Raw genomic sequence first — 129,937 nt, 5'->3', positions numbered from 1 at the left:
GCTTGTGTGTGACTGCTGTGTGTGTGTGTGTGTGTGTGTGTGTGTGTGTGTGTGTGTGCGCGCGCGCGCGCGTGCGTGCGTGCGTGTGCGCACGCGCGTGCGTGTGTGTGTGCGTGTGTGTGTGCGTGTGTGTGTGCTTGTGTGCTTGCGTGCTTGCGCGCATGCGTGCATGCGTGTGTGTGTGCTTGCGTGCGTGTGTGCTTGCGTGTGCGTGCGTGTGCTTTCCCATTGTCCTTTTGTCTTGCGGGTCAGTGTTGGGTACAGTCAATTAACACCAGCACTGTGGGAGCACCTGGGTTCCAGGGGTATGTACGTGTAAAGGCCTAGCTGTTGCAGCTTGCTCTCTCTCCCTCCTTTTGTCCAGCACCCTGTTCATTTGAGGCCCTGTGGACCGGCTTCGAATGCTATCAATGCACACTGAATGGGACATTTATCACATTTTATCAGACCATTGAATGGGCGAAGTAGGCGACATACTGACCTTACCCGCGATTTATCAGACCATTCATTGGGCGTAATCAGGAGATACAGACCTACCCTCTGAGGCAGAGCAGTCCCCACAACATGATTTATGATTCTGTGCCTATCGGTGTATAACTCGGACGGCGCTGAGTAGGCTCAAGCGAACGTCGCAACGTTCGGCACGGCAACTTCAGCTCGCTCGTGGTGCCTCTCGTGGCTCCAGTTTGCTTGAGACTGTGCGCCTCTGACATGGTCCGAAACCGAAACGTAACTTTATATAAGTCATCTCCATCGGTAGGTCAGTATGTCCTGATAACACCCAATGAATGGTCTGATAAATCACATTGTTTTTATGTAGTTTGAACACGTCTGATTTGAATCACATTCCTTGTTCAGACTGCTTAAAACCAGACTGCATATCCAATCTGGATAGGAAGATTTAGGCTGGATTTATTGGGCTTCCAGTATGAACAGGGCATTATGTTCCACATTCTTTCAACAGTGCTTCTCACACCTTTTCATTTCAAGGACCCCCAGTTTCTTACGCATTAGGCCATGGACCCCTATAGCTCAGAGAGTGTTCAGATGGAACCAAATGGACCCGTATGGGGTCCATAACAAAGGATGTGCAATGACAAAGGATTATTATTATTCCCAGTGACACCTTTTTAGTGCTTTTTATGCTTATTCATAACATATCTTTTATATTTGTCTTCTGTCAGTTTTAACCTGTGCCCCCCCCCCCCTCTTTTTGTGATGTGTTTTAAACTAACCTGGCTGTATGCCTGTATGAGCTATGGGATCTATCTATCTATCTATCTATCTATCTATCTATCTATCTATCTATCTATCTATCTATCTATCTATCTATCTATCTATCTATCTATCTATCTATCTATCTATCTAGTTTGATTTCAGCATGGTAGACAGGGTGTTTAGGTAAGTGTCAACCAGTGCGTAACTGGATGGTGTGAATGCACAATTATCTTATCAGGGTTCGTTGCGTTTGTTGTTGTTTGTAGTTTTTCCCCCCCTGATGCAGTATACACGGTACTTAGAACAATTGCTCTGGAGCACCGCCATGTACTCGGTGAGGTTGCCAATTATTGGTCGACTTTTCGGCACTATTGATAGCTAGTGCAAACCGTGCATTAATTACCTGCCACAGTCTCACTGCATGAAGACTAGGGTTGAGTGATGTTAGTTTAGAGGGGTATAGGCAGATTAAGTCGAGGGGATTGGTGCTCTGGTGGGGTTTTGGGGCCCTGTACGTAGTGGTTGGCATTCGTTTTGGCCCATTCTATCATTGGGGGGAATTAAACGTTTTGGCATAGGAGCTTGCTGAAATTAATTATTTTGTAGTGGTTCTCTCTGGGGAGTCTTTGGAAAAGTGTATGAAAGAGCAGCTGTTAAAAATAGATCATTATGAGATGATTTTTCTGATAAGCGCTTGAAAGACACTGCTGGCTGCGTTTGCCCACAGCCAGCAATTTTAGTTTTTTTGTATCCTTTCAACTGGTCACAGAACATTTATATCCCCTATGATCCCTTGTCCGTCTGTTAGTAAACACACATGCTACAGTACGTGTGAGCGTCGCTCAGAAAAAGATATTCCAACCGGGACATTTCCTTCTCCTGCAGCAGCATGATGAAAACAGGATGTCTCGAGGAGCACAGGGGAAAAAAGACAACTTGAGATAGAAGCGTGTTACTGAAAAAGTTAAACAGGAAGTGGACGCAGGCGGAAATCATCGCAGGCGACGCATTGTGAGCTTGTAGATCTGCTATTTTTTTTAAAAATCTTGCAAAAAATGTTTAACATTTGGAATATTTTTTAAACTCAAATCTTGTATGGGAGGTCCCTGGCACAAAATATTTTCAGATGGGGTGTCCGCGGCCAAATACGTATCAATTTGGCGGTCCATGACACAAAAAGGTTTGAGAACCACTGGCTCTAGAAGCTCTTTCTTCTTCATGATCTCATCCTATGAGCTTCATTCTGCTGAAACATGTAAAAGCACACATTTCCCTCTTCAAGTTTACAATCATCAGAGTGTACAAATGGAAGCAAACAGATCATTACGGGGTTGGTTCCATTTGAACTCTCTCAGAGTTATACAGACCGTGTGTAAGGATCCATTTTGGAACCTCCTCAAGGAACGCTGAGGGTCCCTGGACCCCACCTTGAGAACCACTGCCGTAAGCAATAAAGCCAAGTATGTGATTGTGTGTGTACGCAAGTGTGTATGTGAGTGTACGCCCACATGTGTGTCAGCCACCTATACATCCAGCAAATGCGTGTGTGTATGCATGTGCGTCTATATCATTGCATTCACATATGCACGGGTGAATGCCAGTGTGCATAAAGCTGTGTATGTGGTAGTGTGTGTGTGTGTGTATGTGGTAGTGTGTGTGTGTGTGTGTGTGTGTGTGTGTGTGTGTGTGTGTGTGTGCACGTGCGCGTGCGTGCGTGTGTGTGTATATCTGCATATGAGCATGTGTCTGGTTTCAGGCTCTTGGCATGTGACCCAGGGGTCCTGGCCCGGCTAAAAGCACAACATTCAACTCAATTAGAGCCATGCATAATTGATGTCTGTCTGGAAGAGTATTTGTATTTACACTGGAATTAAAAGCCTCCGGTGTCGGCTAACACTTTGGAGGGACGCGAGGCAGAGAGGAGAGAGAGAGAGAGACAGACAGGGATGCAACTCCCACGTTTATAATGGCCATTTTGGAAATAAATAGATCTTTGACTGGAGGCATGTACATGTCATAATTGCCAACAGTACACACTGTGAAATCCTGAGTAACAGCTTTTCAACCTGGCATCCCTATTTTGGGCATGTCATCGTCATAGGAGAAAATCTCCAAAACATTTCAAACATTAAAGGAAATAGCAAAAATCTACCAGTGGTGGAAAAAGCACTCAAATGTTTTACTCAAGTAACAGTATCAACACTGCAATGTAGAAGTACTCTGTTACAAGTAAAAGTACGGAATTAATGCATGTCGCGATGCGACGTGTGGTGAGCTTGTAGATCGGCTATTTTCAAATAGCCTAGGTATAAAATAGGGCTAAAGTGGTTAATGTATGTTTTATAATGTAATAATTTATATCTGCAAAGTAACAAGTAACTAAAGTTTTCTAGTAATTGTACTGGAGTAAAAGTACAATAGTTGCCTCTGAGATGTAGTGGAGTAGAAGTTAAAGTACTGAAAATTGGAAATACTCCAGTAAAGTGAAAAATCCTGAAAAGTTTACTTAAGTACAGTACTTGAGTAAATGTACGTACTTACTTTACACCACTGGCTATTTTTGCCGTGCCACACCATCATACGACAAAGTATAAAACAGGACTGAAGTGGTTACAAGAAATGGATAAATGAATTCTGAGTATGTTACTGTAGCCTCAGCCCAATGTGCTGCATATTTAACTCACAGACATGTCCTAAGAGAAAACAATTACATTTGTGCGAGCAATTAAGTAATATCTCTTTCATACATTAAGGCGAATACAACACCATGTAAACACATTACAAGTCTAGTGCTAACACTTTCAGGAGTAGAAGCATTGCCAATAGAATTTAGAGTTTAAAGTATCCCCCATTCTCTTTCATTAACTTGTATTATTTAAGCGTATTTTATGTGAGTAGTAAACGCTGTAATACGGTGTATAGCATTTCAGTGCAATCTCTTTCATAGAATGAGCTTACTGAATGGGTAAAGTATTCCTTTATGTGAAGGTAGTACAAATTACCATTTATGCATTTAGCAGACATTCTTTATCCAGAGCGACTTACACTAAGCGAGGTAAACACATACATCAAATACAGAGAGACAGTGTGGTAGTGCCTCGGTAAACTGTGGGATGATGGATCGCAGGTAAACCAAGAGCTTAGCATCAGTCTAAACAACAATATACCATCAAAAAGATTAACCTGTACATTGAAACTATAGAAACTATTGGATGCCAGGTAAACAACGAACCTAGCGATCTGTCTAAATAACACGCTATTTGAATTACATTTTAAAGTAGCAACACTGCTACAAGACAAGTGCTTTAGTTCAACTTAAGTGTACAGGTGTAAAACGTTGCCTGAGTGTTAACGGCTCAGTACTAAGTTGAACCTTGGTTTGTGAGAAAAGGGTGCTCAGGAATCTCCCATCTATCAACTACCACCCTGTTGACCTTGAAGCGAAGACACTCCAGGGGAAGTGAAAAGCCTTAAATGCAGGCAGAAGAAGGTACTGTGTTGTTAAGTGAGTTCACCGCTGCACCAATTTAATCCAATTGTGCTTTAGTAGAAAGTCCATTTGTTGGTCATTTTCTTCTGGTAATAGAACTTCTCAGTGAGGTCAACTTTCTGGATGAGGAGGGGAAAAAAGTGTGTATGTGTGTGTGTGTGTGTGTGTGTGTGTGTGTGTGTGCGCGCGTGCATGTTTGTGCATGTGCGTGTGTGTGTTAGGGTTAGGGCGGGCGGGGGGGGGGTGGTATATTCCCCATATTCCTCATATACTGCAAGGGTGCTATATGATATTATCATAACACACTCTAGTCATTATTAAGAGATAAAAGGAGGAAGTTAGACAGTTACATTATTTGAAGCAATGGTTTCTGTTTGTTTTGTTTTGTTCTGCTTATCTTTGTTCTGGAAAGTGTCAGGAAGGGAAACAATAATTAATTGATGATGGATGGGGGTCGGGGAGGGATTTACGAAATAGTGGCAAACGAAGGGCGAGAGAGACTATGACAGTGTGAGAGAGAGAGAGAGAACAGACACAGGGGGAGAGTGAGAGCAAGAGGGAGAGAGAGAGAGAGAGAGGGGAGAGGGGGGGGGGATAGGTACATGGGACAGGGGGGATTTAAGATTCCGTCTGTCCATCCATCCTCCAGTCCAAAGCAATCCACCTCAACGCAGGGCAGAGGGAGCTGAACTCCACTTTCTCATCCCACTCTACTGCCAATCAAGGTAACTTAACTCTATTCCTTCATTAATGTGATCTGTGCAAATTGAACTGGGCTGGAATGGAAATTAAAGCCAAACACACTTTGAATTGAACGTGTTAAGTTAAACAGATATAGTCTGCTCCGAGCTGACCTTTTGTCGCACCGCGTAATGTTTTACATTTCCCCAAAAATAAGCTGTTCAGCAGATGCTCTCATCCACGGCGACTTATCACAGCATCAGAAGACGCCTCGATTCCTTCATCTCCAATTTTAATAGCATAATCATTGGGTGGAAACCTCGTATGTCCAAAACTGCTACTTTTCAGGATTCCAATTTAAAAATAGCTATAATAGCAGATCTACAAGCTCAAAACGCGCCGTGCATTTTGAGCTTGTAGATCGGTTATTTTTGCTACTTTTGGGTGACGTTGTAGTATCACAAAGTAGGGCATTAATTCACAAAAAGAGGTTAAAGTAAGTGGCTCAGAGCTGCAATGTCCAGACAATGATGCTCCGAGAGGGTCAAAGAGTATAGAAAGACACTACAGAGAGAAGTGGGGTTTTTAAAAAAAAATGACATAAATCAATAGAAGGGCATGTTAGAGCGAGAAGCAGAGGAATACGTAAGCGAGGGGATGTGATTTGGTGGAGGAGAACAGGAACATTAGGTGCCCAGCGAAGAGACCAGTTGTCATTTCAGAACAGAACACTAACGGAATATAAGAGAGGTGACTAAATTGTCAGACTCAATGAAAATGCACCGCGAACCTCGAGCAGAGGGTTCGTCACCCTACTGTACATAATATTCTGTATAGTATACGATGTACTGTACAGTATAGTATGGATAATATTAGATTCTACAAGACAAATGGTGCGTGCCTTAAATGTGCAGAAAGCGTGGTTTTAGTGTGATTCTGCCGGTAGTTTCCGGATAAGGGTGGTTTCAGCACAGTCAGACAATACAATTTCAATTTAACTTTCTTTTCACAAATCTCTCAAAAAAAACACACAAGTAAACAGATGACACACATACATACATGTTCAAATGCAAGGTGTATCAAAACAAAACAAAATGAATAGACAAAGACAAACAGTAACCTTCATACCGAGGAACAGGAAAGAGAGAGAGAGGGAGGTGGGGTGGTGTCAATTTAACTCTAAGATGTTACAAATGTATACGGTTGCATTTGAAACCTCTCAGGCTTACCCATGGACAAATGAACACCCTAGCCTAAGGCATTTGCTGTGCATTTGTCAGGGCGGTCGATCGGTAAACAATATAAACACATCATGGGAGCAGACAGGTATAAAAGAGGTTATGAATATTCAAATTGCTATAAATATGTGATATTTCAGGATCAAGAGAAGTACTACGTTTATTTTCGTCAGTCATAGCTCGTGCAGAGAGTATAGGTAGACTATACCCACTGTATTGCACTGGGTTCGAATGCCAAGAAAATGTCTCTCTTTGACTACCTCAGGGATTTAAGGTGAGACATTTTCTTGGCATTCAACTCACACAGAATTAGCTGTCGAGTTGCATCTGGATTTATTCGTAATACCTAATTTAATATTTATGGATCAACATAACAGTATTTCTGTTTTTATTCCCTGGGATTTCTAACTCCGGTACACGCAGTGGATCAGGGTGATGAAAATGCCAATTAGCTTTTAAGACCCTAAAAATTCACGGTGACTTTTGCAGATGCACGGCACCTGTAATCCTTCAATAGGAGCCATACCTTCACCGTACTGGAGTAGAAGTAAGTATAAGTGTGTGTGCGTGCGTGTGCGTGTGTCTGTGTGTGCGTGTGTGTGCGTGTGCGTGCGTGTGTGCGTGTGTGTGAGTGTGCGTGTGTGTGTGTGTGTGTGTGTTTGTATTACTGTACTTGTGAGGGCCGAATGTCCCAACAAGTATAGTAAAATTTGAGAAATAGACATTGTATCAGGACCTTTCTCCAGGTCCTGGAGAGAAATGTTTGTTTTATGAATACAAAAGATTTTTTAGAGTTACAGGTTTACTAATTAGGAAAAGATTCAGGTTAGGATTAGGGTTAGGATTAGGACTTTTAGAGGCTAGGTTTTAGGGGATGGGGATGGAGTTATGCAGATTTATACTTAGCTGTGTGCAGGTGTTACGCACCGGAAAATGGCCGATCTACAAGCTCACCCATTGTCGCAGCTCGATGGGTAGTGTGACCTTGTAGATCTGCTATTTTTCAGATATTTCAGCTATTTCACCTCTGCTGTTTTCAATGCTGTCCAAAAATGTTTATGTCCTCACAAGTGTGTGTGTGTGCACAACATGTGTGCGTGTGTGCGTGTGTGTGAGAGAGATGGACAAGGCTTTACATTTTGCAACAGGCACAGGCTCACGTACTCACGACTGCACTTTATCTGAATCTCTACATGGCCTTCTCTGTGTCAGAGGAGACAAACCAACGCTATTTATTTATTCTTAAGGCATTGCCTGCAGTGCACTCGGAGCATGATGATAAAACTGGCCTCTGTGCAGCTTGGACATGTTGCAAAATATCATTACTTTTAGAGTCGTTTTACAAACCGCCTTAAAGAAACCCTGTTATAGCTTCACATAAACTTCACCTGGCTGATATACACTGTGACATCCTGAGTGTTAAAAGGGCCTATTTAAAAATATCTGCACCTGCCGATCTCAAAGCTCACAACACGTCACCTCACGACACGCTGTGAGTTTGTAGATGCCTATATTTTCTAAATGTTTGGGACATTTTTGGAGAATTCGGAAAAATTGCAAAAAGTATAAAATAGGGCTCTGTTTTGTTACTAATCTAAATCTGAAAAGTAACTTATAACTAAAGTTATAAGTTACCATTAGTTTATGGGCGGCTGTGGCTCAGGAGGTAGAGCAGGTCGGCCAATGATCCGTGGGTCGGAGGTTCGAATCCCGGCTCCTCCTCCTGTCCACATGTCGAAGTGTCCTTGGGCAAGACACTGAACCCTACACTGCCTCCAATGATTCGGTCGGTGCTAGCTTGCCACCATTGGTGTGTGAATGTGGGAAAAGTGGGGACGCTGGCGTCGAATGTTCGCCGCTCCACCTCCCAATGTCCCCTCCCTGAATGAATGAATGAACCATTGTAAGAGCGCTTTGAGTGAGTTTGAGTACTTAGAAAAGCGCCATAAAAATGCAATTCATTATTATTTATTATTATTAAAGTTTGCAAATAATTGTAATGTAGTAAAAAGTACAATATTTGCCCCTGAGGTGTACAGACGCAGCGCGACACGTTGTGAGCTTGTAGATCGGCTATTTTCAGAGCGCAACACCCGAGCGCAACCAAACATAAAATGACTTGTAGTTGTGTCTTTTAGTTCTGCTGGATCTCTTCTACACTAGTCCCTCATTAACATTTTAGTCTAGTTTTTATTTGTTGACTATGACGGAAAATGTTCGTTGACCACCCTTTTTCACTGACGAAAACTAAATAAAAACTAAGCTAAGATGACTGAAACTAAGACTAAATATATTGACAATATCGTCAACAAATAAAAACTAGACTAAAATGTTAGTGAGGGACTAGTGTAGTAGAACAGATCCAGTTGAACTAAAAGACACTTCATTTTATGTTTGGTTGCTCGTGGGTGTTCCGCTCTGAAAATAGCAGATCTACAAGCTCACAACGCGTCGCAGCGCGACGCGTTGTGAGCTTGTAGATCGGCTATTTTCAGCATGCAACCAAGTGTAAAATCAGCCATTGCGACGCCATCAAGGCACCGCCAAAAAAACATTTTAGTCGACTAAATCAACTGTAGATTTAGTCGACTATAATCTTGATGACATCTAATCTAGTCGACTAAAACTAGACAAAAAAACTAAAACATTTCAGATGACTAAAACATGACTGAAAACTAAATGGAATTTCACAACCGCTCACATGTTGTGACGTTTCCCCCCAGCAGTGCTGTTCCCTGATTGGGCGTACAAGCCGGCCTGGTCCCCGGGCTCCCGCCAGGTGCAGCTCTGGCACTTCCTGCTGGAGCTGCTGGGGCGGGGCGAGGGCGGGGGCGGGGCCATCGGCTGGGGAGGGGAGTGGGGGGAGTTTGTCATCAGGGACCCGGAGAGGCTGGCCAGGCTGTGGGGGGAGAGGAAGGGGAAGCCACACATGAACTACGACAAGCTCAGCAGAGCGCTCAGGTGAGGGGGGGGGGGGGGGGGGGGGCGGGGGGGCACGGCATGGCATGGCATGGCATGCAAAACACACACACACACACACACACACACACACACACACACACACACACACACACACACACACACACACACACACACACACACACACACACACACACACACACACACACACACACACAGAGAGAGAGAGAGAGAGAGAGAGTCTTCTCTTTAGATTATTATACTGTATTATATAATTTTGTGACTTGTTTTATGTTATATGTATGCTTTGGCAATGTAAAACATGTATTATCATGCCAATAAAGCAATTTTGATTGAATTGAATTGAATTGAATTGAATTGAATTGAATTGAATTGAATTGAATTGAATTGAATTGAATTGAATTGAATTGAATTGAATTGAATTGAATTGAATTGAATTGAATTGAATTGAATTGAATTGAGAGAGAGAGAGAGTTTAGTATCACTCCAACACTTTCATCGTGTCGTATTACCTCTTTCCAGGTACTACTACAACAAAAGAATCCTGCACAAGACCAAAGGGAAGAGGTTCACCTACAAGTTCAACTTCAGCAAGCTCATCCTGGTCAACTACCCTGGCTTTCCCCCCTGTCACCAGGTCATTACACTCCTCATCCTGTCTTCATGTGTTCTGTCATGTCGTTGCCGTCGGGTAGAAACCTCATATCTCCATGTTGTATACTCATATTTTTATCATACATTAATGCCCTACTTTTTCATACTACAGTGTCACACAAAAGTAAAATAGCAGATCACAAGGCGTCACACCGCAACATTTCTTATTAAGAGAAAGTGGTAGTGGTTAAGTCTGTCAGTGGGTTTTATAAATATTGAACGAATGAAAAGTATTAACAACAACATCTTTTGACTTAATAATGACATCAGAACACAGGTTGTTTTTCCACATTTCACAGTTTCCAGTTGACAGCGACAAAATGATCACACATCACAGCACACCAAAAGGGACATTTTCACAGTATTGCAATCCTTGTGAAAGCAGAAAGCAGACATTAGCCACATGAACCTCCATCCTTACCATCTCCACACATTCCATATAGCAACGCACTGTGAGCTTGTAGATCGTCTGTTTTCGGCGAATATATTTGGTGTAAGGGGTAAAAAAGGAGCGGACCAAGTATAGAGCCCTAGGGGGACACCGTAGGTCAACTAAGTACTAAATACTACTCAACTTTGGAGAGAAGGTTGGGAGTCGCTGACCTTGTCGGTTTGTTCCAACTAAAGGCCCTGATTCTTTGTAACACTCAGTGTAGCAGTGTTGATTTTGACAGCAAATTTTGATTTAGTTTTAGTCATAGTCTTTTGAATAACATTCCATTTAGTTTTAGACATATTTTAGTCGTCAGAAATGTTTTAGATTTTGTCTAGTTTTAGTCGACTAAATATCCTAAGATTATAGTCGACTAAAACTACAGTTGATTTAGTCGACTAAATTGTATTTTGGCGGTGCATTGATGGCGTCGTAATGCTTGATTTTACACTTGTTTGCGTGCTGAAAATAGCCGATCTACAAACTCACAACGCGTCGCAGCGCGACGCGTTGTGAGCTTGTAGATCGGCTATTTTCAGAGGGCAACACCGGAGCGCAACCAAACATAAAATGACTTGTAGTTGTGTCTTTTAGTTCTGCTGGATCTCTTCTCCACTAGTCCCTCACTAACATTTTAGTCTAGTTTTTATTTGTTGACGAAATTGTTAATATATTTAGTCATAGTTTTAGTCATCGTAGCTTAGTTTTTATTTCGTTTTTATTTAGTTTTCGTCAGTGAAAAAAGGTAGTCGATGAACATCTTTCGTCATAGTTTTAGTCGACGAAATCAACACTGCAGTGTAGGATGTAGTGTTGCGTAGCCCAGATCCTTCCTCACCCCCCCCCCATACCCTCAGAAAGGGCCATTATCCCCATCCCACCGTCACTCATCACCCATCCATTCATTCTCCAGCTGGTCCAGAGCGGGCCGCTGCCCTTCCCTCTGTTCACCTCTGACAACGGGCTGCCTCTCTGTGGAGGAACAGGACCGCTGCTGGACGCAGGTGAGGCCATACCGCCGTGCATGAATGACTGATACCTCATGCACGCATACACGCCACATATTTGCCCCTGAGATGTAAAAGTATTGAAAAATGGAAATATTCAATGAGTAAATGTACTTCCAGCACAACATACGCACACACACACTTTCATTCACACTTTCTCAGCAGCAGTCTCCAAAAAATGTGCGACACCCACAACCACAATATTAGAGGGAGTGTAAACAACGCTCTGGTAACACCCACCTTTAGAACAAACATGGGTAAATTCTCCTTCTACAGCACTGCCACCCATAGACATATAAAGGTAGACGCCTCCTCTGGCTCTAAAGTGTGTGTATGGCGGACGCACTTCCTCTTCTGGGGGGCAGCTGGAAATTTCCGTGTGCGTCACAGAAGGGGGCGTTCAGTAGGCCAATGAGAGGCAGGTGGGGGCGGGAGAAGTAGATTCTGACAAGTCTTGGAAAAGACGCGCTGTGATTGGCCAGTAGTCAACGCACTGTGATTGGCCAGTGCCCGTGCCCCCCGGAAATATGGCAGCCACCATACCAAGCACGTCGCTCCAATGAACTGCAGAAGCCAATGAGGAATCTAGGTTTCTATATCTGTGCTGCCACCCACACTGTGGAATTGCCAGACCCCATCCCTTAAAAAATGTGGTTCACTGGCTTCCTTTAAAACAGCCCTGAAAATTCACCTTTCAGAAGGCCTTTTTTTTTTTTACCTTTTTTGATGTTATCCTTTTGGACAAAGTGTTTGACTGTACTCGTGCTGTCAGTCGAGATGATTCTGATTCTGATTACCTAATTCCAATTCGGATTCTCTCTCTTTGACTGACAGCTGTCCAGCCAATGGCTCATCCCTTCCTGCTTCCCTACTGCCTGCCTAAGCCAATCCCGTTCCCCCAGGCGTTCCAAAGCCACTTCCCCCTCCTCTCCGCCCCGCCCTCGATGGGAGGAGCCAAGCTGAAAGGGTTGTCGGCCGGCCTTCCGCCTCTCGCAGCCGTCCACGGCTGGTCGGCCAATAAGAACGCAGCAGCAGCGGCGGCGGCGGCGGCGGCGGCAGCAGCTGGGTGGGACCTGAACGATATCGGCCGGAGCCTTTTCTGTGGCGTGAAGGAGGCTGGAGGAACTGGAGGAGGAGGTCAAGGAGGAGTAGGGGAGAGGAAAGTGGGTCGTAGTATTGGAGAAACCATCACCAGAGAGTGAGACGGATTGATTCACAGTGGTTCTCAACCTGTGGGACCCGGGGCCCACTGGTGGGCCGTGGGGATATTGCAAAGCGGGCCCCCAAGTAATAGGCTCTATGCACAGCAGCCATATTGGAAAGAAATTGGGCCTCTTCATTACTTCCTTTACAGCTGTTACCAATGATACTAATGAAGGCTCTGTGTGCATGTTGGCTCACTGGAAACACTCCATTTTGGTTCCCAAATGGCCCCTTAAGGTGGGTGTGTAACTCTGAGAGTGTACAAATGGAACCAAATGGACCCGTGAGGGTCCATTTGGTTCCATTTGTACACTCTCAGAGTTATGGGGGTCCTTGAAAATAAGACAACCACTATGCCACACTAAATGGAACGGAGCCTTAATTAGTAAGGCTAAACGGGCGCTGTGCACGCAGCGACCAGCAGTGAGAGAATGTTTAACGTATGAAATATGTTGTTTAATGTACGAAATATGTTTTGCTGACTCTTGCTGTAAACTAATTTGCCCTTTTTGGGACACAATAAATTAACCTTTGACCTTTGACCTTTAGTATTATTGGTAACACCTGTGAAGGAAGTAAGGAAGGGGCCCAATTCATTCCCAATATGGCTGCTGTGCATAGAGCCTATTGGCAAAACACTACGATTTTAAAATAATGTTAAAAAAGAGTCGTGGTATTATTTTTTCTTTTAGAACCTGGCTTGAAAAGTGAGTTTTCACTGTGATACCGATAAATAGGAGCTTAAAGTATACATATTATGTGTTAGTTCCATTGATCGAAGCTGTAACACAATTGATCGATTTATCATTCAAATAAACCTGCTCTGAAAATGCATGCGGCCCACCCATCTGGCCACTTAAAGGGATAGTTCACCCCCAAAATGACTTTTTTTCTATCGATTAGTTCCTAAGCCAATAATTTGATGACCGGCAGCGGTGCCGGTAGGAGACACAAAGAGTCTCCTTTGTGTCTCCTATACCGTAACCGCTTGTCGTATATTGGTCCATTGATCAGACAGGAAAAACACTATTCCCTAACTATTCCCTAAGTGCAAGAAGAACAAGGATCCAGTTCGAAAAGAGGGTTTGTCCACAGAAATGCTTTTATTTCCACAGACGTTGACACCTGCATTGCCAATCACAGAGTGTACCTGAATCACTAAAACATTGTACTTTATACAGACAGACATTTGACTTAGGACCATCCTACTATCTCTTTCTTGACCACTCACAAACTGATTTCCAGGAACAAAAGATTTCTTGGGGTGGACCTTCTCAGTCACATAATGGATTACAATCTGTCTTGGTTTTAACACATAACATGTATCTATCAAACTGTACTTTTACACAAGCTCATATTATGAAATCATTGTTTATCATCTTATTACCTTCAATATAAGCCCACACATGTATGTATTCAACCTTGTATGAATGAGTTAAAAAAGAGATGATTTAAGAGGACTTGACATTTTCCTTAGATTCAAGAAGAAAAGTTTACATGCAACTATAACTGATTTCTTCCACAACCACATTTGTTCACACTTGTGTACTTACAACAAAATAAGCTTTTACCTAGAGATAAGAATAATACAGTATGACTTCAATCTGAGTCTGCATGACTTTACCACAGGTTTTTTGAAGAGAGAGAGACAGATGCATTTCACCTCTGCCATCACCCTTGCATAAAGACAATAGTATTGAAATCAGCCTCTTGGTCACAAAGGACTTGGCTCTGTGATTTGTTTTGAGTTCACACTCAAGACCTGGGATCTCCTGTTCAAGGACAAAAGGCAGGATCTTCAGGGTGTGACTAATTTAAATCAAAATGCAAACTCAAACCTTGCTTTCTCAGCCTCATCTCCAAAAGGTCACAGCTTTCACCTGAAAATCTCATACTGTTATTAACTAATAATACATTATATAGTTCTGGATATACCATACGCTGCCTACCGGTCCACTGGTCATCAAATTAATGGCTTATAGGAATGGGCAAAAACTAAAACATATCCATGAATTCAAGTCTCCATTGGGTGACTAATCGATAGAAAGAAAATAAATTATTTGGGTGAACTATCCCTTTAACACGGCAGCTGTAAACGTCAACACTTTCAAGGTTTTCAAGTGGGCCTTGATCCAGAAGAGGTTGAGAACCACTGACATAGAAAACAAATACATTGTTTTCTCCTCATCAGATCTTTAAAAATGTGTTTATTCTGAAATATTTGTACAGTGCTTTAAAATATGTTATTTGGAAATATTTGTACAGTGCTTTATTATTATTATCATCATAGAATGTTATAGGCCCTCGAGTGCAAACTTTTTCATGTCAAGGACCCCCAAATTAATATATATTTGGCCATGGACCCGCGTCTGAATATATTTTGTGCCGGGGACCCCCATACAAGATTTTTGTTGTTAGAAATTGTCAAAAATAAATAGGACTCCTGGAGGTCCCCGGATCCCACTTTGATAACCACTGCTCCAGTCTAAGGGTTGGGTTCCCAAAGGTTTTCAGGCTGCGACCCCCCAAAATAATCATATTTGAACTGGGGACCCCCCACCCTGACAACATTACATTTAGTTTGCCTCGGTTCCACAGAAGAATATTGTGAAAATAACAGAACTACATGCCAGTGCGAGGCGTTGTGAGCTTGTTGATCGGCTATTTTCACAATGTTTGCCTCTTTCTAACGTAATATTTGACAATTTGCAATTGTGCAATTTGACTGCACTTGTAAACAATTTACATGCACCTGAGTGGTGAGAGAATAAAACGGTGTGCTCTGTCTGCTTGCATTATTCAGCCGTTTCACTTTCAAGATTCATTCATTCAAGAAGAGGCACATGGATCATCATACGCAGAGGTGGAGGAAGTACTCAAATGTTTTTATACTTAAAAGGAGGAGTTCACCCAAAACATTATTTATTTTCTATCAATTGCACACCCCATGAAGCCTTGAATACATGGATTTATTTTGTTTTTTGTCGCATTCCTAAGCCAATAATTTGATGCCCGGGTGTATTTCCGGTAGGAGACACAAAGAATCTACTTTGTGTCTCCTACCGGATACATTAGCCGGTAGGAGACAGGAATCAAATTATTAGCTTAGGAATGCGACAAAAACACAAATAAATCCATGGATAGCAATGCCACAATGTAGAAATGCTTGTTTAAAAGTACAAAATAAATGGCATCATAATAGGCTATACTTAAAGAACAAAAGTAAAAGTACTCATTACACAGAATGTCCCATTTCACGAATGTTTTTTTTTAAAAACTTTTTTATTTATTGCCATTCATGTTCATTGACAGGCAATATATATATCACATTGCAAAACAAATTATATGAACTGGGGACCCCCACCCTGACAAGCACTTGGAATGTAGGAGTTGAGGCATAATATTTTAGTTTGACTGGGTTCCACAGATAAATATTTTGAAAATAGCAGATCTACACGCTCCCAATGCCTCACATTGGGAGGCGTTGGGAGCTTGTAGATCGGCTATTTTGACAATTCTCTTTCTTAGGTAATATTAGACCATTTGGCCAACGTTTGACTATTTGTTGAAGTATAGTTTGTTGATTACTTTTGACACGGCAAAGGTCTTATTTTTTATTACTTTTCTTTCATTTTAGAGGTATTAAAAAGGTCTTAAAGTCCTTAAATTGTCACATTAGAAATGTGCAGATACCCTGTATACAGTTATACTGTATGTTGGTTTGTTATACTGTTGAGTGAGAAAACAATGTCGCACATCAAGTTAATCATCTGGGGACCCTCTCAAAATTATGGGGACCCCCCTGGGGGTCCCGACCCACAGGTTGAGAACCACTCACTCGCAGCATCAGGACCAGTACAGTACCCTGCTGCAGTGACCACTCCACCCCACCAGACGGCAGTCTCATACACAACTTGCACACCCTTCTAGTCACACAGTAACGCATTGTTTTTCCCGGGAGAAACTCTGTGACGTTTTGGCGCCGAATATTTCAATACACACCGACATTGTGCAGCGCGGGAGTAGGTTGTACTTATTTGTCTGGATTATAAAGCGCAGAACAATAGACTGTGGACATCATGCAACGAACCATCGCGTAAGTGTCTAAATGACAGCTTATTGTATCTGCTTTATGGTGATTATAATGTGTCTGTTTGTGTGTTCATGGTCTGTTGTTGTTAGCTCTGAAGGAGTTCTCCTTAACGCTATGTCACTCTTCTGCCGTTGCCCGAAACACTCCGGTAGTGCAGCCTCTGGTCTGTAGTAAAACTAAAGAAATACACACATATACTTTTGCTACTCCACAATACAAAGACGGGTTTAAGAGGTTAAAAGCCTACTTTCCTTAGTGGGGACACTCTGAGCCCCCCACCTCACGTCTAAAATACACCTTTTTGGCCAGAAAATAAAATATTTCACCGGAAAGAAAAACATGTTTTAGTTGCTCCACTGCGATCTGGTCAATGGAAGTTTTCGATCGTTTCCTTCCGGTGAAATATTTTCTTTTCTGACAAAAGGTGTATTTTAGACGTGAGGGAGGGGGTTCAGAGTGTCCCCACCAAGGAAAGTAAGCTTTCAACATCTCAAACCCCTCTTCGTTTTGGTGAGAAGCGAAAGTGTATCTTTTATTTTGACTAAATACGAGAGGCTGCGCTACCCGGCGGTGTGCGGGCAACGGAGCGACAGTAACAGCGTGAAGGAGAACTCCTTCTAACTCTACTATGGACCAGAGCTAATATGAAGGTAACAAAACGTCATTTGTCTACGGTTTACATTAGTTATAAAGCAACTGTTTTAATGCTAAATTAACCGTTAGACGTTAATAAGAAGTTTCTCTTCTACATTGACAGACTGTTGGCTACATTGTGTAGCACACTGTTTCTCAAACAGTGGGTCGCGGACACATTTTATGGGTCACGAGTATTCCCTTTATTTTGGGTCTCGAGCTAAAAAGTTTGAAAACCAAAGGTCTAGCAAATGCAAATGACTTCAGCAAAGAATACATTATGAATAACAACATACAGGCCGTTAGTCCTTTTGGAAGAATAGCATAGTTAGCTAACATGATAACTGTTGCTATGAAAGCTTTTTGATGATATTAAGTGTGTTGTTTATTATTGTGTTTGCTTGTTGTTTTCGCGCCGTTCATTCAGATCCTTCTTTCAACCCAAGACTAAAGATGTGAAGAAAAAGACTGAGGAGACAGTTAAGGAGTAAGTATTATGTACTAGTATTATATATATATATATATATATATATATATATATATATATATATATATATATATATATATATATATATATATAATGGACACATGCTGTGGAGTGGCTGCATTGTTTCATAATAAGTGTTTGTTTCGCAGTTACAATTACATCATGAAACCCAGCTGTTATTCAATGTGTTACTAAACTACCTGATAGGTGGGCAGTGGGCACCAGGGACATCTGGGCACCTCGAAAATTGGCTATGTTGTCCAAAATGAAAAGAAATAGGGTATAAAGTAAAGTATACATGATGTGAACATGCTTAAACATTTGACAATTAAGGTCTAATATTTCTACAATTGCAATATTATAATATATATCCAGTCATTTTGCATAAACAAGAAGTTGAAGGATAAAATTAAGTGTGATAATGATGTACCATGTATGTTCACATCATGTATACTTTACATTACTTAAGACCATTTTTCACATATTATATTTTTTTCACATTTTGGACAAAATAGCCAATTTTACATCGAAGTGCCCAGATGTCCCTAGTGCCCACCTATCCTGTATCTGTATTCACATGGACACAGGATGTGGAGTGGCTGCATTGTCCATATAATGTTTTATAATGAGTGTTAATGTCGCAGTTACATCATGAAACCCAGCGTTGCTTAATTTGTTGCAAAACTATCCTGCTTTTCAGTAGCCTGTCATTGGCCAGACTGATAACGTGGATTCACTCTCACGTTCCTCCCCGGTATCAGTCTGGACTTCAGCCCATAGGGAGCGAGTATGAGAAATCAGAAAATGATCGGGCCAATCAGTGACTGCGTTTCAACTGCTGTCTGTACAACAGTGAAAAGCATCAAAATCATTTTCTGATTTCTCATACTCGCTCCCTATGGGCCGAAGTCCAGACTGATACCGGGGAGGAACGTGAGAGTGAATCCACGTTATCAGTCTGGCCAATGCCAGGCTAGCTTTTCAGCACCTCCACTGTCTTTAGAAAAAAACTATTAAGACCTGAGGCCGATTCTAAAAATGTCTGATTCTAAAAAACTGTTTTCTGAAAAACTTCTGTTGCTATATCAGTGGTGGTGATCAAACATGTATTTGGCCACGGACCCCCGTCTCAAAGTATGTTGTTCACGGGACCCCAGAAGCAAAGAAATTGTGTTCAAAATGTTTGCTTTAAAATATATACATAGGCTATTCAAAGATTTGTAAAATAATTCAAGATTTTTCAAAAACAGCAGATCTACAAGCTCATAGCACGGCATGAAGTGACGCCCTATGAGCCTATATATCTGCTTTTTTTTGAATGGCAGAAGCAGAAGTATAAATGAATGGTTAAAGTGGTTACACCGATGCTTTCCCGGTTTTAATAGGTTAAAGTCATGCATAGTTAAGTGCACATGTCATTTTATTTCATTTAATAATTATCTGCCACACAGATACAACCGCAAACATGCACTATATCAGTTGTTCATGTCAAGGACCCTCAAATTAATGTATTTGGCCGCGGAGCCCCTGTCTGCCAGGGACTGTTTTGTGAAAATGCTTTAAATTGGAATGGAATTAAGCCACTGGCTTTATTTTTTGGCGTATGAGGTCTAATTCTTTGCCTCCCCCCCCACTCAGGCCTGTGAAAAGCCCCCTCAAAGTGCAGAATGGTGTCCAGGAACCCGCTTCGCCCGTCAAGAAGGTTGTGAAGCGCAGCCGGCAAATCCTGGACAGCGATGACGATGAGGATGAGGCAGTGAAGGAGCAAGTCATTAAAAAGGAAGAAGTGAAAGTCACCAACAAGGAAGAAAAGGTCCCTAAAAAGGAAGAAAAAGTCACCAACAAGGAAGAAAAAGTCACTAAAAAGGAAGAAAAAGTCACCAACAAGGAAGAAAAACAAGTTACTGCAAAAAAGGAAAAGGTACATACAGTATGTCATGTTCTTACATGTATTTCGTATAAACCACCTAAGCCCTATGTACTTCGTCGTATGATGAATAGGAAAATAGGCGATCTACAAGCCTTACACAGTGTCGCGATGTGACACGTTGTACACAACCTGGTTTTGCACAACTTTGTATACATTGCACGGAGGTCTCATTCCGTGCATAGACAACTGGAAACCCTGAAAATCCGTGCATTGCCGCCTCGCGTCTCCCCCATTGTGACTAAACCATTTTGGAGGCGCGCAGTCTCAAGGGAACTGTCGCCACGTGAGGGACCACCGAGCGAACTAAAGCGAACGAGTTGCCGTCCCGAACGCTGCGACATTCCCTTGAGCCTACTCAGAGTCAGCGCCGTTTGAGTTATGCACCGATAGGCACAGAATCGTACATTTTGTTGTGGGGACTGCTCTGCTTCCGGGTTTTGCCGGGTTGCAACTGGTTACGGCCACCGTGGGACTCGCCGTACATATGCACAGATTTTCGGGTTTTCTAGGCCAGTGGTTCTCAAACATTTTATTTTCAAGGACCCCCATGACTCTGAGAGTGTACACATGGAACCAAATGGACCCGTATGGGTCCATTTTGGTTCCATGTGTACAACCCCCTTAGAGGAACCCCTGAAGGTCCCTCGACCACTTTGAGAACCACTGTTCTAGGCGACTATGCACGGAATGACATGCACTGGATCCGTGCAATGTAATACTACATTCTGTGAGATCAGGCTGTACTGTATGTAGACTTGTAGATCGGGTTTTTTTTTTATACAATTTTTCACAATTTTTGCCTTTAAGGATTATGTGCAAAGGGATGCCACGGTGGAAGTGGTTAGGTTTTACTGTACAAGGGCAGGCTCACACATGTCCTCTCTATCAGGTGGAAACCTCATATGTTCAAAATGTTCAGCTCAGATCTACGAGCTTGCAGATCTGCTACTTTTGATGCTTTCGTGTGACGCTGTAGTATGATCAAGTAGGGCATTCATTCACAAAGCTACTCTCTCTCATTCCAGCAGCTACTCTCTCTCTCTCTCTCATTCTAAAGTACCTAGTCAAACAGCGGCGAGAACAACACCTATCCTTTTATAGTACAAGTTAAATGTTGTGCAAAGTTTAGTTTTAGATGTACTGAATCTTTTGATCCAGGTAAAGCTTCTGTTGTGTTTCATTGTAGCTGCATCAGCAGCAGGCAGGGGGTCAGTGGCATCTCAGAGGCATAACCCATTCAGACCTGAGACCCATTCTACAAAATGTCTTCTAAATCCTAACAGTCTTTTGAAAAAAAACTATGTTGCTGTCAGTGGTTCTCAAACTTTTTTTTCATGTCAAGGACCCCCACAATTATACGTATTTGGCCGCGGACCGCCATCTCAAAATATTTTGTTCCAGGGACCGCCAGAAGCGAGATTTGAGTTACAAATGTTCGCTTTAAAAATATACGTATTCAAAGATTTGCGCACATTTTCTCGATTTTTCAAAAATAGCAGATATACAAGCTCATAGCGCGGCACTCGGTGCCGCGCTATGAGCTTGTATATCTGCTATTTTTGAATAGCCCAAAGTGTAAAATAATACTTTTTTAGCTCGAATGAAAAAGTGACACAGATGCGTTCCAGGTCTAAATGGGATAAAGGAAAGAAGTACAAGATGGAAGGAGAAGAGAATCTAAGGCAAAGCAGGAGGACTTTTGATAGTGTTTTTTTTTTTGTTCCTAGATACCTCCTCCAGGTAGTAGGCGGTATCTGAGAAAGAGAAAAAAAAACAACTAAAGCCCTTTAGAGGATTTGTGCCTGTACTACTAAGTGTGCCCCCGTTTCCCCCACACCTATGAACATCTAAAACTCCTCCCCTGGCGGGGTTGATACAGTATATATTCTTACTGTTCCCATCAGTTATTTTTTTTTTCTGGTGATGGGTTGCAATACCTATTTATCCAGAGAAGGCATTATGCTGAGTGAGCATGCTTTTCTCTCTGGCTCAGCACTAGCCTTGCTCTACATTCATGCAGTCAACACACCTGCTGGTTGCCCTTTTACTACAGAGCAGCCTTACACCACTGGAAGATCTGGCGCCCCAGAGGACAATTTTATTTCCGCGTTCCATTTGGTTTGGGATGCTTTTTAGGACACAGGTCTTCAATAGGGGGTCTGCAGAGTAACTACAGCGGGTCCGCCAAATCTTTTGTATGATGGGGAACATTAGCCAAAAATAGCAGATCTACAAGCTCATAACGCCTCGCGCTGCGAGGCGTTATGAGCTTGTAGATCGGCTATTTTCGGAGAGTTGGTGTAGAGGGGGAAAAGAGCAGAGCCAACGGTCAAGTTGACTGAATATTGAGGGTTTAAAAAGCTAACTGTCTGAAAATACACATTAACATGAATCCAAGAAAAGATCATGTGCAGTCAAACAAGTCTATGAAGCTATCTATGAAATTAAAAGGTTTAATCTACAACACGATTTCATACAATGTGTCAGTTGAGGGGTCCTTGGCTTGAAAAACATTGAAAGCCCCTGATTTAGGATTTTAACCATTCCGGGTCCTTAACGATTCCCTCTTAACAGACTGATTCCTTAACTGTTCCCTTTTAACGATTCCTATGTAACCTCACTGGTTCTCAAAGTGGGGTACAGGGACCCTCTGGGTTACAACGTACTTGGTCCAAATGGACCCTTACGGCTCTGTAACTGTGAGAGTGTACAAATGTACACCTGTGTATTTATACACTCTCAGAGTTATGACGGTCCTTGAAATGAAAACGCTTGAGAACCACAGTGGTGTTGTAATTGTATAGCAGACGTGACGTCCACATACCAGTTCTGACATGCGTGTGATAAACCCATTCCCAAAATGGTTCCAAATGTGATGGAACCGGTTCCCGTTCCTCCGGTTCCGGATCTCAACCACAGTCCGCATGACGTGAATTTCGTCGCCAGCTCTTGTGTGGACATCCGCATACCTTCCCACATTTCCCACAACGCGTCGCGATGCGACGCGTTGTGAGCTTGTAGATCGGCTATTTTCAAATACAATCTAGCGGGGAAATTATAATAAGCAGATCTGGCAACCCTGCTTGTCGTTAGACCCACCCCCACCTCCGACTCTGATTTGACGTTTTTTTTCCTACCGTGAAAATCCATAGGCTCACATTATGACACCAGACCAAGAGGAGCAGTCCACTCAGAGGGCGGGCGGGGTCTATGGTTTGGAACCAGGCTACTTTATAGGCAGCAGACACTGATGCACACATGTGCTAGAGAAGAAAAATGGAGAGGTTGAGTGAGGAGATCCGTCGCTACCTGCTGTATTTATTATTAGCAATTATGAGCAAGCAAGCATGTGACAATAAAGGCCTTGGAGGTGAAGAGATGTTTATTGGCAGGTTTGTTAACCCATTTAGGGCGGGAACCCCCTATTTGTAACTATACCTTTCAAGGCGGGGACCCCTTGCTATGTACAGTATATAGCAACATACATTTTCTGTAATGTTTTAATAATAATGTTTTAATTCAGAAAACGTAGGTCAGGATTTAGATGGCATTTTTAGAATGGGCCTCAGGTCTAAATGGGTTAAAATGGCACCACAGTATGCAAGCAGTCCAGAATAAAAATCTGAATTAAAAAAAGGACACTTCTCCAAGCTTTGCTGGAGGAATTTATTGGCGTCTGAGTTCTTGAGGATAACAGGAATGCACAGAGATAATTTACGCAAGATGGAGTTAACTAGACTCTATATTCCTCTTCTCACAAATGGCCTCTTGCCATGGATGACACAAGTCCTTCAGTTTGTCTGGAGGAAGGTCATTAGATTGTGCCTTGTATTTATAGTGCAGCCCGTGTTGCTCTTGTTTTTGTGTGTGTGTGTGTGTGTGTGTCTGCAGCAGTGGTGGAAAAAGTACTTAAACGTTTTACTTAAGTAAAAGTGTCAATGCTGCAATGTAGAAACACTCTGTTCCAAGTAAAAGTCCGGAATTCAAAATTTACTTGAGTAAAAGTACAAAAGCATTGGTATCAAAATGTACTTAAAGTACCAAAAGTAAAAGTAGAAAAATATTGGAAAATAGCCGATCTACAAGCTCACAACTTGTAGATCAGAGCTTGTAGATCGGCTATTTTCAAATAGCCTGGGTATAATAGGGCTAAAGTGGTTAATGTATGTTTTATAATGTACTACTTTATATCTGTAAAGTAGCCACTAACTAAAGTTTTCAAATAATTGTAGTGGAGTAAAAGTACAATATTTGCCTCTGAGATGTAGTGGAGTAGAAGTAAAAGTATTGGAAAAAAGAGAAAAAAAAGTACAGTACTTGAGTACATGTACTCCACCACTGATATCTACACGAGAAAATCTCACAAAGCGCATCACATTGTGTGATGGATTGTGAGCATGTAGATTGGCTTTTTTTAAATGATAAAATATGTATAAAATAGTAACTCTGCATCTTTTTTGACACTTACTTTTTTAGTTCTTGTTTGAACGAAAAAACAGGAGATAACACAATCATTAAAAAAAAAGAGCACGGGTACAATTCATAATGCCGTTACAGTACTTGTGATATTTATCCCTCTTCTCTTCTTGGTGAGTTGAAAGTCATTTTCTCCATGAAGCACATAGAGGGGATTATGTTGATAAGATAAGCAGTACAGTGGTGGGAGGGCTCCTCTCTGAAGCCACTAGTTTTGTAATTGCTGTTTATTTTTTGGTTTTCCGACCATAATTATCTCCAAAAGACATGCGACACATTGAGTGTTGAGCTCTTTAGGAATAATTACAAGGTAGAAAAAGGGTGAAGGATGGATCACATTTCACATCCAAAAATCTCTGAGATTAGCCCATTCAATCCGGGAACGCATCATTTGTGTCATTTTTAGATTTATTTTTGGCCATTCAAAAATAGCAGATATACAAGCTCATAGCGCGGCACCGAGTGCCGCGCTATGAGCTTGTAGATCAGCTATTTTGTGCAAATCTTTGAATATATATATATATATTTTTTAAAGCGAACATTTGTGACTCAAATCTTTGCTTCTTGGGGATCCCTGGAACAAAATATTTTACAAATGTTCGCTTTAAAAAATATATATATTCAGGCCTGGGCCGTAGCATGGCGGTCCAGGCACCCTAGGCTGCAATGCCAGCCTGACAGTGTGTCGCGGGTTCGACTCCCGTTCCCGACAACCTTTGCTGAGTGTCACCTCCACCCCCATCTCTCTCCCCATTTCCTGTCAGCCTACTTTCCCTCTCTAAATAAAGGCATAAAGATCCCCAAATTTCTTTTTTTAAATAAATAATATATATATATATATTCAAAGATTTGCTAAATAATTCTTGATAAAAAAAAGAGCAGATATACAAGCTCATAGAGTGGCACTCGCTATGAGCTTGTATATCTGCTATTGTTGAATAGCCAAAGACATCTAAAATGACAGAGATGCGTTCCCGGTCTTAATTGGTTAATTGGCCCACTTAAATTGGATTTCTGATGGAGGCGAAATACAGAAACGCATCGGATGTTTTTCCAAACAAACATCTCTTCAAAATAATGAGTCAGTCGGTCGACCTAAACTGAGGCTACGCTTACCTCTCTGATATATTGCCATGTGTGGCCTCCTTTTTCCCCGGCGCTGCCTTGGTGTAATTGGTTGAATTCTTATTCATTGGAGCGAGGCCCTCCCTCGAGGCGTCTCGAAAAATCTTTATTAAGGGAGAGGAGCGCATCACTTATTTTATTCTATCTGCTGTCCCCCAAGCTTTTCTGCAGTCAGGATTTTGAACCTGTGATAACCTCGGGGCACATACAGTACTTTGCTTATTTTTAAAACCTGGCGTCCCTATTTTGGGCGTTGGTCGTAGGAGGAAACATTATCACAAATGGTCAAAAATTATCTCTTATGGGGGTCCCTGGCGTATCTTTTCAAATGGGGGTCCGCAGGCTAATGCGTGTCAATTTGGGGGTCTTTGACATGGAAAAGTTTGAGAACCACTGATTTATGCTATTCGTCGCACAGCGAAATATATCAGGTTTTAAATGGTTAGCTTGAGTCTTTGTACATGGAAAGGTGACAGCTATCTCTCTCTTTCTCTCTCTGTCTCTGTGTGTGTCGCTCTCTCTCTTTCTCTGTCTTTGCTCTCTCCCTCTCTGTCTCTCCCTCTCTGTCTCTCTCTCTCTCTGCCTGTCTCTCTCTCTCTCTGCCTGTCTCTCTCTCTCTGTCTCTCTCTCTCTCTGCCTGTCTCTCTCTCTCTCTGCCTGTCTCTCTCTCTCTCTCTGTCTCTCTCAACAGGACGAAGTGTTCAAAGCTGTCCCCACCCCGGTGTCTCCTCCCCCTGCACCTTCCACTCCAGCCACGCCCGCCACCCCGGCCTCCACGTCGGCCCCCTCTACACCCGGGACCCCCAGCTCCATCTCCCCCACCGGGGTCCCCAAGCGCAAGACCGGTGAGTGTGTCTGGCTGGCTGTCATCATCATTATGGTTCCGGCAGGTTATGTCTGGACTGTAATTATCCTGTGATTGCTGCTGCTCTCTCTATTATGTGAACACTGGAGCTCTCCGTGGTGCTGAAAGACACATGCAATAGAACAGTGGTTTTCATCCCTTTTCATATCAAGGTTATTCATTATTTATTCAGCATTTGAGCCAAAGACCACTGTTTGATGAGATTTAGACTCTCAGACCCAAAACTTAGAATATTTTGTTGTCTTTGGATACGATTTTTCTCCACAATTCCATGCTGTACTGATGTTGGTACCATAGCAGAGATAACAGGCCAAACGTTGATCAAAATAACAATTCTTTAATTAAGTAATGCAGATGTTGAACAATTATTTAACTCTTGAGAGTGTAAAATGAAACCAAATGGACCCGCAAGGGTCCATTTGGTTTCATTTTACTCTCTCAAGAGTCAAAGATCTATAATGGTCCATTTGGTTACCAACTCTCCATCATTTAGCTGGGGACCACCTGGAACCCCCTCAAGGACCACTGGTGGTCCCCGGACCACTGGTTGAGAACTGCTGCTATAGAACATGGGTCTTCAACAGGCGGTCCGGGGACCCCTAGGGGGTCCTCAGAGTTACTACAGGGGCGCCGCCAAATATTTTGTGTGATAGGATCTTTTTTTTCTTTTTTTTTTTGCATTAACCACTTGAACCCTAGCCTCCATATGCTGTGGAACATTAGCCGAAAATAGCAGATCTACAAGCCTGCGTTGTGAGCTTTTAGATCTGCTATTTTCGGCAAAGAGGTTTGGGGAAAAGGAGCAAACCAAGTACAGAGCCTAAGGTCAAGTTTTGAGGGGTTAAATGTCTGAAACCCCCCCCCCCCCCATAAAAAAACAACATTAATTTACACAACACAGAACACAGATGATAGTCAATGAAGCGATCTATGAAATCTATGAAAAGGTTTAACACAATTGTATACAACGTAGTGGCGGTCCCTGCTTTGACTCTCTCTCAGCTAAAGGGTCCTTGGACACTAAAATCTTTGAAGACCCCTGCAATAGAATATAATGGACAGTCTGACTCTGATTATTAATTATAAGGAGGTGAGATAGATAGTGGTAGCCTGCCTGAGGTAATGCCATCTAGATTACCAGGCTGCCAGCGTTTAGAAGATCATAATGGTCTCCATCATCTCCATTAATCCATTAAGACCGGGAACGCATCTGCGTCATTTTAGATTTCTTTGGCTATTTTTGAAAAATGGTGAAAATTTGTTCAAATCTTTGAATATATATATATATATATCTTTTTTTTTAAAGCGAACATTTGTAACTAAAATCTTTGCTTCTGGGGGTCCCTGGAATAAAACATTTGACAAGCGTTCGCTTTAAAATGTATATATTCAAAGATTTGCACAAATGTTCCACGATTTTTCAAAAAAATAGCAGATCTACAAGCTCATAGTGCGACACTCGGTGCCACACTATGAGCTTGCTTGTAGATCTGCTATTTTTGAATAGCCAAAGAAATCTTAAAATGGCACAGATGCGTTCCCGGTCTTAATGGGTTAATGACAAAACCTTTTCCGAGAGTGAGCGACAGCAGAACGCATCCCAGATGTCGGAATGGATTTTTTAATGGCTGTCGATGCTTCTATCGTTCATAAAATCACGCTGAAAGTGATCTAAACGATATCGTACCACGGCTATAGTTGTCGCTATAGTCGCCGTGTGGAGCGTGGTCCGGCTGCCGTCCAATTTGAGTTGGAACGATTTTTAAAAACGACACATTTATAGTTCTCGTTATCAGGCTTGGTGTGAATTGGCCCTTTAGACAACTTGTCTTGTTTTTCTTTTCATTGCTTTGGCCATCAATGCCTGCCATGTGTTAGGCCTTTTTTCATAATCGTCATAATCGTTTCCATGTTGAAACATTTTCACACATTTTCAAATATTAAAAAAAGCAGAAATCTACTAAATCTACAAGCTTGACGCGTTGCAACCTTGTAGATCAGCTATTTCTGCTTTTCTTTTTACAAGTATAAAATGATTAAATGTCAATAATTTCTTTGTATATTATGTAAGTTATTTGTCATATCTGCCCTGTGCAAATTTTTGATTTACGAAGCCTCAAAGGCAAACAGAAATATTTTATTCATAATGTTCCAGTGTTCAACGGCAAACAATTAAATCGTTATTCGCAATTATTTGAGTGACCATAGAGCACCGAAGTCTGACGTAATTTACACATCCTTTGTTTGTCTACCTGGTTCGCGGTTTTCCACCCCCATTCTGAATCCCCATAGACGTATTTAATATTGCGTCAAATAAGAACTGTGTTCCAAAAATAAACAAATGACCCCGGCGGTTTGACTCTTATGGATATGAAGCATCAACTGACGGTGAGAAAACGCTAATGTTACTTCCGCCGAATTAGTTACATTTTTGCCAGAAACAGACTGTATCAAATATAAGGGACTGACTATCATAAACGATACAGAGCCTCCTCCCTGACAATATCGCCGAGACAGTTTGTTTATTTTTGGACCACAGTTCTTATATGAGACGATTCTAAGATGACCCAATGTTATTCTCCATAGCGACATTACTTTACGAACCTGGGGATGAACGAGTGACGTCAGGACTTCGGTGGTCTATTAACTCATTCAGTGCCAAACTTATTTATTCATGTTAATGGAATTTTGGTTCTGAGTGCCACAGCCAAAATTCATTGTAAAAAAAAAGTGCTAAGGAAGCGAGATACAGCCTTTTTAAGTTATAGGTTAAACAAGGAGTGGATGGAGCAGCAAATCTTCAAATCATCATATCTTGGGTTCTGAACATGTTTTTCCCAAAAAAAAAAAAAAAAAAAAAAAAAAACTTTTATTTTGAAATTTTTTTTTTATTTTGAAATTTTTTTTATGACGGATTTGACGGATCGTGGCGCTCTGGGCGTCAGGCCACGTGACGGATTTGACGGATTGTGGCACTCAATGAGTTAATGGTCAACTTAAATAATGGTGACAGCCCTCTAGCCATGTATAGAGATCGAACCGTATTTATAATGTGAGGTCAGGCCAAAGGTGTGATCTTTGATCAATTTCACCGACCAAATCCATTTGGATCACAAATTAGGAGGGTGGGAGGTGGGGGGGGAGGGTGTGATTTAAGAAACGTTCCCATGCCTGGAGTCTGTGTCGATGTGGATTATGCAAAGAAGGACTCAACCGAGTATTAGGGGAGCCGTTTCCAAACTGTATTTTTTAAGAGTACAAAATCGAGGTATTAAATAAGGTATTCAGCGGGAGTATTGCATATTTAGACCAGAGAACATAAGCGGCTTATTACCTGGCGTTCCTCCTCTTCTCTGTGAGGTGTCTGTCGGCGTTCTTTCATTAACAAAGGAGAGACGTCGGCACGTCGCTATAGTGCCGGTCAGAAACCTTGTATCTCCATATTTCAACTTTACGTGTTTTTTTTCCCCGTCACTTAACCCTTTAAGACCGGGAACGCATCTGTGTCATTTTAAGATTTCTTTGGCTATTCAAAAATAGCAGATATACAAGGCAAGCCCATATATGAACTTGTAGATCTGCTATTTTTGAAAAATCGTGAAAATGTTTGCAAATCTTTGAATACCGTATTTTCCGCACTATAAGGCGCAAGTGCGCCTTATAGTGCGGATGCGCCTTATAATGCGGTGCGCCTTATATATGAAAATAATACATTTATTGAAGGTGCGCCTTATACTCAGATGCGCCTTATAGTGCGGAAAATACGGTATATATATTTTTAAAGCGAACATTTTTAACTATGTTACAACTTCTGGGGGTCCCTGGAACAAAATATTTTGAGATGGGGGTCCACGGCCAAATACATTAAAAAAAAAAAAAACTCTTAGGATTTAGAAGACGTTTGTAGAATCCCCCAGAAGCAAAGATTTGACTTACAAATGTTCTGTTTAAAAAAAAAACATTCAAAGGTTTGCACACATTTTCACGGTTTTATTTAAAAAAATAGCAGATCTACAAGCTCATAGTGCGGCACTCGGTGCCGCACTATGAGCTAGTAGATCTGCTATTTTTGAATAGCCCAAAGAAATAAAACAACAAAACAAGAGATGCCTTCCCGGTTTGAATGGGTTAACACCCTAGTGTCAGGCAAAAGTAGTGAAAATAGCCGATCTACAAGCTCACAACACGTCGCACGGCGACGCGTTGTGAGCTTGTAGATCTGCTATTTTCACTACTTTTCGGGAACATTTTCGTTCCGTTTTCCCTCAAAACGAGGTTCCTGTATGCAAGGTTTCCGCCCGACACGGCAACGAGGGAAAAGTGCCTCTATTGTCTTGGAAGGAAGGAAGGAAAGGCAGCTTGCATTTTTATTTTTTATTTTTTGTGGATTTCTTTTCCTTTCCTTTATTATTCCCCCCCCCTCCCTCCGTTCATCACACTTTCCTTTTTCTCTATCTGATGACTGTGTGATTTCAGCAGGGATGCATGCGGTGTTTTAACTCTGTTTATTCGTTCTGCTGTGGCGCAGGCAGGCACCAACACACCGCAGCAAGCAAATTACCTTTTTTCCACACTCCAGTGGATGTGTGAAATTAAAATATCAGTATAATTTACCTTTTGTTAATAGCTAGAATTAACGTGATAATTATTCTAAAGTATGCAGATCTTTTTTTTTTTTTTTTTTGCAACGTCTGCAAAAACTTTGTGGAATAACTACAAAAGTTGCTCCGATGTGGAACCGGGGGAAATCGGTCGTACAAACACGGCAGAATTCAAAGAGTTAATGTCACATACTGTGTTGAAACTTTTTTCAATTAAACAAAAGGTTTTTTTTTATATGATGTTTCACCAGTGGTGGAAAAAGTACTCAAATTTTTTGCTTAAGTAAAAGTATCAATACTGCAATGCACAATCAATCAATCAATCAATCAATCAATACCGCAATGCAGAAATACTCTGTTAGAACGAAAAACTTGAGTAAAATTATAAAAGTATTGGTATCAAAATGTACTTAGAGTACCAAAAGTAAAAGTAGGCTACCCGTTGTGCAGAATGTCCCATTTCACAAGTTCAAAATGTTTAAAAAAAATATTTTGAAAAAAGCAGATCTACAAGCTCACAATGCGTCACATCGAGACGCATTGTGATCTTGTAGATCTTCTATTTTCAAATGGCCGAAATGTATATAGTGCTTGGCAACGTGTCGTCACCACGGGGGGCAGGGGGTGTGGCATAGTAGCTGCAGACATATTGGGGGGGGGGGTAAGAGTCAATGTTAAGTCGAGCTGTTTTTGACCCCCCCAAGATGTCCGCCACTACCAAGTGACACTTGTTGGATTTTTTGCTACGCACTATAGGGTTGAAGTGGTTACTGTATGTTTTGTAATAATAATCAAAATCACAAGTTTTCAAATGATTCTAGTGGAGTTAAAGTACAATATTGAGATGCCTCTGAGATGTAGTGGGATAAAAGTACTGAAAATTTGAAATACTCCAGTAAAGTAAAAGTTCCTCAAAATTGTACATATCTTTCCACTATAAAAATATATTAACATCGTTGTTTGACGCTTTTGAAATGTTTTTGTTGCTAGTGTCTGCTCCCAACACAGTGCTTTGGAACCGGAAATGTGTTTTATTTATTTTATAAATTGATACACAATAATAATAATATCTTTGCAATTTTTTTACATCAAAATATAATATATAGGGGCTTAAAGTAGTTAATGCTCCGTTTTGTACCGTTTCCAATTTCCATATGGACCTCCACTGCTGCATAGACTTGCAGAGAAAGTTGAACACACACTAAGCAGTTTTTGCAGCATGCATATCTCTGTGTTAATATCTCTGAGGAGTTTTTCATTAAGTCCAGAGTCTTGCTCGAGTTTCATTTGTTCTCTGGAAGAAGGAGAGAGAAAAAAAGAAAATCATTTCACTACTTATCATCTCTTTCTCTTTGTGCGGTTTGACGGCTGTGTGTTATCAGCCAGAATTAATGCATACCCCCCCATCTCCCCTCCTTAACCAGTTCTTCTCCTGCTTCCCAGTGGTGGAAAAAGTACTCACTTTTCATACTTAAAGTAAAAAGTATCAATTCTGCAATGTAGAAATACTCTGTCACACGTCGAAGTCCGGTATTCAAAATTTACTTGAGTAAAAGTACAAAAGTATTGTTATGAAATGTACTTAAAAGTACCAAAAGTAAAAGTACACATTATGCAGCATGTCCCATTTCAAGTTTTCAAAATGTAAAAAGAAATCTTTCAAAAATAGCAGATCTACAAGCTCACAACGCGTCGCACACTTAAGTGGTTAATGTATGTTTAGTAATACAAATCTAAAAAGTAACTAGTAACTTCTAATAATTGTGCAAAAGTACAATATTTTCCACAGAGATGTCATGGAGTAGAAGTAAAATAATTGTAAATTGGAAATACTCCACTAAAGTAAAAAATACCTCAACATTTTACTAATGAGTACAGTATTTGAGTAAATGTACTTAGTTACTTTACACCACTTTTCTCCCTCCCTCCCTCCCAACAGCCAGGAAGATGTTCCCCAAGAGGAAGCTGGAGGAGAGCAGCGGCAGTGAGAGCCAGAAGGAGGAGCAGGTCACGTCAGAGGAGCGAGACCCCCAGCAGGGTCAACAGAAGAAACGCCCCCGCGTCGACAACACTGACCACCACGCTAGCGCCGGTAATTAGCCAACTCCCCCCCCTTCACAGGGATTAATTAAAGACGGCCGTGTTTATTTAATCAGGGAAACCTCAGCCGAGCGCTCTTTCTCTCTCTCTCTCTCTCTGTTTGTGTGTGTGTGAGAGCTACATCCTGCTTAACCCCTTAAAACTGGGAAAGCATATGTGTAATTTTTGCCATATTTTATGCTTGTTGGCTATTCAAAAATAGCAGATATACAAGCTCATAGCGCAAACTTGTAGATATGTTATTTTTGAAAAATCGTGAAAATCTGTGTATATCTTTGAACATATATTTTTGGCTTTTTTCTGCCTTTATTGATAGTATAGTAGACTGACATGTAGACTGACGGAAATGTTGAGAGAGATGGAGAGTGACAGCTGTGGTCGTTGGGATCGAGAATTGAACCAGCAGCCTAGGTGCCCGGACCGCTACCCTAGCCGCCCGGGCCATATATATATATATATATTTTTTTAAAGCGAACATTTTTAGCTCAAATCTTCTTCTTCTGGGGGTCCCTGGAACAAAACTTTCAGATGGGAGGTCCACGGCCAAATACATATAATTTTGGGGGTCCTTGGCATGAAAACGTTTTGAGCGCCACTGATATTTAGCAACATACGTTATTTTTTCAGAAAACTGGATTTAGAAGATTTAGAAGATTTAATCGTCCCCCCCCAGGTCTTAATGGGTTAACACTCAACGCCTCACACCTGGGGGAGCTAACCCAGCCACACAACCCCAATTTTCTGCCGCGGGCCACTTAGCGGCGGCTAAGCTGTGCCGGTATAGCAGCCTGGAGGATCCAGTGCCTAGCTCGAGGATGTGACTCTGTGTTAACCCATTTAGACCGGGAACGCATCTCTGTGTCATTTTATTTATTGATTTCTTTGGGCTATTCAAAAATAGCAGATCTACAAGCTTTTGAAAAATCGTGAAAATGTGTGAAAATCTTTAAATATATATATATATATACTATTTTTTTCAGCAAACATTTTTAACTCAAATCTTTGCTTCTGGGGGTCCCTGGAACAACATATTTTAGATGGGGGTCCGTGGCCAAATACATATCATTTTGGGGGGTCCTTGACATGGAAAAGTTGGAGCACCACTGATAGAGCAACATAAGTTTAAAAAAAAAAACGGATTTAGAAGACATTTTGTAAAATCCCCCAGCAGCAAAGATTTGAGTTTCCAATGTTCGCTTTAAACATATATATTCAAAGATTTGCACACATGATCAAAATGATTCATGATTAAAAAAAAATAGCCAAAGGAATCTCAAAATGACACACAGATGCGTTCCCGGTCTTAATGGGTTAAGTAGTTTGGGGGATTGATTTCAAGAGCACGTTTCTCCCTCACTAACCCCACCCCGCCCCCAACAATTTGTCCCGGGCTGAGGGTGGGGGATTTGAACCAGCGACGTTCTTCTGAGCTGCAACAACAGCCCACGTCTTCTTCTCCTTCTCCCATAAGCACTAAGGTTCTCTAAACTACTGCACGCACAGACATACAGTAAACATCCAAGTCCATGGTGCCAGCTGTGTGGGAGTGGAATAGGAAAGACAAATGCCAAATGCAATATAAAAGCTCCCACGCACTGCGTCGTATTTTTGCAGTTTATTATAACGTTTTTTATTTAATGAGGAAAATCATGAGTTTCCTCTCATGCAAGCGTGGTTGGGATGATTCTAAATATAATCGGCCCACTCAGTTTTTGCAATTATTGCACAATTAAACAAATGTATTATTATGTATTATTATAAATGAAGTGAAAAACCAACAATGCGTTTCGGTAAGCATTGTACGAGTCTCTGGAACTCTTCTGGTAGGATATAATACCATTTATATCAACAATGTTCCATCATTTGGTGTTTTTGATGGTGCAGAGCGCTGTCTCTTAACACGTTGGTCCAAATTCTCCCATATCTGTCAGGGCCATATAGCATATGATTCACATTGTCATACCTCATGCATTGCCCTGTGGCATGGGGGCATTATCATCCAGGAAGAGAACACTCATCAGGATAGAAGTGATTCTAGGATAGGTGATCATTCAGATTAACACATTCGTTGCCAGAGTTTTATTAAAAAAGTGACGTTGAGTGCCAGAGATCTCACCATTTGTAACGCTACACTGTTTACAGCTGCAGACTCCACGACGAGCACCCGATTGTAAACAATATATGCGTGCACGATGGTGGTTGGTCCTGGCTAACGCCTGGAACAATAACATCTGTCACGCGAGTCACCATGGCGGAGTGATATCGGATCAAAAATGACTTGTTTTCCCCACTGTAAAAGGTTAAGGAAATATGGAGGTTTTTTTTGCAAGGAGATAGAATGGGAGCGGACGGGAGCCAGTTTTTTTTGGCACGGTGATCCATCTGTCCCTTCCTTCTCAGAGTCACCGTGGGTGATTCCAGAGCTGCGCTAGCCCCCCCCCTTGTAGAAAAAAAACCAAAAAAAACAAAGAGATTGACTTCACAGAGATTCCCGGTTTGGGCACCCAATGTGTTAACTTTGTGTTGATTTACAGTGACCAGTGACTCTTCTCTCTAAGGGACAAGTGAACCCAAACCATGCTAGAGAAATGCCCTCCCCCCGCATAGCATAACGGAGCCACTACTGTAGTAGACCAGTTCTTATGTTTTTTTTTTGTTTTTTTTGCTCAACTCAACCGTGCATCGGGTCTTTGTAATGAGGCATTTATGCACCTGCAACTCTCACTATAAAACCCCTCTCTCTCTATGTGTAAGCTCTTGACGGACTGTTCGTGCTGACACGGTCCGATTACATCCTGCATTGACATTCTGGCTCACCTGAGGAAGAGCTGCTCTTCTGTTTTTCCTTTACATATTGCATTAATGCATTAAGACCTGGAACTGTGTCATTTTTAGATTTGAGCTAAAAAGCATTATTTTACACTTTGGGCTATTCAAAAATAGCAGATCTACAAGCTCGTAGCGCGGCACCGAGTGCCGCGCTACGAGCTTGTAGATCTGCTATTTTTGAAAAATCGTGAAAATGTGCAAATCTTTGAATATATATATATTTTTAAAGCGAACATTTTGAACTCAAATCTTTGCTTCTGGGGGTCCCTGGAACAAGATATTTTGATGGGGGTCCGCGGCCAAATACATATAATTTTAGGGGTCCTTGACATGAAAAAGATTGAGCACCACTGATATAGAAACATACGTTTTTCAGAAAACTGTTGAGATTTAGGAGATGTAGAATCGGCTTCAGGTCTCAATGGGTTAATGCATGAGCAGAGCATCGAAGCGAGGTGGGTAGAGAGAGAGAGAGAGAGAGAGACTCTCTGGGGAACCCGGAAGGTCACTGGTTCATTCCCCAAAACTGCCCCCAGTCTGTGTCGAAATGTCCCTGAGCAAGACACCTAACTGCTTCCCACCCGGGTGCTGTATCAATGGCAGCCACCCATTAGCTCAGTCTCTGACTATATTTATTTTCTGATGTCTTTTTTTTTCCAAAGATCAAAATGGAGATGTCACTAATGTTTCTATTGAAACATCAGCCAGTGTTGAGCAGAAGACGTCTTTGTAACTGAAGCTCTTCCCATCATAGTCAATTAAGATCTTTTCCTCTTTGCCACAATCCAAGGTCAACCGGGCCCACTCAGCATTTCCCGACGCGTTCATAATTTCTCCACTCAGTTATCCCATTAAGACCGGGGAACGCATCTGTGTAACCGCTTTAACCATTATTTTATACTTTGGCTATTCAAAAATAGCAGATATGCAAGCTCATAGCACGGCACTGAGTTTGTAGATCTGCTATTTTTGAAAAAACGTGTGTGTGTGTTTTTGTAGAATCCCCCAGAAGCAAAGATTAGATTTACAAATGTTTGCTTTAAAAATATATATATTCAAAGATTTGCAAAATTGTTCATAATTTAAAAAAAATAGCAACTCTAGCAAAAATACAAGCTCATAGCGCGGCACTCGGTGCCACGCTATGAGCTTGTATATCTGCTATTTTTTAATAGCCCAAAGTATAAGATAATGGTTGAAGTGGTTCAAATCTAAAATAACATGCTTTCCCGGTCTTACTGGGTTATTCAGCGTTTTCCCTTTACAGAGAAAGTGGGTGTAGTTAGTTTTCAATAGGTGTTGTCTTTCCTTTATCAAGTACCTGCACTTCACCTTGCCTTCAAGTGTCTGTTCCTTTCTCTCTCTCTCTCTCACTTTGTGGGGTAAAAGAACAGAACAGCCCCTCCGTGAATATCAATCCTGTGTGATTTACTGCAGGGGGGCCTGCTGTGAAGTCAAATAAACCATAAACTTCCCCAAGTAAAAGAACAAGGTCGACCTCTGTGAATCTGCTGGCATTTATCTCCTCGGTGATTCCTAGCGGTGGAAAAACGACTCAAATGTTTTACTTAAGTAAAAGTATCAATACTGCAATGTAGAAGTACTCTGTTGCAAGTTAAAGTCTGGAATTCTAAATGTTCTTGAGTAAAAGTGCAAAAGTATTGGTATCAAAATGTACTAAAAGTACTAAAATGTTTGAAAATAGCAGATCTACAAGCTCACAACGCGTCGCGATGCGACGCGTTGTGAGCTTGTAGATCGGCTATTTTCAAATGGCCTATGTATAAAATAGGGCTAAGGTGGTTAATGTATGTTTTATAATATTATAATTTATATCAGCAAAAGTAACTAAAGTTTTCAAATAATTGAAATGTAGATGTAGTGGAGTAGAAGTAAAAGTACTGAAAATGTAAAAAAATACCTCAAAATTGTACTTAAAGGAGAAATCCGGTCATTTTAAGTGTTATGTTTGATGTGTGTCAAATCACTTACCAACGTATAAATGAAAATCGCGTAAATCCACAGAGCCCCCTATCGACCCCCACCGTTGTCATTGTAGGAGGATATAGAATAGCCCAAATTCGCCTATTTTAACCAATGCAAAGTCTGTTTTTTTGCTTCTAGTACTCATTGTTGAGTCCCATGATAATGTAACAGGCGCTAAAACTCCCGACAAGCTAACGGCTAATAACAAACGAGCTAACGCTGGGGCTGCTTATCTCTCTGAATGGCAGCCCCAGGTTGCCAGGTCGGGAGAGAAACCAGCAACCAGCATTAGCTCGTTCTGTTATTAGCCGTTAGCTTGTCGGGAGTTTTAGCGCCTGTTACATTATCATGGGACTCAACAATGAGTACTAGAAGCAAAAAAACAGACTTTGCATTGGTTAAAATAGGCGAATTTGGGCTATTCTATATCCTCCTACAATGACAACGGTGGGGGTCGATAGGGGGCTCTGTGGATTTACGCGATTTTCATTTATACGTTGGTAAGTGATTTGACACACATCAAACATAACACTTAAAATGACCGGATTTCTCCTTTAAGTGCAGTACTTGAGTACATTTACTTGGTTACTTTACACCACAGGTAAAAGAACAAAGTCGACGTCTATGAATCTGCTGGCATTTATCTCCTCAGTGATTCCCACTTCTTTTCTCCCTCTCTCTCTGTCTCTCTATGTCTCTATGTCTCTCTCTCTCTTCAGAAAAGGCAGAGGAGCCGATGGAAGAGGAAGCGAAAGATGAAAGCAGTGAGAAGGCAGTGACCGAGGAGACCAGCACGCCCATGGAGGAGGAAGAGGAGGAGGAGGAGGAGGAGGAGGAGAGTAAGACGACCGACGACGGAGGGAAGGCCGAGAAACGGGACGTGAAAGAAGAGAAGGCCGAGCAGAAAGGAAAGAAGAAGGAGGAGAAGAAAAACAACTCCGAGGAGGAGGAGGAAGAAGAGGGAGAGAAAGACGAAAGGGCAGCAGGGAAGAAAAATGAGGCGCGGGGAAAGACGGAGCGAGGAGGAGGAGGCGGAGGAGGGACGTCTGAAAAGGACGAGGCGAAAGGCGCAAAAAGGAGTCCTAAAAGTCAAAAAGCAAAAGAGCAGAAAGATAAGGAGCCGGCAAAGGACTCGTCCTCCGCCAAGAAAGCCCCCATCAGCAGTTTCTTTGGTGAGCGTGTGATTTGCATAGCTCAGCTGCACGCGCGCACGCACGCGCACACACACACACACACACACACACACACACACACACACACACACACGCACACACAAATATAGGTGTCTGTACATTTTCTGTGTTTTTTTTTATCAGCTGGCCGAAGATGGCAAAATATTGCTTCCGTCAAATCTTTGAATATATTGTTTTAAAGCGAACATTTTTAACTCCAATATATGCTTCTGGGGGGGGGGGGGGGGGTCCCTGGAACAACATATTTTGAGATGGGCGGTCCGTGGCCAAATACATATCATTTTGGGGCAAAAGTTGACATGGAAAAGTTGGAGCACCGCTGATCTAGCAACATGCTTTTTTCCCCCCCAAAACTGTTAGGATTTTGAAGACATTTGTAGAATATATATTCAAAGATTTGCAAAAATGTTCACGATTTTTCAAAAATAGCAGATCTACAAGCTCATAGCGCGGCACTCGGTGCCGCGCTATGAGCTTGTAGATCTGCTATTTTTTAATAGCCCAAAGAAATCTTAAAATGACACACAGATGGGTTCCTGGTCTTAATGGGTTAATTTATATCCGTGTGTTTTCTTTAACACAGCCCCTAGAAAAGCGGCGGTGAAGATGGAGAAAGTGGAGGAGAAGAACGAGGGAGAAAAGAAGACGGGAAGTGCGGAGGAGAAGCCGAACGCGCAGAAGACCGCGACAACAACGGAGGAGAGCAAAGAAAAGATTAAAGAAATGAAAAGGTCAGAGGAAGGAAGTACAACAGGAGGGTGTTTTTATTTTTATTATAACCCATTAAGACCTGAGGCCGATTCTACAAATGCCTTCTAAGGGCACGGTCACACCGCACTTTAGTTCTACCCATGGGGCGGAATCTGCCAATGCTTTTTCAATGAGAATCGCGTGGTTTGATGGTCTTGCGCATCTTTCCGTGTGTCGCACACACCTTGCGTTTATGCGCCCTATGCTGCTTTCCCCCCTCTGTCCAATCGGGTGAGTCGAAGGAGTACCGTCCTAAGACTCAGGAAGCGACATGGTGCTATAGCGATAGAGCAACTGGTTGTAGATGTTGCGTGGGAGGGTCCTGAAAGTGACAGGTGGGTCACTGGTTACTGGGACAAGCTACTAGTTTTTTTTTAATGTGCTGGCTGCAAAAAACTGTCGGCCGCGGTGCGCACAACATGAGTTTAACAGCGGGCAACCATATGTTGGTGTGACCTTGTCCTAAATCAGTAGTTTTCAAACTTTTCCGTGCCAAGGACCTCCAAAGGATATGTATTTGGCATATCGGTACACACACAGCTAAACTAGCCAAAGTCTAAAATGACAGATACTTTCCTGGTTTTAATGGGTTAAGGGGCTTCATGCCTCAAGGACCACATGAACCCTAGCAGCACCGCCGTTCTGGGCATGTCATATAGTAATAGAAAAATATACGGTGAAAATGGCTATAATCTACAGTTTCTTTTGGGGACGAAGAGATTTGGTTTAGAGGGGGGAAAAAAGGAGGGGATAAAGTACAGACTCCTTGGGGGAGATCGCTGGTAAGCAAAGTATAATCATTGTTGTCAGACAAAAAACTTTTTTTTTTTCGTAAATGAATGCCCTAAAAATAGCCGATCTACAAAAAACGGTTTTGAGCTTTTATATTTTTTTATAATTTTTTTATTTGAACTTTTTAACCTTTTTAACATAGGTTTCCACCCGAAGGCATCAATATAGTACCAATGCACGAAGAGTGCATTGGTACTGCAAATGGAACCAATCAGCAGTTAACTCATTCACTGCCACGGACGTAATTTTTATATTTTTTCTCCAACTACCAATTCTGCCACAATTCTTTTCATTTTATAAAAGAGAGCACTGTCCTTTATCACCCGCAGTGACCATTTTCACTGTAACTCACCCGGATATGGAAATGACGTCATCCGAAGATTTCCGTTTCCGTCCGCTCCCTGTTTAACTTTTTCATTAGAACGTCTCTTTCTCGAGTTGACTGGTTTTCCGCCGTGTTCCGCGAGGCACGCTGTTTTGAAAGTGCTGCTACAGGAGAAGGAATGGAATATTTTTTCCCTGGGCGACACACACATACTGTACGTGTTTACAAACAGTCGGACACGCGATCATAAGGGATATACATTTTCTGTGGCCAACTGAAAAAGTAAGAGAAGCGTGCATCTTTGGCGAGAAATGGTTTATTCACATGGGGCTGCATGAGAAGGGGCCGAGCCGGTTGGAATGTTTGTTGACATGTGACAGACATGTGATCATAATGCATATACATTTTTTGTGACCTCTTAAAAAAAAACGAAAATTGCTGGCAGTGGGCAAACACAGCCAGAAATAAATCTGGCAGTGAATGAGTTAACATAAACACTGAGGATTTTACTTGTGTGTGTGCTGTATGTCTGGTCCTTTGATCTGTGCATCTCCGCGTCCGTCCGTCAGTCCCCGTCTATCAAAACATCTTTGAAAGCAGACGCTGCTGTGTGGACGCACGCCAAGCCTTCCTCCGCGGAGGGAGGGAGGGAGAAACTCCTCAGTCCGAGCCTTCTGGGCTAAAACACGTCACATCTTAATTGGGTGTCTCAGATGGCTACTCCAAAAGAAGCCAACACTTCCCTAATTGCACTGTGCCTACTATTACGGTTGAAGTGCTCTTAAAAAAAAGGAGTCCTTCCAAATCTGGCCTGTTGCTTTTGTTCTATTTTCCAATCTGTTTGTCTGTTCCCTTCCTTTGGCAGCCAGCCCTACCACTACTGGTCCAGCGTCTCTTTTATCAGAGCCTCTCTCTTGCTTATCGTTGGGGCCCATCTGTCCCGCCTGGTGCCGCAGCGATAACCATCTTCACAGTCTGCTATATCAAGATGACCATTACGGACCCGCGCGGCATTATCAGATGACCATTTCGAGCCGTGGCAGTATCTCAAAAAGACTGTTTTGTGTCGGTATCTATCTCCTCTGAAGGCCCGTTTTAATAATATTTTCTCTTTAATGTTCTCTCCCCCCCCCCCTCCCAGTGAGAAGTCATCATCAGACCCGCGTACAGATTATGACCCGTCCAAACCAAAGTACCATCCTGTGGACGATGCATGCTGGGAGCGTGGACAGAAGTAAGACCCAACAACACACGTTCAACACACTCTACGGCCACACCACACACACACACACACACACACACACACACACACACACACACACACACACACACACACACACACACACACACACCTCCACACACTGCTGCCTGGACCAGTGGTTATCAAAGCTTTTAATACAGCCACACACTAGGGCATTAACACATTGACTGCCAGAATTAAAACATAGTTTTTCATCCCCTTACCAGCGTTTTTACCTTATATCGATGAGCCACGGGAGCCACGATGTGTACACGGATGTAAACAGAGGGTGTCTGGGGGGTCCACGGGCCCCACTGTGAGAACCAACGGCCTATAGGCAGACGCACAACATTATTGTTGAATTGTATCGTTTTAATCCGCAAGCATCAGTTTTTTCCACTTGTGAAATATAATTAAATCTGGCAACATTTGACAGGTTAATTTAATTCAGAACAAGCGCTTTTTTCTTTGCAGCAAACCTGCGTGTGGGATATCTGAATAGACAGCAAGCAGCAGTGCAGTAACAGAGTTTGTTCACTAAATCGCTGAGAAGTGCATCGCCCCGGAACCGAGCGTTGTTATGGACTCGGAATACAATTAGGAAATAAATGGTTTCCTTTTTTTGACTTGGACTGGTTGGTGGCACCAGATGGGTGTGATTTACCACATTTACGTCAGAACTGTTGTTCAGCGCTTCGGGTGGCACAGTGGTAAAGTCCCTGCGTGCCCACCACCACGGAGGTTGTGGGTTCGAATCCACCGTGGTGCATCCGACTTTGTCGAGCGTCTACACCAGGGTTTCTCGTGCCGTGACACCAGTCCAGGGGTGCCTCAGAATGTTTTGATAATATTTGGAATTGATCCATATCACTTTTGGACCTACACCAAATCTCTTTGTCAAAACTAGCCGATCTACAAGCTCACAACGCATCGCGTTGCGATGCGTTGTGAGCTTGTAGATCTGCTATTTTTGACGACTCTTCCACCCAGAGTGGTTAAACGTAAAAGTATAGAATTCTTTCCAACCTGCCCTAATAGAAATTGATATTCTCTCAAGTTTTCCTCATGACTTACTGTATCTTAGGCGGAAATATTTACATTTTTAAGTACCGTAATATGACATAAATGGAGGGTCCTATACGTAAGTAAGTAACAATGTCATTCAGGGGTGCCGTGGATGAAAAAGTTATTTACAGGGGTGACCTGAGCCAAAAAGGTTTGAGAACCACTGCTCTACAACAACACAATTGGTCCGTGTTCTGGGGAGGGAAGCCGGGCGGGGAGGAGGAGGGTGATATTGGTCATTGCATGTACTCCTACGGGCTCGGGGCGGCACCTGTCAGCGGGGAGTGTTGGGCGGGAGGAGTAGGACGAAGGCTCTACGTCCTCCTGGTGGGGGCTCCTCTCTGGCAGGTGAGTCAGTAGGATACGACAGCAGTGACAACGCAGAAATGTGTGTGGGGAGGAAATAAATGGCTAAAAACGACTAAATTGGGGAGAAAAAAGGGTAAAAATAATTGGCCACTCTAAATTTATATGTAAAAAAAAAGACTGTTGTTCAGATGACATGGAGTCATGCCAGTAATGATCCCAGCCCGGCATCACCGCGTCATCTCTCCATGAAGCCTGAGTCATGCTTCAGTTGCGTGTGTAGGGCTAAGGGCTGTCAAGTCTATTTTACTTGACTATTAACCCATTCAAACTGGGAACGCATCTGTGTCACTTTAGATTTCTTTGGCTATTCAAAAATAGCAGATCTACAAGATCTACTTGTAGATCTGCTATTTTTGAAAAATCGTGAAAATGTGTGCAAATCTTTGAATGTATATATTTTTTTAAGTGAAATTGTTTAACTCAAATCTTTGCTTCTGGGGGGTCCTTGGAACAACATATTTTGAGATGGGGGTCCGTGTTAGGATTTAGAAGACATTTGTAGAATCCCCCAAATTTTCAAGATTTTTCAAAAATAGCAGATCTATAGCTGCTATTTTTTGAATAGCCAAAGAAATCTTAAAATGACACAGATGCGTTCCCGGTCTTAATGTGTTATTAATAGAGCAATAAAGTCTGACGTCACTGCCGGTACCCCCCTGGGTCACTGAGTCATTTTCACAAAATATCAATAATTTTGACAGCGCAAACAAAACATCATGGGAAAATGCCACCTTTTAATGTGAAATGCCCTGACTGCATCCACTATTACAGGATGTGAATCACTGGCTTCTTTCAAAACTGGCTTGAAAAAGCATCTGTCTGAAAACTAGTTGGATATGAACTCCCACTAAAATGAGGGGTCATACACTGCCTCCCTCTCTCTCTCCCTTTTCTCCTCTGTAAATATAGCTATTTGTTGATGACACGTTTAGTTAATGTTCAATACGGGGCAAGAAATGACTGACGATGATTATTAACAGTAATCAAAATAAATGATGTACTATGGCCAAAATAGGCCATGTTTAACTCTTAGCCTGCCACCAACGAGAATGATGAGATTTTGTGTTTTCAGGGGTTTTCCCTGTGAATGATGCTTTCGCTGCCAGATGGCGACAGACACGGAATTGACGTCATCTTACCATCTTACTATCTTACTACTATATAATTGAGAAAAGCTCCGAAAGTTCGAAAGCGATTCGCAAGCACAGGATCACTCCACATGCCTCCAAGACCCGTCACAGACTGTTGATCAGAGCTATGGCTATGTTTTAGGCATCTTAACCCACCTCGATCAGTGATCGGACTCTCGGTTTGATCAATTCTCTGATTGTCCTATCAGACCCTCAGCCTGATCTGGCAGGTTGACATACTGTAGCAACCATATACAGGAAGTCTGACCTCTTAATCACATAACCGAGGTTGGGAGGATGTGACTAGAGGTTAGGGCCGCAAAGCAAAGCGGGGAGCCGAGGGGAGACGGACTTCGCATGACGTGTGTGCAGAGCTATAATTAGCCGTCATGGTTCATAAATATCTCTTACAGAGCCATGCCATGCAAAAGAGAACTATCTCTGGTAATTTAACACATCACATTTCGTAATGATGTGTCTTTTATTTTTTTATGTTTTTTTGTTTCGTAATGATGAGTTATTTATTTGTTAAACTAGATGTGGCGGCCCTGACATCTAGTTTAAAAGAAATAAAAACGCTTGTTTACTAATTGTTTAATCGTTGAGGGAAAATGTCTTTATCTCCGTTTCTGTTGTTTTGGGGCAAAAACAAGCCACATTTCGTTTTTGCCCCCGTTGCATAGCCACAACTATGCAACGGATTACAGCGTCCGGATAAAGAGTTAATAAAAAAATCTGCTATTTTCATTGTGTGACACCGGCGCGCAACCAAGTATAAATCAGACTCGAGGGATACAGCAGAAAGATCGGTGAGACCACATAAGTATGCATAACTTAAGATGAATAACATAAATTGGAAATATAGATTTAGTGTCTCGATACAGCCACATTGACTCACAGAGGTTGTTGGTTTTATTGCCAGCGGGACTGATGCATTACACTAAAGTCAAGTCATAAAGAACACTCGTTCCAATATATATATGACTTGACTTGACTTCCGCCTCTCAAAATGAGATTTGGCATTTATATGATGGTAATAATACAGACGCCTCACCTATACTATAAAATGTTTTTTTAGAAATGTACACTCGCATATTCCAGGAACCAGGACTTTGTATTGCACTGTATGTACCTATGTATACTCGGCTTATATTGACAAATAAACAGCAAGGTGAAGCATGAAAGTGTATTTGTTTATTTATTTACCATCATATCTGGTGATATAATGGCCTCTCTCTGTCCACAGAGTGCCGTACCTGGCTGTAGCTCGTACCTTTGAGAAGATAGAGGAGGATTCTGGCAGGTGAGTTCTCTCGTCTCTCTACAGTATATATCCCATTCAATCCGGGAACGCATCTTGTGTCATTTTAAGCATCCTTTGGCTATTCAAAAATAGCAGATATACAAGCGCAATGAGCTCGTAGATCTGCTATTTTTGAAGAATCGTGAAAATGTGTGCAAATCTTTGAATAGATTTTTTTTTTTAAAGCTAACATTTGTAAAATATGTTGTTCCTGGGACCCCCCAGAAGCAAAGATTTGAGTTACAAATGTTCGCTTTAAAAAATATATATTCGAAGATTTGCAAACATTTTTTTTCATTTTTTTTTTTTTCAAAAAAAATTGCAGATCTACAATCTCATAGCTATGAGCTTGTAGATCTGCTATTTCTGTATAGCCAAAGTATAAAATAATGGTTAAAGTGGTTAAAATCTAAAATAACAACACAGATGCGTTCCCGGTCTTAATGGGATATATCGTCTTTGTTGGGTGGAAACCTTATATGTTCAAAACTGTTACTTTTAAATCTAAAAATGTTCCTTCACAAAATGAGAGATATGCTGTTTGGATGAAAAGAAGAAGTGTGTATATATCACACGTACAGAATGAGTGATGGAACAACATAAAGGGCATAGAAAGTCATGTCAGTGGTTATTGACAATATACAAACAACTTTTAGACAGGATTTAATATTTTACAGATATAGTAAACACACACAATATGCTAACCCTGTATTATATGACAGTGTTTCTCAACCTTTTCAAAACACATTCACCCCGGGGCAAATCCGGCTGTATTCACCTGGTATTCCTAACCGTGACCTCAGTAAAACTATGCCTAAACCTAACCTTATTCCTAAACGTAACCTCAGTAAAACTATGCCTAAACCTAACCTTATTCCTAAACGTGACCTCAGTAAAACTATGCCTAAACCTAACCTTATTCCTAAATGTGACCTCAGTAAAACTATGCCTAAACCTAACCTTATTCCTAAACGTAACCTCAGTATAACTATGCCTAAACCTAACCTTATTCCTAAACGTAACCTCAGTAAAACTATGCCTAAACCTAACCTTATTCCTAAACGTAACCTCAGTAAAACTATGCCTAAACCTAACCTTATTCCTAAACGTAACCTCAGTATAACTATTCCTAAACCTAACCTTATTCCTAAACGTAACCTCTGTATAACTATGCCTAAACCTAACCTTATTCCTAAACGTAACCTCAGTATAACTATTCCTAAACCTAACCTTATTCCTAAACGTAACCTCAGTATAACTATGCCTAAACCTAACCTTATTCCTAAACGTAACCTCAGTATAACTATTCCTAAACCTAACCTTATTCCTAAACGTAACCTCAGTAAAACTATGCCTAAACCTAACCTTATTCCTAAACGTAACCTCAGTATAACTATGCCTAAACCTAACCTTATTCCTAAACGTAACCTCTGTATAACTATGCCTAAACCTAACCTTATTCCTAAACGTAACCTCAGTAAAACTATGCCTAAACCTAACCTTATTCCTAAACGTAACCTCAGTAAAACTATGCCTAAACCTAACCTTATTCCTAAACGTAACCTCAGTAAAACTATGCCTAAACCTAACCTTATTCCTAAACGTAACCTCAGTAAAACTATGCCTAAACCTAACCTTATTCCTAAACGTAACCTCAGTAAAACTATGCCTAAACCTAAACCTTATCCTCAGTAAAACAAATACTGGAATTCAAGAACCACTGGTCCGCAAAAGAAAAAATGGGGGCGAGCTTGTTTTGGTTGAGTCTTCCGGTTATCTTCCCAAACCTTTCAGGCTGTGACCCCCCAAAATAATCATATTTGAACTGGGGACCCCACACCCTGACAAGCATTTGGACTTGTAGGAGGCATTACATTTAGTTTGACTCGGTTCCACAGATAAATATTGTGAAAATAACCGATCTACAAGCTCACAGTGCCTCATATGTGAGAAGATAGGCTATTTCAAAAAATGTTTCTTAGGACCGTTTTTGATTGTATAGTTTGTTGGTTTCTTTTGACGTAGTAATGGTCTTATTATTAGCTTTTTTAGAGGTATTAAAAAGGTCTTAAAAGTCATGTTGGTTTGTTTACTGTTGAGTGAGAAAACAATGTTGCACATTAAGCTAATCATCTGGGGAAACTCCAAAATCATATGGGGACCCACAGTTTGGGAACCACTGATGTAGGGTATACCCCCCCCCACACACACACACACACACACACACACAAAATAGGCTTAGGCAAAGGTTTTTCTAAGTCAACCTTAGGAGGGGGATGTCTTCTTGGAAATGTCCTTTAAACCCAATCAACTCTGGAACACATACTGTGTCATTTTAGATTTTTAGCCATAACCATCATTTTATACTTTGGACTATTTTTTAGAAAAATCGTGAAAATATGTGCAAATCGTTGAATATTTTGTATTATATATTTTGAATATATATATTTTGTAAAGCGAACATTTTTAACTCAAATCTTTGCTCCTGGGGATTTTACAAATGTCTTCTAAATCCTAGCAGTTGGAAAAGAAAAAAAAACAGCGTATGTTGCTATATCAGTGGTTCTCATGTCAAGGACCAACCAAAATGATATGTATTTGACCGTGGACCCCCAATGAAATCTAAAGTGACACAGAAGCGTTCCCGGATTGAATAGGTGAAATCCTCTCCCCCTCCACTCGGAGAGGGAGGATTCTCAAACTAAATCGGCTTTCATTTCATTTGTCCACCATGCAGGCTCAGGAACATCGAGACGTTGTCCAACATGCTCCGCTCTGTGCTGGTGCTCTCTCCAGGTAAATACTGTTGTGTGTGTATATATATATATGGTGTATGTATCCATTCCCTGTAACACATGGGACCATGCTGCTGCACCACCACAGTAAACACTGTTGTATATATGGTGTATGTATCCTGTAACACATGGGACCATGCTGCTGCACCACCACAGTAAACACTGTTGTATATATGGTGTATGTATCCTGTAACACATGGGACCATGCTGCTGCACCACCACAGCCAGCAATCATCCTTTTCCCTCACTGAAGGATGATGATGATGGAGGCCAGCTTGCAGATGAAACAAAAAAAAGTGTGTGTGTGTGTGTGTGTGTGTGTGTGTGTGTGTGTGTGTGTGTGTGTGTGTGTGTGTGTGTGTGTGTGTGTGTGTGTGTGTGTGTGTGTGTGTGTGTGTGTGTGTGTGTGTGTGTGTGTGTGTGTGTGTGTGTGTGTGTGTGTGTGTGTGTGTGTGTGTGTACAAGTATAGTAGAATATGAGAAATAGACGTTGTGAGGATAATTTTTCCTGGTTCTGTCATGTATTTTTAGATACATTTATAATAACTGAATAACATTCAGTTTAGTCACCTATGTCACCTATAATGACATGGTGATTCATTATGTGTGTGTGTGTGTGTGTGTACAGATGACCTGCTGTGCTGTGTGTACCTGTGTCTGAACCAGCTGGGACCTGCCTACCTGGGGATGGAGCTGGGTGTCGGGGAGACGGTGCTGATGAGAGCCGTCGCCCAGGCAACGGGTAAATTGAGTCATCTGTTCATATAAATAACCGAAAAAATAAATCACACACACACACACACACACACGCCCGGACACTCTTTGGCACATAACATGGACGAGCAAGCAAGCGTGCCCCCCCCCCCCCCCCCCCCACACACACACACCTATGCGAGATGCACACATAGGCAGAAATGCTAAAGCTCATGTGCATGATGGTACAGTGGGGTCCAGAAGAAACAGTCCACTACTTTCCAAGAGCTGTTTGTTTTCCATCAATCATTTGTACTGTTTATTTACCTGCCTCCTTCTACTAAAAGTAAAACGTTTTTTAACTACCTGTATAGTTTACAACGAGCAGAACCACTTATTACACGGCTACTTCATACATGAATTAATACATTGACCAAATTGTAACAACAAATTAAAGTATTTTCTCGCTTACTTACGGTAATGAAAGTATTCCATAAGTGTAACGCGCCCAGCGTTACACTTATGGAATACTCCGCGTGTCCGCCCAGGACACGGTCGCCTCGGAAAACAAGGAAGTGTTGATCAAATGGAATCAATTTTTGGTTACTGCATCGTCTATTTCTCTCTTCAAATGTTTTCAAAAATATTCTTGAGAGCAACGTTTAGTTTAGTTAGTAAATCACATTGTGTGTTTATTTGTTTATATGACTGTCATGTTGGATACGGCACAAAATCAAGCAGGGCAGCAGGTGCTCTGAGTCTTTGATTAGACAAAGGTCTGTTGTTGAGCTCATCGGTCATTATTCAGAAATAACACACCGCTGAATTCACTGATTGACCAATCAGAATCAAGCATTCAACCAAGCCGTGTAATGAACGAGCAGAAAACGCTGTTAGGACTTTAATCAGCTTGCCCTGCGTTTGCCGCGGTTTACTGTGGTGCCACGCGTCGTTCTGCGTGTTCAGGTTTCGGTGCCCAGCATTGGCCGGGTTATTCCCTCCTTCCCTCCCTCCTTCCTTCCCTCTCAATCTCTCTCCCTCCTTCTTTCCCACCCCCTCAACATTAATTTCTGTTTGGGTTTTTAGGCATCATAATCACCAATTGCACAGAGGAGGGCAGATATGACAAAATTACTGACACATTTAATAATTGTAATCTTTCAATCAATTACTTATTTTGTATACATTTTTTTTTTCCTTAAATTTAGAGTAGCCAATTATTCTTTACCCCCTTTTCTCCCCAATGTAGTCGTTATGCCAATTGATTCCTCCCCACACACATTTCTGTGTTGTCACTGCTGTCGTATCCGCCCCAGCCCGTAGGAGTACGTGCAATGACCGATATCACCCTCCTCCCCGCCCAGCTTCCCTCCTCCGAACACGGGCCAATTGTGTTCGTGTAGACGCCTTACAAAGCCGGATGCACCACGTGGATTCGAACCCACAACCTCCGTGGTGGTGGGCAGGGACTTTACCACTGCGCCACCGAGCGCCCCCCAATTTCTTTTAACAAATAGCGGAGATGGCTGATCTACTAGATGGTAGGTCAGCTTTTAGCTTGTAGATCAAGCCTATAGATCAAGCTTATAACACGCCACAAAGTGACGCGTTTTCAACATGGAAGCAATTATGACGATTATTCAAAATTGCCAAATCTCAAATAATTGCCATTATGTAATAATTGTGACAGGCCTACCCCTCACTCTCTCCCTTCCTCTCCCCATACTGCTCCTACTCTCCCTTCCCCCTCCCTCCCATCTTCTTTCTCTCTCTTTGTCTGTCTGTCTTCTCTCTCTCGCTGGTCTGATGTCAAACACAGGACAGAAGGCGTTGCTTTGCGCTGACGTATTATTGGCCATAATAATTATACTAGACTCACAGACGACTTGAACTTCATAGCACAGATTCTCTCTGGGTTGCCAGGGTTCTCTGAGTCAGTGGTTCTCAAACCTTTTCATGTCAAGGACCCCCAAATTGACACTTATTAGCCCGCGGACCCCCATTTCAAAAGATATGCCAGGGACTCCCATAACTTAAGAGAAGATTTTTTACGGCTCTAGCAGTGATTCTCAACCATTTTAATTTAGAGGACCCCCAGTTTGACATGCATTAGGGCTACAGACCCCCATTTAATGGCATTTCTAACACTTGGACCGCAATTTATATTGGACCCGTTAGGGTCCATTTGGTTCCATTTGTACACTCTCAGAGTTACAGACCCATAAGGGTCCATTTGGTGCCTAATCTATCATTTAGCTGGGGACCCCCTGGAACTCCCTCAAGGACCCCTGGGGGTCCCCGGACCCCACTTTGAGAACCAATGCTCTGAGTTAGTGCAGAAAGTTGCAAATACGCAATTTTCCGGCAACTTCTATGGGGAGCATTTCAGAGGCTTGGCCTGTGATGTTGCAATATGTCTCACCTTTTTCAAAATGTTCTCACAGACGTTCAATAGGCTTGAGGTCCGGCTGTGGAGCGAAAGCCGTATAAACTCCCTCCTCGCTTCTTTCCTCGGACTTCAAATAATCCACGGCAAAGCTTTGATGTGTGTTTTGGATCATTGGCCTTCCCTGTAAAAATAATCCTCCTCTGTACAACTTAAAGCCAGGAGGGAAGGTTGCCCCGCTTATTGTACTTTTTGGTCAGGGTGTAGTTTAGCCCTTGTGCGAGTCACTGACTCGCCGTCTCACATGAGCTTCCACGATTAACAAGCGTAAACATTTCTATTCTATTTCTATTTCTATTCACCTGGCTCATACTGTACATGGGCAACTGGCGACCCGGGGGCCACATGCGGCCCCCACCTTCACTTAATGCGGCTGACAGGTTAATATCGGAATACTGATATATTATTGATTTCAGCTGTTCCAATTCCAAACATGCAAATATGACCCGTTTAAATTATTTCACTCTATATTAGTAGCTTAATGAATAGTATAAAAAAATCTCAAAACGCGTTTTGAGCTTGTAGATCGGCTATTTTTGCCTTTTGTGTGACATAGAATGGTAAAGTACAGCCTTAATTTACGGAAAAAAAGTTAAAATACGGAGATGAGACGTGTCTGCCCGACATTATATGCAATCATATTGCTTATAATGATATCAATCATCAAAGTTGCCCACCCCTGACCTGGCTGTATGGAAGACTTTCTCCCACACATCGTTATAGATATTTCGGTGACTTTTGACCCACAGCTTTTTGGTCTAGTTTCGCCGGGCGAAGAAGTGGTTTGGAAAATGCTCTTTCAGTATGCTGCCCGTTTGCCTGTAATTGTGTTAACTCAGGGTACATTCTGTTGGTTTGGGATCTTGGATGCGGATAGAGTTTTTTTTATTTTTATTTTTTTAACATGTTGATATATTGGTGTCCAGATGGTGTGGTTGCTTTTGCGTCTGCCTGATCTCGCTTTGGTTGAAAGTGACTAGACTAAAATATTCCTTTGACACAATAGTAGTCAGTGATAACATTAATTCCATACATCCTTTTTTTTCCCCCTCCCCCTCCAAACAATTGTAATGTATCATTGTTTTATTCACACCAAATGACCCACATGAGAACAAATGCTAATTTAATTTGTGGTAGATTTTGGCCATCGGACTTGGACCTCACTGTACATGCAGAAACACAGGGGCAAGGCATTGCTCATGTAGGCCGACAGAGAGAGAGAGAGACACACACACACACACACACACACACACACACACACACACACACACACACACACACACACACACACACACACACACACACACACACACAGATGCCTCCCTCCTGCCTACACACACGTATACACATTCGTCCATCAGCCAGTACTTGCTCCCACGTTCCAACAGCCTTAACCCATTCAATCCGGGGACGCATCTGTGTCATTTTAGATTTATTTGGCTATTCAAAAATAGCAGATATACAAGCTCATAGCGCGGCACTCGGTGCCGCGCTATGAGCTTGTATATCTGCTATTTTTGAAAAATATATATTTTAAAGCGAACATTTGTAACTCAAATCCTTGCTTCTGGGTGTCCCTGGAACAAAATATTTGACAAATGTTCACATAAAAAAATTATATAGTTAAAGATTTTCACGACTTTAAACAATTTTTCAAAAAAATAGCAGATCTACAAGCTCATAGCGCGGCACTTATGAGCTTGTAGATCTGCCATTTTTGAATTAGCCAAAGACATCTGAAATGACAGAGATGCGTTCCCGGACTGAATGGATTAATTGCCAATCCTGTGGCCTCTATTCTCCTCTGCTCAACATGGAGCCTGAGTCGCCTCTCTCTCTCTCTCTCTCTCTCTCTCTCTCTCCCGCTCTCTCCCGTCCACGCCTCTGTATTTACCGGTCTCTCTCTTCTCCTTCTTTTTTTTTATTTTTTACCACCGGTCTGGTGGTTGCCAGGGCGACAGTTGGACAAAATCAAGGCGGAGGCGCAGGAGCGAGGAGATCTGGGCCTGGTGGCGGAGAGCTCGCGTAGCAACCAGCGCATGATGTTCCAGCCCGCCGCCCTGACGGCAGGGGGCGTGTTCAGCAAATTGAAGGAGATTGCCAGCATGAGCGGTAACTCGGTGAGGCGCGCAATGACATTTTCATTAACCCCTTCAGACCGGGGGAAGGCGTCTGTGTCATTTTTTTTTAGGTTTTAACCCACTTTTTAAGCCATTATTTTATACTTTTGGCTGTTCAAAAATTGCAGATCTACAAGCTCACAGACATTTTGTGGACATTTTTGAATATATATTTATTTTTGGTGTCCAACATGCTCCGCTCTGTGCATTTGTTGATTTGAGCTTAAAAAAGCATTATTTTACACTTTGGATATTCAAAAATAGCAGATCTACAAGCTTATAGCGTGGCACAGAGTGCCGCGCTATAAGCTTGTAGATCTGCTATTTTTGAAAAATCTAGAAAATGTGTGCAAATTAATATATTTATATTCTTTTAAAGCGAACATTTTTAACTCAAATCTTTGCTTCTCGGGGTCCCTGGAACAAAATATTTTGAGATGGGGGTCGGCGGCCAAATACATATCCTTTTGGGAGGTCCTTGACGTGAAAACGATTGAGAACCATAGCAACATACGTTTTTCAGGTTTTTCTCGGGTCTTAACGGGTTAAAGACACGAGCGAAAACCGGACGCTGCCACATAAATGTTTTTCCACTCAATTTGCCTCGTGAAATTGCGGCTGCACCAAGGTTTCTTTTTTTCCTTTTTTCCTTGAGAACCGGCGTAGATGCCGGTTCTCGTGTTGTTTACGTGGCGAGGGAAACTTTTTTGTTCTTTTTTTTGTCTTTCAGCTAGAGGCTGAAAGACAAAAAAAAAAGGCTACGGTTCCTCTAGGGTTGCTTTTCCATTTTCCACAGCTCCTTGTGAATATGTCGTCAAGCCGTAGCAATGATTATTATTATTATTATTACGGTGTGAACGTGCAGAGTCTCGGTGCCCGATGGTGACCTCTCCTCTCTCTTTGTATTCTGTCTCTCCTCCAACCGCTGCTGCGTCTGTGAATCTCAATTTTCCCCTCTCGGGCTGCCTCAGGCCATGAATAAGAAAATTGACATCATCAAAGGCCTCTTTGTGGCGTGCCGCTTCTCCGAGGCCCGCTATATAGTCAGGTAAAACACACACACACACACACACACACACACACACACACACACACACTCTGACTCACACAGTTTATGCATGGTCTCATTCACACTCATGGCTGCATGCATGACTAGAGATGCACACACACACATAAATAAATACACACAGATTATCTCTTTCTCATACATACTGCCATATACAGTACATACTCGGCTCACACATGAGTTAAGAAAAAAGGCACATGCAGCTCATCCACACACACACACACACACACACACACACACACACACACACACACAGCCTTGTGGCTTGTCTGTCTAGCTGTCGTGACTGGTACTGTAACAGGTGTGTCAGCGGGTGGGTTGATTGATTTGACGCTTCTGATCGACTCTTTTTGTCGGTGGTGCTGGATCGACAGGTCCCTGGCGGGGAAGCTGAGGATCGGATTGGCCGAGCTGAGCGTCCTGGCAGCCCTGAGTCAGGCTGTCTGCCTCACCCCACCTGGACAAGGTGAGAGAGAATAGTATTCTTGTTTGTTAACCACCTCAACTAAGGCCCTGTTCACACTGGTTCAGACTGGCAGCCCAAATCCATTCAATCGATAATAAAAAAAAGTCTATAATAAAATCAAATAATCGATTGATAATTGACCCCTATGTTGCCGCTACAGAAAGCCTGGAATGGTGACATGAGGTTAGGTTAGGTTGTGGATGGATCCTACAAAATACTATGGAGCTCAGTCAAACTTTACTGTCTTAACATTGTTTTAGACCAGGGGTCTTCAACAGGGGGTCCGGGACCCCTAGGGGGTCCTCAGAGTTATTACAGGGGGTCCGTCAAATCTTTGTGTGGTATGATTTTTTTCTTCTTACCTTAACCACTTGAACCCTAGCATCCCTTTTCTTAGGAGAACTTTAGCCGATCTACAAGCTCACAACGCCTCACGCTGCGAGGCGTTGTGAGCTTGTAGATCTGCTATTTTCGGCACAGAGGTATAGGTGTAGAGGGAAAAAAGAGCAGACCAAGTAAACAAAAAACAGTTGAATCTGAAACACAATTTTATACAATATAGAGGGGGGTCCCTGATTCATCTCTTTCTCAGCTGGGGGGTCCTGTTTTAGACAACTTTAGGAAGCAAGTCCAAATGAGCAACTACACTTTGGAAACAAGCCCCCCCCCCCCCCTCCAAAACCACAACCTGCAAATTACCAGCAATTACAAGCTACAGAAAAAGCGATGCCCAAAGTCGCCTAGTTTTATAATACGCAGACTTGGCAACTATGAAAACCATTTTCATAACACATCGGTCGTCACTGGCCAAATGAAAGGACATGATCCTCCTGGGTGAGTGAGTTCCCAGAGTGAGTGTACCTCTCAGGTGTTAAATTGTGTTGAAGGCCCCGGTAGCACACGGTTGGAACCTTGTCATGCTCATCCAGACATCCAGAGACCATCTGTGCCTTGTTGATGATGACTGCATTGTCACCCAGACACATGCAGCACCACAGCCGCTTCCATTCAGAAACACCTCTCTGCTTAGTGATGATTCACTGTGTGTTCATATTTATTGGTGCTTTACTTGTCTAATCACTGAACCCCTATGCTTGTTAAAGCAGCACTATGTCACTTTTTTAACAACTATATAGCATAATATGTCCCACAAAACTATGAAGCAATAACAACCATCCTTCCATAAATGTATAGACTCAGGGGTTCCCTGCTAGGGGCTTGACTGTATTACTACGTATAGGGGAGACAAAGGGTGTCATCCTGGCATTTGCCAAGGCAGAAGTGCAAGTCAAAGCGAAGACTGGCCAATCACAGCGCGTCCTCGCCGAACGTGCTTGCAGGGACTCTTGGGTAATGAAGTCAAAGACGTTGGCTGCCATGTTATTTGTGTCCAAAGTGATACCACTGATACCTCAAACTACATAGTGTTGCTTTAACCAGAGTCGCTCAGGGCTCTATACTAGGGTCCCTGATGTTTTTACATTGTGACGCGTTGTAAGCTTATAGATCTCCTATTTTGAGATTAGTCTGGAATCTCTTGTGTGGATTTTCAAGGGGTGAATTCCAAAGAATGCCTCTGGTGATTAACCCGCCCCATATTTGCATATTGGGCCTTGATTGGTCCCTCACTACTTTGGAGGGAGTGAACTCCAATCACATCTGAGCGGTGCCAGTTGTACCTGATGTTGACAAATCTGCCGAGGGCAGATTTGTCTTGTTTCCAGGCTAAAATAACACAGGATCTGATGAGCAATTATGTGTCATGGTTTGGTATTCAGCGTGCGTCTGTGTGTGTGTGTGTGTGCGCTCAGACTGCGCTCTGATCAGACCTAGAATCAACCTAACACACCACTACACTGACGTGAACTCCTAATTAATTCACAGCTTGTTAGTATTCATGACCTCCCTCTGTACCTTTCTTGAGATATGCCTTTTTAATAGGGGTCAATTAAACCACAGGGTTTATGGGAAATTTGCCTTGATCAGTGTCTTGGCAAATGTTCTTCTATGTTTTTTTGTATTTAAAAAACGTTGCATATTTATGTCACGTGCTATTTTAACCCATTAAAACCGGGAGAGCATGTGGTATGTATATGCGCCTGGCCCGCTAGACCAGCGGGACGCTGGCCTAGCGGGCCAGGCGCATATACATACCACATAGGCTGGTAATCCAGTCTTAACAGCGTGTCGCGGTTTCCGATCCCGACGGCCTTTTCTGTGTGTGTAACCCCCCCCCCCCCCCCCCACATCTCTGTCCCCATTTCCTGTCAGCTTACTTTCCTCTCAAAAAGTAGAGGCAGACACAAATGGAAAAGAAATGGACAAAAATGGATAAACCACAAAACTCTAATGGAGACTGAGGGGGTGGGGGAGTCTTTTGAAACATTGTAACAAAAGGATATATATCTGGACAGTTGTCGGTTTCAAAGTGTTTGTCTTTTTTGTTTATATATATATATATATATATATATATATATATATATAGATAGATAAGAATAGATAGATAAGAAAATGAAAACGGGGAAAGCATCTGTGTCATTTTTTAAACGATTTTTCCGTTGGCTTTTCCAAAAAATAGCAGAGATGTACAAGCTCGCAGCGTGGCACGAAGTGTGAGAACGACTGATTTTTAGAAAGCATTTGGTAGAATCGGGCCTCGGCAGGTCTTAATGGGTTAAAACAGGCTGGTCAATTAGGAGGGTAATTGTAATTCATATCACGTCAATTTCTTTTTTTTCTCTCCTCCTTCAATTAACGGGCCTGTTCCACCTCCTCCCAAACAACAAAAGATGATGTTGTACAGAAAAACGTTCAAAGTGATTCGACTAGGAGCTTTATGAATAATGGGGTGTGTGTGTGTGTGTGTGTGTGTGTGTGTGTGTGATGATCTATTCTTTTTCTTCTCCTCTAGATTTCCCCCCCGCCGTGCTGGATGCTGGGAAAGGCATGAGTGCGGAGAGCAAGAAGGCCTGGATCGACGAGAAGAGTCTCATTCTGAAGCAGACCTACTGGTGAGATGAACCAACGCTCCATGAATCTATGTCTCAACACTAGACACTGTGAACACTGTTTAGACCAGGGGTGGGCAACTTTGATGATGGAGAGGGCCACTATAGGGCCACTATATTTCCACACTCACTCCAGAGGGCCACATTGCATGTACTGTCGGGCCGTTCTATGTCACACAAAAGTAGTGAAAATAGCAGATCTACAAGCTCAAAACGCGTCGCAGCGCGACGCGTTTTGAGCTTGTAGATCTGCCATTTTTGCTATTTTTGAATTGGAATTCAGATTTATTTTTGCTATTTTTGAATTGGAATCCTGAAAAGCAACATTTTTATTTAATTTCAAATGCATTTAGTTATACTTATGTTAACTTTATGAACTTAAATACAAATACATTGGACATAAAAAAGACAATAGAATTGTAATACTAGTCATTAAGCTACTAATATAGACTGAAGTAATTAAAGCGGGTCATGTTTGCATGTTTGGAATTGTAACGGCTGAAATCAATAATATTCCCATTTTAACCTGCGGGCCGCATTAAGTGAAGGTGGGGGCCGCATGTGGCCCCCGGGCCGCCAGTTGCCCATGTATGGTTTAAACTTTAGACACTGTGAACACTGTTTTGTCCATGAATCATGTCTTTACACTAGACGCTGTGAACACTGTTCTGTCCATGAATCTATGTCTCAACACTAGACATTGTGAACACTGTCCCCACTTGACTGTCTCAACACCATAGACCAGTGGTTCTCAATTTTTGTTTGACAATTTAAGGAGTTTTAAGACATTTTTAACACATTCACTGCCAGGGGTTTTCTAAAACAGGCTGTAGCTTCTGCCAGCATTTTTAAGCTTTCTGACAAGAACCACCGAATGTTTATCTCCAGTATGATCGATCCCCCTGATGGTTGCTAGTCACGGAGGGTTTCACTGTGCTCCCGTTCACTTGTTATACCCAGTTTTGCCAAAAATACATAGTAAAACACAGGAGCAGAGATACAGAATATTTCCCAAATACTTTAACCAGAACGTTTTTTTCTTTAAAACCTTGAAAAATGTGTTTTCACTGTGATACAGATGACTAGGAATAATACTATGCCATTGATAGCCTGGCTCCAGCCCCTGAATTCAGGGTGTGGTGACGTTGTAGAAGGCGGGGGTTTCTCGGTTTGAAAATCCAACCGGCGGCCCGGTCCCAATCGGGATAATGCCGTATGAACCAATCGTCAAAGAGTCCCACTTTGGCCACGCCGCCATCTCAGAAAAAAACTGCTGAACTGAGAGAGAGGGGCTTTAAGACTGAATAATGGACTGAAACAAAATGAAAATTCACGCTGAGAGTGTCTGATTAATGCATTGATTCAAGCCAGAACACATATCGATTGATTGATCATGAATATAATCATGCTCTGAGTGTACAGTCCAACCACCACCCGTTGGGCTGCCCTGCCTGCATTGACATTCTTCAACCTTCACAAGGAATCACTGATCTCGTCTTCTTGGGGACGGACTGTGGGTCAAGAGTTTTGGGAGATTTAAACGTCAATATATCAGTGGATTAAGCCGTTCGATCCGGGAACGCATCTGTGCCATTTTAGATGTCTTTGGGCTATTAAAAAATTGCAGATATACAAGCTCATAGCGCGGCACCGAGTGCCGCGCTACGAGCTTGTAGATCTGCTATTTCAATTTTTTTATTGTAAAAAAATCATTGAATATATATATTTTTTAAAGCAAACATTTTTAACTCAAATCTTTGCTTCTGGAGATTCTACAAATGTCCTCTAAATACTATGTTTTTTAATTTAAAATCTTTTACTTTTTTTATGTCAAGGACAACCCAAAATGATATGTAAATCTTAGAATATTTTGTTCCAGGGACCTCCAGAAGCAAAGATTTTAGTTACAAATGTATATATATATTCAAAGATTTGCACAAATGTTCATGAGTATTTCAAAAATAGCAGATATACAAGCTCATAGCGCGGCAATGAGCTTGTATATCTGCTATTTTTGAATAGCCAAAGCAATCTTGAAATGACACAGATGCGTTCCCAGTCTCGATGGATTAAAATGCTGATGCTGAAGTATTTTATTTTGAAGAAGAAACTTGTTGAAGTTGATATCGGTGGATATTTATTGCTTTGTTATATATCCATCCTGTTTGATATGATGTCTCCTCTCTCCCGATTTTAGTGAGTTGCCCAATTATGAAGTGATTATTCCAGTCATGCTGAAGGAGGGCATAGACCAGCTTCCCAAGCACTGCAAGCTCACTCCAGGTAAGCCAACACGATGCAACCAGTTACACTAATTCAAAGGCACCACTCTCTTCACACTGGGTGTGATTTAAAAATATATATATATCTGTCCTGCCATACTGTCTGTTTCCGAAAGTTGCTTATAAAATAGTCAATCAATCAATGACTCAGGATGAAGTCAAAAGAAGTGCATTGTTGGCAAATAAGTTTTGACTTTAACCCATTAAAACCGGGAAGGCGTACAAGCTCACAGCTGTTGCAGGCCGCACTGCAAGCTTGTACATCTGCTATTTTTATGAACATTGTGAGAACTACTGATTTAGAGGTCATTTGTAGAATCGGCCTCAGGTCTTAATGGTTAACCCATTAATACCAGGAAAACATCTGTGTAATTTTAATATTTATCTATATCTATCTCTATAATATACTGTATATGAACGTTTTTCAGAAAACTCTTAGGATTTAGAACAGTTTGCTTAGAACAGTAGTTCTCAAAAATCTTGAAAGTGTTATGAAAAATGTTGAATAATTTAACACAAATCTTCTATTCTGGGGGGGGGGGTCTGGGTGGGAAGGGGGTGTGGAGGGGTCCGCGGCCAAATACTGGGGGTGCCAAATACTTTGGCACGAAATAGTTTGAGAACTGCTGCTGATTTAGAAGGCATTTAGTCGGCCCTCAGGTCTAAATAGTTTAATACAGTAGTGTATTACAACCATGGTCTCTCTCTCTAGTTGGCACGGGTTCAACAGCCAGCAGAGTTGCTCTGTCCAAGGGTTGTGATGCACTGCCTGACTCTGCATACTCTATCTCTACTCTGTCTCAGTAAAGAAAAATATATACTCTACGCTTTTAGTGGACTGTCCAGTCTCTCCAGCAGAGAAGAGAAACGCTCTGAAGTAGCACCATTACCTGTTGAGACTTAATAATAATAACAATACATCAGACTTATAGAGCACCTTTTTATAGGTATTCAAGGACGCTTTTTTTTTTCTGTGCACGCAAACTCAAGTACCTGATGTTGTTTGTACTGTACAGTATGTTGTCCCATTAACTCTTTAACCCATTGAGACCTGAAGCCGATTCTACATGTCTCCTAAATCTCAACAGTATTCTGAAAAAACAATGTTTCTAATATATATCAGTGGTGCTCTATCTTTTTCATGTCAAGGACCCCCAAAATTATATGTATTTGGCCGCGGACCCGCATCAAAATATTTTGTTCCAGGGACCCCCAGAAGCAAAGATTTGAGTTAAAATGTTCGCTTTAAAAATATATATCAGAAGATTTGCACACATTTTCACGATTTTTCAAAAATAGCAGATCTACAAGCTCATAGCGCGGCACTCGGTGCCGCGCTATGAGCTTGTATATCTGCTATTTTTGAATAGCCAAAGTGTAAAATAATGCTTTATAGCTCAAATGGGGGGGGGGGGGGTGTTCTTGACATGAAAAAGTCTTGAACTACTGATTTCAGAAGGCATTTGAAGAATCGGCCGCAGGTCTTTAATGGGTTAAAGCTAGTTCTCGTTCAAAGATAACCGGCATAGGATGGGCCTCTTCATTATGCCGTGGTCATAGGGATAATGACCATTAGCATACAGGAATGGAGAATTGGCACCGGGCACACGTACATACCGTACGAGACAAATTAAACTTGCTGCTAGGTTTGCTCTCTACAGCCCACTCGGGCTCCGGTACTTAAACTGTCAATTGGCGGTTTGGTCTGGAAAATCTACCTGGCTGATAAAAAAATACAAACACTAATGATCAGCTTCTGTGTCTGAGCAAGAAAAAAGAAAAGAAAAAAAAAAGGTCAGGTGGGGGATAATAGCTGGATAATGTTAACCCATTCAATCCTGGAACGCATCTGAAATATTCTAAAATAGCACATATGCAAACTCATAGTGCAGCATAAGAGTGCCGCGCTTATGAGCTTTTTTTTATCGTGAGAATTTGTGCAACTCTTTAATTTTGGGTATGATGGTTTTACCCATCAAAACATGTTGTTCCAGGGACCCCCAGAAGCAAACAATTGAGTTAAAAATGGTGTTTCATAACAAATATGTGTATTCAAAGATTTGCACAAATGTTAAAGATTTTTTCAAAAAATAGCCAAAGTATAACATTATGGTTATAGCTAAAAATCTAAAATGACACGGATGCGTTGCCCGTATTGAATGGGTTAATGGCGTTACTAAAGCTCCATATAGCCCCCACTGGAGGCTCTATTTTATTTAGCATGCTTCATTATTTACGGCTACATGTGCTGCTGCATACCGTCGGAGCCGCAAATGGGACTGAATGGGCGTTGAATGAATGAACAATTCAGAGTCTAATTATTCTCCCGACCGCGTTGTTCTCTTCATGAAGCCGTTAACGTGTTTCAAACACGCATGGTGTTTGTGAGGTCAGGGTTACAGTCGGGTTAGGGTTAGGCATAGTGTTTGTGAGGTTAGGGTTAGGGTTAGGGTTAGGCATAGTGTTTGTGAGGTTAGGGTTAGGGTTAGGCATAGTGTTTGTGAGGTTAGGGTTAGGGTTAGGGTTAGGCATAGTGTTTGTGAGGTTAGGGTTAAGGTTAGGGTTAGGCATAGTGTTTGTGAGGTTAGGGTTAGGGTTAGGGTTAGGCATAGTGTTTGTGAGGTTAGGGTTAAGGTTAGGATTAGGCATAGTGTTTGTGAGGTTAGGGTTAAGGTCAGGGTTAGGCATAGTGTTTGTGAGGTTAGGGTTAAGGTTAGGGTTAGGCACAGTGTTTGTGAGGTTAGGGTTAAGGTTAGGGTTAGGCATAGTGTTTGTGAGGTTAGGGTTAAGGTTAGGGTTAGGCATAGTTTTTGTGAGGTTAGGGTTAAGGTCAGGGTTAGGCATAGTGTTTGTGAGGTTAGGGTTAAGGTCAGGGTTAGGCATAGTGTTTGTGAGGTTAGGGTTAAGGTTAGGGTTAGGCACAGTGTTTGTGAGGTTAGGGTTAAGGTTAGGGTTAGGCATAGTGTTTGTGAGGTTAGGGTTAAGGTTAGGGTTAGGCATAGTTTTTGTGAGGTTAGGGTTAAGGTTAGGGTTAGGCATAGTTTTTGTGAGGTTAGGGTTAAGGTCAGGGTTAGGCATAGTGTTTGTGAGGTTAGGGTTAAGGTCAGGGTTAGGCATAGTGTTTGTGAGGTTAGGGTTAAGGTCAGGGTTAGGCATAGTGTTTGTGAGGTTAGGGTTAAGGTTAAGGTTAGGCATAGTTTTTGTGAGGTTAGGGTTAAGGTCAGGGTTAGGCATAGTGTTTGTGAGGTTAGGGTTAAGGTTAGGGTTAGGCACAGTGTTTGTGAGGTTAAGGTCAGGGTTAGGCATAGTGTTTGTGAGGTTAAGGTCAGGGTTAGGCATAGTGTTTGTGAGGTTAGGGTTAAGGTCAGGGTTAGGCATAGTGTTTGTGAGGTTAGGGTTAAGGTCAGGGTTAGGCATAGTGTTTGTGAGGTTAGGGTAAGTGAAATTAAATGTTAGGGTTTAAGCGCGATCAAGGCGAAACACCAAGGAAAGAGGGTTAGGGTTAGGGCCATGTCATGTCACAGGTGAACATTCGGCGGAAATGGACATATGACGCGTTGATGTGAGCTTGTAGACCGTCTGGTTTCGTAGATTTGGTGTAGATGGAAAAAAAAGGATAATGGCTAAGCCCTATTTTAAATTTGATCATACTATGATGTCCCACAGCAAGAATGTCTTATCTACAAGCTACTTTTTTTTTAAATGACATGCCCACACTGGGGCACGCCAGGTTCAAAGTGCTTAAACACATTTTCAGTCAACTACAAAGTGCAAAACGCGCCGCCTGCCCAAAGCAAAAGGTGGAAAGTTCTCCTCAGGCAGGCAAACTCGGAACAATGCCTTCACTAAGATATTCATGACTCATGAAAAATGGACGACGGATGGAGGAGTCGCTGAGTGTTCTAGCCCCTTACTTTTTTTCCCCTTTTTGCCCCCGCCCCCCCGCCGGCTGCTCTGCAGTGTTGATTTCGTCGACTAAAACTATGATGAAAAATGTTCGTCGACTACCTTTTTTTCATAAATAAAAACACAACGCGGCGCGCTGCGACCCGTTGTGAGCTTGTAGATCGGCTATTTTCAGCATGCAATCAAGTGTAAAATTGGCCATTACGACGCCATCCAAGCCCGCCAAAATACATTTTAGTGGACTAAATCAACTGTAGATTTAGTCAACTATAATCTAATGATATTTAGTCGACTAAAACTAAAACATTTCAGATGACTAAAATATGACCGATATAACTACCGTAAATGGAATTTTGTCCAAAATTTGCTGTCAAAATCAACAATGCTGCTCTGTCTTCATGTCTTTATCGTTGTGGTTTTCTCACCCCAGGCGTGCCTCTGAGACCCATGCTGGCCCACCCCACCAAAGGAGTCGGAGAGGTGCTGAAGAAGTTCGACGAGGCGACGTTCACCTGCGAGTACAAGTACGACGGCGAGCGAGCACAGGTGCGTGGGAGGAGGGTGTTAATAATATATGGAGGAGGGGGGGAGAGCAAATGTTTGTTTTTTCCCACGCCTACAGACATTTAAACATTATGCCTGCTGAACTGTATATGCATATTAGCTTTTGGCTCCTTTATGTACAGTATATGATCTTTCATTTATGCGAGGGATTGTGTGGCTGTGTGGTGGGGGTGGTATCTTTTGAAAGCTCATGCATGTGATGCATTTTTATTGTGTCTATCGGTGTTTTGTATGTGCATGACCATGCTTGTGTGTGTGTGAGTGTCATTGTGTGCGTGTGTGTGCGTGACCATGCTTGTGTGTGTGTGTGTGCGTGACAATGCTTGTGTGTGTTTGTGTCATTTTGTGTGTGTGTGTGTGTGGGTGTGTGCGTGCGTGTGTGTGATGCCGATTAAAGTATACTACGATGGTTCCATTGATCTAATCCGGAACACCATCGATTGATTGATCATTAAAATTAACAGGCTCATTAAGACCTGGAACGCATCTGTGTCATTTTACATTTCTTTGGCTATTCAAAAATAGCAGATATACAAGCTCACTATGAGCTTGTAGATCTGCTATTTTTGAAAAATCGTGAAAATGTGTGCAAATCTTTGAATACATATATTTTTACAGCGAGCATTTTTAACTAAAATCCTCGCTTCTAGGCGTCCCTGGAACAAAATATTTTGAGATGGGGGTCCGTGGCCAAATACGTTTTGGGGGTCCTTGACATGAAAACGTTTGAGAACCACTCGTATAGAAACATATGTTTTTTCAGAAAACCGTGATTTAGAAGACATTTTGCAGAATCGGAACCTCAGGCCTCAATGGGTTATTAAACACGGGGCGGACGCGTTGAGTGGTCAGATGGGTGGGCCGTGGACGCTTTTTGAGATTTTTCAAGTGGGCCCTGATGATCCAGAAAAGGTTGAGAGAGAACCACTGTGCTATTGTTGTGTTGAGATGAAGCATAACGCCATGCTGTACCTCCAGCCTACAGGTAGAGGAGAGAGAGAGAGGACATCATGGAGAGGGACGCAAGGATACAGAGAGAGAGATGGAGAGTAAATAGAACAATACAGAGAGACGGGGGCAGAGTCACAGAGAGAGAGAGAGGAGAGCACGTTTAAGCCTGATTTATACATCGCCCGGAAATAGCCGATCTACAACCTCACATCGCGTTGCTCCTGCAAAGCGCCGTGAGCTCATAGATCGTGTATTTTCTGACTATAAATGAAGCATTAGAGGGGGGAGGAGAGGGGGTGGGGTGGACGTAAGGGGGAGATGTAGAAAGAGGCACATCACAAGGTTTTGTACCCCCACCGCCCCTCTCCTTTTCCTCCTCCCTCCCTCCATCCCTTTCGGCGGAGTCGTTAATTTTTCTAAAGTCACGCCAATAAGCCGCTGCCCTTCCAATGTAATTCAGTGACTGAGGAAAGGAGGGAGAGACAGGCAGACAGGCAGACAGACAGACAGACAGGCAGGCAGGCAGACAGACAGACAGACAGACAGACAGGCAGACGGACGGAGAGCGGCTAAGAGCAGAGGACAGAGAATGAGACATAATACATAGAAACTGTGATGTGTACAAATTGGCGACAGACAGACAGACAGACAGACAGACAGACAGACAGACAGACACCAATTGGGAGGAGAGTGAGTCAGAGCTATACAATGACGTCGGCTGCTTCTGTGTGTGTGTGTGTGTGTGTGTGGGGGGGGTGCACTGCCGCAGAAAGCCAGCAGGGGGACTCAAAGGCTGCACACAGGTCAAGTTACTGCGTGTGTGTGTGTGTGTGTGCAATACACACACATATATTACAAGGTGCCAATACACAAGTGTCGCCTTTTGCAGGTTCGGGGGCGGGGGGGGGGGGGGGGGGGGGGGGGGGGGGGGTCGTATTAGACGCCCACGGCTGCCTGGCTTCATGCATTATTCACATGTATCTTAACCCATTAAGACCTGGAACTGTGTCATTTTTAGTTTTGAGCTAAAAAGCATTATTTTACACTTTGGCTATTCAAAAATAGCAGATATACAAGCTCATAGCGCGGCACCGAGTGCCGCGCTATGAGCTTGTAGATCTGCTATTTTTGAAAAATCTTGAAAATGTGTGCAAATCTTCTGAATATATATATTTTTAAAGCGAACATTTTTAACTCAAATCGTTGCTTCTGGGGGGTCCCTGGAACAACATATTTTGATGGGGGTCCGCGGCCAAATACATATCATTTTGGGGGTCCTTGACATGAAAAAGATTGAGCACCACTGATATAGAAACATACGTTTTTGAGAAAACTGTTGAGATTTAGGAGACATGTAGAATCGCCTTCAGGTCTTAAAGGGTTAAAAGATGAGTCCAAAAAGCACACAGGTCTCCTAAGGGGGAGCAGGGGAGCTTCAGCACCGCACGCCGTCTGAACCAACGCCTCTGAAATGATATTGGTTAATTAAACACCCTCCCCCTCCTCTCCTTTCCCCTCCTACTCCCCCCCCCCCCCCCCTCTCTGTCTCTCTCTCTCCCCCCCCCTCTATCTGCTCCCCTGCCAATAGATCCACATACTGGAGAGCGGAGAGGTGCGAATCTTCAGCCGTAACCAAGAGGACAACACCAGCAAGTACCCTGATATCATCTCCCGAATCCCCAAGGTAAACCGCTGAAAGTCACTGCACACACACGCGCACACACACACACACCCACACACACACGCACACGCACACGCACACGCACACGCACACGCACACACACACGCACACACACACACACACACACACACACGTGCGTTTGTATTACCATTCTTGTGAGGACGTCAACATTTTTGTACAGCATTGAGAATAGCGCTGCGACGCGCTGCCACCTGTAAATGTCTACTCCTAACCTTAATGTCATTTTAGTCTTTTCCTATTTGGAAACCTAAATGTGTTTTAACCATAAAAACAAGCATTTCTTTCTTGTGAGGAACCAGGAAAACTGTCCTCACAATATCTATTTGTCACATTTTACTATATACTTGTGAGGACATTTGGCTCTCACAAGTACAGTAATACAAGAACGCACGCACAACACACACACACGCACGCCTCAGATGCGCGCGTGTGTGCGCGCGCATCTCGCCTCAGATGCGCGTGCACGTGTGCACGCACACACGCACGCCTCAGATGTGCACGAGCGCACACACGCACACAAACAAACACACATATGAACGCACGCCTCAAATACGCACGCACACACGCACGCACGCACACACACACACACACACACACAAACGCACGCCTCAGAACGCCATGAGCCCCTCCCCTCTGTCAGGGAGCACTCTGGTCCACCCAGAAGACCCTCTCCTCAGTCAGGGAACACTCTGGTCCACCCAGAAGACCCTCTCCTCAGTGAGGGAGCTCTCTGGTCCACCCACACGCTGCCTAACGGGTTTGTGTGCCATCCATATTAAATCCTTTACACCCACTATGTTTCTGATCCTCCTCTGTCTCACTCCACCACTCTGTCTCACTGTGTATCTCTCTTAGAGTTCTCACATTCTGCCCAAACCCGATCCTACCCGACCCAACGATTTCGGGCCGACGCAAGACCAAAATCTATGCTAATAGTCGGGTTCTGTTAGAAAAAAAAGAAATCTATTACACCCAAAAAAATAATTCAACTGCCCCTAGTGGTCTAACGGTAAGGTCGACGAAAATAGCAGTGGATGTGTTGGATGCAGCTCAAAGTGAATTTTACTCAGGTATCTAGTTTGTCTGCGTCCGACCTCCCTAGACCGTATTATTAAAGACAAACAGGCGACAATGGCCAAAACTCAATCGAAAATCGGCGATCGAAAAACAGCGATCGAAAAACGTCGATCGAAAAACAGCGAAAGTGGCCGTTTTCAAGATGTTTTGGCCATTATCTCTGGAACAGAAGGTCCAATCTGCTCAGTTCAAACCTTTTCTGGGTTTTATGGCCTAAAAGTATGGTAATTCTCACTCTCTCTCTGTCTCTGTCTCTCTCTCTGTATCTCTCTCTCTCGGTGCGTTTTAACAGCGGGCAACTCTCGGGCGATGCCGGGCGACATCGCCCAAAAAGATAAAGAAAATCCATCTTTCATCGCCCCCCCGCCCACTTCGCCCGATCGCCAGTAGTTGCCGGCTCTCATAGACTTTCTTTATCTTTTGGGCGATGTTGCCCGGCATCGCCCGACAGTCGCCCGCTGTTAAAACGTACCGTCTCTCTCTCTGTAGCTCTGTCTCTCTCACTGTATCTCTCTCACTGTATCCCTGTCTCTCTCTGTATCTCTCTCTCTCTGTAGCTCTGTCTCTCTCACTGTATCCCTGTCTCTCTCTGTATCTCTCACTGTGTATTTCTCTGTATTTCTCTCTCACTGCATCTCTCTCTCTCTCTTGGTTGTGTCTCTATAATCTTCACTTGTCTCTTCAGGGCGGTATCTGGAGTTGTTTTTTTCCTTGGTACCTGAAAGGCGTCCTTAAAAAGCTATCAGTTTGTTGTGGTGACTTCACTAATGGCCTGCTTCTCTCTCTATCTGAAAGCCCTCTTCTCTGGCTCTTCTTGCTGGGCTTGTATCTTCTTTTACTCCACTCTCACTCTGTGTCTCATTTCTTCATTCATTCCCTCTCTGTGTTGTTGTGTTGTTCCTTATCCCCTCCTTCCCATTCCATCTGGCCATCCAGTCCATCCATCTCTCTGTGTGTCTCTCTCCTCCTCTCTCCTCCTCTCTCCTTCTAACACCCAGCCGTTTGTGGAGGTGTAAACTTGTAATGACAGTGGTGGAAGAAGTACTCTCTTTTTTTTGTGACTTAAGTAAAAGTATATAGTATATAATGCAATATAGAAGTACTCTGTTACAAGTATAAGTCCTGTATTCAAAATTTACTTGAGTAAAAGAACAAGAGTGTTGGCATCAAAATATACTTACAAGTACCAAAAGTAAAAGTGCTCATTATGCTGAATGTGCCATTTCACAATCCTTTGAAAATAGCAGATCTACAAGCTCACAGATGCGACGCGTTGTGAACTTGTAGATTGGCTATTTTCAAATAGCCAAAGTGTGTATATATAGGGGCTGAAGTGGTTTTTGGTTTTGTAATAAAAAATCTAAATCTACAAAGTAACTAAAGTTTTAAAATAATTGTAGTCGAGTAAAAAGTACAATATTTGCCTCTGAGATGTAGTGTATACTAGGAGTATAAAGTATTGAAAATTGGACATACTTTAGTAAAGTAATTGTACTTAAGTACAGTACCTAAGTAACTGTGTGATCACTGTGTAATGATCTCTGTCTGTCTGTCTGTCTGTCTGTCTGTGTGTGTGTGTGTGTCTGTGTGGTGTACCAGGTGAAGAAGGACTCTGTGGTGTCCTGTGTGCTGGACTCTGAGGCGGTGGCCTGGGACACAGAGAAGAAACAGATCCTCCCCTTCCAGGTCCTCACCACCAGGAAGAGAAAGGTACCAGATGATGAGAGGCTTATAGGGGTTGTTGTCCTGGACTCCCGGTTGTTTCACCCCGGGTCCACGTGGTTTTGAGGTTAGGGTTAACCCATTCAATCCGGGAACGCATTTGTGTCATTTTTAGATTTATTTGGGCTATTCAAAAAATAGCATATCTACAAGCTCATAGCTTGTAGATCTGCTAACGTTTTGATAAGCCGTGAACGTTTGTGCAAATCTTTAAATATACAATTTTTTAAAAACCTAAACCTTAAACATTTTTTACTCAAATCTTTGCTTCTGGCGATTCTACAAATGTCTTCTAAATCCTAACATTAAAAAAACAACAAAAAAAACAAACGTATGTTGCTATAATATCAGTGGTTCTCAAACATTTTCATGTCAAGGACCACCCAAAATTATATATACTGTATTTGTCCGCGGAACCCCCCCCCCCCCCCCCCCCATCTCAAAATAGGGAACCCCAGAAACAAAGATTTGAGTTAAAAATGTACATGTATATATTCAAAGATTTGCACCAATTTTCAAGATTTTTCTAAAATAGCAGATCTACAAGAACGACATTGTTCCCATGACGTTCCCGGATTGAATGGGAATTGAATTAAGGTTAGTTTTTGTGAAGTTAAAGTTTAGGATTTAGGCGCCACACTAAAGGAAGAGGGAGTCCCGGTTGTTGTCACCAAGCCCTCAGAAGAATTATTGTTTTCTGGCGCCTCTGTATCACACCTACACAGTAACACATTTGAGTGTTGATTTAAGTGTTAACAACCCCTCTCGGGTCTACTTTCTGCCTTGAATTAACACTTAACTTAACAATAATGAATTTCATCTCCCGTTCTGCGTGTTCTTTTTAATTGTATTATTATCTCAAGTTTTTGGGGAGGATAGGTGAGACACCGGGACGCATCAGTAAAGCTTAATTTACCCACACGGGTGTCGCAGTCTGTCGCATGCTGAATATATCGGATCAACAAGGTCCCGCCGCGTCAGCGTCGTCTGTTATATTTGGCGGCACGACAAAACCGCTCAAATCAGGCTACAGCAGGGAGCAGTTAGATGTTCAGTTCATATTGTTTCTGAAGTTTTGTTTTAGTTTCAAAGATCCAAAATAATAGCAATCCAAGGCACTCTTCAAAAAGGTTAAAAAGCTAAAAGTATGTTTGTTTTTTTAATGGCCTTTTATGGTGTTTATATAATGCTTTTCTTTCCTGAGAAATTTGCGTGGGTCTCATATGGCCTTCTCCAGGGCATCGCATGTCTTGAAGAAGTCTTTTATATTAAACCGTTTCATCCTTTTTGAAGAGTTTATTTAGTATTTTTCATGCACCATCCTCTCAACTTTGCTTCACTAGACTTGAGCCCCATTTACACTTAGTCACGAAATATAGCCGAAAATACCCGATCTACAAGCTCACTACGTGTCGCAGAAGCGACATGTAGTGAGCTTGTCGATCGGCCATTTTCCTTGCGCGACACTGTCGTACCACAAAGCATGAATTAACATCAGAGCGTTGCCCTCTTAATTTCTTTTAGTTTGTCAGAGGGGAGATGCCCTTGTGTTCAGTTTGTTTCTGTGTTTATCGCGGACCCCCCCCCACACAAACACACACACCTCCCACTCCTTTTCAGCAGGAGACTGTTCTTCTACAGCAGTGGTTCTCAAACCTTTTCATGTCAAGGACCCCCAAATGGACACTGATTAGCCCGCAGACCCCCCCCCCCATTTGAAAAGATATGCCAGGGACCCCCATAAGAGAAGAGTTTATACGGCTCTAGCAGTGATTCTCAACCGTTTTAATTTCAAGCACCCCCAGTTTGACAACATGCATTAGAGCTATGGACCCCCATTTAATGTCATTTATATCTCTGGGACCCCAATTTATATCGTAAAATCAATGTTAATTTAACTCAGAGTTACAGACCCATAAGGGTCCATTTGGTTCCATTTGTACACTCAGTTACAGACCCATAAGGGTCCATTTGGTTCCATTTGTACACTCTCAGTTACAGACCCATAAGGGTCCAGTTGGTTCCATTTGTACACTCTCGGAGTTACAGACCCATAAGGGTCCATTTGGTTCCATTTGTACACTCAGAGACAGAGTTACTGTACATACCCATAAGGGTCCATTTGGTTCCTTTGGTACACTCTCAGAGTTGCAGGCCCATAAGGGTCCATTTGGTTCCTCACTACTATCCATCATTTAGCCGGGGACCCCCTGGAACTCCCTCACGGACCCCTGGGGGTCCCCCGGACCCCACTTTGAGAACCAATGTTGTACAGTACCTGCTTTTGTTGTGCTGTTGAACACACACAAAGCGGGATAAATGTGTAAAGAGGAACAACGTGCGGGGTAAAGAAGAATGGGGGGGGGGGTGGTGTGGGGGCGATGCTCACTGCTGAAGATAAATGGTTGTAAATCAAAGCGGGGTTCGTTTTTTTTTCTTTGTACCAATTCCCAAGGTTGTTTGTGAATTAAACGCACGTTATTTGCATATCGTCTCTGTCGTGTGGAAACCTCATACTGTACGTCCACAACGGTTTACTTTTCAGGATTCAAATTCAAAAGTAGCAGATCTACAAGCTCGAAACGCGTCGCTTCGCGCCGCGTTTCGAGCTTGTAGATCTACTACTTTTGATGCTTTTGTTTGACGCTGTAGTGTGATCAAGTGGGGTGTTAATTTACGGGAAAAAAAACACATAAAAAGTTAGAATTTGGAGATAAGAGGTTTTTTTTTCTTAATGTTTTTATCCCACGATTTATGTTACCCATTTTTTTTCACCCATTGCCAATGCCTATAAGCTGTAATCCTGGGCGCTACTCTCCCTCTGCCAGCCTGGGGAGAGATGAGAGGTTTCTGCACGATATTACTGCAAAATGGAGATACTTGGCGTGTGCGACTGTGCACGTTAACATACAAACCCACGTGTGCGCGCGCACATCCTGCCTTGGTACTACTGTGTGTGGTGGTGTGGTGGTATATCCCTTGCATGTTTATTGTGTGTGTGTGGCTGTGCGTGCGCTCACGTGCACATCTCTTCTCTCTGTGTCCCCACAGGACGTGGACGCCTCGGAGATCAAAGTGCAAGTGTGCGTGTACGCCTTCGACGTGCTCTATCTGAACGGAGAGGTGAGAGAGGGAGAGAGAGAGAGGGGGAGAGAGAGGGGGAGGGAGAGGGAGAGATAGAGGGAGCCTTCTGGCAGCCGTGAAAATATTACCACGCCAATTACACGCCGTCCCCTCAGCCCAGCTGTGTGTGTGTGTGTGTGTACATGGACTTGCTTGCCCTCAACAACCCCCCTTCCCCACTTCTCTCCCTGCCCTGATACTAACCTGTTAAGACCGGGAATGCATCTGTGTTCTTTGGCTATTCAAAAATAGCCGATCTACAAGCTCATAGTGCGGCACCGAGTGCAGCGATATGAGCTTGTAGATCTGCTATCTTTTGCAAAATCATGGAAAATTTGTGTAAATCTTTGAATTTGAATATATATTTTTTTAAAGCGAACATTTTTAACTCAAATCTTTGCTTCTGGGGATTCTTCAAATGTCTTCAAACAGTTTTTTGAAAAAAACGTATGTTGCTGTTATATCAGTGGTTCTCAAACCTTTGTCATGTCCAAGGACCCCCCAGAAGCAAAGATTTGAGTTAAATATGTTTGCTTTAAAAAACTATATATATATATTCAAAGATTTGCACAAATCTTCCATGATTTCCCCCCCCAAAAAATAGCAGATCTACGGTACATGCTCTGAGTGATATCCCAAAGAAGATCTTAAAATGACACACAGATGCGTTCCCGCTCTTAATGGGCTAAACAATACATGTGAAGCCACGACTCACGGCCCCTAACTAGATAATGATTATGACGGCCGTTGTCATTCCAGAGGTGGTCACGGCTCGTGTGTGAGAGATAGACTGTGTGTGTGTGTGTGTGTGTGTGTGTGTGTGTGTGTGTGTGTGTGTGTGTGTGTGTGTGTGTGTGTGTGTGTGTGTGTGTGTGTGTGTGTGTGTGTGTGTGTGTGTGTGTGTGAGAGAGACAGAGACTGTGAGTATGCGTTTCATGCTCATAATGATTGCAGTGCTCCAAGCTATGACTAGGAAATGATTGTGATGATGATATGCAATCTTGTGCTCTGTGTAACGGCGCGCGTGTGTGTGTGTGTGTGTGTGTGTGTGTGTGTGTGTGTGTGCGTGTGCAGTCATTGGTGCGTGAGCCCCTGTCGCGGCGCAGGGCTCTGCTCAGAGAGAGCTTCAGCGAGGTGGAAGGAGAGTTCGTGTTCGCCCGATATATCGACTCAGACAACACAGACGCCATCGCTGAGTTCCTGGAGCAGTCTGTACGAGGTGTGTGTGTGTACTGTGTGTACTGTGTGTGTGTGTGTGTGTGTTTCACAGATGTGCTGTCATTTATGTATGTGCCCTGAATTTGTCTGGGAGTTGTTTGTGAACCTTTTTATCTTTGTGTGTGTGTCCTAAACGTGTGTGTGGGACTGTGGGTGCACACTCACTCACGTGTTATTGACAAAGTTGAGTACCTGGTCCTTTGCCTGCTTGTATTATTCGATGTGAGCAATGATTTATTTTGCACTTTATGTTTGAAACAAATCTCAAAGTGCTACAGTTCATAATAAAAACTGTTTAAAAAAGACAAAACAGCAAAAAAGACATTTAAAAAATCCTTAACCCATTAACTCATTCACTGCCAGAATAAATAAATGAATAAATAAACAATCCACTGCCAGCGATTATTTCGATTTTCTTACCTTTTCAAGTAGTCACAGAATATTTATCTCCTGTGTGATCGATCCCCTGATGGTTGCTAATCACGGAGGGTTTCACTGTGCTTCCGCGAAAAAAAAAGTGGAAAATAGCATGTCTTGCCAAAAATACATAGTAAAAACACAGGAGCAGAGATAACAGGCGATTTCCCAAATACTTTAACCGGGAAGTGAATGGAGCAGTACATCTTTGGATCACGTTATCTCCTGGTTCTTTTGTTTTTTTTAAAGCTAACATTTTTAACTCAAATCATCCCCAGAAGCAAAGATTTGAGTTACAAATGTTCTATGATCTACGCCAACTGGTGCTTTTTCCTTTTTTTCGAAAAAAAAGTTCACACGGACTATTTCATTGTAACACCACAGGAAACGGAATTATTCGGGATCCGGTTTTGCCGATCCCGTCGGCCCCCATTCTAAAGCGCACACTAAAACGCCATTTTCTCGTTTGTAGTTTTTCTCCTCGCTGATCACTGTTTAACATAAACCGTTCTAACTATAACATGGACGCACCGTTTGACACCTGGTCTTCACTGGTAGAATCAGGGAGATGTCCGCGATGTATACAAACAGTGCACAGCTCAATCTTAAGGATTTTAACACGGTCTATGGCGACGTCAAAAAAACAAAAAAACAACAATAAAACGTTGGCACTGGTGAGTACATTATCTTGCTACCATAATTGACGGCCACAGTCATGGAGTGTACACGAGTGTATGTGCTCAATTGCCAAGCAGACACATGGCCCAACTAACTCCACATTTTCCCCCAAAATTCCTCAATATTCTGCCTGTGACACCAGCTGCTTCGCATCCCATCACTGTACTTGCAGGATGTACAATTAATATCAAACGCATTATGCTCCAATACTTATGCAAATCACTTCGCCAACACAAAATTCACGTCCGGGTGTTTCTTTTCACCAGCCAATCACCTTTCACGTTGCCACGTCCGTTGCCACGTCGCGCTGACGTACGCTAAACAAGCGCTGCCGTGCGCACAATGCAAACGAGCCCAAAGGCGCGCAAAAATAAGCCGACCATTGCTTAGACACAAAGTCAGACCTGGCAACGCAGCCTACGCCAATCATGTGTGAGAGATCTACAAGCTATGGGTCAGAGACGCCACCGTATCTTAGCAAGCTCACTCTCATTGGTCGTGTCACGCTAAGAGCAGTCTCCAGACAATGGCATCGCAGACAGCTTGCTGTTACTGCTGTAGCCATCACAGTGATCACAGGCACTTGCAGCACGACGGACAGGGCGCTGTGATAGCTGCCATGTCGCTAACGCTAACGTGGTTGTCATGCCTGCAGCGGCTGTGCAATCACTTTGTCAACAATGCACGTTTGTGTGGTGAATGTCAATATTGCTGCTCAGTTCGTCCATTGTAGATGGTGTATGTTTGTGTGTGTCTTCTGGAGAACTATGTAGCTCCACAGCAACTACAGTAACTAACGTAATGGCAGAACCGCCCCGTGCAACGCATGTTAGGCTGGATTATGGTCATGTAGTAATTTCAGATAATTTCGCTCCGATTAGAGCAGTGCTTATCAACCCTTTCACGCCGCCCCCCCCCCCCCCCTTTGTAAACTTGTAGATCGGCTATTTTCTACATGATTGCCTCTTTCTTACATTCTTTGCCAATGTGGCCCATGTTTTCATAGTATAGTTTGTTGACTACTTCTGTTGCAGAAATGGCCATTTCCTTTACTTTCGTTTTTTTATTGTCTCCGCCAGGCCGAAAGGCATGGCGCAAGACTATGTTTCACCCCCTGTCCGTCCGTCCGTCTGTGATAGCTAATCTCTCACATCGTTGACTTGATCGCAGCAAAATAACAGCCCGATGTGGAGAGTCAGTGAGAGCTGGATAAACGAGGTAAAATGTGTCAAAAGGAGTCTGTACGGCTGTCGATAAATGAACACATGACGTCGGTGGGAGAGGACATATTGTGTCTTTTGGACAAACAGCAGCGTGGTGCTGATGTTTGTTGTGTGAAGCAGCTTAATGTCAGAGTGTTTGTGTTGGAGCGCCTCAGTGCGGCTGCAGAGTTCATGTGCAACCTCTTCCAGAGAGACACAGAGACACTAGAAACTCTGCTGGGGAAAAAAAACACTGCTGGGCATTGACTTTCATATGGACATTGATCTACACACTGCAGGTATATCTGCTACACACACAACATCAAACTACACACTGCAGGTATGATGCAGCGTTTGCATTACAGCCAGCATGCCAGCGTAGTTCCCATATGGTTTCAAGGTGGGCTAAACCATATGGACCCCATGTCAGCAATGTCAGCGGCATCCACTTCAGTCCCAACTGCGATGCCCATGCAGGCTATAAGTAGCTTCTACCTGGCCCTTAGGTGGGCCCCAACTAGCCATGTTTATGTGGGACCAAGGCGGGTCCTAACTGGGTTTGCCCATGCAGGCTTTAACTGGGTTCTACCTGGGCCCTAGGTGTACCCTAACCAACCACAGTGCAGTGCCCATCGCTCCAATTGTTGTGACGTCAGGGCTCTCAATACTGCACATTGGTGGAGGAGGAGGGGCCGCAGGGCGACCGCACACATCGCTGAACCAATGGTAGCCCACGGATGTTTCCTCTGGGGATTTACAATCTGCCCCTCTATGCCACATATCATCCGCACTACAGGGTCTTCACTGACCGAGCCACGGCCCCACTGACCCTCATGACGCTACGCCACTTATATGAGTTGCCAAGTGGCCGCGGGCGCAACGTGGGCGTGGCCGCGGGCTAGACGCGAGCCCCCGCGTAGCGGGGGCGAGCTTCTAGTAAGATTAACCTCTGGCATGGAATGTGTTAATGGGTTAAAATCAAATTGCATAAGACCTAGGGAGTTAAAAAAAAACAGAAAAGCTAACTGAATGCTTTGTTTAAAAGGAAAGTGTTTAGTCCTCTTGTTGAAAACAAACAGCAGACTGAGCTCTCAGATGGTCAGAGAGTGAGTGAGCTCCACAGTGACCATTTAGTGGCAATAGCTCGCACTAATTGGTCAGCCGCCGCTCGTGCCGCACGATTGGTTAGCTTGCTGATTGGTTTATTGTTGGGTTGGCTCCCCGTATCAGCCCTGGGTCTGATATGGCAGCTAGCTGAAAAAAACAATCAGTGCAAGCTTATTATCACCCCCTCACCCAGAACACTATGTGATAATGGTCTTTTACAGTGGTGGAAAAAGTACTCAAATGTTTTACTTAAGTAAAAGTATCAATACTGCAATGTAGAAGTACTCTGTTACAAGTAAAAGTCAGGAATTAGAAATTTACTTGAGCAAAAGTACAAACGTATTGGCATCAAAATGTTCTTAAAGTACCAAAAGTGTAGTAAAGTACAAACATTTTAGAAAATAGCAGATCTAAAAGCTGACACGTTGTGAGCTTGTAGATCGGCTATTTTCGGCTATTTTCGAATAGCCTAGGTATAAATGGGGCTAAAGTGGTTAATGCAGTACGTTTTATAATGTAATATATCTATATCTGCAAAGTAACTAGTAACTAAAGTTTTCAAATAATTGTAGTGGAGTAAAAGTACAATATTTGCCTCTGAGATGTAGTGGAGTAGAAGTAAAAGTATAGACAATTGGAAATACTCCGGTAAAGTAAAAGTACCTCAAAAGTGTACTTAAGTACAGCACTTCAGTAAATGTACTTAGTTACTTTACACCACTGGTCTTTTATATGCTGGGTGTGTATTTGTGAGAGATTGTGAGAATCACATGCTTTTGATTGGTGTCTGTGTTTAAAGACAAAAAAATGTTCCAACGTGTATCATGTAAGATAATCTCTTCATTTCCTCTCTGCTTCACCAAGGATCACGTCTTCCTGCTTATAACATCAATGTGTGTGTGTGTGTGTGTGTGTGTGTGTGTGTGTGTGTGTGTGTGTGTGTGTGCAGACTCGTGTGAGGGTCTGATGGTCAAGACCCTGGAGAAGGATGCCACCTATGAAATTGCCAAGCGCTCTCATAACTGGCTCAAGGTAAGAGGAGGCCATTCCTGTGCCAACGGCAATAATCCACATCACACTCTTTAAGCAACGCACACACACGTCGCACACCCCCACATATGCGCGCACACCCCCACGTATGTTCACACACACACACACACACACACACACACACACACACACACACACACACACACACACACACACACACACACACACACACACACACACACACACAGCCCTTGTAAAAACACACACACAAACTCTTCCTAAACAACAAGCGCACACAGAAATTTCAGCACACAGATTTTTTTTGTGTGTGTGTAAACAGGTTGGTGCCTTGCATGGTTTCTTTCTTTGATCTCAAGATTTCAGATGCAATTATCGCCGGGCGGAGCGGGTCAACACGAAAAAAGAAAAAGCCCACTCCCCCACCTCTGTCTTTTTACGTGCCGGGTCATTGATTTATATATTGTTTTGCCGGGCGGGTTGGGCTCTGTGGCGGGGCGGGCGGGTTATGAAAGAAAAACCTGACCCGTGCATCACTAGTGCCTACGTGGGCAGGCTCACAACGTGCATCTACACTCTGCTTGGAATGAAACGGTGTCAAACATCACTTTGGTTCAATGTGGTAGATGGATGACAATACTGAGCGATTGAGCATTAATAATTAATTAACGATCTGGGCCAGATGATCCATACAAATGTTTTGCCTTGGGCAAATGCCGAGTGGCATCAACCAATTTGCAAATTTAGCTTTTATTCATAATTATCTTTTTAACTCTTATAAATAAGAACATGACTAGTAATAACTATATAACAGAGATGCTGTTTTGCATCTCAGCACCACGTAGACTAGTGAGAGAGAGATTCTTTATTTCATTAAATAGCCTACACTTCATTTCTGATAGGAATTATGTCGTCTCCTTTTTGAAGACTTCCATGAACCCAACCCTTCTGGTTTGCTTCCTCTTTCTCTGCAGTCTGCACACTGAACTGCTGTTCTTTATATGTAGATCAGTAACAGGTCCTAAATATCCATGTTGGGGCTCTGATGTAGAGCAGTGGTTCTCCAACTTTTTCATGTCAAGGACCCCCACATTGACACGTATTAGCCCAGTGGACCCCCATTTGAAAAGATATGCCAGGGACCCCCATAAGAGAGCTCTAGCAGTGATTCTCGACCATTTTCATTTCAAGGACCCCCAGTTTGACATGCATTAGGCCGGGCTACGGACCACCATTTATTGGCATTTCTATCTCTGGGACCCCAAACTATATTGTAAAATCAATGTTAATTTAACTCTGAGAGTGTATAAATGGAGCCAAATGGACCCTAACGGGTCCGTTAGGGTCCATTTGGCTCCATTTATACACTCTCAGAGTTACAGACCCATAAGGTTTGGTTCATAACTATCCATCATTCAGCTGGGGACCCCCTGGAACTCCCTCAAGGACCCCTGGGAGTCCCCGGACCCCACTTTGAGAACCAATCATGTAGAGCATGCGGCACACATGCTTTAATTACATAGCTGTTTTAACCCATTCAATCAGGGAACGCATCTGTGTCATTTTAGATTTTAGCTGTAACCATTATTTTATACTTTGGGCTATTCAAAAATAGCAGATCTGCTATTTTTGAATAGTCCAAAGAAATAAAAAAGTACACAGATGCGTTCCCGGATTGAATGGGTTAAATAAAGCGCTGGTTCTCAAGCCTTTTTATGTCAAGCACTCCAAATGAATATGGATATGGCCACAGACCCCCATATACAGTACATATATGGAGCTTTTTGCTACTTTTGTGTGACACTGTAGTGTGACAAAGTACGGCATGAACTTACAAAATAACATAAAAAGTTCCAATTCCGAGAGAAGAGATTTCTGCCCGACAGCAACGATGTCAACGATGGGGTGTCGGATTATTCAGTAGCTAGTGTCTGGCAAAAAAACATCACTAGATGTCTCTTGTGGGACATAAACAAGGACACACGTTACAGTGACTTTAGGAGAGGAGGTGTGATTCTGAACTGCACGGTGCATGGCCCAACAAATAGGCTATGCCTGCAGCAGCAGCACAGAGTTGGAAGTCAGATCCTCAATAGTACAGTGAGGTACAGTAAACAGACACACAGTGTCTACAGTCCCACCTCACGTCTTCCACTTGATGTTTTTCAGTGAGCGGTTAGCTTGTGTTTTTCTCCCCCGTCTTCCAGACATCATTATATGGCTGAACAGAGAGAATATCTCTCTCTTCTCCACCAAGCACAAGCATCTCCATGCCTCACAGCTCTAACAGGCAGCAGTGTCTCTGGAGCGGGACAACGCTAGCAGTGAGAGAGAAGAGGGAAGGGGGTACTGGAGCAGAAGGGCATTTAATCCGTTGACACCGGGAAACGCATCTGTGTGTCATTTCTTTGGGCCATTTAAAAATAGCAGATATACCAAGCTCATAGCGCGGCACCGAGTGCCGCGCTATGAGCTTGTATATCTGATATTTTTTTGAAAAATCGTGAAAATGTGTGCAAATCTTGTGACTATATAGATATTTTTTTAAAGCTAACATTTGTAACTGTCAAATGTCTTCATTTTTCTGAAAAAAACATTGTTGCTATATCAGTGGTGCTCCAACTTTTCCATGTCAAGGACCACCCAAAATAATATGTATTGGGCCGCGGACCCCCCCATATCAAAATATGTTGTTCCAGGGACCCCCCCAGAAGCACAGATCGGAGATTTTTTTTTCTCGTTTTAAAACGTGTGTGTGTGTGTGTGTGTGTGTATTTTTTTTCTTCAAAGATCTGCAGAAACTTTCCACGATAAAAGAAATAGCAGTTCTACAAGCTCATAGCAGAGCACATATGAGCTTATATATCTGCTATTTTTTTAAATTGCCAAAGACATCTTAAAATGACACACAGATGAGTTCCCGGTCTTAACGGATTAAAGCCTTTTTTTTATTTCATGGCAGGTGCAGACTTAACGTTGCAACATTACGTCTTCATCAGAGACCCAGACAGAGTTTTTGTGTCCCATCCTGATGTAGATGGAATATTGAATAGTTAGGCGTCTGCACCTGCCATGAAAAAAGAAAGAAAACACTTTTAACTGCCCGTCTGCTCCACTAGTTTTTCTACTTGTAATTATATCGCTTTTGGCATTGTGTGTGCTGGTGTTCTGGTGATGCCAGAAGACGTGCGGACATGAGCTAATCCGTTTCCTAAACAGAAAACCGTTCACTTTTCTTCCAACCTTGCCCATTTTTGCATTGGCTATTCAAAAATAGCAGATCTACTGTATAAGCTCACAGCACATCACTTTGTGCCGCGCTGCGAGCTTGTACATCTGCTATTTTAGACATTTTTAGAAAAATCTTGAAAGTGTTGTGAAAAATGTTGACAAATCTTCTCCTTGCGTTGGGGGGGGGGTGGTCCCTGGTACAAAACATTTCCAGACGGGGGTCCGCAGCCAAATATATATCCATTGGCTCTGCAAAGTTTGATAACTAGTGATTTGGAAGTCATTTGTAGAATCGGCCTCAGGTCTTAACTCATTGAGTGCCACAATCCGTCAAATCCGTCACGTGGCCTGACGCCCAGAGCGCCACAATCCGTCAAATCCGTCATAAAAAAAAAATCAAAATACATTTTTTTTTTCAAAATAAAAGTTTTTTTTTTTTTTTTTGGAAAAACATGTTCAGAACCCAAGATATGATGATTTGAAGATTTGCTGCTCCATCCACTCCTTGTTTAACCTATAACTTAAAAAGGCTGTATCTCGCTTCCTAAGCACTTTTTTTTTACAATGAATTTTGGCTGTGGCACTCAGAACCAAAATTCCATTAACATGAATAAATAAGCTTGGCACTGAATGAGTTAATGGGTTAAATATCTGCAGGTGCACCTGGCTCTTGGAAGTGAAAGGGGAGACAACACTCGTTGGTTTAACCCATTAAGACCGGGAACGCATCTGTGTCATTTTAGATTTCTTTGGCTATTCAAAAATAGCAGCTTGTAGATCTGCTATTTTTAAAAATCTTCAGAAATTGTTCAAATCTTTCAATACATTTTTGTTTTTAAAGTGAACATTTGTAACTCAAATCTTTGCTTCTGGGGGATTCTACAAATGTCTTCTAAATCCTAACAGTTTTTTGAAAAAACGTTGCTATAATATCAGTGGTGCTCAAACTTTTTCATGTCAAGGGCCACTCAAAATGATATGCATTTGGCCGCGGACCCCCATCTCAAAAGATTTTGTTCCAGGGACCCCCATGAAGCAAATATTTGAGTTACAAATGTTCAAAAATAGCAGATCTACAAGCTCGTAGCGCGGCACTCGGTGCCGCGCTACGAGCTTGTAGATCTGCTATTTTTGAATAGCCAATGTGTAAAATAATGTTTTTTTTTAGCACAGATGCGTTCCAGGTCTTAATAGGTTAATGAATTCATCGGTGTTACGCCCCAAACACACCCATGGACTAATTCAGAGACTATAAATGCAACCTCTTTTGGCCCAGATTACACCGCGGACCACCAGGGGTTCTGTAATGGAGCCTTTTCTACGGCTGCCCGGAGGCTATGGAATAGCCTGCCGCTTAACATCAGAGCCCCCCAGTCCACCATAGACACCTTTAAATCATTACTGGAGACATATTTATTTTCTCTGGCCTTTTGAGCACACCTCAGGACCACCCTAGAGCCCACCTCACTGTTTTTCTGCTGTGTGTATTATTTTAATGTGCTGTATATTTTAGCTGTGTTACTGTTGTTCTCTTGCTGTGTTAACCCATTAAGACCAGGAACGCAAATATTTAGTTTGATTATAAGCGAACATAACTCAAATCTTTGCTTCTGGGGATTCTACAAATATCTTTTTATTATTTGTAAACGTACAGTATGTTGCTATACTGTATATCAGTGGTTCTCAAACTTTTCATGTCAAGGACCCCCAAAATGTATTTGTCTGCCTCCCCCCATCCCAATATGTTGTTCCAGGGACCCCCCCCAGAAACAAAGATTTACAAAGAGAGCGAAAGAGTTACAAATGTTCGCAAAAAAAAAAAGAATTCAACTTGCACAAATTTTCACGATTTTTCTAAAATAGCTATTTTCAAATAGCCAAATAAATCTAAAAACACTTGTTCTCTAGGTCTTGTATAACGCTTTGGTTTGGCTTCGGTCATTTTCTAAAATGTGCTTTTATAAATAACATTTGAGTTGAGTTGAGCGTTTAACTGGCAGAAGTGGAGTTGGACACGGCCCTAAGGCTTTTAGACCATGCTCCAAAGATCCCTTTAACCCATTAAGACCGGGAACGCATCTCTGTCCTTTTAAGATTTCTTTGGGCTATTCAAAAATAGCAGATATACAAGCTCATAGCGCGGCACCGAGTGCCGCGCTATGAGCCTGTAGATCTGCTATTTTTGAAAAAATCTTTTTGAACATTTGTGCAAATCTTTGAATTTATATATTTTTTTAAAGCAAACATTTGTAACTGTCAAATGTCTCAACAAATGTCTTCATTTTTCTGATAAAACTATTGTTGCTCTATCAGTGGTGCTCCAACTTTTCCATGTCAAGGACCCCCAATCCCAAAAAAGTATTTGGCTGCGGACCCCCCATCTCAAAATATGTTGTTCCAGGGACCCCCAGAAGCACAGATCAGAGTTTAAAAATGTTCGCTTAAAAACATATAGTATATATATATTATTATTATTATTTATTTTTTTCAAAGATCTGCACAAACTTTCCACGATTACATTTTTTTTTTTGATCTACAAGCTCATATCTGCTATTTTTTGAATAGCCCAAAGAAATCTTAAAATGACACAGATGCGTTCCCGGTCTTAACGGGTTAAATGGGGCCCCACAGTGTTGCACACATTGCGCACCAGTGAACAACACGTATACTCGCTCACCCGCTCACACTGTCGACGCACGTATGAAAACACGCACGAGCGCGCGCGCGCAAACAGTGCCGGTTGAAAATCATTTCCCCTTTTTTTCTCTACACTGTGACAGGATCACAGCGGTTTTGAGAATCTCATCAGGCGCTCGTGTTACTTTCCAGGCGTACAGAACAACAATAGCTACCGTCAGATTGGTTGAATGGCGCTGACATGTTGTCTGCTGGAGTGGAGACAAAGTCATGAAACGGAGCCAAATTTTTCGCTGCAATTGGAAAGAAGCTGGTAGCAATCTGTCATGATTTACACCCTGCTCTGGCTCCCCCTCTCTCTAGATCTAACACACAGTCGTATACCAGATCTCACGCCGTTTATGACACAAAACGAGTACACACACACACACACACACACACACACACACACACACACACACACACACACACACACACACACACACACACACACACACACACACACACACGTTTGTACTACCATACATCAACGTTTTAGGGCGGATTTTTTTCAACTCAAAATACTCAAGCCTGAGTTGTACTTGTGTTGTGTGCCGGTGACGCGCACTGAAACCCCCCCCCCAGATCTACAAGATCACGTTGCGATGCAAGCGTGTAGATCAGCTATTTTCTGTGCACGGCAGCGGCACACAACTATGTATAAATGGGTGATAACTACAGTATAACCCCCCCTAAACCTCACCTCTACATGCCTAACCCTAACCTGAATCTTCTCCTTGTAAGCTTAACTCTAAAAATAATGTAAAAATCACACCCAGTGTGAAGTGAGCGGTGTGGTCATCACAGTGATGGAAGCTCACTTTAAAAAAAAAAGTTTTTTTAAAAGTGCATAGTCCTATTTATAGGTTATTAATTTCATCATGTGTCTCTCTAGCCAATCACAGTGCTGAATAGAGTCAGCCAATAGAGTCAGCCAATCACAGTACAGCTAGGGGTGTACTAATGTAGAGGGATGTGCTATTATGAGCCAATCACAGTACAGCGAAGGGTGTGTACTAATGAGGTGTCCCAACCCCACTTATAGGAGCGGCTACGCTGCAAAAAAAAAACAGGAAAATTGTCCTCACAATGTCTATTTCTCAAATTCTACTATACTTGTGGGGACATTTGATTGTGTACACACACACACACACACACACACACACACACACACACACACACACTCCAATAGACACTAGACAAGTGGATACACACACATTAACCTGAGATGTCCTTCTCTGTCTCTCACCAACTCCCTCGTAATCTCTCTCTGTCTCTCTGTCTGTCTGTCACCCCCCCTCCCTCTTCCAGTTGAAGAAGGACTACCTGGAGGGCGTGGGGGACACCATGGACCTGTGTGTGATAGGAGCCTACCTGGGGAAGGGCAAGAGGACAGGGACCTACGGAGGCTTCCTGCTGGCCTGCTACGACGAGGATAATGAAGAGTTCCAGTCCATCTGCAAGGTGTGTGTGATACCAGTGGTTCTTCAAGTGGGGTCAGGGGTCTTTGAGGGGGTTACAGGGGGTCCCTCCCCAGCAAAATGTGTTAATATAGCATACAAATCTGTTTAACCACTTTAACCGTATATACAGTACATCAGCTATTTAAAAAAAAAATCATATGTTATGCAAAGGGTTTGAGAACCACAGTCTTATAGTGTTGGTTATTTTGCATGTTGTGTATTGTCTGAAATGTGTGTGTGTGTGTGTGTGTGTGTGTGTGTGTGTGTGTGTGTGTGTGTGTGTGTGTGTGTCTGCATTACGGCCGATCTACACCAGAGAATTTGCGCATACACGCGCATGTACGCTCACACACACTTTGCGGCCATAGCTGAGTGGTTAGTGAGCCCGCCTAGGGAGCCAGAGGCCCTGGTTGCCCCAGGTTCGATTCCAGGCCATCCCAGCATATGTGTCGATGAAATGAGATTTGTCCCTGAGCAAGACTCTTAACCCCTAATTGCTCACAGGTTCTCATTGGAAACAAGACCGCAAGGACTTTCATGAACGACCTGTTAAAAGGAATTATCCTTATCCTTTAGGTCCTATTTTAAAGTCTGCGTATGCGGGACTCGCGTATCCGCGCGCCTGATGTAGCTGGTATCATTGATGTCAATTGGATCTAAACAAACGCGTTGTACGCGCTTTGAAAAGTCTGGCGTAGATGCAGCGTTATTGGTTGTGTGTGTGTGTGTCCATTTCGACTTGGCATCCCTGTAATCGGGGGAAAACGCGTTGCTACCTGAGCTTGTCGATCTTCTATTTTCGCTGTCTTCGTACAACAAACTTTTAAAGTAGGGCTTAAGTAAGTGGTTAACCTTTTGTGTTTATGCTCGTCTGTGTGTGCAAGCAGCTAGAATTGCCTCAAAATGTGTGTGTATATATATATATATATATATATATATATATATATATATATATATATATATATATATATATATATATATATATATATATATATATATATATATATATATATATATATATATATATATATATATATATATATATCGTCTCTGTCCAAAAACTGTTACTTTGGGTGCATGTCTATGAATATAATACCCTTTAAAGCGGCCGGACAAAGCTTTGTTTTTCCGGGTGCCTGCTTTTTGCCATTACACGAGCCAAGGAGTGTGAACAATCATTGATAAGACTTCAATCACCTCCCCGTCCTGCACAATCCTTCAATCGTCCGTTTCTTTTCCCCTTCTGTTTGAACCCTGTAGTCATCTATGGGAGAGTTTCTTTTTTTTTTGCTGAGTGTGCATGTTCCTCTTTGTTCTTTGTGCTCACACACTCTCATTTACACCTGGATGCTGCCCAGTGAATCCAGTCTGCTGCTGCTACTGTTGGCTGTCGGAGCGGCTTCACTGGAGCCATCAGGGTTAAGCCATTCAGTCCGGGAACGCATCTGTGACACTGTTTTATACTTCTGGCTATTCAAAAATAGCAGATATACAAGCTCATAGTGCGGCACCGAGTGCCGCACTATGAGCTTGTAGATCTGCTATTTTTGAAAAATATATTTATTTACTTTTTGGACATTTTTGAATATATGTTTTTTAAAGCGTTTGTACATTTGTAAGTCAAATCTTTGCTTCAAACTAAATATTTTACAAATGTTCGCTTTGAAAAATATATATTCAAAGATTTGCACAAATCTTCATGATTTTTTTTTATTTTATTGTAGATCTACAAGCTCATAGAGTGGACCTATGAGCTTGTAGATCTGCTATTTAATTCAATATAATAAAAATCTAAAATGATACGGATGGTTTCCTGGATTGAATGGGTTAAGGCTGCTGCAATCCATTACTTTACTTTACTGAATACGTTATTTTAAACTTGGGATACACCGGGGGGGGGGGGTCATTTGAGGTTCCAGGGGATGGATGGCAATACAATTGCCACCGGACCCCCCTAGCATTTACATTTAACCAAAAAAAATCAGGTCTTTTTATTCATAATTTCCTCTTTTTTTTTGTGGCAGATTTATCAGATCGACACGCATAGACACTTGCTGTTCATGCTCTTCTCTTTGGATTAGACACAGCAGACTACATGAGATGGGATAAAGATAAGATCACAATGAAAGAAAGAGGATTTGGCATCAAAACGCATCTCGTCAAAATCTAGGATTTAAAGACGTGACAGACAAGAAAAGCTCTTTTTTTAAGATCTCAGAACCTGTTAGTGCCTCGTCGGTACCAAATACAAAGTAGTTGTAGAGTTTGTCAAATAAAATTCCATTTCAAATAGAGATTTCTTTTGAATAAACACTCAATTGTGAAAACCACTTTTAACTGGCTTCCTAATTAGGCGAACAAAAACAACAGAAAAATAACAGACTCCAAATTTGGGCAAGCTTTCAGCTCAATCAGAGCCCATTGACTTGCGTTATAAAATGAAAGTTTCATATCTCAAAAAGTATGATGTTCATGTGGTCCAGTGGTTGCGAGATTAAATCCAGAAGCCGAAGAAGCATCAATGATTCGTCCATACGCATGGCCTCACCCTACCCCACCCCACACCGCCCACTTGTGCCACGGTTTCCACTACAATGAAGTGGGTAGTCAAAGTGGTGTCAAAGTGGTACTAAACTGGTGCCTATTTTGACACCACTCCAGAGTAGGTCTGAGCTAGGCCAAACGGGGCCAAACACATCATAATGACTGATCACTGACGTTTTATTTAGACCAGGATATAGTTGTAATACATGGTAATAGATTATATTGTATTATAATCACTGTTATAATCTATTATAGTGTATTACAATTAGCATAGTTGTAATACATTATCATTTATTTTGTATTATAATCACAGTTATAAGGATCCATTTGGTTCATACCGAACCAAATGGTTCACCCACACGTGCACAGGTGATTTGTATACAGGACAGTTGGCCACTCACCTACATTACATTGTTAGACAAGAAGCAATGACGTCCACCAATGTTTACATTACAAATGAAATGAGTGTCAATGACCGGAGTCTGCTACTTATACCTGTGGATTTAAGAGGGTGTACTTTTGTGTTATGGAAACGGTAGATATTTTGATGTGGTGTGGTGCTTAAGCTGCATTGGAAAAGGGGCTTAAGTATACAAAATGTTATGCCTCAACTCAAATATGATTATTTTGGGGGGTCCCCAGTTCAAATATGATTATGTTGGGGGGTCGTGGCCTGAAAAGGTTGAGAACCACTGTTTTATACTATAGCAGCAGTGGTAATATCAACATAATATTAAAGTTAAAAATATAGTGAAAAATGCAAATAAGGCATGACCATGTGTACCGATAGACCCCTTAACAGACGACGTCACACTGATAAGAACCAGTATGCGTGCAACCAGTATGCGCTCAATGAAACCCATTCTGTCAGGTCTCGCTAGGACGCGCCTCACCAGCCAACACACAAGAGGGGGTTGGGGTGTGCTGAAACCAGTGCACCCCAAAACAACAGGTTGAGAATTGATTGCGTGAAACAATCACCTGTGCGTCCAGTCTCACTGTTGGTAAACAAATAATTGGTCTATACCTTGTGTAATATACATTGTGCGATGTTAGGTTAAGCAATTGAATTTATATACTGTAGGAATGGCTACAGTTCCTAGTGGCAACCCACATCATTTTTTTTATTTTGTTAGTTTTTTTCCTTTTTTTCCAGTCTTTTTTTTTCTTTTCTCCCTCAATCATTTTGCCTTCCGTCCATGTCCTTGTTTATGGCTCTAAACAGCCCGGCAGACATCCAACAGGGGCGTAAGGGCTCTCTCTCCCTATGGTACCCTCAGCTGAACGCACAGCCTTCTGAAGGACTGGCAGGCCCCCGAGAGCCTCTTGTTTCTATGCCAGACAGTGATACACCCTGCCAGTATAAGCTCTGGGTGGTAGCAGAGTGCAAGGACTTCTGTGTGACACCTTGAATGCACTTATCTGTCTAAAGGTAGTGCTGTCTAAAGGTAGTGCAGGTGCTGCTGCCTGGCCTTCTTCTTCTTTGGCACAGACTCTCCTGTGTGCATTCTCTCCAGGTCAAATCCTCTGTGATGTGCACGCCCAGTGGTGGAAAAAAGTACTCAATGTTTTACTTAACCCATTGAGACCTGAAGCCGATTCTACATGTCTCCTAAATCTCGACAGTTTTCTGAAAAAGGTTTGTTTCTATATCAGTGGTGCTCCATCTTTTTCATGTCAAGGACCCCCAAAATTATATGTATTTGGCCGCGGACCCCCATCAAAATCCAGGGACCCCCAGAAGCAAAGATTTGAGTTAAAAATGTTCGCATTAGAAATATATATATTCAAAGATTTGCACACATTTTCACGATTTTTCAAAAATAGCAGATCTACGAGCTCGTAGCGCGGCACTCGGTGCCGCGCTATGAGCTTGTATATCTGCTATTTTTGAATAGCCCAAAGTGTAAAATAATGCTTTTTAGCTCAAATCTAAAAATGACACAGTTCCAGGTCTTAATGGGTTAAAGGGACTACACGATGAATTTTAACTTTCCCTTTTTTGTGTGTTTTTGGTCTCCCCTACCTCTCTTCTATCCCAAAAAATACCCCAGTTTGAGCACTCAGGCTTTCACAGCATATCTGGAGGTTTTATGTAAATTGGTCTCAAAACAGGCCAAACTGATTTGGCTAGTTAGTTAGTTGGAATGAGTATATCTGAGGCTTGATTTAGGCTCAAACCTTTTGAAAAACGTTTGAGGGACACAAACAATATGATAATAAATAGTACCAAAAGTACTGAAAAATGTTTGAAAATGGCAGATCTACAAGCTTACAACGCATCGTGATGCGACGCGTTGTGAGCTTGTAGATCTGCTATTTTCAAATAGCCTGGGTATAAAATAGGGCTAAAGTGGTTAATGTATGTTTAATAATGTAATAATTTATATCTACAAAGTAACTAGTAACTAAAGTTTTCAAATAATTGTATTGGAGTAAACGGACAATATTTGCCTCTGAGATGTAGTGGAGTAGAAGTAAAAGTATAGACAATTGGAAATACTTCAGTAAAGTAAAAGTACATAAAACATTTCAAAAAGTACAGTACTTGAGTAAATGTACTTAGTTACTGGTCCTCCGTGATGTGCAGGCCCAGGTACTTGAAAGCTGCTCACTCTCTCCACCGGTGCCCCATCGATCGAGAGTGGCGTGTAAGATCTCTGCCTTATCTTGCATCATTTCCGTAGTTTTTCCCCGACGTTCAGGTAGAGGAAGGTTTCTTGGCAACCACTGCAACAGACTTTCCACCTCCTCCAGGGAGGGCCTCTCTTCATGGTTTGAGATTTGAAGGCCCACCTTCACCACTGTGTCGTCAGCCAACTTGACATTGATGTTGGAGCTGTTTGTGGCCACACACACAGTCAAGGGTGTAGCGATACAACAGAGGACTCAGTACACGCCCCTCTGGGGTAGAGTTCTCAACGGGCCTGAAAATTAAGGCCCGGCCCTAACTGGACCCTACTGGGCCAGCCTGAGGCTCGGCCTGGCCCGAAACAATTACCATACTTTTAGGACCGAAAACCCCCAAAGAACGAAAAGGAGTCATTGTGTGCTTAATGTCCTCAAAGTCACGTATCCAACACGCTTTAAACTGAGCCGATTGGACCTTCCGTTACAGAGATAATGGCCAAATCATCTTGAAAACGGACACTTTCGCCGATTTTCAATCGGTGATTTTCGCTTGAGTTTTGGCCATTGTCGCCCGTTTTTCTTTATATATAACACAGGCTAGGAAGGTAGGACGGCGACAAACTAGATACCTGAGTAAAGTTCACTTTGAGCTTCATCCAACACATCCACTGCCATTTCTGTCGACCTTACCTTTAGGCCGCTAGGGGCAGTTGAAATTTCTCAGTAAATATTCAAGTAAAGTAAAATTACCTCAAAATTGTACTTAAGTACAGTACTTGAGTAAATGCACTTCGTTACTTTAACCACTGGTGACTCTGCAAGACAGGGTATCTGTGTGTCTGTCTGGATTTAATCTCGCAACCACACTGTTTGACAGTTACCTGGGAGACTGCATCATCAGACAGCGATAGTGCGCCGTCATCCACAACATCACAGTTCTGCTCATCTCCTCCCGATTGGGGTTTAACCAGGCTTTCTCACGCTGCCTTGTAGACGGGCCGCTGCACTAAATGGAGTCACACAAAGTTGATTCAGATATATGTTTTAGGTTAAGCCATTTAGACCGGGAACGCATCTGTGTCATTTTATAGATTTCTTCGGGCTATTCAAAAAATAGCAGATATACACGCTCATAGCACGGCACCGAGTGCCGCGCTATGAGCTTGTAGATCTACTATTTTATATACAGTATCTATTTTTTTTTTGCGAACATTTGTAACTTATAGGGATTCTGCTTCTGGGAATTCTACAAATGTCTTCTGAATCTTAACAGTTTAAAAAAAAAACCTATGTTGCTATATCAGTGGTTCCCAAACTTTTTCATGGGACCCCCAAAATTATATGTATTTGACCACCGACCCCCATCTCAAAATATTTAGTTCCAGGGACCCCCAGAAGCAAAGATTTGAGTTAAAAATGTTTGCTTAAAACAATATATATTCAAAGATTCGCACACTTTTTCACGATTTTTCAAAAATAGCCAAAGTGTAAAATAATACTTTTTTGCTCAAATCTAAAAATGACACAGATGCGTTCCAGGTCTTAAAGGTTTAAGCTGAAACGAGCTGAAAACCTTTGGGTTTTCTAGCAATCTAAAAATCCCCGTTCAGAAATCCGACATGATCTACCGAGCATCGGAGCGGCAAGCTGCCGTGTCTGCTTGTCATTTTGGAGGAAAAACTACCGACCATACAAGTGAACGAACGGTCCCCCCGCGCTCCCCAATGGTTTGATTTTTATTTCCCGTTTCGTGTCAAGGAAAAGATAATCGTTTTCCGATGTTTACAACGGCACAGCTGAGCTTGCTCAGAAAGAATATCTATATACAGTACCAATAAAACGTCAGTTAATAATAAACCCAGGCTTTTATTTAAACCATAATGAATATTGCCTAACCTTATTAAAAACGAGGCCATCGAGTAAGATGTAAATTGGGAATCATTAATTTTTTCTCGCTCCAAAAGAGTGCGTTCTCAGCACCAACTACAGTGCAGAGAGAGAGTGTGCAGAGAGTGTGCGGTCTTTAAATGAAGTTTTACGGCATATTTTATTTGTTTACTTTGTAATGTGTACGTATGTAGATTACTTAACCACTTAAACCCTTTATACTTCGTTCACTGGGGTCCCCTAGGGGTCTGTACCTTCTTTGTCCCTCTGCACCAAATGTCTTCCAATAGCTGATCTACAAGCTCACAACGCATCGGATTTTGAGCTTGCCTTGTAGATGTTTCATTTTCTCATAATGTGCGCCTATTATGACATGCCCAGAATGGGGACCCCACAAATATACCTATACAACATAGATATTCAACTGGCGGCCCACGGGCCACGTGCGGCCCCGCGAGGAGCTTCCTTGTGGCCCCTGGCCATATTAAAAAAAAAATATGATTTAAAAAAAAAAAAAAATCATAATTATTATTTATGTAAATATATGTTCGTTTTTATGTTATCAAAGTTAAAACAGTACAAATTATTTATCCTTCATTAGTTCTTGAAAGGCCATCTTTCATTGTAACTTAACTTAGAACCTTAAATAGAACCGAATTAGACCGAATTAGACCCGAAAAAAGGTTGATTTATATTGGTCAAATAGAACCGAATTAGACCCGCATTAGACCGAATTAGACCCGAATTAGACCCGAAAAATTTAGACAATTATTAAAAAAAACGATAAAAAATATTTTGAATCGATTGGTTGTATATTGAAACAAATTTGCATCTTGATTATTCGATTCATCAAAAACAGTAACCGAACAGAACACCAGCTGAGAATGGAGAGTTGCAGTGTCACTACAAAATAAAGACAAAAACGATGAAGCGGGGCAAGGTTTGAAATGACAAGTGTTGTGGTTGGAACCCCACACACACACACAGTGTAGTAACGCCATGAGCACTCAGGTCTATGTGAGGAAGGAAAGGAAGGCTGCTATTTGTTTTCTAAATCGTCTCTCTGTGGGGTGGAAACCTCATACGTCCAAAACGGTTACGTTTCAAGATTGAAATTCAAAAGCGACAAAAGCAGCGGATCCGCGAGCTCGAAACGCGGCGCGTTTCGAGCTCGCGGATCCGCTGCTTTTGGACGCGTTCGTGTGACGCTGTAGTATGATCGAGTAGGGCGCTAATTGACGAAAAAACACAAAGTTAGAATGTCGAGATAAGAGGTTTATGCACAACGGCGTCGAAACCGTCCTTTGGCTCCTTGTTGCCTCTTTGCCTTTGCCGCTGCCTGCCTGCCTGTCTCCCAGTTAGGTGACTCTTTTGTCTGTGAGCGGGGGGAGGGGGGGGGGGGGGTCTCGGCGGGCTTGCGGTCTTTGAGAGGGGTGACATAGCCCCTCTGCAGGTGAAACGCACAGACAAGGCGTTTGTTGGCGCGGTGCGCCAAATGTGTCTCCGCCAAATGTCTGCCATCTTCACCGTTAGGGGAATAGAAATGTGTGTGTGTGTGTGTGTGTGTGTGTGTGTGTGTGTGTGTGTGTGTGTGTGTGTGTGTGTGTGTGTGTGTGTGTGTGTGTGTGTGTGTGTGTGTGTGTGTGTGTGTGTGTGTGTGTGTGTGTGTGTGTGTGTGTGTGTGTGTGTGTGTGAGAAAATGTGGCTTATCTCTTTTTTTTTTCCTTGTGCAGATTGGGACTGGCTTCAAGGATGAAGATCTGGAGCAGCATTATAAGTTCTTAAAGGTAAAAAAAAAAAAGCCCCCTGTCGACTTTAACCGATTAAGACCTGAGGCGATTCTTAGAGTTTTTTGAAAAAAATCGAAACATTTTTTTTTCCAATATTTTTCAAAAATAGAAGATCTACAAGCTCATAGCGCTGCACTCGGTGCCGCGCTATGAGCTTGTATATCTGCTATTTTTGAATAGCCAAAGAAATCTAAAGTGACACAGATGCGTTCCAGGTCTGAAAGGGTTAATGGAATGTTTCCTCTGTTGCATTTACTGACAACCGTGCTTTTTCCCCAAAGAACATTTGGGGTGTTTTATCTGGTGTTCAGGGACTTAGTAATTAACATTAACTAGCACAATAATAAACAGCCAAATTGAAGTAGCATAATTATAGTTATTGGGTTTCATTCAATTTTTTTTTATGGGTGAATCATCACGGACCTTTTGGTATCTATTCACAGTGAAAACAGCCAGATCTTCATTCACTCACTTACCTTGAGAGTCTTGTTTCAAAAGGAGACATCCTCCATGTCAACAAGCAATTAGCTACTTAGCTTCTGAATGACGGTGGCTTTTTTATGCTAGTTTGCAGCACCGGTGTCACTCGCCAAAGCACATCTTCAGCTAGTAGATCTGCTATGTTTGGTGTGCAACACGGCCCGCAAACCAAGTATTATGATCAGGCACTATAGCCTACTGCCCGGAAGATAAAAAGAAAAACTCATTATCATTATCATAACTTATAATTAACTCATTAAGACCTGGAACTGTGTCATTTTTTGATTTGAGCTAAAAAGCATCTTTTTACACTTTGGGCTATTCAAAAATAGCAGATATACAAGCTCATAGCGCGGCACCGAGTGCCGCGCTACGAGCTTGTAGATCTGCTATTTTTTGAAAAATCGTGAAAATGTGTGCAAATCTTTGAATATATATATATATTTAAAGCAAACATTTCCGACTCAAATCTTTGCTTCTGGGGGTCCCAGGAACAAAATATTTTGATGGGGGTCAGCGGCCAAATACATATCATTTTGGGGGTCCTTGACATGAAAAAGATTGAACACCACTGATATAGAAACATAGGTTTTTCAGAAAACTGTTGGGATTTAGGAGACATGTAGAATCGGCTTCGGGTCTCAATGGGTTAAGAGCCTTATTCATTTTTTTCTCTCTCATAAAATTGTCTTAATTTCTTTTTTTGTGAGCATGTGTCAGCCTTGCTTTGGCAACACGGAGTAATGAATGAGCATTAGTTAGCTCTTGCATTTGAGTGTATTTATTTATTTATTTATTTGAAACCGGCAAAGCGTCTGTCATTTTAGATTTGAGCTATAATCATTATTTTATTGGCGATTAAAAAAAAAAAACATTTGAAAAAACATTTTTAACTAAAATCTGTGTTTCTGGGGGTCCCTGGAACAACACAGTTTGATGGCAGACGTACAAGCTCGCACAAAGGCAGACGTACAAGCTCACAGCACGCCACTTCGTGCCGCGCTGCGAGCTTGTACATCCGCTATTTTTGAACATTTTTGAGAAATCTGTGAAAGTGTGAGAACCACTAATTTTACAAGGCAATTTGTATAATCGGCCGCCCTCACGTCTTAATGGGTTAACTGTGCATTTTTAAAATGAAGCCCATCAAAAACTGTGTGGGGGGGGGGGGGCGGGGAGCCATTAACCCATTGAGACCTGAAGCCGATTCTACATGTCTCCTAAATCTCAACAGTTTTCTGAAAAACGTATGTTTCTATATCAGTGGTGCTCAATCTTTTTCATATCAAGGACCCCCAAAATTATATGTATTTGGCCGCGGACCCCCATCTCAAAATATGTTGTTCCTGGGACCCCCCAGAAGCAACGATTTGAGTTAAAAATGTTCGCTTTAAAAATATATATATTCAAAGATTTGCACACATTTTCACGATTTTTCAAAAATAGCAGATCTACAAGCTCATAGCGCGGCACTCGGTGCCGCGCTATGAGCTTGTATATCTGCTATTTTTGAATAGCCCAAAGTGTAAAATAATGCTTTTTAGCTCAAATCTAAAAATGACACAGTTCCAGGTCTTAATGGGTTAAAGTCATCCACAAGCTGTCGTATCCAATCAACAACAAAGTAATAGAGAAGGAGCGCTGCTGCGACACGGGGGTGATGGATTGCTCTCTTTTTCCATTTTTACATGAAAGACATTCGTTCGTTCCCACCCAAAAATAAAACGAGACAAAACGGAAGAGCTGCCGTTTGAATGATTTGACACCTGGGCTCCATCACAAAACACAATGTCTCCCCATGTGGGGGAGCCCAGGCTCATTAGACTGTACCGCACCGTCGTCGTGTCTATTAAAGCCCAAAACAAATGATTTTTCAACGGTTTTTCAAATGTTTTGCTTACAAAATGGTGGATTTTCAAAGATCCAGTCGCATCTGTTTCTTTGCTAAAGGCTCTGTATTGTTTAATCCGTTAAGACCGGGAACGCATCTGTGTGTCATTTTTTTAATTTATTTCTGGCTATTCAAAAATAGCAGATCTACAAGCTCATAGCGCGGCACCGAGTGCCGCGCTACGATCTTGTAGATCTGCTATTTTTGGAAAAATCGTGAAAGTTTGTGCAAATCTTTGAATATATATATATTTTCAAAGCGAACATTTTTAACCCAGATCTTTGCTTCTGTGGGGTCCCTGGAACAAAATATTTTGAGATGGGGGTCCACGGCCAAATACTTATGATTTTGGGTGGTCCTTCACATGAAAAAGTTTGAGAACCACTGATATATTGCAACTTACTGTATGTTTTTCAAAAAACTCTTAGGATTTAGAAGACTTTTGTTGAATCCCCAGAAGCAAAGATTTGAGTTAAAAATGTTCGCTTTAAAAAAATAATATATACATTATGTTCAAAGATTTGCACACATTTTTTAAAAATATCAGATCTACAGAGCTACGAGCTTGTAGATCTGCTATTTTTGAATAGCCCAAAGAAATCTAAAATGACACAGGTGCGTCCCCGGATCGAATGGCTTAATGAGGTAAACGGTTTGTTTTCCAAAATGGTGTGCCGTCTGTGTGGCTGATTATGTATTCATTTCTTAATTGATCTACAGTAATCTAGGTTAATGATTGCCATTAGACAATATCTCGAGATATTACATTTTAATTGGAGTATTGTACTGGATAAATAACAGCTTATCTATTATTTATCCAGAGCGACAACATGAACATTTTGACAGTTCAGGCATTCTTCAGACACTCTTCATCCGGAGTGTCTGACATAGAGTGTGAGATCTGTGTGTGTGTGAGCAGAGAGTAAAGCATGAAACGTAGTCAACAAGCGACCGGGAGGTAAACAGTCCCTTAACCCATTAAGACCTGAGGCCCTCATTCTACAAACGTCTTGTTTAAATCCTAACCTTTTTATGAAAAAAAACATATGGTGCTCTATCAGTGGTTCTGGAACGTTTTCATGTCAAGGCGGACCCCCGAAATGATATGTATTTGGCCACCAACCTTCCCACCCCCTCCCCATCTCAAAATATTTAGTTCCAGGTGACCTCCCACACGCAAGGATTTGAGTTAAAGGGATAGTTCACCCCCAAAATGACTTTTTTTTTCCTATCGATTAGTCATCCCATGGAGACTTGAAATCATGGATATTTTGTTTGTTTTTGTCGCATTCCTAAGCCAATAATTTGATGGCCGGTAGGCAGAGGTTCCGGTAGGAGACACAAAGAGTCTCCTTTGTGTCTCCTACCGGAACCGTTGCCCACCGGTCCGTTGGTCATAAAATGATTGGCTTAGGAATGCGACAGAAACAAAAATATCCATGAACTCAAGTCTCCATGGGATGACTAATCGATAGAAGAAAAGTATTTTTTTTGGGTGAACCCTTTAAAGATGTTCGCTATCAAAATATATATTTATATTCAAAGATTTGCACAAATTTTCAGGATTTTTCAAAAAAGTTTGCAGATCTCGCAGCATGGACAAAGTGACGCGCTGTGAGCTTGTATATCTGCTATTTTTTTAATAGCCAACGCAAAAAAACACGGATGCTTTCCCGGTTTTAATGGGATAAGTGGAGTGCAAAGAGAATAAATGTAGTGCTCAAAGAAAGTGGGAGAGCAGGTAAACATCATTAAAGAGTGAGGGGGGGAAATGGCTCCACGACTACAGTAGATCAAACATTTCAAGCAAACCACTAATGGGGGGGCTGATCACACATGCTTCAGAAAAACACTTGGCAGAACAACGCAGCGGGCAAAACAGCACTGTGTGTGTGCCTGCCACTGTGTGTGTGTGTGTGTGTGTGTGTGTGCCTGGTGTGAAGTGGATGTAACTGGCTGACCAAATAATTAATCTGCGTAACATGGGTGATCAAATAATTAATTGTGGGAAATGTTTGTATCCAAACAGACATTGAGCCTCGAGTCTAATCAGTGTTGCGTTGGTCATTGCACGCCGGTTGCACTGACCAATCTCTCTTTTGAGCAGGAGCACGCGATGCTCTAAAGTACGGATGTGCACGTGCCAAGTACCCACCTGGCTAGTAGTCTGGGACCAGACGAATCTGCGAGTGCAAAAAAAAATTGCACTCTGCGATTTGGGTCTGGCACCGCTCCATAGAGAATCCATTTCCTGCTCGAGAAGACGTGGGTGACCAATCAGGGCCCAGTATTCGAATATGGGAGACTGTAATTGGCAGTTGGTTGTAGGTCTAACCAATTGCGTCGAGGGCCATTGTTTTGATCCCGCCCCTTGGGGAAAAAAATGTCCTCATGGAAGCACCAGACTCATATCCACGCAGTGATATAGTCTGGCTACGCGAGGCTACCTGGCTAGTAAGTCAGGTGTGGTAGCTAGTAGCGTCTGTATATTAGTTGTTGGTAGGCTGTAGGAAAACAATAGGCAGCTGATAAAGGCTTTTCAGACACCATCAGATGCGCAACCCCCGTCTGGTCTCTCCACTCAAATGCATTGGTCTAGCGAGGGCAGTGGAGTGAAAGCTCAAACTCATTTCACTCAGATCTAGCCAGGAGGATAGCCTAATCTTATCAGCGTCCATCTTCGTCTTACTTTTTCCACAATCACAGCTAGGTTAACTACCTTTCTTTCTTGGGTTCTATAAATCAAGCCATTCTTTGGAAACGTTACAAAGAAAACTAAAACTAAATAAAAACCAAACAAAAACAAACTAAAACTACTTCTTCATTAACACAAATTAATGAAACATCAAAATAAAATGAATATTTCATAGGCTAATGCTGGTTGGAGTGTGCGTGTGCTCGCGTGACGTCATCAAAAATAGCATCCCCCCCCAGTTAAAAAATCACCACTACACCACTGAGTCTAATATCAGACTTTCACCTGCATTCAGGGTTGCCAGATCTGCTTATTATAATTTCCCTGCAAGATCTTTTTGAAAATAGCCGATCTACAAGCTCACAACGCGTCGCATCGCGGCACGTTGTGAGCTTGTAGATCTGATATTTTCAAATAGCTGATGTATACGTTAAAGTGCTCATGCGGCCCATAGTCGCTTCTTTTGGGCTGGTTTTCCTAGACCTGGTTGCTTGTTTCTCTCACAGAATCTGGCATTTTTGTCCCACCCTTCCTTTCCCAGGCTTTTCTTCTCATCTGATGAGGAGAAAAGGCTGGTAAATAAACCACAGCAGATAGACAGTGTCTATAGGGGCTGGCACCAGCATCAATGGAACTTCCTTTCGCCAGTACTCCCTGCACTGAAGCTTACACATTTTCACTAGGGATGCCCCCATATGGAAATTCTTCGCCGATACTGAAGTTTAACCCATTCAACCTGGGAACGCATCTGTGTCGTTTTAGATTTGAGTTATAACCATTATTTTATACAATTTATGCAAATCATTGAATGTCTTTTTTACATGCCTTTTTAAACAACATTCTTAACTAAAATCTTTGCTTCTGGAGGGGCCCCTGGAACAACATATATTGATGGGGGTTGGCGGCCAAATACATATATTTTTTGGGGGGGTCCTTGACATCCGTCTACACCACATTTCTTTCGCACAAAATTGCAGATCTACGAGCTCACAACGCGCCGTGTTGCAACACATTGTGAGCTTGTTGATCTGCTATTTTTGGCAAATGTTCCCCCGGAAAATATGGATGCTGGGCTTCAAGTGGTTAATTAATCCATTTTAAAATACAGCATCACGTTAAAGGCAGGGTAAGTGATATCATTTGTTTTTTGTTAGAAGCACTATATTCTGATAGTAATCATTGTTAGAGTGTTTGTTCAGTAACAGGAGTCTCCCCGTCTCTCCAGCTCTTTAATAAACAGAAAATACATTTTCAGGTAGTTGACAGCATTCAGCCAATTAGAAGAGAGTGCCCATGTATCAGCTTAATCTTTATAGTATTCCAGTTTCAATTGTGTTCAGCTCATTTCTTTGTGTCATCACTTCCAATTCCACTTGTTTAACCCATTAAGAACTGAGGCCGATTTAAAAAAAAAAATCTAAATCCTAACGCTTTAAAAAATATATATATATTCAAAGATTTGCACACATTTTCACGATTTATTCAAAAATAGCAGATCTACAAGCTCATAGCGCGGGAAGTGCCGCGCTATGAGCTTGTAGATCTGCTATTTTTGAATAGCCTAAAGAAATCTAAAAATGACCCAGATGCGTTCCCGGTCTTTCTCTATCCTGATTGGATAGAATTGGTAAGAAAATGCTTTTTCAAAGAGCTGGAGAGACCTGGAGACTCCTGTTACTGAACAGACAATCTATACTAGCAATTAGTACTATCACAATACAGAGCTATTTAACACTTATTTTAACCAAAGAAAATCACTTACTCACTTACCCTACCTTTAGGTCAACAAAGAGAGAAGAGAAACGTTGGCCAGAGATGTAAAGGGGCGGGGCGGAAGGGAAGGGGAGGGGATTTCCCTGAAAAGCTGAGTTTTCAGGTTATAGAATGGAGGGCGGGGGGGGGGGGGGGGGGTGGAGGAGGAGGAGGGGGGGGGGGGGGGGTGAGGGGGGGCGACTGCTGTCCAAGCTTTATTCATGGAGCACTTCTCAAAGCGCTGCACGCTGCAGAAAACACAGAGCAGCGCTGATGGAGGGTGAACGAGGGGGCCAGGCGCTGCATGGCAGCCTCTGTGCTGTGTGTGCACAGCTGCAAAACCAATGGGACCTGACATGTATACACACACACACACACACACACACACACACACACACACACACTGGTTATGTCCAGGGCTACAGTACTACTAACCACACCCCCGGCATGCTTATCGTCTCTGTCGGGGGGGGGACCTCATATGTCCGAAACTGTTACTTTTCAGGATAACAATTCTAAAGCAGTGGTTCTCAAACCTTTTCATGTCGAGGACCCCTAAAATGATGGTGTATTTGGCCGCGGACCCCCATCTCAAATATTTAGTTCCAGGGACCCCCCAGAGGCAAAGATCTTAATTACAAACGTTCGCTTAAAAATATATATATATTCAAAGGTTTGCACAAATTTTCACGATTTTTCAAAAATAGCAGATCTGCAAGCTCATAGCGCGGCACTCGGTGCCGCGCTATGAGCTTGTAGATCTGCTATTTTTGAATAGCAAAAGTATAAAACGTTACATTTATTGTGACGCTATATTAACACATTTTGCTGTGGGACCCCCTGGAACCCCCCCACAAGGACCCCTGGGGGTCCCCGGACCCCACTTTGAGAACCAATGTTCTAAAGAAGCAGATCTACAAGGTCAAAACGACGAGCTTCAAGCTTGTGGATCTCCTACTTTCGATGCTTTCGTGTGACGCCGTAGTATGCTCATGTAGGGCATTAACTCTTTGACTGCCAGAGTATTTTCATAATGTACTCGCCCAGCGGCAGCGGTTTTCGTGTTTCATAACCTTTTCAACCGGTCACAGAATTGCTAAATCCATTTAAATCGTTTGTCTGGCCGTGTTTATAAACACACACCACAGATCGACCAGCACTCAAACAGTTACATTTTCTCTCGCTCTCTTCGTTCTCTCGCTCCCCTCCTCCTCCCAAACAGGGTGCAAACGTCATATCCGTTTTATGTAGTCGTATTTCCGCCCTCCTTCCGCAGGGCATCTTATAGCTTAGCTTAGTTTATGATCGGGTTTCAGATTGTTGGTAAACACGACGACGATCACTGTTCGTCGTCCAGAGAAAAGAAAATGTAACCGGAGCTCTCCGTTTGTTCTTTATACCGTGTGAAAAAAATTGTTTTGGCCTAAAAAAAACATTTTTCAAGATAAAACCGAGACCGGAAACGGAAGCCAATTAATTCTGCATCCGGGTGAGTGGGAAGTAAAAAAAAATCAAATCTGATGGTGGAAGTTACATAGAACAGCGCCATCACTGATTAAACAATGAAAAAGCTATCAATGCGTCTAACGCGTCGACGCCTTGGATGGATTAAGTAGCAATTGACTCGAAAACGCGTCGATGGCGTTCAAAGAGTTAATTTCCGAAAAAAAAACACAAGATGTTAGAATATGGAGATGAGAGGTTTCTGCCTGACCGTGACGATATTCATGCGGGGGCGGGCAGGGAGCATTAGACAAAAATAGCAAAGCTCATGATGCATCGCGACACATGGTGAGCTTGTAGATCAGTCATTCTTTTTTTGCAGAAGGTGTGGTGGTAGTACAGCTCTGGTCCAGTTTAGTGAGTCAGAGCGGAGCAGTGGTGCGCTGAATGTTTCATGTTTGTCCCAGTTGGGCCTGAAAGGCAGATGATGGAGACGTCTGTCTGCTGCTCCACCTGAAAGTTCACTGTTGCGCAGCGCATTCATAACAGCCTGCACAGAGCAGTCACTACAAAGGCATTCATAACAGCCTGCACAGAGCAGTCACTACAAAGGCATTCATAACGGCCTGCACAGAGCAGTCACTACAAAGGCATTCATAACGGCCTGCACAGAGCAGTCACTACAAAGGCATTCATAACGGCCTGCACAGAGCAGTCACTACAAAGGCATTCATAACGGCCTGCACAGAGCAGTCACTACAAAGGCATTCATAACGGCCTGCACAGAGCAGTCACTACAAAGGCATTCATAACGGCCTGCACAGAGCAGTCACTACAAAGCACTGTTGATTTCGTCGACTAAAACTATGACACAAAATGTTTGTCGACTACCTTTTTGCACTGACGAAAACTAAATAAAAACTAAGCTACGATGACTAAAACTAAGACTAAATATATTGACAATTTCACAAACAAATAAAAACTGGACTAAAATGTTAGTGAGGGACTAGTGGAGAAGAGATCCAGTAGAACTAAAAGACAAGTCATTTTAATGCTTGGTTGCTCTCTGAAAATAGCAGATCTACAAGCTCATTAGTGCCACGCTATGAGCTTATATATCTGCTATTTATTTATAGCCAAAGAGATCTAAAACAACACAGATGCTCTCCCTGGTCTTAACGGGTTAAGAAAGAGGGTTTTGAATTGGTCAGCCAAATGGTTTGGCGGCATATAAGTTACATTACACTAATTGTATATTTGTTCTTGAGGTAATTGATTCTCCCCCCAAAAAATCCCAAAGGCTAATTTGGCCTTTGGGATACACAAATAAGTCAGTGTGTCCAAAAAAACGTAGTTACTGTACTTTGGCTTTGTAGGGCAGAGTGCTTCTGCTGTGTTGCTTTGTGGTAACATTTTGACAAAAGTTACACAATATGATTTTTTTTTTAAATAAATCACTATTGCGTCATAACGGCAGAATTTCATAACAAGGGTTGATTTTTGACATTATTTATTGATTCAAAAGTACAATGTTCCGGTGCCAGTAGTTACAATACACAGGCCAGTGATCTTGAAAAGTCACCGGCCCCCTGAGGACCAGTGACAAACTACCCTTCATGTCGACCCCTGATGGTGTTAGTAATAGTACAGAATAGGTACAGTACCGTGATGTAGTGCTGTATAACTTGTGTGACGATCTAGGCTGATCTAGAATCGCAAAGTGCTGCAACACTGGCAGCAGACTTTAGCTATAAGCATTATTATATACTTTGGCTATTCAAAAATAGCAGATTTACAAGCTCATCGCTTGTAGAGCTTATAGATCGAGCTTGTAGATGTGCTATTTTGGAAAAATCTTGAACATTTTTGCAAATCTTTGAATACATCTTTTTAAACAACATTTATAACTCAAATCCCTGCTTCTGGGGGTCCCTGGAACAACATATTTTGAGATGGGGGGTCCGCAGCCAAATACATATAATTTTGGGGGTCCTTGACAAAGTTAGTTTGAAGACAGTAGATGCGTTCCTGGATTGAATGGGTTAAACCCAGTACTTAGCATTTTTTGTATTGAATGAAAAGTATCGATTCAGGCACCGGCACTGTTTAAAAAATACCGGTTTAGGATCAAATACAATCGATACCCAACCCTATCCATATATGGTCATAAAAGGGACACAGACAGACCGACCGGTGCAACAGGTACAATGGGTATTACATAACCAGGTGGAGCATGGATTCCCAACTTGCATTGTTCCCGTGTAGAGTTCAATTCAAATGATAATTCCTGTTATAGTTGAGAGGCTGGCATGCCGATTTATTTTATCTACTTTATCTGCTATTTTCGCTATCCTGGAAACATTCCCGCCTGTGTCCAAAAATGAGGGCCGCCAGGTTGGAAAGTGGTTAGGATGCAAAAAAAAGTGAGCCAAAAAATGATTTTTCTGCCCAAATCATCGTCAAGACCCACTAATCACCATTAACAGTCGTGATCAGAATATCTAGCTAATTAATCATGATTAGCCCATAATCATGCCATCCTAATCATGCAGCCCTGTTCGTGCCAAAAGGCACAGGCTCCCCTCTGCACTGCGTCCATACTCTGTGTGTGTGTGTGTGTGTGTGTGTGTGTGTGTGTGTGTGTGTGTGTGTGTGTGTGTGTGTGTGTGTGTGTGTGTGTGTGTGTGTGCGTGCGTGCGTGCGTGCGTGCGTGCGTGCGTGCGTGCGTGCGTGGCAGGACCGCGTCGAGATGAATGATTATTAGCCCTTGAAATGAAAGGTCACAGGTTTCCTGCAAGAACTAATGTATGAAACCATCAGATTGATGTTGGAACACTCCCTGTACCAAGTCCCTGTACCTCCCTCCTCTGCTCGGGATTGTGCAACTTAACCACATTAACCCTGGCCTCCCTGTTTTTGAGGATAAATGTCATTATCCTATAGACGGGTTTCTTGTTTACAAACATCGAGACTGCAGGTGGCGGTTTCATGTAATCAATTCCCAACTGTAGCCTCGTTCCCAGCCTCACTCATCTGCAAAGAGAAAAGCCTGGTCACGACCTAAAGTAGAGAGTGTCTATCGGGGACTTCCGTCGAATGTATTTCCCCCGGAAACTATCTTTTTCGACCAATCGCAACACTCGTTTCATTCACGGAGAATGTAAACAGATTTGTAAAACGTCAACGTCATTTCCTTGGGCGGTACTTCCGCCAAATTCCGGTACTTCCGTTTAGACACTCAACCGCCGCCCTAGGTCTTGCCCAGCGTGATTCCCAACAGATCCCCAAACCTGTTGTTTTGGGTAGCGTTGGTTTCTGTTCATTCAACCTCCTCTTGTGCTTTGGCTGGTGAGGCGCTCCTAGCTAGACATACTTGTATATACTTCAACCCACAACGGTATTGCACGCCGAGAAACAGCTGATGTACAAGCTCACAGTAGGTGGCCAGTGACTTTGACCAGTTTCACTTTCAAAACCTTTGCATCATGCATGTCACAAAACGGAATGCGACACACAAGACCAATGGTTTTGATAATGCGGACTGTGGAAGTTAAATGGTGGATTTGTGGCTAGGAGTCTATATGAAAAAAGTTGTTATATCAACAAAACGCATCGCATTCTGTTTGTGTGACATGCATGATGCAAAGGTTTTGAAAGTGAAACTGGTCTAAGTCACTGGCCACCTGCTGTCACATCGCGGATGCGACAGTTGTCAGCTTGGAGTTCTTCTATTCTCGGCCGTTCTCTGCGCGCAACACCTTTGCACGACTGAGCATAATTTCAGGCTTGAGGGGCATACAGCTGCGCGAGCAAGCAGGCTCTGGTGCCGTGATCGTAGGGAGCGCTCCCTCCGTTCCAATGACAGCGACTGGAGGTGGAGTTTGGAGGACGACTGCTTTGAGAATCGCTATTATCGTTTACACACAACAGAAACCAACGATTATTATATATTTCAAGAGCGAGAGATCACAGTTAAACATCCTACACCTTCTTTCCTCCACACTGGGAGGAAAACGGCATCTGAACGTTTTATGGGATGCATTTTTACACGAGTGCTGTGACCACTTTTACATTGCATCTAATGAGCGGTCGGGTTCTTTTGGTGCCGGCCTTGCGCGTGCATACTGGTTCTTATCAGTGTGACGTTGTCTGGAAATACACCGTATACTGTATACCAGTGGTTTTCAACCTTTTTCGGGTCAAGGACCCCCTAGCCTCGGAAACCCATGCCTTTTTTTTTGTTTCAAAAGAAAAAAAGCCTGGGAGAACCTTGCAGGAACGCTGGTCTTAGGACCTTGTTATCTCCTAACCGATCAGAGTGCTCCAAACCCAGGCGCTGGAATCCAGCGCCTGGGTTTGGCTCCGCCCTTCAAGACCATCGATTGGGCTCGTTCTTTCAGTCTAAGGACCCCCAAATTGACACATATTAGCCCACGGACCCCCATTTGAAAAGATATGCCAGGGACTCAACCATTTTGATTTCTTGGGGGTCCCAATCTACACTGTATCGTCATTATCAGTGTTCATTTAACTCTGAGAGTGTACAAATGGAACCAAATGGACCCGTTAGGGTCCATTTGGTTCCATTTGTACACTCTTAGAGTTACAGACATATACGGGTCAATTTGGTTCCTAATTATTAATTTGTCTGGGGACCCCCTGGAACCCCCTCAAGGACCACTGGTGGTCCCCGGACCACTGGTTGAAAACCACTGGTATATACCATTAATCTTCAACAGGGGGTCCGGGACCCCAAGTGGTCCTCTGAGTTGACACAGGGGGGCCGCCAAATCTTTGTGAGATCGGAACATTAAAAATAATGTATATATTAACCACTTGAACCCTAGCATCCCTATTCTGGGGCGACCATCTGTTCAAATGGCAGAGCTTGTTGATCGGCTATTTTCGGCGAAGAATGGTGTACTGTAGAGGGGGAAAATAGAATAGCTGTATAGAACTACTAACTATACATTTCTATATTGTTTCTGCAGCTTCACTGTGACCTACTTGTGTAGACACTGACTGCAGTGGCCTAGTTCACATTTAAAAACACAAGTTTTAAAGCTGAGCCTTGCATTATCCTGGACCGGAGTTATCATCTCAGGTTTTTCTTTTTTTGCTAGAACATTTTCATGAATTATTCACGATTCTAGTATAAATTCTTTCCCCTTTTTTCATCTTCTATCAATTATCTTTACCGGTTAAGCGTACAATGGGCGTTCTGAATAGAAAGAAAATGCTTTGTGGAATCTGAAATGCCTACATGATGATGCAAAATTAATTATTTAAGGTACGAGTTACAGTGGGGCTGAAAGCCTTGTTGCTTTTTTCTGTTGTCGCATTATTTGCCGGCAGTATATTCATTGTATTCATACATTTCAGGACCCTTTTTGGCCTTTTGAAGACGTTTAATCATTCCGTGAACATTAGTGGAAAAACCTGTTGGCCACCGTTTTGTTCATTCTTCAAAAGTCGTACTTTGAAGATCTGACACAAAGTTGGCAGCTGCTGTTGTCCAGAAACATCTCTCTCATCATTACAACCACCCCCCATAATGGTGTTTTTTTTTTGTTTAGTTTCATATCTTTTTGAAGAAAATCCTGGTTGTTTCTTGTGCTCTGCGTATCTCCCAAAGCAGAGGGCATTCAGAGCTTCCCTGAATGCATCATTAGCCCATTAAGAACGGGAAAGCATCTGTCATTTTAACCACTTTAACCATTATCTTACACTTTGGGCTATACAAAAATAGCAGATCTACAAGCTCATAGCGCGGCACCGAGTGCCACGCTATGAGCTTGTAGATCTGCTATTTTATAAAAATCTTGAAAATGTGTGCAAATCTTTCAATATATATATTTTTAAAGCGAACATTTGTAACTCAAATCTTTGCTTCTGGGGGATTCTACAAATGAAAAAAGTATGTCGCTATAATTAGTGGTTCTCAAACTGTTTCATGTCAAGGACCACCCAAAATGATATGTATTTTGGCCGCGGACCCCCATCTCAAAATATGTTGTTCCAGGGACCCCCCAGAAGCAAAGATTTGAGTAAAAAATAAAATGGTTTAAAAAAATGTATGTATTAAAGATTTGCAAAAATGTTCACGTTTAAAAAAAAATAGCAGATCTACAAGCTCGTAGCGTGGCACTCTATTTTTTGAATAGCCGTAGTATAAAATAATGGTTAAAAGTGGTTACACAGAGATGCGTTCCCGGTCTATATGGGTTAGTGGATGTGAACTCATGGGGAGCGATGGAAAACAAACGCTCCCCCTACAGTAGAACCCATCAGCGGAGAGGTCCCGTCAACAGGGACACGTGACGGGCTTGTTTTCGTGGTGGCGGTTGCGTGTGCCAGATGTTCTGGGGGACACCCAAATTGTGGTGGAGCAAACGTATGCATAATTCATAGGAATATGGAATACTAAATGAGGCTAAAGACAGAGCTGAGAGAAAAAAACTCCTTCAGGGACATGTTTTTTGAGGGAGAAAAATACTTTGACATTTATTGAACAGAGATGATTTGTTTTTCTTTCTGACAATTTAAATTCCCAACCTATAGGGGGCCGTGGGGATGGTGCAAGTGGGCCCCCAAATAATTGGCAAAAACACTTGAGATTTTAACTCGTTGACTGCCAGAGATTAGCCTGGTAAACCCTCCCTCCGGAAATCTCATTTCCATTTGATTTCAGGAGTGAGTCTGGCATGAACGCCCATTCTGCAATATTGGCTGTGGGCTGGAGTTGGGCGGGAGTAATACCGTTGACTGACAACCCCTTCAGCCAATGATCGTTTTTCCCCGTCAGCCATCAGCAGTTCATTTTTACCACCTCCAGACTATGTGACGCAACGGGACTTTTGAGACGGCCATGCCCAAAATAGGTTGCCTTATTCGGATAAATACGTGGCACTGCCCGCCCCTCCCAGTTCTCTAAATTTTTATTTTTAAATAGGCTCTGTCATGATTAATTGACCACATATATGAAGTTAAACAACTAAATTCTATCCAAACGATATCTCAAAAGTAAATTCCGTGCCTCAAAAACGAAGTTTGAGAGCGTTTTAAAAACGAAAGTAACTGGCCACAGAAACAATGGTGGATCGTTCCATTTTTGTCGGCTGCACTCTGTCCCATTCGGGCTCACTCGTACTCGCCACCTGATTGGCCAACTGTCGCTGTCAATCACAGAACGATGTGCGACGACGCTGATAGGCTCGTCAGTTTGGCGTACACAGCCAATATTGCAGAATGGGCGTTCATGCCAGACTCCCTCCTGAAATCAAATGGAAATGAGTTTTCCGGAGGGAGGGTTTACCAGGCTAGCCAGAGATAACACATCGTTCGAGGGTTTCCCTGTGCTTCCGTGAAAAAAAAATCATTGGTGTATGAATGTGTGTGTGAATGGGTGAATGGCACAATCAATGTAAAGCGCTTTGGATAAAAGCGCTATATAAATGCACCATTTACCATTTACTGCCTGTTCTTTAATGTATTTTTGTCCTCCTTTAGGAGCACATCCTGCCCAAGCCACGGGCGTACTACCGCGTGGACCAGTCGGCGGAGCCGGACGTGTGGCTGGACGCCATGCAGGTCTGGGAGGTCAAGTGTGCCGACCTCTCGCTGTCGCCCGTCTACAAGGCTGGCATGGGACTGGTCAGTGTTTTTTTTTATTTTTGTCTCCGCCAGGAGACTATGTTTTCGTTCTCGTCCTTCCGTGTGTCCACCAAGCTAACATTGGTCAAGCTTCACGTGACACGTGACAATATGTTGAAAGGATGTGCTTTGATTGGCTAGCGAGACGCATGATGAAATGGAGTCCTATAAATAGGTGTGTCACTTCAAAAGATCATTTATATATTTTGAAGTGACACACCTATCCATCAGCCAAGCTAACATTGGTCAAGTGACACGTGACAATATGTAATATTGACAGGATTAATGGAGAGTATCTTTTCCTCTCCGTCCGTCTCTGTATGTGTCCGTCTGAGAACACCAAACATTGGTCAAGCTTCACGTGACATCACAATATGTAATATAAATAGGTAAGACAGGATAATTCAGGAACAGTACTTTCCAGTACAAATTACCTGACCGTGCGTGTGTGTCCGTCTGAGAACACCTAACATTGGTCAAGTTTCATGTGACATCACAATATGTAATATAAATAGCTTAGACAGGATCAATCAGGAACAGTACTTTCCAGTACAAACTGAGATCACAGCTGAGAACACACATCTTAACCAGAAAACTATGGTTAAAGATAGGGTAAGTGATTTCCTTTGGTTAAAATAGCACGGGTCTGCTGGCCTGACCTATTTTCTAGTTTTTAGCGGCGCTAGCCGCTCTATACCTTTAGGTATAGAGCGGATATTAGCCCTCTATACCTGGCTTTTGCGTCAACGTTCTGATTGGTCAGGCTCGCCAACGTTCTGATTGGTCAGGCTCGCCAACGTTCTGATTGGTCAGGTCCGTCAACGTTCTGATTGGTCAGGCTCGCCAACGTTCTGATTGGTCAGGCTCGCCAACGTTCTGATTGGTCAGGTCCGTCAACGTTCTGATTGGTCAGGCTCGCCAACGTTCTGATTGGTCAGGTCCGTCAACGTTCTGATTGGTCAGGTCCGTCAACGTTCTGATTGGTCAGGCTCGCCAACGTTCTGATTGGTCGGGTCCGTCAACGTTCTGATTGGTCAGGCTCGCCAACGTTCTGATTGGTCAGGTCTGTCAACGTTCTGATTGGTCAGGCTCGCCAACGTTCTGATTGGTCAGGTCCGTCAACGTTCTGATTGGTCAGGCCCGTCAAGGTTCTGATTTGTCAGGCAAGGGGACTATTCATGACATCACTATGATGTCAAGGTTTATTTTTTATTTCCTCATGTTTTTTTTTGTATATATTTTTATTTTCTCATGCTTTTCCCCCTTCTTTTTTTGTATGTATTTTTAACGGCGATGGTCCTGCTCTATACCTGGCTTTTCCGTCAACGTTCTGATTGGTCAGGCCCGTCAAGGTTCTGATTGGTCAGGCCCGTCAAGGTTCTGATTGGTCAGGCCCGTCAAGGTTCTGATTGGTCAGGCCTGTCAAGGTTCTGATTTGTCAGGTAAGGGGACTATTCATGACATCACTATGATGTCAAGGTTTATTTTTTATTTCCTCATGTTTTTTTTGTATATATTTTTATTTTCTCATGCTTTTCCCCCTTCTTTTTTTGTATGTATTTTTAACGGCGATGGTCCTGCTCTATACCTGGCTTTTCCGTCAACGTTCTGATTGGTCAGGCCCGTCAACGTTCTGATTTGTCAGGCAAGGGAACTATTCATGACATCAATATTATATCATGAATACAAAATTAGATGGTTTATATAAACTGTAAAAGTCCGGAACATAAACACTCTGGGTACAGCTTATAAATTGTATAGATTATTTCATAACACATACATATCTTTCTGGTACCACATTTATACACACGCACACACAAAGTTTATTTTTTAGGTACCCACTCTATCAGCTATGACAGATCAGTTTTTGCCACTTACCTTGGAATGCATTTGGTGATTCGCTTCCAATGGCACTATTTAGTGCCACTGGAAGCCTTGAAATAAATTTACAGAGATTTAATATTGTTTCTCTAGTAGAAACATATATCTATGACAAAATATATCAAAGGCGCCGCTACCTTCACACAGGTGTGATTTTTTTATGTATTTGTGGGATCGCTTTAGCGATCACACTAATCACTAGTTATTATTCCGCCCGTTTTCGGATTGGTCAAGCTTCACGTGACATCACAATATGTAATATAATATTAATAGGTAAGACAGAATTAATCAGGAACTTCAGGTACTTTCTAGTGTGATACTATCAACATTCTTAGCGATCCCACACTGTTTCTTCAGGAACAGTACTTTCTAGTTGTTTTTGTTATTTAGTTACCCAGGGTAGTAGCAGAGCACAAATGCTCATTTTCAGCAACATCCTGAGCATAGATACACACACATTAAAACCTGGGAGCTGACCAGTACAACCACAGTCTTATACTGTTGGCCACTGAGCTCTAACTGGAGTAGTTCTGTGAACTTGTAGATCTGCTATGTTCGACTATTTCAGGAAAGAAAAGTGAAAGTGTGTCTGTGGGTTTTATAAATATTGAACCAATTAAAATTATTAACAAGAGCTTGTGACTAAACAGCTACATTGGATCCACTGAAACAGGTTGGTTTTCTACAGAGCAATAGCAGTGGCAGGTCATTTTGTTTACCGGCTCTGGTTCCACAGATAGAAAGCCTATTCGTTCAGCTCAGAGATTTCCGAAAATATTTCTATGAATTATTTTAAGCCTGAAACCAAGCCATCCAGGCTCCTGGTTGAATCATGACCATTAAACATTTAATTCTGTGTCAAAAGAATATTTGAAAAACGCAAAAAAAAGGCAGCGTTACCACTTGTATGTCATCTTTTTTTCAATTTTTTATTACCCGACGAAGATGTCATTTTGACATTGAAACGTTGTCGTTCTTGCCTTGCACCCAGTTCCATATTAAAGAAAAGGGCTCCAATTATCCGAGTTGCTCCAGTGCCTTCTTTATTCAAAAATAATAAGTACATTGGATCCATTGGAAGTTCTTTTTTTTCCATTTTCTGAAAAGTAATGGTTTTAGACATACAAGGTTTCTAGCCATCATTGACGAGTCAGGTCCATTACATTGCGTGTGTGTGCACGTGCACACGTGCGCGTGTGTCCGTGTTCCTTCCTGTCTCCAGGACCCCCCATGAGGGTAGACTCAGCTGGGCTCACTAAATCTTCCATGTGTTTCTGCCGATAAATTCTCCCTCCTTTTTTTTTTTTTTACGGCGTGCTACGACAATAAAAAAAAAAGTTATAATTAACGGCTCATAATGGGAGTTATTAAGTGTGCTATTAAAGTGGAGGATTTACAGGAATTATAACCCGTTTATTGCCCGTGGTTCAGCTGCAAATTGGAGGTATATGGCTGTGGCGCCACGGCGGTACAAGTCCCACAGCACGTATACAGTATCCGCCTAAAGCAGCACGTTGGCTTATCCCATTGAGGCCTGAGGTTCCGATTCTTCAAAATGTCTTCTAAATCCTAACGGTTTTCTGAAAAACATACGTTTCTATATCAGTGGTTTTCAAACCTTTTTCATGTCAAGGACCCCCAAAATGATATGAATTTGGCCGCGGACCCCCATCTCAAAATATTGTGTTCCAGGGACCCCGAGAAGCAAAGATTTGAGTTACAAATGTTCGCTTTAAAATAATGTATATATTCAAAGATTTGCACACATTTTCACGATTTTTCAAAAATAGCAGATCTACAAGCTCGTAGCGCGGCACTCGGTGCCGCGCTACGAGCTTGTATATCTGCTATTTTTGAATAGCCAACGTGTAGAATAATGCTTTTTAGCTCAAATGAAAAAGTGACACAGATGCGTTCCAGGTCTTAAAGGCTTATACCTCTCCATTCATCATAATGACTGGCTTTATTGTAACAATAACACTGATGTGTTGCCCCGCTCAGGCTGCTCAACAACCATGTATAGATTTTAACCCATTAAGCCCGGGAACGCATCTGTTGTTCATTTTAAGATTTCTTTGGGCTATTCAAAAATAGCAGATATACAAGCTCATAGCGCGGCACTATCTTTGAATATCTTTTAATATATATATATTTAAAACAAAAAAAAAGCTTTGCTTCTGGGGATTCTACAAATGTCTTCTGAATTTTTTGAAAAATACTGCTCAAGGACCCCCAAAATGATATGTATTTGGCCGCGGACCCCCATCTCAAAATTCCAGGGACCCCCCAGAAGCAAAGGTTTGAGTAAAAAAAGCCAAAGAAATCTATTCGAATAGCCAAAGAAATCTAAAATGACACAGATGCGTTCCCGGTCTTATTGGGTTAAAAATGTATTGTGTTTTTTGTATTTATTTGTGCACTACATGCAGTCTTTACCCAGGAACTTAACATTTATTCACAATGTAATAATGTTCAACTCAACAACGCACAGATTCCAAGTGAGGAAAAAAACACCACATAGGATGACTGTAAAATCAATGAGTTAGTAGAGCTTGTGTATGAAAAGGAATTGGCAGCACCTCTGTTAAATCAAAACATGATGTGCTGGAAAGGCCCCCCAAAAAAAACAAAAGAGCTCGTTGGGTCGCCTTCCTAATGAAAATCCTTAAAGCTCAAGAACTAAGGTGACAATGACAGCAAATGCTGATGAGAATCTTGCAGGTATTAGGGTCGATGTCCCCATCGACCAATTTCACTGACGTGTACACAACGTTTTTTCAAATATCTTCAACATATCTTCAAATAGTCGGGGGGAAAAAAAAAAGTTACGGAAACACACAGAAAAGATCCCAAACTGACCGCATTTTGATCTATAAGCCCAAATCCCATTTGAAGAGTTGCTGCTGTTGTCCAGATGGCGCAGTCGGTAGCACTGTCGCCTCACATCTAGAAGGTCCTGGGTTCGATTCCCGCCGGCGACGCTGGGGGCGTGTCCTCTCCTCCGCGTCGTCAGTCATCAAAAAACATGCAGTAATCCTGGTCTCTATACTGCCTCCCCCTGGTCAGCCGGGGCACCTGATGGAGGGGAAAGGAACCGGTTGGAATAACGTGTTCCTTCCACTCGCTACGTCCAACCGGGGAAACTCCCCCCTGTCAGGTGATAAGAAGTGTCTTGCTAGCTCCTCATGCATTGAAGGAGGCATGAGCTCAGTTCTGGGCTCTCCCTACGCTGCCAGAAGGAGAGTAGCGCCCAGGATTACATAGGCAATTGGCCCTGAGTGAAAAACATGAGTTACAAAATCACGGGATTGCTTCCAATTATGAACATCAAGACAGTGTGCAAAAGTAGGTCAAATCAATTATGCGTGTCACTCCTCCAGCGCTACTCGGGACTGTAGTACATTACTGACCCTCTTCCCTGCAGCCATAACATGACATATAGCGTTGGATGTTCAGCCATACGGCTGTGATTGAAACGTGGGCCTCTACCCTGCATTCTCTCCATGTTCTCACCTCAAACGCTGGATTATTTCGTCAAATCAAACGGATAACAGAGGCAGCAGGGCAGTATATGAGGTTCATACAGTACATGCGTGCCTCTGGCTACCTCGGTACCTCCAGTGTTATCGCCTTGGCCGTTCACATCCAGGTGCTTATCCTATTGAGACCTGAAGTCGATTCTACAAATGTCTTCTAAATCAGAACAGTTTTCTGAAAAACGTATGTTTCTATATCAGTGGTGCTCAAACTTTTTCATGTCAAGGACGCCCAAAACGATATTAATTTGACCGCGGACTCCCATCTCAAAATATTTTGTTCCAGGGACCCCCCAGAAGCAAATATTTGAGTTAAAAAATGTTTGCTTTAAAAGAATATATAATTCAAAGATTTGCACACATTTTCACGATTTTTCAAAAATAGCAGATATACAAGCTCATAGCGCGGCACCGAGTGCCGCGCTATGAGCTCGTAGATCTGCTATTTTTGAAAAATCGTGAATTTTTGAATAGCCAAAGTGTAAAATAATGCCTTTTTAGCTCAAATCAAAAAATGACACAGATGCGTTCCAGGTCTTAATGGGTTATATTGGATGGGATTTTTCCCATCAAAATCCCAACAAACTGTAGCTAGAATAGATTCACTCACTACACTCACTGGGAAGTGAACGATGCCAGGCTGCAGGTGATCAGCGCTGCGCAAATCAGTGTGACGGGCCCCGCTAATCAAAAGCGGTTAGGTGGTTGCACGCACATCCAAAAATTGCGACGGGTGCTGGATCCAACTAAATAAACAAGAACAAAAGGAAAGGGTCCGCACACCTCTTACGTCTTACTGCTCCCAATAGAGTTTAATGAATGAAGCGGTCAAAAATAACAACGTTTCAGCCGACGTGGCCTTCGTCTGGTATTCAGGCCCCGCTAATCACCCTTGTTAATACTTAATTGGCATGTATTTGCTTTAAAAAAAGCAACATTTTATTAAGACGTGACAGTAAAATGGATGCAGAATGGAAATGTGTAAAACAAAACGTAAATGCCTCAATGAAAATAAAGAAAATACACATTTTAATAAAATAAAAAATATATTATTTAGCAAACGTTTAGTTGGGGCAGCACTGTTTTGACTTTGACATCTTTATTGACAATGCATTATGCATTCAACACTTGGCTTGGTTGAATTCAGCTGTGTGTTATTACTAAATAATGACCGATGGGCTTTATATAACAGACCTCTGTCTAATCAAAGACTCAGAGCACCTGCTGCGCTGCTTGAGTTTATGCTGTATCCAACACGGCAGCCATGTAAACAAACCCACAATGTAATTTACAGCTGAAAACATGAAAACATTTGAAGCGAGAAATAGACAATGCAGTAACAGAAAAATGTATTCTATTTGATTAACACTTCCTTGTTTTGGCGACTGTGTTTTGCGCTGGGCAGACGGCCAGTGCAACACTTATGGAATACTTTCATTACCGTAAGCAAGGAAATACTTTGTTTTGTTGTTAACCCATTGAGACCTGAAGCCGATTCTACATGTCTCCTAAATCTCAACAGTATTCTGAAAAACGTATGTTTCTATATCAGTGGTGCTCAGTCTTTTTCATGTCAAGGACCCCCACAATTATATGTATTTGGCCCCGGACCCCCATCAAAATATTTTGTTCCAGGGACCCCCCCAGAAACAAAGATTTGAGTTAAAAATGTTCGCTTTAAAAATATATATATTTCAAAGATTTGCACACATTTTCACGATTTTTCAAAAATAGCAGATCTACAAGCTTGTAGCGCGGCACTCAGTGCCGTGCTATGAGCTTGTAGATCTGCTATTTTTGAATAGCCCAAAGTGTAGAATAATGATTTTTAGCTCAAATCTAAAAATGACACAGTTCCAGGTCTTAATGGGTTAATCAAGTATCCGCACACATCCGATCCCTAGTTTGTTGCACTTCTGTTGTTAAAATGAACAAGTTGGTAGCACCCGTGTTCAAAATGAATGAATAAATTAGCACAGTCGTACCGCACAGTCGAGTTAAAAGGAATGAATAAGTTAGTAGGACGACCCAGGTGTTAAAATGAATGAATAAGTTAGCAGGGGCTCTGTTAAACTGCATGATTCACAAGTGCCTTGGTGTTAAAACTAGGTACTGTAATAGGATTGTGTCATTTTTGTCTCGCTCTGTCCTGTATAAATCCTTCATTTTCAGATGATGCTGTCTTTCCCCCAGGCAACACTTCTGTATATAATAACTGTGACAGTCAACTGTCTCATTTGTCTCTCTTACAGCCAAATTTGTGTCCATGTTTTTGTTTGTTTTGCTGGGGATTTTTTTTTAGATGCAAAGCTCCTCATAACCCATTAAGACCTGAGGCCAATTCTACAAAATGTCTTCTAAATCCTAAGTTTTTTGGGAAAACCTATGTTATATCAGTGTTTCTCAAACTTTTTCATGTCAAAATTATATGTATTTGGCTGTGGACCCCCATCTCAAAATATTTTATTCCAGGGACCCCCCAGTAGCAAATATTTGAGTTACAAATGTTCACTTTAAATATATATATATATATATTCAAAGATGTGTACAAACTTTCACGATCTTTCAAAAATAGCAGATCTACAAGCTCGTATGAGCTTGTAGATCTGCTATTTTTGAATAGCCAAAGAAATCTAAAATGTCACAGATGCGTTCCAGGTCTTAATGGGATAAACCAGGCTTGGAACTCACTCACTCACTCATGTTGAACATTCATGTGCGTAGATTCGTGGGAGGGATCATCCCAAAAAAATAAACCTGCCTCTAGTCAAGTGCATCTAAAATATGTGCCGTTATGAGATTAATCCTCATGGCTAAGGATAGATATTTTTACCACAATTCTTCACCAAAGGAGCTACAGTATTTAGGCCTGGGTGATGATGTAATCCAGTGATTCTCAACCTTTTCACAGCGTGATCCCCCAAAATAATCATATTTGAATCTGGGACCCCCCACCCTGATAAGCACTTGGAATGTAGGAGTTCTGCCATTTTCAAAATGTTTGACTCTTTCTTATATTATTTGACATTTTGGCCGATGTTTGACCAGTTTTTGTAGTATAGCTTGTTGTTTACTTTTGATGCAGTAATGGTATTTTTTAGGTATTAAAAAGGTGTTGAAGGTCCTTAAATTGTCAATTCACTGTCATCTGGGGACCCCCAAAAATGATGTGGGGACCCCCAGGTTGAGAACCACTGATATAATCGACCATCTATGTTTAGCTTGCATACAATGCTGACTTGAGCCTTGACAGTTCTATGCAATTTATAATCGGATTTATAGTCATTAATTCAATCATTGTTCCCCGTGGGGAAATGCAGGTGTCATATTGATTCATTGAATACTTTAAGTAAAAACCGTACAGCAAGTACAATTTACGAGAACAATACTAACACATTGTGGTCAATACAATACAACCCAAATCAATACCAGGAGCATTAAAAGGTATATTTACATGATGGCAGCAAAAGGATGGGTCGATATGAACACAGGATAGGTCGAGGTAAGAGTAGAGATGAGAAGATACAAAAAATAAATAGAGCTCAAGAGTCTGACACTGGACATCTGCGCTTGACGAGTTGACATAATGTATATTCCAGGGGTCTTCAACCTTTTCAGGCCAAGGACCCCCCCCCCCTAGCTGAGCGAGAGATGAAGCAGCCCCTCTATATTGTATAAAATTGTGTTTCAGATAAACATTTGCTGCTCTTTTTTCCCTCTACACCTATAACTCTTTGCCAAAAATAGCCGATCTACAAGCTCACAACGCCTCGCGCTGAGCTTGTAGATCTGCTATTTTTGGCTAAAGTTCTCCTCAGAAAGGAGATGCTAGGGTTCAAGTGGTTAACGTAAAAAAAAAAAAATCATATCACACAAAGATTTGGCGGACCCCCTGTAGTAACTCTTAGGACCCCCTAGGGGTCCCGGACCCCTGGTATATTCTATCAAGAAATATAAGTATAATAATGTCCAATGTATCACCAGTAAATGTGAATACATATATTGCCTTTGAAAGGGTATGTCCAGGCTATCGACAGTGGATATATATAATACACACGTATATATTTAACAGGCATCTGTTTTGGTTCAGTAAGTACTTCAGTAAGTTGTGTGTGTGTGTGTAAGTTGTGTGTGTGTGTGTGTGTGTGTGTGTGTGTGTGTGTGTGTGTGTGTGTGTGTGTGTGTGTGTGTGTGTGTGTGTGTGTGTGTGTGTGTGTGTGTGTGTGTGTGTGTGTGTGTGTGTGTGTGTGTGAATGTGCCAGTCATCACCCTGGTATACAGTACACTATGTGGGGGGATATAATTGATGCATTAATCTATGCGACATCCTGTCTCAAATTTGTTCAATGTCACTCTTCCCTCTGCTGCGCGGCCAAGCAGACCGGCTTGGCGGTAAGGGGTAGGGGGGGGGGGGTGTTAGAGCCCTTATTTGAACTGCCAAAATGGTGATATTATTCAGCAATATCAGACGACTCTGATGCTTTAACCCTTTAAGACCTGAAGCCGATTCAACATGTCTCCTAAATCTCAACAGTTTTCTGAAAAACGTATGTTTCTATATCAGTGGTGCTCAATCTTTTTCATGTCAAGGACCATCAAAATGACATGTATTTTGCCGCGGACCCCCATCAAAATATGTTGTTCCAGGGACCCCCCAGAAGCAAAGATTTGAGTTAAAAATGTTTGCTTTAGAAATATATATATTCAAAGATTTGCGCATATTTTCACGATTTTTCAAAAATAGCAGATCTACAAGCTTGTAGCGCGGCACTCGGTGCCGCGCTACGAGCTTGTAGATCTGCTATTTTTGAATAGCCCAAAGTGTAAAAAAAGAATGCTTTTTTAGCTCAAATCTAAAAATGACACAGTTCCAGGTCTTAATGGGTTAAATGTTGTTCTCTCTGACACTGTGTGTCCTCGATCACGTTGGGAGTTGAACCTTTTTTTGCTACTACAACACTGCATGATGGTAACACTGCATTTTAAAGCTGCCATCCATAACTTCTTTAGTCAAACCGAATCAACGTCTTCTCATCTCTTCCTCCAGGTGGACCCAGAGAAGGGCATCTCTCTCAGGTTCCCGCGGTTCCTCCGGATCCGAGACGACAAAAAGCCCGAAGACGCCACCAGCGGGTCTCAGGTAACGTCAACTCCGCCAAACCCCCCTCCTCCTGTTCTCAGCCTGTGGGTCGGGGCCCCCAAGGGGGTCCCCACATGATTTTGGGGGGTCTCCAGATGACCGTAAAGTGACAATTTATGGACTTTTAATACTTTTAACACTTCTCTTTCAGCTTTCCCTTGCGGTACTTTTTCTAAATTTCAATTTCTTGTGAGTCAAGACTATATTTGTTTGTAAGTTTAGTAGAAGCTATTGCTATAATAATATAAATGCAGTAATTGTGTTCCTATTTATTCTCTGAGAAGCATTTGCCGCTAAACGGGAAGTATCATCAGTTGAATTAGCAATGACTAATGTAGAAATGAGGTATTAAAAGTCCATAAATTGTCACTTTACTGTTTAATTGTCCTTGACATTGACCATTACTGCATCAAAAGTAATCATCAAACAACACTATAAAAACTGGTTAAACATTGGCCAAATTGCCATTTAAGTTTTTTTTTTCAAAATAGCAGTTGTGAGCTTATAGATCTGCTATTTTCACTATATTTATGTGTGGAACCGAGTCAAACAAAATGGAATGCCTCAACTCCTACAATTCCAAGTGCTTGTCAGGGTGGGGAGTCCCCAGTTCAAATATGATTATGATTATTTTGGGGGGTCCCCAGTTCAAATATGATTTTTGGGGGGTCCCCAGTTCAAATATGATTATTTTTGGGGGTCCCCAGTTCAAATATGATTATTTTTGGGGGTCCCCAGTTCAAATATGATTATTTTGGGGGGTCCCCAGTTCAAATATGATTATTTTGAGCGTCGTGGCTTTAAAAAGTTGAGAACCACTTCTGTAGCAGGTTAGTTCTGGGTACAGGCGGGACAGGGCGGTTATTACGGAGTTTAAGCAATGGACTGCTACGGCAGAGGACTACGGTAACCGGAAATGATCAGCGCTCGATAGATAAACCTGCCGTCGCCGCAGCCTATTTTACTACGCCAGAAGCTACCGTTCCACGTAGTGTCTACAACGTCAAAAATAGGTGATTGATTTTAGTGCTTTTGACGCGTTGTTTGTAGGTATGAGCATGGCTAATCATACTCTAGTCTAAACGAATTCACGGAACAGTTACCAAACTGTTCAAAAGTAAGTTATTGGCAAGTGAAGCTGCCGCGACGGGTGTTGTCTTTGTTTATGTCTGTGTCTATGTTTGACACGTGCTGCATAGACGCGTCACCATGGAAACCAAAAAGGGGTGGGAACCCGTCGCCGACGGCTGCTTGCTTAACGATTTTGACTGCTACGGCGATTGCGTCATAGCAGCCGCACTCCGCCTGGCGTCGCCGTACTGAAAAACAGAAAGCTTAAAGTCCCTAGTACCTCACCCCTCCGCTCCTCCGCCCCCCCCAACCCCCCCCACAGCGAGCTCAGATGAACACACCGACCCCCATCCGTCACTCAGCGACCGGCTGCTAGTCAGCGAACTTCAAAAGGCTGACTGGGGACATGAATAATCAGCCCCTTATTTTTAGCTCGTCCTCTATTTATTTTTTTATTTTTTTAAAAACCCGAGACCTGACTTTATCATCTACTTCCTCTTTTTCACACCTCTCTCTCCTCTGTCCTGTCCTCTCTCTCTCTCTCTCTCTCTCTCTCTCTCTCTCTCTCTCTCTCTCTCTCTCTCTCGGGCTCTCGGTATCTGTCACCGCCTCGCCCGCCCTCTCGCTGTCCGTTTCCCCTATATCTTTCGGTGTCTATCTTTTATTGTCAATTTCCCGCGGTGTCACCTGGGTGTGATCGGGCTCGCCGGCTGCTGTCTCTGACGTTCGTTGTCTGTCTCTCTCTCTCTCTGTCTGTCTCTCTGTCTGGCTCTCACACTTCACACCCCCCCTCCACTCTCTATCTCTAACCCTCCCTCCCCTTCTCTCTCTCTCTCTCTCTCTCTCTCTCTCCCCTGTTCTCTCCAGATTGCTGATTTGTACAAGAAGCAGCAGATCATCCAGAATCAGGGCGACAGAGCTGAGCTGGAGGATTACTACTGATGATCAGCACAATTAACCCGTTCAAAGCCGGCGAACGCATCTCTGTCATTTTTTTAGATTTCTTTGGCTATTCAAAAATAACAGATCTGCAAGCTCATTGCGCGGCACTGGGTGCCGCGCTATGAGCTTGTATATCTGCTATTTTTGAAAAATCGTGAAAAACTTGTGAAAAAAAAAAGTTTTTTCTAAAAAAATATATCCCAAATCTTAAAATGACACACGGATGCTTTCCCGGTCTTAATGGATTAAGCCTGGTTTATACGTGGTTGTGCATTGCGTTGGCGTGCGCCATGAAGAAAACATGATTTTTCTTACTGACGTTTGTGCTTTTCTTTTTCAAATACTTTTTTTGGGGGGGTGTTTATCTGGTCATTACAGCGCATTAACTAGCGCAACATGTAAAACAACCCAATTCAAGTAACGTAATTATTATAGTTATTGGGTTTCATTCAATAGCAGTAAATGTTTGTTGACCTTTTGGTGTCCATTCACAGTGAAAGCAGTCAGAACTTCATTCACTCACTTTACCTTGAGCGTCTGGTTCAAAAGGAAACATACTCCATGCAAAATAAGCACTAAAGCTTCTGAACGTTGGTTTATACTTGGCTTTGCATTTGCAGGTGCCGACAGCGCCACTAAGTATGAATCAGGCTTAATCGACCCAATTAACACAATTTGTACATAGGTTCTTTCCTTATTATTGTTAATGTCGAATTTGAATAAACATCGGCACTTCTTTTTTCTCTTCTTGTTAATGTCGAATAAGAATAAAGATTGGCAGTTTTATAATATTGACTGGCTTCCGTGTTTTGATTTCCACAATTTTAACTTTTTTACAGTTGATTTAATCTTGTACGTTTTTCGCTCCTCCCCCATGACAGCCTGATGGGGCGCCTGATGGAGGAGAATGGAAGTGGTTGGAATAACGTTGTTCCTTCCACACGCTACGTCCTACCGAGGAAACTCCCCCCCTTGTCAGGTGACAAGAAGGTCAGTTGGCTCTCAGGCATTGAATGAGGCATGAGCTCGGCCCTGGCCTCCCTAGGCTGGTGGGGGGAGTGTAGCGCCCAGGATCACTTAGAAAATTGGCACCGGGTGAAAAAAAAGGGTTACAAAATCGCGGGATAAAAATTTAGAGAGAATTTTTTTTTTTTTTTACAGATGCCCAGAATGTTGAAGCCTTTTTTTTCTTCTCTTTTTGCTCTGTACAGTAGCCAACAGTGCTATCTGCTAGTCAAAAATAGCAGATCTACAAGCTCATAGCTACGAGCGTGTAGATCTGCTATTTTTGGAAAATCGTGAAAATCATCAAATCTTTGAATGTACAGTATATATTGATTAAAGCAAACTTTTTTTTACTCAAATCTTTGCTTCTGGGGGTCACTGGAACAAAAACATTTTGAGATGGGGGTCCACGGCCAAATGCATATCATTTTGCTGGGGGGTCCTTGAAAAAGTTTGAGGACCACTGACATAGGAACTTACGTTTTTCAGAAAACTGTTAGGATTTAGAAGACATTTGTAGAATCCCCAGAAGCAAATATTTGAGTTACAAATGTTAGCTTTAAAAATATATTCAAAGATTTGCACACATTTTCAAAAAAATGAATAAAGATTGGCAGTTTTATAATATTGCCTGGCTCCCGTGTTTTGATTTCCACAAATTAACTTTTTACAATTGATTCAATCTTGTAGATATGCAAGTACTTTTTTTATTTTTATTTTTTACAGATGCCCAGAATGTAGAATCCTTTTTTTCCCGTATTTTTTGGCTCTGTACAGTACCCTACAGTGTGCGCTTTGGTTTGCAAAAGCAGAAGGAAAAATCCATTTAGGATTTAAGGCATTAAGATCTGAAGCCAATTCTACGAATGTCTTTTAAATCCCAACAGTTTTCTGAAAAAACGTATGTTTCTATATCAGTGGTGCTCAAACCTTTTCATGTCAAGAACCCTCAAAATTATATTTATTTGACCGCAGACCCCCATCTCAAAATATTTTGTTCCAGGGACCCCCAGAAGTAAAGATTTGAGTTACAAATGTTCGCTTTAAAAATATATATATTCAAAGATTTGCAAACATTTTCACGATTTTTCAAAAATATCTCTCGTAGCGCGGCACTCGGTGCCGCGCTATGAGCTTGTATATCTGCTATTTTTGAATAGCAGATATACAAGTGTAAAAGATATACAAAGTGTAAAATAATGCTTTTTTAGCTCAAATTAAAAAGTGACACAGACGCGTTCCCGGTCTTAATGGGTTAAGGCATGCCTCTTTTGGTAAGAGATTGTTATCAAAAATCCACTGTGTTGGAACCGCCTGTGGGTTGGTTGGGGGGGCAACAAATGCAATGTATCGTATGGACGGCATACAAATGCACCCGACTCTCTGGCCTCATTTCCACCCGGAGGCCCGCTCGCCAGAGTACAGCGGTGTTATGTGTATAGCATTAAGAGTACATGGACACTGTGTTGTGTGTGGCATTATCCCTTTAAGACCGGGAACGCATCTCTGTCATTTTTCAGATTTCTTTGGCTATTCAAAAAATAGCAGATATACAAGCTCATAGCGCGGTACTTGGATTCTTTTTGAAAAATCGTCAACATTTTTGGAAAATTTGAATATATATATTTTTTTAAAGCAAACTTTTGTAAAATATTTTGTTCCAGGGACCCCCCAGAACAAAGATTTGAGTTAAAAATGTTCACTTTAAAAATATATATAATCAAAGATTTGCACACATTTTCACGATTTTTCAAAAATACCAGATATACAAGCTCATAGTGCGGCACTCGGTGCCGCGCTATGAGCTTGTAGATCTGATATTTTTGAATAGCCAAAGAAATCTTAAACTGACACAGATGCGTTCCCGGTCTTAATGGGCTAAAGAAGCACTTCACCCCCTAAAATGTCTTTTCTTTTGTATCATATTCTTACCCCCGTGGAGCCTTTTGAATTCATGGAGAATTATTTTGTGTTCATTCGTCCACACAGTGCATGAAGAATCCCAAATCAAAGAGAATACTTCATGAATTGAAAGTAGGGGGTCCAGAGTCAGAAAATCCTTCTTTTTTTCTTCTTTTAGATATATTCGGGGTTTTTATTGATAGTAATACCGACAGAAAACGGGAGGGGCCACAGGGTCGAACCCGAGACTCGCTGTCAGGCTGCACTACATCAGAGCCTATTTGTTGTACACGCCTTAAACACTCGACCGTTGGCGGCCCCAGAAACCCATTTATAATCTCCAAAACAACCCTCACAGTCAGGTGCACTAACGATGAGCGCACCTGGACGTGTGTTCGTGCGTGCGTGTGTGGCATTAAACACAAAGCTTAGTTCACACACACACACACACACACACACACACACACATTCCTCATTCCTGCATGAGACTGCGTTTACACCGGAAGTGTTTTAATTAGAATAGTAGAGCGAAGTAGTGCTGTCTTCTGGAAGTAATGAGGACAGGGGACTGGATACAGATTATTCTGTGAGAGTTGTTTGTGGGAGTTAATATAGTTTTGCTGCAGTTAATGCTGGCCCACTATTTTCTTTTCAATTCATCAAGTAAGCTACTTTTTGGGATTCTTCGTTCAACCGTTAACTTCGTCCAAGGCACGCGCCACACAAACAAAACTTCCTCATGGATTTCAAGGCTTCCGCAGAGTGAGTAATGGAGAGAAAATAAATGCCCAATTTGTGGCTTAAGAATCCCTTTTTAACCCATTAAAAGCTGGGATCGCATCCGTGTCATTTTAGATTTCTTTAGTTTGGCTATTCAAAAATCGCAGATCTACAAGCTCGTAGCGCGGCACCGAGTGCCGCGCTACGAGCTTGTAGATCTGCTATTTTTTAATTTTTGTGAAAATCATGGTGCAAATCTTTGAATATATTGTTTAAAGCAAAACTTTTTTAGCTCAAATCTTTGCTTCTGGAGGTCCCTGGAACAAAATATTTTGAGATGGGGGTCCGCGGCCAAATCGGAAAACTTAGGATTTAGAAGACATTTGTAGAATCCCCCAGAAGCAAAGATTTGAGTTACAAATGTTAGCTTTAAAAACATATATATTCAAAGATTTTCACACATTCTCAAAACCTAGCAGATCTACAAGCTCATAGCACGGAACTCAGTGCTATTTTTGAATAGCCAAAGAAATCTAAAAATGACACCGATGCTTTCCCGGTCTTAATGCCTTAAGAGCAACCTGAATGCTGTTAACGCATGGCATTGAGAGGCAACATGAACGGCTCGCATGTGTGTGTTTGTGTGTGTGTGTGTGTGTGTGTGTGTGTGTGTGTGTGTGTGTGTGTGTGTGTGTGTGTGTGTGGCATTGACAGCACATCTCAAGGGGAGAAGAGGAGGAGGAGGAGGATAGCGCTTCACCCTTCTTCTCCCTGAAATGTTATTAGTAGCAGAAATAGAGAGGCTGCATCGTGGCCTCCACTGGCCTGACAGTTGCTCAAAACAGCAGAACAAAAGAGAAGCACTCTGCAACGAGTCTGCAGCCCCTGCATTAGATGATGGAAATCCACTAACTGTCCGGCGTGAATCAATCCACACCACTATCGGAGATAGAGGGGAGGGAGGGGAGGGAGGGATGGAGGGAGGGAGGGGAGGGGAGGGGGAGGCTTGTCAGTGTGTCAGTGTGAGAGCCAAGGACAGACAGTTATCCCATTAACACCAGGAAAGCGTCTGTGTCATTTTTTGATTTTAGCTATATATATATGCATATTTATATAGCACATCGGTTGGCTATTCAAAAATAGCAGATCTACAAGCTCGCAGCGCGTCACTTCGTGCCGCGCTGCGAGCTTGTAGATCTGCTATTTTTGAAAAAACGGTTTTCGAATATATATATTTTTTTGAAAGCGGGCATCTCTAAACTCAAATCTTTGCTTCTGGGGGGTCCCTGGAACCAAATATTTTTGAGATGGGGGGGGGGGGGGGGGTCAGTGGTCAAATACATCATAAATAGCATTAAAAATAGCAGATCTACAAGCTCGCAGCACGTCTTGTAGATCTGCTATTTTTTTTTAAATCTTGAAAATCTGTGCAAATCTTGGATTATATATTTCTTTGAAAGCGAACAACTCTCCAACTTTGACTCAAATCTTTGCTTCTGGGGGGTCCGTGGAACCAAATATTTTGAGATGGGGGTCGGCTGGTGAAATACATATAATTGACATGACGTGAAAACGTTTGAGCACCACTGATATAGCAACATAGATTTATTATTATTATTTTTTATTTTTTTTTATTTAGAAGACCTTTTTAGAACGGGCCTCCTCATGTCTTAATGGGTTATTACACACAGCAAAGAAGATTGTGGGATGAGAGGGTGTTTTTTTTTTCTCTCTCTGCATAGTGCAGCTCAGAAGGAGATGCAGTGAGGGGTGTGTGGGGGGTGTGGGGGGTTTTGGAGGAGCGTTGAGGAGTTGTTAGGGTCCGCCAGGAGATAGCGAGTTTGGTGCGTTGTGTTGTGTTGTGTTGTGCGCTATAGGCTACAGGATGTGTGTTGTT

The 129,937-nt window shown here is 42.3% G+C and overlaps 2 protein-coding genes across 3 annotated transcripts; both read left to right on the top strand.

Moving 5' to 3' along the window:
* Nucleotides 1-8,271: 8,271 nt before the first annotated feature.
* LOC311045128 (ETS domain-containing transcription factor ERF-like) lies at nt 8,272-10,531 on the top strand (the record flags this gene model as incomplete). The annotated part of the gene is made up of 4 exons (XM_084056938.1): nt 8,272-8,293; nt 9,351-9,588; nt 10,090-10,232; nt 10,521-10,531. 4 exons carry the CDS (start codon nt 8,272-8,274, stop codon nt 10,529-10,531), a joined length of 414 nt encoding a protein of 137 aa, XP_083913064.1.
* A 6,292-nt stretch (nt 10,532-16,823) lies between these two features.
* Nucleotides 16,824-125,206, top strand: LOC311045296 (DNA ligase 1-like). Of its 2 annotated transcripts, XM_084057114.1 has the most exons (28): nt 16,824-16,960; nt 18,018-18,077; nt 19,716-19,932; nt 19,975-19,998; nt 26,300-26,453; nt 33,014-33,166; nt 38,709-39,161; nt 39,766-39,913; nt 42,191-42,283; nt 46,100-46,156; nt 48,894-48,952; nt 49,580-49,693; nt 54,044-54,210; nt 55,182-55,258; nt 55,651-55,742; nt 58,654-58,753; nt 60,948-61,033; nt 65,369-65,484; nt 68,042-68,137; nt 70,832-70,942; nt 74,006-74,077; nt 75,152-75,296; nt 79,649-79,731; nt 86,926-87,078; nt 95,873-95,926; nt 111,700-111,843; nt 122,308-122,400; nt 124,339-125,206. In XM_084057114.1, exons 1-28 carry the CDS (start codon nt 16,944-16,946, stop codon nt 124,411-124,413), a joined length of 3,213 nt encoding a protein of 1,070 aa, XP_083913240.1. In that variant the 5' UTR covers nt 16,824-16,943; the 3' UTR covers nt 124,414-125,206. The 2 variants fall into 2 exon arrangements, with proteins under 2 accessions (XP_083913240.1, XP_083913239.1); XM_084057113.1 differs by having other exon boundaries at nt 19,716-19,998.
* The last annotated feature ends 4,731 nt before the right edge of the window (nt 125,207-129,937 follow it).

The sequence above is a fragment of the Gymnoscopelus microlampas genome (assembly GCF_963454915.1).
Source record: "Gymnoscopelus microlampas genome assembly, chromosome: 5".
NCBI lineage: Eukaryota > Metazoa > Chordata > Actinopteri > Myctophiformes > Myctophidae > Gymnoscopelus > Gymnoscopelus microlampas.
The sequence above is the reverse complement of the archived record's forward strand: the minus strand, read 5'-3'. Positions and strand labels throughout refer to the sequence as shown.

Coding starts and splice junctions, on each gene's coding strand:
- LOC311045296 (XM_084057113.1), top strand. Junction 65,485..68,041: donor ACGACGGCGAGCGAGCACAG/GTGCGTGGGAGG, acceptor CCCTGCCAATAG/ATCCACATACTGGAGAGCGG. Junction 79,732..86,925: donor GCTCTCATAACTGGCTCAAG/GTAAGAGGAGGC, acceptor TCCCTCTTCCAG/TTGAAGAAGGACTACCTGGA.